Source organism: Scyliorhinus canicula, chromosome 15 (genome assembly GCF_902713615.1).
Source record: "Scyliorhinus canicula chromosome 15, sScyCan1.1, whole genome shotgun sequence".
Lineage (NCBI taxonomy): Eukaryota > Metazoa > Chordata > Chondrichthyes > Carcharhiniformes > Scyliorhinidae > Scyliorhinus > Scyliorhinus canicula.
In genome coordinates this window covers 85970153-86093977 of record NC_052160.1, presented here as the reverse complement: position 1 = coordinate 86093977, position 123825 = coordinate 85970153, and the positions used below count along the sequence as shown (strand labels likewise).

At 47.4% G+C, this 123825-nt stretch overlaps 1 protein-coding gene across 1 annotated transcript; it reads left to right on the top strand.

The window, feature by feature from the left end:
• The first annotated feature begins 24943 nt into the window (after positions 1 to 24943).
• LOC119978869 (methyltransferase-like protein 27) lies at positions 24944 to 86032 on the top strand. Its single transcript, XM_038820777.1, has 6 exons — positions 24944 to 25076; positions 28531 to 28650; positions 40894 to 41022; positions 84571 to 84709; positions 84851 to 84943; positions 85698 to 86032. Exons 2-6 carry the CDS (start codon positions 28531 to 28533, stop codon positions 85898 to 85900), a joined length of 684 nt encoding a protein of 227 aa, XP_038676705.1. The 5' UTR covers positions 24944 to 25076; the 3' UTR covers positions 85901 to 86032.
• The last annotated feature ends 37793 nt before the right edge of the window (positions 86033 to 123825 follow it).

The following is a 123825-nucleotide window of genomic DNA, read 5'->3' as shown; positions in this document are numbered from 1 at the left end:
CTAGAGGAATGTGTCCCAGAGGTGGTAGCAGAAGACCAGACAGGCTTTGTTAAGGGCAGACAGCTGACATCAAACTTCAGGCGCCTGCTGAACATGATCATGACCCTATCTGGAGAGAGAACACCTGAGGTGATCATCTCCCTGGATGCAGAGAAGGCCTCCAACAGAGCTGAATGGCTGTACCTCACAGAGGTACTGGAACGGTTCGGGCTTGGAGCAGGATTCGCTGCCTGGGTGAAACTCCTGTATAGCGCTCCCACAGGGAGCATATGGACAAATACCACCAGCTCTCAGCACTTACACCTGCACAGAGGCACCAGGCAGGGATGACCGTTGTCCCCGCTGCATTAGCCTGAGCGATCAAACCACAAGTAATTGTGCTCACGGCGGCAAAGAGTTGGAAGGGGTTCTGGAGAGGAGACAGGGTGCACAGTCTCACTCCATGACCCACCTCTCTAAGTCTCGGACCCGCAAAACTGCATTGAAGGAATCGTGGCGCTCCTGAAAGAGTTTGGAGCCTTCTTGGGCTACAAACTCAACCTGGGCAAAAGTGAGATCTTCCGGTAAACCTGCAAGGGGGGGGACAGTCATTTACACAGGCCCGGCTCAAATTCCGGTACCCGAGTGCAGAAGGGACTTTAGTTGGCGGAAAAATTGCCTTAATACCCTATCTTCATTTTTTTTGTTTTTTTAAAATAAATTTAGAGAAAATTATTTTTTCCAATTAAGGGGCAATTTAGCGTGGCCAATCCACCTAACCTGCACATCTTTGGGTTGTGGGGGTGAAACCCACTCAAATACTGGGAGATCGTGCAAACTCCACACAGACAGCGACCCAGGGCCGGGATTCAAACCCTGGTCCTCAGCGCCGTAGGCAGTAATGCTAACCATGCTGCCCTACCCTGTCTTCATTTTAACCAGCTACTTGACTATATTTCATGGAAATAAGCACTTGGCAAAGCATGATGGATATTTCGCCTTATTTCAGTCAAGAAGTTCTGTATGAAATAGTCGGAAGGTCATACAATGTAAACAAGTGTACATCTGCACATTGTTTTACTGACAGCATGAAATTATTATTTTTCTTATGCAAGGAAGTTAAGGCCTGTTATTAAAATCTAACTCCGGCCTGCTCATTTTTCTGTTGCTTGCTAATCTAAAGAATGCTTTCTGTCCTAGATAATGCTTACTATATCATATAAATTGCCTGCCTTTACCTATGTAAAACAGTGACATTTGGAATGACTGTGGTCTCTCCAACCCCGCCCCCCCCCCCCCCCCCCCCCACCCCACCCCCCCACGAACTTTGTGTTTAATAAAAGAACCTTTGGCGAAAACTAAAAATGCTGACTTATAATTTCTTCGGCCCCGGAGATACAAATCACCCATGGCTAGACATAGATCCACAAATGGAACCTGACCAGTCTGGTGGAGGATGTAAAAAAGGACCTGCAGAGGTAATAAACACTTCCACTCTCCCTGGTAAGGAGTGCAGACGATCAAAATGAACGTACTGCCCATGTTCCTCTTCTGGTTCAGATCCATCCCGATCTGCATCCCAAAGCCTTTTTCAACTCATTAGAAAAAGTGAACATGGCATTTATGTGTGTGGGGATGGGGGGAGCGGAACCCTAGAATCTCCAAAAAGATGCTGGAATGAACGAGGGCCATCCAAACCTGCAATATTACTATTATTACCACTGGGCTGCAACTGTGTAGAGTGTAATGGGATGGATAAAAGAGGTAGAAGCCGAATGGGTGCGAATGGTGGATGTCTCCTGCATGGGGACCTCCCTCCGGGCCCTAACCATGGCTGCACTCCCATCCCCACCGAACAAATATCGACAAGCCCAATGGTGATAGCAACACTCTGGGCGTGGAACCAACTGCGACAATACTTCAGGTGAAAGAAAATGTCCGTTAAGGCCCCCATCTGCAACAACCACAGGTTTGTGCCAGGCAGAATGGATGCCACCTTCAAAAGCTGGAGACAGGACAGGGGGACGCTGACAGTTAGGGATTTCTACACACAAATAGACTGACAACACTTGAGGAACTAACAGAGAAGATTTGGCTGACAGGGAGAAACAAGCTATCACGGAGGGGGTTGCAGGCAGGGGTTGGTCGGTGTTGGGGGGCGGTTGGAATGGGGGTGGGATGTGTCATAATATCCACTCATGTATATAATGAGGTGCAGACAGGCAGTGATTGACACACAGGATGACCAGTAAGCACACAACACAGTACAGCCAATCACCAGACAGGACACTACCACGATAAAGCCAGAGGGCACTAGGTTTCCCGCTCTCTCTGGACCCAGCCACTGAGGCAGTCAGAGTCCACGAGCTAGCCAGTGCAAACACCATACGGTAGCCAGTAAGTCTGGTCAGGCTGGTACTAGGTCTCCAGTCAGTTCAGTATAGTGGCACCCACAGCTGAATATGTTTATCAGTTCTTTTATTGAATAAACCAGTGTTGGATCTTCTCAGTGTTAGACGTCTGTTTCTAGCTTCCCTGCATCGATTGCATTCCACATCGAACCAACTTGCCTAACACATCAGGATGCATTGTTCGTACCCCTGGCCAGTTCCCCCATCAACCACTGCCCCACTAGTTGGTGAACCAGGAGGCAATCAGAACATCCCGTACATCTTGGCCCTGGCACGCACGTCATTCAGCGTCCCTGCCTGGGCCCCATATCCTGCCCATACTTGCTCTTCTCTGCATCCTCCTCATGGGACGATGCCTGGCATTCCTCCTCCTGCTCCAGCACATCTGAAGAACAAAGGGCCAAAGTGGGTGGACAGTTATTGCGCGGCAAGGTGGCCGTGGTAATGGCAGTCCATGCCTGGGCACCGCCCCAGTCCCGTGGGGGGGTCACCCTGGTTGTTCGGTCTGTTCCCCCTGTCATCAACTCCCCCCCCCCCTCCGCCATCGGCCCTGGCAGAGACCCCCACGCAACCAGAGTCCAGCCCGGCAACCCGCAGTCCCTTCTCTTTGTGTCCTACCTCCTCTCTCTCTCCTTCATCAGACATGGTGCCGGTTTCATGATTAAAAAATGCACAAATCAACCGCGCCATTGGGATCTCTGTCCATCGGAAGAGAGGAATCCTGGAGGACCCAGAGAATACTGGGTCAGATCCGCTAATGATATGCAAACGGTGCTTGCTGTATGTGCCTTCCAGTCAGCACGAATGTCGGAGGTGATGAAGAATCACGATTTGGCATCAAATCAGTGCCCGTTGCGATTTTGGCAGCGGAACCTGTTCTCCAACCAAACGTGTTTCGCGTTTTCGGAATCAGCAAACGGAGAATTCTGCCCATGATTTGGATAACTGTCCAACAAAATAATTTGGAATGTCAGTCCTTTGATAATAGTATGGCTGAGGGTGGGTTGCGAGGGTGGTGGGATGGAGGGTGGGGGCTGTTGTGCAAGGGTTATGGGTTGGGGGCATCCATACGGCCGGTGGTACTCTGCAGAACCGGGGGCCAAGGAGGGTGGTCAGCACAGGGCACGCAGCTAGGTGACTGCCTTGCAGGCCATGGCAATGTCTGCCCATGCCATGTGGGGGGGTCACCCCACCACCATGCCCACCCCCCCCCGGTGACCCGTCCCAACCGACCCTTGTCAGGTGCCTCCGCACCCCAGCCAGCCCGGCCAGTGTCAGGACCGGCAGCCCAAGGTCGGGCCTCTGCTTTCACATCTCTTCTGTCTCCATCATCAGCCACGGCGCCTCTTTCGCAGTTTTTAGAAACACAAGTGAAACTCGCTGCCAGGAATATGCCCCAGTGGAGGCGGAGAATTGCAGAGACCTGAAGAATACCAGGTCAGGCTTCTAATGATATGCCAACATCGTTTAGTGTATGTGTAGAATGGAACGCATTGACAATGTGATTTAGCGTGAACCCGGTGCCCGCCACGTTTTGGCATCAAAACTGTTTCTCCGCCCAATCGCCTTTCCCGATGTTGCTGCGGCCGACAGAATCCCGCCCCATTTCTAGCAGAATGGGTTTTACTCCCCATGCCCTGCTAATGGGACGGCCCATTAGAGGAATAGAACCCTTGTTGGGATCAGAATTGTCAGAGGCAGAATAGCTGTCAGCCACGAAAAGGTGGACAACAAATGATGGATAATATCCAAGCCGCCCATGGCCGATACAGTTAAAATGGGACAGAAAAAGAAGGGGAGCGAAGCAAATTTTGTTGAGAAGATCAAACCTGTAAAAATATTAGAAGGACATGCAAAAACAATTAACCAGATACTAAAAGAGAAGACTACTGATTCCGACCAGAATCAGAATCAAATTCTTTGCAGTATTCATGGAAATTCAATGTTGGAGCTGAAAATTTGGAAGAAGTGAATAAAGAATTAGTTTGGAAGGGGAATGAAAATGTGTTTAATTTGAACTGCTGTGAGTCTCTGTTTAAATGAAATTTGAGCCGAACTAGAATTCAAACCGTCTGTCTATTCTAAAACAAAGTTAAGACGAGTTTGGCAGCAATCCAATTTGAGACTTTCAAAACACTTGAGTTGGAAACAACAATTCTTACTCTGCTCACGCCAGTCCAACGCCGGTATCTCCACATCATAACAATTTGAGAGTCAGGTAACAACCCATTTCACCAAATATCTCTTAACTTTAATTAATTACCAAAAATTGGAAATTGAAATAGGTTAGAAAAAGGATAAAGTGATGAAATTTGAGCAACATTGAAGGATCAGAGTGAAATAAGTTTTTTAATTACATAAAGGACTCGATGGCACACCAAGTTTCTCCACCTACTCTCCGCCCCTTTAGGTTCTGTAGGAAAATTAGTCATTTCAGCAGACAGCTGATTTGTTCTAAATTGCACTCTATCGACTGGCTACATCTACGATTATGTGTTGTTCTATGTTAATTTATATGAGGTTTAACTGTGAATTTGTGGGAATTCAATAGGACCATTAATTATGAAATTTGTAAGCATATTTTAGAGGAATTTTGAATATGTGAGAATTACATTGGGCTGGATTCTCCGTTTCAGCGGTTAATTGCCAGCTCGGACAATTCACGGGTGTTTTACGACCAAAACATTAGCAGCGGCCCCTCATTGATTCTGGGACTGGTGAGGGGTTTGCAGTGGCGCTGGCTGAGACTCCTTGCTCCCGCGCCAAAACCAGCTGGAGTATAGCCTGGTTCCTGGGTGCACATGCGCACGGTGATGACCTTCAGCGGTCGCACCATGCAATGTGGCGCCGGCCGTGCAAGGACACGACCTGCCATCTGTGACCCCACAGGCCACCTCCTTGCCACCTCCCACCAGTCCTCCCAACACCCACGGAAGCCTCCCTGGCATGGACCCCGGCCAAGTCCCGCGTCGCTGGACATTGACACTGTTCCCAATTGAGTGGGGGGGGGGGGGGGGGGGGGTTCAGCGATGATACCTCTTAACACTAAATAGTTAGCATGCCACTAGATTAGTTTTACATAAGTTGCTTTATTAAGGATTGGGATGAATTATAGGAAGAGCACCGAGTAATCATTATTAACCATTAAACATGTATTTTTAGGACTTCGCAGTAATAAGTAATCAATGGTGAATCAATCCAGGGTGTTGGTTCTGTTGTTCTGTTTCTCACAGACAAACAGCACAGGATGTTGTGATTGTACATAGCTGTCAGGATGAGGATCCTGGCATCAATCATGCTTGCGATTCTATTGGGTGAAGGTTAAACATTTGTTGCAATTCTATTGAGCGAGTTTGAACATAGCAGCCTCAGGGATTGGATCTCACCCAACTGGGGAGGGATATTGATTTTTGAATGCTGTATATGTGCTGAGTTTGTGTCTTTGTTCTGGAGAAGGACCTTGGCAGCTTTCCAGGTTTTATCTCTCATGTATATAAATGCAAGCTTGTAGGATATTAAACCCTCTTCAGATTGTTAATGTTTCTGCTGCTCTTTGTACTGAGATGAGCCACAGGAGAAAAGCCCACACGTAAGCTGACTCAATACACAGGCCTTGGGCGGGATTCTCCCCTACCCGGCGTGACGGAGGGTCCCAGAGTAGGGGAGTGGCGCCAAGCACTCCGGTGTCGGGCCTCCCCAAAGGTGGGGAATTCTCCGCACCTTTGGGGGCTAGCCCCGCGCTGGAGTGGTTGGCACCAGAAGACTGGCGCAAACAACCGGCGCCCCCGGCAGCAGGGCTGGCCGAAAGGCTTTCGCCGGTCGGCGCATGCGCCGGCGGTGACGCCGCTGACCTCACCACTGGCACATGCGCGATGTGGGTTTCTCTTCCGCTTCCGCCATGGCGGAGGCTGTGGCGGCCACGGAAGGAGAAAGAGTGCACCCAGGGCACTGGCCCGGAGTCTGAGCAGGGGGCCCCGATCGCGGGCCTGGCCACTGTGAGGGCACCCCCCAGGGTCCGATCACCCCCCCGGCCCCCCAGGACACCGGGGGTCCGCTCGCGCCACCGATCCCGCCGCCACCAGAGGTGATTCAAACCTCGGCGGCGGGAGAGGCCTCCCAGCGGCGGGACTTCAGCCCATCGCGGGCCGGAGAATCACCGCAGGGGCCTCGCCGATCGGAGTGGCGTGATTCCCACCGCTGCGACTTCCTGGGTGGCGGAGAATCTCTGCCACGGCGAGGGCCGGATTTTCGGCGGCCCCAGGCGATTCTCCGACCCTGCTGGGGGTCGGAGAATTTCGCCCCTTGAAACTGCTCTAACATTATTTGGCGCTGCAAGCAATATTGTCCACAGGATTCTGACCATAATGATATGCCTCCCCAGATGAGTACATTTTGATTTACCAGCCAGTAGATAGAGGTTGCATATCACATGGTCGGATCCATAAGTTGTGTGATTCGGACAAGGGGTGCAAGTTGCGAGTAGGTAGGGGCAGACACAAGCAACACTGAGAACGCGCTAATATTGGGTGGACAAAGACGGACTTTTGTACCACGCCAAGGAGCAATGCAGGATAAAACGCCGCGCGTTTTTAAAAAAGAAGGCTGGAAGGGTTAGGGTCCCGCAATGGTTCGATGGAGTCCAAAACAGGGAGCCCCCAGTGGGGACCTGATGACAGTATGATCCAAACCATTGTTATTGAGCATAGGAAGTTGATCAAAAAGATGGTTGAAAAAGGATATGATTCAGAAGCGCCCAAAGCTGAGCAAAAGGCTTGTTGGCTAGGGCAGACTAAAAATAAGGCAGAGATGGCAGCTGAAATACTTGCTGCTCTGATAAAAAATTGCCTCAACACTGAGGCAGAGAGAAACAAGCAGCCTCGATCAGAAAAGCGCAGGAGGAGGGACTGAACAAACCACAGGGAAGGATGGTGGCTGAGCCATTATATCCCTCCCTACCTGAGGAGGAAGGAGAACAGGGGAGAATAGACAGGGGCAGTTTAGCTGACGAAGCAGACCAGTATAATGACTATCCACCCCAGTATAATTCAAAAATCCCGTCCGCTCCCATGGCACCAATTCGAATTACATTCAAAACCGCCACGGGTAGGCGAGGGGCCATAACAGCCACTCAAGGAATGCCACTGACTGCAACGGAGAAACAAATGTTCATGGACAAACTCAGCCCATTGCGCCTAAACCGTACTAATTCAGCCTTTTGGGAAACCATGGATGAATTCAGAGAAACCCACGATCTAACCGTGGATGGTGTGAGACTGTTAACAAAGGGGAAATTACCTGGTTCAGCCTGGCAGATGTTACCCTCCAAATGTACAAAGCAGGGGCTGGATAACGGCTGCCGGCAGAACAGACCAGCAGAAATATGATAATTTTAAACGGGACCTGGGGCGAGCCTAAGGACACAGTAGTGCTAATTGGACAAAGGTGACACTCGTTAAACAAACAGCACAGGATGTTGCGATCATACATAGCTGTCAGAATAAGGATCCTGGCATCAATCATGGTTTGCTTGCGATTGTATTTCGTGAGTTTAAACATAGCAGCTTCAGGGATTGGATCACACCCAACTGGGGAGGGCTATTGATTTTTGCATGCTGTATATGTGCTGAGTTTGTTTCTTTGTTCTGTAGAAGGATCTTGGCAGCTTTTCAAGTCTTACCTCTCATGTCCATAAAAGCAAGCTTGTAGAATATTAAACCCTCTTCGGATTGTTCATGATTCGGTTGCTCTTTGTAATGAGTTGAACCACAGGAGAAAAGCCCACGTGGAAGCCGACTCAATACAAAGGCCTTGGAACCTCTTCTACACTGAGACCACACGTGTCCCGCAACAATGGTAACTCAGCCGAACGGGGGTGGAGCATCGCAGAAGGGCCTGCTGATGACGCACCACTGATGTTGCAATAGCGCGTGGCACGATGATGCCTTTTCCAAGGGGCAGAGCATGGCTGATGGGCATCAAACCGGCGCAGGCCCTGATTTAGGCGTCGGAGCCAATTATCCGCCCCATCGCCAATTACAATATCGGCATCGGGCCACGGAGATTCCTGCCCATTATGTTTATCACATCCCCCTCGAACGGAATAAAACTTGAGTGGGAACTATGCTGGACAAATGTCAGCCATCCAGCAAAATTATAGTCTGTCCATATCCAATATACCCCTCTTATTCAGCCAAGTATAGATATAAGACAAATGAGAATATAACTTGTCCCCAAGATGTTAGAACCCTAAAGCCTGAGATCACAAGGGTAAAGGCGAATGTGAATAAAGAAGAATATTGTGTTACCACCTGACTGGAACGATATCGGTATGGGACCAGAATATCCCCATGTTGAGAAACCTACATTGGGCATAAAAACCCAGGTTTCAGCTTGAATTGGTAAAATTTAGTTTGTTGATATTCATAAATGAAGACAAGAGCAAATTGATGTCAGGGAGGAAATTAAAGCTGAACTTGAGGATTATTGGGAGAAATATGTGACAAATATACAACTGCTCCCAGAAATGTTAAGAAATATTAAAAAGTGCCTTAAGTATGACATATCACATAATGTTACAAGAAATAAGTGTAATCAAAACCCAAGTAAATTAAATTACAGAAATTAGTTGGTGGGATGATATTGGAGCTGGAGAATAAATGTACAGCATTACCCATGGGAACAAATTATAGCCATGCTTATTGTTTAATTGTATCAAACTTATATTGTGATAATGTTAATGTGCTGGAATGTTAAGATGGAAAATGCATTAGAGATGGAGTTGTTTTTGCAAAATTGGGGAAGATTGATGGGAAAATGATGTGCCAATGAATAATTATATATATATATAATGAACGCTGTTTCTTTACGTAGTTATGATTAGTTGTAACATGGTTTGGACCTGAATATCTGCCCAATGGGAAGAACTGGCTACGTTTATTGTGATTCACTTTGCCTCGTTCAGCATTCAAAAGGGAGAATGATGGGAAAGATGGCCAACATTGTGCCTTGAGGAATGATGGTAAAAGAGGCCAACAGATTTGTTTGTGTGAAAAACTGCCTTTCTGCAGAAAGAACATCATGGGAACAGAGAGACTACTTGCAAATTGAAATTTCACTGGTAACACTTTATTTCAGACCATCGAGAACAAGGCGCTCTCAAGGTTGAATGATGCCTGGAAACTAAAGAACTGTTGAACTGAAACCTTGCAAAATAGCAGGGACTACCAGTATTCAACAGCAATAACCCCAAGGATCACCCTTCACAAGAGCAGACCTGACTTTGAAACCTCACAGCCATGCATCTTCCAGAGAAAGCCTGGCCAAGCTCTCTCTATCTGGGTAGTATGTTTTTCTTCAAGTCGTGAGTATTGAAACTTATGTAACTATTTCAATGAACACATAGCCTAAGTCTGAGTTAAATAACAAAACTGTATTAATTCAACTGGCAATAAGTATTCAATTTTGTCTGTGTCCTTGGTTGGTGCCAGAAGAGGGCAGCAAAACTACACCTCGGGTTATTCCATTTGACATTTAGTATTGTGTCCTTTGTCCCAAATTCTGTCTCTTACACTCAGTCTTTTCCTCATCAATTTCCTCATATTGTTTCACACACGCAATAGTGACCATCATATCTCGTTAATGAACCTTGGAGAATCTTTACAGTCCAACAAAATGTTTTCATAATATCTATCAATCAGAAAGGGCTGGATTCTCCGATTGCCGATGATGAAATCACATTCACCAATTGGCCGGAGAACCCGTTTGGGGCCAAAGTCGGGGCTGGGAGGTTTTTCAGATGCTCTGCCCCCCCCCCCCCCCAAAACGGCATGATTGATGAACACGTCGGGCGCCGTTGAGACGGCCTCAGGGCATCACCTTAAGGCACTGCCCGATGCTCAATCCCCGATGGGCCGACTTCCCGACCACATGTGCTCTGAGGTTTTGTCAACCTCGTGTGGCGGCTGCGGACTGTGTCCAGTGCCGCACAGTCGGTGGCGGAGCCGTTCTGCTTGCTGGGGGGCTTTGGCGGGGGCTGGGAGGACAGGAGTGGTGAGGGGGCTTCCAGGGGGGCACTATCTGGCATGCCGCCGCAATTCTCTGCTGTGTGCATGCTCGGCCACGGAGCCAGTCATTCTCTGTCCATATCATTTGACAACATCCTGCCCACAGGCTTAAGTTCCACCGTCCACCTGGGTGAATCCTGCATGCAAGCTGGCCATTCCATCAAATGGCCCAATTGAATCGCTGGGGTAACGGTGGTGGGAATGGTCGGGGGGTTATGGTGGGGAGCCCAGGTGAGCCCACCCCTCTCATCTGACAGAGCAGGTGTTTAATGTGACAATGTATACACAGATTTAATATGACAATGTATAAGTATAACTAAACTGTGCACTGCACCCGTGCCAAGTTAAGTATGTCTAACTTACTGGTCTTACGGGCCCTAATGCTACGTCAAGGTGGATCCCCAGACGGTACAGCAGGAGTGGAAATGGATTGTTGTGATTCCCACCCTGCAACCTGTGACCAGGCATGGAAGGGCTGCTCGGGCATCCCAGGTCGTATGGTGCCACCCTGTTCTGCCTGCTGCTCACTAAATGCATCAGGGACAGGAGGGTGGGGGAGGGAGGAGCACCCAAGGTGCATCTCCCCTGCAGGAGTCACCGTTATGGGCACCATCACCTCCTTCTTCCCTCGGGGTTCCCAATGGAGCCCGGGCTATTCGTGGGACGGGGATGAAAGCAGAGGCTCCCCTTACACCAAGCGCTGTCAGTCCTGGAGGCCCACTCTGGTCTCAAACATGTTCTGCACGCTCGCGGCCATAGAGCACAGGGAATGTGGGGGATGATGACATCCTCCTGGGACTATGCCATATCACCCATTGACTGTGCCACCGCCTTCTGGGCCTGTGTCACTTTTGCCAGTGACTGCGCCATCTCCCTCTGGGACTGGGCCATCTCCCTCTGTGTCTGCGTCACGTCGGCCAGTGCCTGGCAATGGCGCCAATGTTCCAAGCATGGCCTGCTGCGAGTGGACCACCCTCGGCCAGTCACTACGCAGAATGCCCCAGGCCTTGGCCATGCTGATCCATATTTGAAATAATTGGCCCCAAAGCCTCCACCGTGGAGGTGTTGGCCTGGGTGGCACGCATGGTTAGAACCACCTCCTACTCCTGCACAAGGTTGGATTCCTCCAACTGCACCCGATTTGGCAGATATGTCGCACTGTCTCTCTGCTCAGCCGGAGTCTTCGATGGCATGGGTCTTGGTGGCTGTGTGGGCAGAGGGTGGGGTGCGGGTGTGGGGTGGTTGGGTGGACGCCCATATGGCCGGTGTCACTTTGCAGAACCAGGGGCCAAGGTAGGTGGTCAGTGGGGTGCATAGCAACATGGCCACGGTAATGGCGGCCCATGCCTAGGCACCGTCCTAGTCCACTGAGGGGTCAATCTGGCCACTCGGCATGTTCTCCCCATCACCCCCTTCCCCCAGCCTGGCAGGGTCCTCCAACCAAATCAGCCAGTGTCCAGCCTGGAAGCCCACAGTCACTTCTCTCTGTGTCCTACCTCCTCTTTCTCTCCCTCATCAGCCATGACGGTTTCACGATTTTTAACAGCGCAAATGAACCGCGCCACCCAGAACTCAGCCCATCAGAGGCGGAAAACCGCGGAGGCCCTGGAGAATACCGGGTCGGGCCCCTAATGATATACACACTGTGTTTACTATACATGTGTTCCGGTACACATTGACAACGCTGTCGAAGTGACAGAATTGCAATTTGGCTTCAAATCGACGCCTGTCACGATTTTGGCTGCGGAACTGATCTTCTGCCCAATCGTGTTTGGCGATTTCAGCGTTGGCCAACAGAGAATCTCACCCAAGGTCTCTTCGTACACAGACAATCTCCTGCTGTACATTTCTGATCCGGCGGCTAGTTTTGATAGGATCATGGGGTCCTGCGGGCGTTTGGCGTTTCTCAGGGTATAAATTAATTATGGGGAAAAGTGAGGTATTCCCAGTAAATTCCAGGGGGCAGGGGAGGAGACTGTGAGAGGTTCCATTCCGGGTGGTGAGAGTGAGTTTCCGCTATCACAGGATACAGGTGGTGCAGAGTCGCGGATAGCTGTACAACTTGAACCTAACGCGATAGGTGGAGGGTACGAAGGCAGATTTCAAGAGGTGGGATGTATTGCCCTTGTCTTTGGCAAGGTGTGCACAGAAGGTGAAAATGACAGTGTGTTCGCTGTGTTGCGAATACTCAGGATGGATTCTGGATGTAGTGTACACAAAGACCACAAAAAGCTAAGTCAAATAAACAAAACTATATTTATTGCACGACTCATTTTGATCACTATTCCAAAAACAAACAATATTGTAACTAAACTACACTCTCCACTATACTAACACCTGTCTAATGTACACTATCTTAAATTGTTCTCTGCTCTGCTCACTGTAAAGGCAGAGGGCACCCGGTTCCCGCTCATTCTGGGTGCTGCCTCTGAGTGTAACAAGAACTCATCCAGCCCAGCACAGACTCACAACACGTGCTGAGAGAATTAACTGGTTCAGACAAGACGTAGGTCTCAAGTTTAGCATCATTTAGACCCACAGTCATTGTGTGTTAGCTAGTTAAAAGTTAGTTAATAAAATTGAGTTGAACCTTCATGAGTGTTGGAAGTGTCTGTTCATCTCTCAAGTCCACACTAGCCAATACTTCATGTCACCAGGAGTTGAGGGATGCTATCACTTCTGAGACCTACCTTTCAGTGATCTGCCTGCCACCATTCTCGCGCCATCCATACAGAATGGACTCCGTTCACCCGCCGCCGCCTCTCCGCATTGCAGGGAATCTGGGCTCGAACTGGAAACTTTTCAAACAGCGCTGTACCTCGAGGCCAGGGACCTGGAAGCTGTCTCGGATGCATGGAAGATTGCTCTCTTCCTCTTCACAGCCGGTGACCATGCTCTGCACATTTACATAAATCGAAGTTCAAGACCGTCATTCTAAAGTTCGACAGCCACTGCGAGGTTGAGGTCTGCGAGAGCTTCGAGACATGTTTCAGCAGCGAATTCAGGGTAAGGACGAGCCATTCCAGTCCTTTATCACCCACCTCCGCGCCTTGCCCAGTCCTGCAACTATGAGTCCACCTCTGACTCCATGCTCCGTGACTAGATTGTTTTTGGTGTTCAATCTGAGCCCCTGCGCCAGCAGCTACTAAAAGTAAAGCAGCTCACTCTCTCTATGGCCATTGAGACCTGTGTACTTCATGAACATGCCTCCATGTGCTTCTCCTGCATGCAAGCCGCTGAAACGGCATGGCAAGCCCCTTACGAGGCAGAACGGGTTCAAATGATGAAATGTTTTCAGGCTCTGGATTTGAACGATGTCGGCCATTTTGTGCTCTTTTCGCGGAGTCCTGCACTTACACGCAGCGAGCGTCCTGACGTCACGGACCGCTTCGTGCAGGTGCGCACCTTGCTGGATCGCCCCGCGCATGCGCGGATGTGCGACGGACGTCCCAACGCTCCGGCGTGCGGCAACTGTGGCTCCGCCCACTTATAGTGGCAATTTCCGGTGAAGTCCTGATGCTGCCTGCAGTGTGGCTAACGAGGCCACTACGCTACAATTTGCAGATCTTCCCTGCCTGCTGTTTTTGGGAGGTCCACCCAGCCCCACAGAGACATCAAGGCTATCCAGCCTGCCATCAATGAACCTAATCCAGACCTTGCATCCGACTGTGCCTGCGATGATGAACAGCTCCCATTCAAAATTGGCGTCGTTACCACCAACAGGATGTCCCCCAAGTGTGGCACCAAACCCGCCACGTCCACAGCGTCGACCAGGATGATGAGTGGTGTGCCACCTTACAGTCAACCGGTCCCCTGTCAGGTTCCGCCTGGACACTGGCGCTTCTGCCAATCTCATTGCGTCGTCTGATTTTCGCAAGCTCTGCGTACAGCCTGCTGTCCTGCCACCAGCGTGTAAATTGCTGAACTACAATGGCAATGCCATCGCCGCCAGCGGCTCCTGCCACCTTGAGATGACACATCGTGCTCACAGAGCCATTCTCCCGTTTGAGATTGTTGCTGCCTCAAAAGCCTCCACTGGGTCCCTTTATGTAAATTAAAACTTAATTTTGCTCTAATTTCCCTGACCCGAAAGAAAGGAATCTGGTTACAGCATAAGCTATTGCAGGCGTTATCTCAAAGCACTGCCACTGCAGTCTAAAACATTTGACTGCGGTGAATCCTTTTAGGAACTTCGGCTTTGACTGCCATTTGGCATGTAATTCTGTGGATACGTTCTTGTATCCCAATTGAAAACTTTCAGGATAAACAATTAATCGTCTGCAATTTGGAATAGGGCCGTTCCATTTACTACTTAATGTATTTTTTGGGCAACTTTATACTGTCTTCCTGCATTTTGATTATTTGCCATTTTTACTGGTTTGAAAGCGCTTTCTATTTCTTGATCACACCGTTTTCTCTAATAGTTCTAATATTAGAAAATATATATGGTTCTAATATTTTTATGAGGATAAACCTTGAGCCCCACATTGGGCACCAACTGTAAGCAGTTTAGGTATTCCAGATCCAAAGGGACTATCTTACAAACCTATATCAGGTTAAGCCACCAAAGCAGAGAAAATTGTTTCTCTGTTAAGACTCCAATAGCTCTCACGAGGGGAGGTTACTTTTCTGTGTCTCAATCAGTTAAACAGGATTTCAGATACCTTTTAATAGATGAAGTTCGAATGCGTCACTCATGACAAATTTTCAGGGGAAACAATTCATGGGATCTTGTTATTGAATTGGAACAGTTAAGGGGGAATGCATTAAGAGTTATATATAGATTACTACAGCTGTATAGAATCTTTATGTTTGTAGTTGATAATAATTCTTACTGTGTGTGATTATACAAATGTTAACAAAATTCTTATAATAAAACTTTTTAAAATATTAAATGTGCTGAACAAGTCTGTTGAATAACACCTGAAAGGCAGGCTCTTGTGGTCAGCGTAACCAAAATCAATAAACAGTGATAGGTCAGGTGACCTCCACAATATACTTCGGAGTTTTCTAAACCCTGGCCCATAACAATTTGGGGGCTCATCCAGAATAAATGTCTCTCTTTGATTGGGTTGGTTTAGTGAATTCAAAGAAATTGAGGGTTGAGCATATTTGTGTTTGCTTTTCAAGTGTTGTATTCAAGTTTGAATAGGGAGTATGTTTTGGGCAATGGCTCTTTCAGAGGCTCAGACATTTTTGGGGGTGGAGAAGGTCGCTCGCAGTACCTTACAAACGGAAACTAAAATAAGGCGATTTGGATTTGACAAAAACATTGCAGTTAACATTGCCTGACAAAATACGAAAAGAGGAGGTAATTGCGGCGGTAGTTAAGTATTTAAAAATGCCTGAGGCACTGTCAGACTCATTGAAACTGTCAAGAATTTAATTACAGATCAAACAGTTTGAACATGAAAAAGAATTAAATCAGCTTCAATACGAAATGAGGGAAAAAGAAAGATAAAGGGAGATACAGATCAGGGAAAATGAAAAGGAGAGAAGAAATGGAAAAAGAATGAATAGCCCTCGCAGAACAAGACACAAGGGAAAGGAAGGTACAGATCAGGGAAAAAGAAAAAGGGAGAGAGGAAAAAGAAAAAGGGAGAGACATTGAACTTCAGAAACGGGCCATGAAACGTGAAAGCCAGTTAAAATTGGCAGAGATAAAGAAAAAAATACAGTCTGAGGACAGTAAGAAAGAGCATCATATTCAAAGACTTGGTAGGGATCTATTTAAATATGTCCAAGCATTGCCAAGGTTTTATGAGAAGGATTGGAGAAGACTTTTTCATTTCATTTGAGAAGGTAGCGAAACAAATACAATGCCACAGGACATGTGGGTATCACTGATGTGAACAAAGTTGGTAGGTGGAGCTAGTAAAGTGTTTGCATCACTATCAGAGGAGGTATCTGGGATATATGAGGAGGTTAAAAATCCATCTTAGATGTATATGAAAACGTGCCTGAAGCCTACAGGAAAAGGTTTAGAAATTTAAGGAAAGAAGCTGGTCAAACATACATAGAGTTTGAAAGGATCAGAGTAATTTTGATAGGCGGGCAAGGGCTTTGAAAATAGACCAAATGTATGAAATTCGTAGAGAAATTATAATTTTGGAGGAGTTTAAAAATTCAATTCCTGATCCAATGAGAACTCATGTGGAAGAGCAGAGGGTTGAAACTGTGAGATTAGCAGTAGAAATGGCAGATAATTATGAATTAGTTCCTAAATCAAAGCTTTCTTTTCCCAACAGCAGTTTCAGCCTGTGGGGGATAGAACCTGGGTGAAAGAGAAATACTCAGGCTGTAAAGGTAAAGAGGATCTGATGGGAGATAATAAGGATAGTGTGCCTCAGATTTAATAAAATCCAGGAGAGTGGAAGAGAAATGAAAAGTTTCAGATGGTTTTACTGTAATAAACTAGGCCATGTAAAGTCACAGTGCTGGTGGTTGAAGCAAAGCACTGGGAAGGCTGATGTGGTAAAACAGGATTAGCCAGTGGGGTTTGTTAAAGCGTTAAAGGATGCCCAATTGAAGCGAATGAGGTGCATAAGAATGTACAGCCTGATCAAGAGGTGATTGATAAGGAGGTGCCATATCTCTTTAAAGAATTTAATTGTGTGGGAAAGGGAATGGGACAGTTCAGCGCCGACGTTTCAGCGCCGACTTTTCAGCGCCAGGACGTTTCAGCGCTCATTCATTCAGAAATCATTCTTGAGTATGGTCACAGGTATGACACAGGTATACCAGCTTTTACACTTAGTTATTTGGTCGTTTCATCGTTCTAACTGTCTTTAGATTTTTTGGAGTTTTATTATGATTACTGTTTAGATAATGTTAGAGTTTTGTTAACAAGTTTTTATACTTACTTAGTTATTTGGTAAATTTCTTTTGGTAAATTTGGTAAGTTCCATATATTTAAACCCATGGCTGAATCAGTGAAAAGCAAGCGAGGCAGAGAGAAGTTCTGTAATGAAGGTTATATATATCGTTTCGACAAAGAAAGCAAGAAACAAAAGCAAGTTAAGTTTTGGCGATGCCATGAGGATGGTAGGTGCAAGGCCTGCATTCACACGTTAGAAAGAGAGGTGATCGAAAAGATCAACGAACATACTCATCCCCCATCTGCAGTTGCTATCGAAGTGGAAAAGGTCATAACTGATGCGAGAGACCGGGCTGAAAAGACTTGTGAGCCTCCAAGTACGATTATCAACAAGTGCATTGAAAAAATGCCCATGGCAGGTATGGCACAGTTACCAAACAGGCAGGCAATGCGAAAAATTATTCGTAGAAAACGAGACGAAGTTAATCAGGTCCCCGTTAATCCAAGATCGATTCAAGAGCTTCAGTCACCTCATGAATACACGATGTATAAACCCACCCCAGGAACCGAGGATAATTTCTGTTTAAAGGATAGTGGTACGAACAACGAACGGATTATTATATTTGGGAGAGAGAGTTGGTTAGAACACATGGCAACTTCCACGACTTGGTATGCTGACGGAACATTTGCGGTAGCACCACACCTATTTTATCAAGTTTATATCATCATGGTTAGGAAAAATAACGGAGTTCACCCTGTATTGTACGCGCTTTTACAAAACAAACAGTATGCAACCTATATGATGTTGTTTGCGACGGTAAAAGAGATGATTACAAACGCAGGACCTGCCATTATCAATTGTGATTTTGAACGCGCTGCTTTTACCGCCATGAAAGACTCCTTCCCCAATATAGAAGTAAGAGGATGCCTTTTTGTCTGTCTCAAAATATACTTAGGCAGATAAGTGGTTTTGGTCTCATGTGTTTATAGAAGAGCAATCCCGATTTTGCATTACATTCGAAAATGATAACTGCCCTATGTTTTGTGCCAGTTGACGACCTTGACAGTCACGTGGATTCTTTAGCAGGTAATTTACCGGAGGAGTTAATTCCGGTTTTAAACTATTTCGAAGACAATTATATCGGCCGTCCTAATCGCCGAGGAGCAGGCAGACGAAGTGGATCTTTTACAATAAAAACATTTTGTTAACACTTGAGTTTTATTTCATTTTATGAACTTACAGATTTGTAAATTGCTTAGTGCCATAACTATATGACAACATTGGAGAATTTTTTTTTCTGGCGCTGAAATGTCCTGGCGCTGAAACAGCTGTGCTGAAACGGCGGCGCTGGAAGAAGTCAGAATTTTAAGCGATATGGGAGCTAGTCAATCTTTGATGGTAAGAGATGAGGAGTTATGTAGTTAGGGAGGAATATTGACAGAAAAGGTGGTAATATGTGGAATTCAGGGTGAGAAGAGTAGTGTTCCATTATGTAAGGTGAGGTTGGAAAGTGCAGTGAAGAGTGGTGAATTGTTAGTAGGAATAAAAGAGAAACTATCTTGTCCAGGAATACAGCTTATCAATCATATAGCTGGATTGCAGGTGGGAGTGATGCCTACTGTGGTTGACAAGCCAGTGGAAAATCAAACAACTGAATTGTTAAACGATGAATATCCTTGGATTTTTCATGAGTGTGTAGTAACAAGGTCGCAAAGTCACAGGTTAAGGCAAGAGAAAATTTAAATATAAGGTTGAAGTTCAATTATCAGAAAAAATTTGTCTTCAGATGGTTGGAAAGGAACAACAACAGCTGGAGGATGAGGCAAATATTTTTAGTTCAGGAAAGCTGGTGGAGTTACAACAGAAAGATACAGAAATAAAACGGATGTATCAGAAAGCATACAAGGAAGAGCAATCTGAGTGTATACCAGAATGTTATTACCTGAAAAATGTGTCTTAATGAGAGAATGGAGACCTTTACATATGCAGGTGGATGAAAAGTGGGCAGAAATTCATCAAGTAGTATTGCCGGTCTGGTATAGAAAGGAGGGGTTGCGAGTGCCACATGAGGTACCAGTAGGACATCATTTGGGAGTAAGGAAAACTCAAGCTAAAAAACAAAAACTTTTTTATTGGCCTGGACTACGTAAAGATGAAGTTAAAGTTTGTCGATATATCACACATAGCAAGTGACAGGGAAACCTCAACAAGTGATAAAACCCATTCAGCATTTTAGGAACCTTTTACAAGGGTCCCAATTGTGTAGGACCGCTTCCTAAAACAAAAATTGGGAATCAATATCTTTAGACTATAATGGATGTGTCTACTAGTTTTCCAGTACACAATATTACAGTTGGAAAAATTGTGGTGGAGATACTTAAATTTCTTACTCAATATGGACTACCCACAGAAATACAATTGGATCAAGGATCAAATTTTACCTTGAGGTTATTTAAGGAGGATATGGACAGCTTTGAAGTGAAACAATTCGTGTTAACTGCGGACCATCCAGAATCGCAGGGAGCATTAGAGAGGTGGCATCAGATGTTAAAGACAATGTTGAAAGCTTATTGTCAAGATTATCCACAGGATTGAGATAAAGGAATTTAATTTGTACTGTGGGAAATTAGGGATGCACCTAATGAGTCAACCAAATTCAGTCCTTTTGAACTAATTTTTTGTCATGAAGTAAGAGGACCACTTAAATTGATTCAGGAGAGATTGGTGAGTGAGCAGTCTGAAATTGCATTATTGGATTACGTGTCAAAGTTTAGGGAATGATTAAATAGAGCAGGTTAATTGGCTGGACAACATTTAAAAGTTGCACAGCACGTTATGAAACAGGTGGAGGACAAGAAAGCAAATGTTCATAGTTTCGCCAGTGGAGTTAAAGTTTTAGGATTGTTACCAGTGGTAGGTGAACCTTTAAAAGCAAAGTTTTGTGGATCTTCTCAGATTGATAGGAAATTGAGTGAATTATTTGGGAAGAACACCAGATAGAAGGAAAACACTGAGTGTGTCATGTGAATAAGCTTGAAAGGCATTTTGAAAGGGAAGGAGACCAAAAGGAGATTTTAGAAATTCTAACTCAAAGTGAAGAACCAAATCCAGATGACTGTGAATTTGACATTCCTCAAATTAAATTGGATAATGAGGATGCTCTTAAAAATTGGGATAAATTATTTAGTCACCTTCCAGAGGAGAAACAATCTGACCTGAAATAGTTATTAATATCACATGGGCAAGTTTGCGGAAATTAGTTGGGAAATACTGAAATGGTTATACATGATGTAGATGTGTGAAATGCTGTTCCAATTAAACAATATCCACATAGACTTAACCCTTTAAAATTGGCACAGATTCAAAAAGAAATTGAAAGTGTGCTTAAAAATGGCATTATTGAAGTGGGTTATAGCCAATGGAGCTCACCCATAGTGATTGGGCGGTACCCAATGATTGTGTGTGGACTTTAGAAACGTTAATGCAGGTACAAGAACAGACTCTTATCATATCCCACGTTTGGAGGATTACATTGAGAAGGTGGGGCAATCAGCATTTATCTCCAAACTGGATTTACTTAACCGTTACTGGCAGGTACCTTTATCCAAAAGGGTGAAGGAGATTTCAGCTTTTGTGACTCCAGATGGTATATACCAAATCAAAGTTATGCCATTTGGCATGAAAAACATCCCAGCCACATCTCAATGGTTAACCAACAAAGTCATTTAAGGATTATCCAATTGTGCGGTATACATTGACGATCTGGTGATTTTTAGTCAGACGTGGAAAGAACTTTTGAAGCATCTGATGGAGTTAATTGATCAACTTCAGGAGGCGGATTTGGTGGTGAACCTAGCTAAAAGTGAATTTGGAAAAGTCCATGTAATTTTCCTTGGCTATACAATTGGACATGGACAAATGGTTCCACGGGATGTGAAATCAAAAGTTATTGGGGAGTTTCCAATGCCATCGATACAAAGGGTAATAATGCAATTTCTTGGCATTAGTGGTATTTACCCTAAATTTGTGGCAAATTCGAGCAGCGTTGTTGCTCCACTGACGGACTTGCTGAAGAAGCGCAGCAAATTTCAGTGGACGGCGGAGTGTCAACAGGCATTTGAAGGCCTGAAGGCTGTGTTTTTTTTTCTTTTTGTCAGAATTTTGTTCAAATTAAGGGGCAATTTAGCTTGGCCAATCCACCTCACCTATACATCTTTGGGCTGTGGGGACGAAACCCATGTAAATACGGGGAGAATGTGCAAACTCCATTTGGACAGTGACCAGGAGCCGGGATCGAACCTGGGACCTCGGCGCAATGAGGATGCAGTGCTAACCCACTGCGCCACCGTGCTGCCCCTTGAAGGCTGTGTTAACCACTGGAGAATTACAAGTGGCTTTTTGATCGGATTGAACAAAAGTACCTGACCTTAAAGAAAGATGCCGAGGCATAGAGAAATGGATGCATTGTGCAGAGACCTTCTTCTCCAGAGACTGTCAATCAAGAGGGATTCCAGTTGCAAGAAGGCAAATAACTAAAATGAACTGTATTATTATCAATATTTGCCTGTTTTGTGTTTGTTTAACAAATATATGTTTATTGTCAATTGCTATTTCTGGGCAAGTGAAAACGTGAAATCTTTGAAGTTGATGGTTTATTTTTTTTTCTTGGTGGGAGGTGTCATGAGGGTGCCCTTTAAGGAATGTTTTTGTCTTATTACATGGCTTCTGTGCTGTCATTGTGCGGGTGAAGCTGGGTTGTGGCTCTGTGAGTTTTTACTTTTGATTTGATTTATTATTGTCATATGTATTAGTATACAGTGAAAAGTATTGTTTCTTGTGTGCTGTACAAACAATGCATACCGTACATAGGGAAGGAAGGAGAGACTGCAGAATATAATGTTACAGTAATAGCAAGGTGTAGAGAAAAGATCAACTTAATACGAGGCAGGTCCATTCAAAAGTCTGATAGCAGTAGTGAATAAGCTGTTCTTGAGTCAGTTGCTACGTGACCTCAAACTTTGGTATTTTTTCCCTGACAGAAGAAAGTGGAATAGAGTATGTCCGGGGTGCATGGGGTCCTTAAATATGCTGGCTGCCTTTCTGAGGCAGTGGGAATTATAGATAGAGTCAATGGATGGGAGGCTGGTTTGCGCGATGGACTGGGCTACATTCACAACATTTTGTAGTTTCCTGCGGTCTTGGGCAGAGCAGGCTCCATACAAAGCTGTGATTTAACCAGAAAGAATGCTTTCTATGGTGCATCTATGGAAGTTGGTGAGGGTCGTAGCTGACATGCCAAATTTCCTCAGTCTTCTGAGAAAGTAGAGTCGTTGGTGGGCTTTCTTAACTATAGTGTCGGCATGGAGGGACCAGGACAGGCTGTTGGTTATCTGTACACCTAAAAACTTGAAGCTCACGATTCTTTCTACTTTGTTCCCATTGATGTAGACAGGGCATTTTCTCCACTACGCTTCCTGAACTCGATAACAATCTCCTTTGTTTTGTTGACATTGAGGGAGACATTATTGTTTTGGCACCAGTTCACCAGATTCTCTACCTCATTCCTATACTCTGTCTCATCATTCTTTAAAATCCGACACACCACGGTGGTGTCATCAGCAAATTTGAAAATCGAGTTGGTGGGGAATTTGGCCACACAGTTATAGGTGTATAAGGAGTATAGTAGGGGGCTGAGGACACAGCCTTGTGGGGCACCGATGTTGAGGATGATCATTGAGGAGGTGTTTTTGCCTATCTTTCCTGATTGTGGCCTGTTGGTTAGAAAGTTCAGGATCCAATCGCAGAGGGAGGAGCCGAGGCCAAGGCTACAGAGTTTGGAGATGAGTTTTGTAGGAATGATGTTGTTGAAGGCTGAGCTGCAATCAATAAATAGGAGTCTGACATAGGTGTCTTTGTTTTCTAGGTGTTCCAGGGTAGAGTAAAAGGCCATGGAGATGGCATCTGCTGTGGACCTGTTGCAGCGGTAGGCGAACTGTAGTGGATCAAGGCAATCCGGGAGGCTGGAGTTGATTTGTGTCATGACTAACCTTTCGAAGCACTTCATGATGATGGATATCAGAGCCACTGGACGTTAGTCATTAAGGGACGCTGCTTGAATTTTTGTTGGTACAGGGATGATGGTTGTCTTCTTGAAGCAGATAGGGACATCAGATTGTTGCAAAGAGAGGTTGAAGATGTCTGCGAATACCCCCGCCAGCTAATCCGCGCAAGAACGGAGTGCTCGTCCGGTAACCCCATCCGGGCCAGTAGCTTTCCGTGGGTTGACCTTCGGGAAGGCTGCTGTGACGTCTGCAGTGGTGATCGCAGATACAGGTTCACCCTTGGCTTCTGGGGTGGAGGGCTCGCTCTCACTGACCTCTTGCTCAAAGCGGGCATAGAAGGCTATGAGCTCATCAGGGAGCTCATTGTTTTGAGATTTGGAGCTGGTTTGTGGCATTGTGAGTTTTTACTTTTGTTTTCACATTTGGCTGCTGTCGACTCAGACAGCGAAGTATTTTGGGCCTGTCTCTCTATTTTCAATTTTAAAGAGTTATTCAAAGGAAGAAACCCAATGATTGTAGTTACCTGCTGTTTTTGGTAAAAAGGGGTGTTTGGTTTATGGGATCTTGCTATTGAATTGGAGCAGTTAAGGGGGAATTCATTAAGAGTTATACATAAATTACTCATGGTAATGACTCATGGTAACCAAAATCAATTAAAACAGTTATAGATCAAAGGAACGCCACAATATACTTGAGAGTTTTTAAAATTCTCGCCCATAACAATACTTACAAAAACCACAATGGTCTTTGTTTGATGAAGCAGGCAAAGGGACAGAATTGTGACTGCACTCCAGCAGGAGAGAGAGAGTGAGTGCTCATTCTGCCAATCTGCTCCTCTTTTATACATAACTCTTTCTATTCTGTTTATGGCCTTTTCTGTGTCTTTCCCCTACTGGGCAATTTCCTATAGCCAAATGGCCAGGATTGTGGCTTATCAACAAGATGGGATTTAATGATCTCAGTGTCTGCTTGAATGTCAGGTGTCTGAGATATATGGTCTGACAAGGGGTTGTTAGAAGCACACCTCTACTTCTGTCTATTTTCAATGTGTCAAAATTCTTAGATATGTAGATGCTCAGGTAGCCACTATTCTAAATAGCATTATCTTAAGTGTCAAAAGTTATGCAGCTGGGAAGGAAGTTTTCTTAATTGATTGGACTTGCTATCTTCAATATACCTTCCCATGTTCTCGCTTGTGGTTCTAACTGCAGGAAGATTTTTCGGGCTGTCAATTCAAGGGTCGTTCTTATCCTGCATTTGTCTGGGTTGGCTTAATGATCCTGGGGATCAGCTAAAGGTTTTGAATCTGGTCGTGACTTTTGAAAGATCTTTCTGCTGAAGTGGTTTTATTCCACTTTGAATTAAAATACTTGATGTATTAATTTCTGTTGCTTAAACCTGTCTTTATTCTAAACCAAATTCTGCGGACAGTGTGATCTCCATCACAAAGGCTTTCGTTGTAAACTTCTTAAACTAATGGAAATTGTTATAAATTGTTGCTTGACATGTTTTTAGGTTTTCATGCTAACAAGCTTTTTAAAGAGAGCAGCTTAGTAGGTTAAATAGAAGGCGTGCCTCAATTATTTTTGTGGTATGAAGGTGTGCCTTAACATATAAAGGGTTGGGAACTACTGCTCCAGGTGAATCAGCAGCGTTTTTCAAACTTTTTTTGTCTGGATCCACATTTGCCAACCGGCTGAACGTCAGGACCCGCGCCACATTCTCTTACCTTTAACGTGACAGGTAAGCCTGCTGAGACTTTCCAGCATTTTGTCTTTTGTTTCACCTGCCAACTCACCTTGAACTTTATTTGTGTCTTGTATTTATTCCGCGATGGCGATTAATTGCGATTTTTGATTGTAAACATAATGTTTTGGAACACATTTTGCAGCTTGGCCAGAGAGAGAGAAGGTGCAGTGAGCAGAAAGCATTTGGAACTTGGAAAGCAATAAAAGAAAATGATTGTTCCATCCGGCACTGCTCACGTTTCTAAGAAGGGATTGCTCTGAGATCAGAAATGTCAGGGTTTGCTCTGCAGCTTCATGTAATACTTTAATTCTTTGTTCTGTGGGATTTTATACAGGTTGTAACACGAAGTAACAACAGCAGTAGGTGTGGAAACATTGACAATCTGTTGGGATTTCCCCTTGCTGGCTGGACTGTCCACCATGTTTACATCTCTCAATTATTTGTAAGACTAAAACAGGCTTTGTTTTGTGGGGGCTAGGGGGTGTAATCACTAAATTTTTAAAAGTACATTTCAACAGTATGAAACATTTTTGTGATACATCATCGCAGCAAACATTCCTGTGTGGGATCAATCTGTCAACAGTGACCAATTCTCAAAACAAAACCCACAACAGGCGTCACACTGGTCGGCTTTTTATTTCCCCATGGCCAGGTCTCAGAAATGGCCAGTGTGTTGGGAGCAGAACCATGTGCAGGCAGGGGCTGCCTGCTATTGAATCAAGTGTCAACTTGTCGTGAATGGTTGCTCAGATACAGTGGGTAGACCTTCATGGTTTTGTTCATACATGAATTTCACAATGGAGTCTTTAGTTGCTTCCATTTTGGAGTCTGTCAACGAGCTGTCTGTGGAGGCTTGCATCGCTCTCTGTGTGGAGTCTTTCAGCGCTCTCTCTGTGGAATCATGCAGTGTTTTCTCTGTGGAGTCGATCTGTGCTCTCTCAACGGAGTCTCTCGCTGTGTGGCATTGTATTCTTCTTTGGTATTTGACAGGTTGCTGTCATCCAATGTATCGATGATCTGCCATTGCATCATGGTATTGGATTCATCTACCATGAGTAGAGTCGTGTTGAGCTTTTGAACCATGTTGCTGATGTTTTTATGATCATAGCCAAATAACTCAGCCATGTCTGAGTAGTATTGTTCGATAAACAAATCATCTTTATTTGTTTCAGATTTTACCTCTTCATGTTCATGAACAAATCATCTTCTTTGGTTTCAGATTTGTCATTGTGTTCTTCACGTTGGGTGGTGTAAATTTCTTGTTCCAGGGTGCTGCAAAAGTTACTTTCAACTGCTGGTCGAAGTTCAGGCAATGTTGTGCCTTTTGAGGTTGAATATTTTGGTTTTGTGCCTTTAAGAGTCTTGCTTGTGATTTTTGGGCATTTCCCCTTTAAGTGGGTGTGGTCTGAGTCTTCTGATGTCATGACGCTCGTGACGCAAAGCGTAGGATTTGTTTGCGCATCCGCAAATTGGTTTCCTTTACTGTGTGCTTTTTCGTAAACTGCGCATGCGCGCCTTGCGCATACGTAGATCCATCTTCAAACTGTGCGTTCTTTTTGTTGAACTGCATATGCGTGGCTTGCGTATGCGCAGATCCATCTTCAAACAGTGTTTGATCTTCTTCCGATTGCGCATGCATGGCTTGCGCAGAATGACCTGTGCCCAAAATGTCTTTTTTCAATTGCGCATGCGCGGCTGCAGTTTCCTGCGTATGCGCAGAAGCAGATTTGCGTCTTTTGTTCCCTGGGACTTTAAAATGTGCTCAGATGCCATTTTAACGTGGATTTCGGTGTTTTTTCTTGGTAACAAGTTAATGGTTTTTTTTCTTTCGATCTGCACTTTTCAATCGTGATTTTCAGCGTTGAACCTTTCTGTTCTGACCAGTTAGCTGTTCACGCTTCATTGACATTTCTTTCCATGCCCCAAAGCTCTTCTCAAGACTCATAAAACTGCAGACTGTGTTTTCTGCGTTGTTCCGTTTCCATTTTACCCGCCCCAAAAAGGCAATATTTTACAAAACACTGTGCGCTCTTCCGCCTTACCTAATGTCCAGGGATGTGGGAATTTAGTTAAGCGGAGAGGATACGGCTGGGATTGTTCCCTTTACATTTTCCCCATGTTCCTCATGGAGGAATAGTCAATTAAACCTGCAGTTACTTGTTGAAAAGTCAGTGACTTTGAACAGATTTCTTGCCCATTCCCCTAAATTTAGCCACCGCTTAACATTGAAAGTTGCTTAAAAATTAGAATGTGCTTAGTATGAGAATTATTATAAACAGCAGATTAGCTGTGAGGGCTGTAGCATCCGTTGTTGGAACAGCCTTGCATTGTAATACTCTAGAATCGTGCTTTCAGGAGAAAAGTGCAGATCCAACATTGTGTTTGGAAATGGTGTCAACACCAGAATCCCATGTTATCTGGCAGGCAGATGTTGGCAGAAGTAATGCTTGCTCTATCAGAAATGAAGTGCAGGAGGGTACGAGATCCCTATACAAAGAATACAAATTCCATCCATTGCAAAGCTAACCCAGACAGTGGCGGGAACATCGCGACCCATAGCTCCACGACCATTCTTACACCCTCCAGCGACCCACCCGCCGGGTCACGACCTACACTTTGAAAACCCTGGGTGGGATTCTGTCAACCCAGGCCAGGTCGGAGAATCACCGGGACGGGCGTGACTCGTGTGACGCCGCCCTGATGCCGGTCCGCTGATTCTCCGGAGAGCAGAGAATCGGCGCCGGCGCAGTCAGCGCCGCGCCGGTCATCACCCCCTCCCAGCGATTCTTCACCTGGGATGGGCTGGGCGGCCACGCAAAAAAGTCCGAGTCTTGCCGGCTCCATTCTCATCTGGTCTTACCCGGCGGGACCTCGGCATGCATGCATCCGGGGGTGGCCTGGTTGGGGGAGGGGGTTACGACCCTGGGAGGGACCTCCGGTATGGCCTGGCCCGCGATCGGAGCCTACCGATTACACTTTTTGTTTCAGGAAGCGTTCCTACGCAATCAATTAGCCTCAAGATCAGAGAATCACACTCCCTGTATTCATCAATATCACTGTAGATGGCATAGCAGTTTCACTGGTGTGGTCAGATCTCAATTAATGATCAGTCAGAACGCCATCGTATGCCTTGTGTCTTCCTTTTCTCACTGGGTGTTGAATGTATGGACATTGTGGGAGTTCACACTGAGGGTCTATGAGTGTAGGCAGCAGGTGGGGACTGCCACAGCAATGTGAATATTCTCTTTGGCGCAGTCAAGTTATCATTAATATCAGATCTCAAGGTAATGTTCTGATTCCAAATGCATTCTGAATCAATGCTGAAACATTTTGCACAGGCTGGATGCTCCCGACTCATTCCAATTCTTTCCATTGAGAATGACAGGAATTTTGATGGGATGTTTGATTCCAACCCTCAATTTACTGCCTCGTATTCTTTGTTCCACAGATGGAAAATTCTAGAATTGACGTGGCTGCAGCCACCAAGAACCTAATCACTTTATACGGCAAAATGGAAGTGGAAGAACAAGTTAATTTTTATGACTCTTGGGCTCAGGATTATGAACAGGTAGGACATTCCCGCTCTCATTTTACCATCAGTAGCTGACTACTGGGGAAAGAATTGCTCCTCACACCTGTTGTGGCAGTTGTTACCATAGGTTACTCTGTTTGGTTCCTCCTGTTATAGACCAGGGTTCAGAGTGGATCATGGAGTTCACCTGACCCACAAATTTTGATAGATTGTGGAGTGGGGAGCACACAGCCCACTCTACAGGGATGGTAAAGCAGAAATGGAAAAGTATTTTTTGTAACAAACAATGTTTATACTATAAACTCCAGTTAACCTTTTTAATACATACAGCGAACATCTTAGCAACCATCAATTCAAATATAACCCCCAAAAAAATACAACACCAGGTAATCCTTTACGATTTCCTTTTAACATCCATAAGACGTAAAACACCTTTTACCAGAAGCACATCAGGTTAAAGTCACTACTGTTATTAGTTTTAAATCACCAGGATCGACTTACAGTCTTTAAATTACAGAGAGAGACCCTAATACTGGCTGTGACTGCAGCTACCCAGCTCTGAAAAGAAAACTAAACCACACCATGCAGCAAACAGCCTAAAACAAAAGTAAAATAGAGATGGAGAGCCCAGCCCCTCTCTGACATCACTGCAGTAATAAACACCCATTTCATAAAGCTACTCTCACTACAGATATTTATATACACATCCATTTGCAAATAACCATTTCTTAAAGGTACTCTCACATGACACCTCCCCCCAAGAAAAAAAAACCCATCAACTTCAAGATGGTTTCATTTTTCACCTTTTCACTTTAAGAAATGCACACAGTAAATATACTTTTTCGTTTCAAAAACCAACACACGCACACAGGTATAATAATATAGTCCATTTTTCTTTGAGTTTGTCTTCGTTCAACTGAAATCCTTCTCAATTGACAGTCTCTTTGAACACGAAGGCCTCTGCATGATCCATCCATTCCTCTGCACGTCAGCATTTCTCTTTAAAGTCAGATACTTTAGTTCAACCTGATCACAGAGTCCCTTGTAATTCTCCAACACAGGAGTATTGGTTATCACAGCTTTCAGGCAGTCAAATGCCTGCTGACACTCCGCTGTCCACTGAAATTTTCGATGTTTCTTCAGCACGTCCATTTTCGATCAAATCCACTCATGCCAGGAAATCGCACTATGTCCCTTTGACTCGAGGGTATCGAAAACGCCTCAAGGAAAGTGACTTGGGCTTTTCAAATTCAATTTTGGCTAGGTCTACCACCAAACCCGCCTCCTGAAGTCGATAAAATAACTCCATTAGATGTTTCACATGTTCTTTCCAAGTCTGGGTGAAAATTACCAGATCGTCGATGTGTACCGCACAATTGGGAAATCCTGAATCAACTTTGTTAGTTACGTTGAAATGTGGCTGGGGCGATTTTCATGCCCAATGGCATAACTTTGAATTGGTATATATCATCTGGAGTTACAAAAGCTGAAATCTCCTTCGCTCTTTCGGATAAAGGTAATGTTTAAGTAAATCCAGTTTGGAAATAAGAACTAATTGTCCCACTTTCTCAATGCAATCTTCCGAATGTGGGAAAGGATAACAGTCCCGTTCTTGTGACTGCATTAACCTTTCTATAGTCCACACACAACCAATGGGTACCGTCTGGTTTAGGTACCAGCACTATGGGTGAGCTCCATTGGCTGCAACACACTTCAATTGTGCCATTTTTAAGTATACTCTCAATCTCAGCAGGGGCTGGTTTAGCACACTTGGCAAAATCGCTGGCTTTTAAAGCTGACCAAGGCAGGCCAGCAGCACGGTTCAATTCCCATACCAGCCTCCCCGAACAGGCGCTGGAATGTGGCGACTAGGGGCTTTTCACAGTAACTTCATTGAAGCCTACTTGTGACAATAAGCAATTTTCATTCATTTTCATTCAATCTCTTTGTTAACCTGTGCCAATTTTCAAGGGTTACGTCTGTACGGATGTTGTTTGCTTGGAACAGCATTTCCCACATCAACATCATGTATAGCCATTTTAGTACTTCCCAATTTATCTCCACAAACGTGCCCATCTGATATCAATCACTCTTTCAGGTCAGTTCGTTTTTCCTCTGGAAGGAAACGCAACAATTTATCCCAATTTTTAAGCACATCCTGATTTTACAATTTAATTTGAGGTATGTCAAATTCACAGTCATCTGGATTTGGTTCATCACTTTGAATGAGAATCATTAAAACCTCCTCCTTTTGCTCTCCTTCCCTTTCAAAGTACCTTTTAAGCATATACACATGACACACTCGGTGAGTCTTCCATCTATCTGGTGTTTTTAACCACATAATGCACCTCACTTAATTTCCTTTCAAACTGATAAGGTCCACAAAACCTAGCTTTTAAAGGCCTACCTACCACTGGTAACATTGTTAAAACTTTATCTCCACTGGCAAAACAACGAACTTTGGATTTCTTGTCCGCTACCCGTTTCATCACATTTTGTGCAACTTATAAATGTTGTCTAGCCAATTCACCTGCTCTATTTAATTGTTCCCTGAAATTTGACATTTAATCCAATAATGTAATTTCCGATTTCTCACTCACCAATTTTTCCTTAATCAATTTAAGTGGTCCTCGTAACTCATGATCAAAAATTAGTTCAAAAGGACTAAATTTGGTTGATTCATAGGTGCATCCCTAATTGCAAACAGTAGAAATGGAATTAATTTATTCCAAACCTCTGGATAATCTTGACAATAAGCCCTCAACATTGTCTTTAATGTCTGTTGCCACCTTTCTAATGCCCCCTGTGATTCTGGATGGTATGCAGTTGATTTAAATTGTTTGATTCCTAAGCTATCCATAACTTCTTTGAATAACATTGAGGTACAATTCGATCCTTGATCCGGTTGTATTTCTGTGGGTAATCCATTTCTAGTAAAGAATTTAAGCAACTCCTTCACAATCTTTTTAGCTGTAATATTGAATACTGGAATGGTCTCTGGAAACTTAGAAGACACATCCATTATAGTCAAAAGATATTGATTACACTTTTTGTTTCAGGAAGCGGTCCTACACAATCAATTAGGACCCTTGTAAAATGTTCCTCAAATGCTGGAATGGGTATTAAGGGCGTTGGTTTTATCACTGCTTGAGGTTTCCCTATCACTTGACATGTGTGACATGATCGACAAAATTTAACTACATCTCTATGTAGTCCAGGCCAATAAAAATATTTCTGGATTTTAGCTTGAGTTTTCCTTATTCCCAAATGACCTTCCACTGGTACCTCATGCACAACTGGCAACAGCTCCTTTCTATACCCTACCGGCAATACTACTTGATGAATATCTGCCCACTTTTCATCTGTCTGCATGTGTAAAAGTCTCCATTTTCGCATTAAAACATTACTTTTACGGTAATAACACGCGGGTATACACGCAGATTCCTCTTCCGTGTACGTTTTCTGACACATCCGTTTTGTTTCTATACCTTTCTGTTGCAACTCCGCCAATTTTCCTGAACTAAAAATATCTGCCTCGTCCTCCAGCTGTTCTTGTTCTTTTTCAATCATCTGATCAAAAATCGTTTCTGATAATTGCATATCAACTTCATCTTCACTGTTTGATTTCTCCTCTTGTCTTCACCTGTGACTTTGCAACCTTGTTACCACACAATCCAGAAATATCCCAAGACATTCGTCCTTCAACACTTCAGCTGTCTGATTTTCCACTGGCTTATTCACCACAGTAGGCATCACTCCCACCTGCGATCCAGCTATATCATTACCCAAGATAAACTATATTCCTGGACAAGATAGTTTCTCTATTACTCCTACTAACACTTCACCACTCTTCACTGGACTTTCCAACCTTACCTTATATAATGGAACACTACTCCTCTCACCCTGAATTCCACATATCACCACCTATTCTGCCAACATTCTTCCCAAACTACATAAATACTCATCTCTTACCATTAAAAATTGACTAGCTCCCATATCTCTTAAAATTGTGACTTCTTTACCTGCTTCTCCTGATACACATGAGTAAACTTTACCCACATTAGTAAATTCTTCAAAGAGAACTGGCACCTTCTTATTGATCGCCTCTTGATCAGGCTGTACAATCTTTTGCACCTTTTTCGCTTCACTTGCGATTTCCTTTACCACTTTAACAAACCATGTCTTATCCTGTTTTACCACATCAGCCTTCCCAGTGCTTTTCTTCAACCACCAACACTGTGACTTTACATGGCCCAGTTTATTACAGTGAAAACATTTGAAGTTTTTCATTTCTTTTCCATCCTCCTGGATTTCGTTTTTAATCTGAGGTACACTCTCCTTATTATCGCCCATCAGATCACCTTTACCTTTACCACCTGAGTATTTCTCATGTTCCCAATTTCTATCCCTCACAGGCTGAAACTGATGTCGGAAACCAAATTTTGATTTATGAACTAATTCATAATCATCTGCCATTTCTGCTGCTAACCTTGCAGTTTTAACCCTCTGCTCTTCCACATGAGTTCTCACGACATCAGGAATTGAATTTTTCAATTCCTCCAAAAGTATAATTTCTTTGAGAGCTTCATACGTTTGGTCTATTTTCAAAGCCCTTATCCACCTATCAAAATTACTCTGCTTGATCCTTTCAAACTCCATGTATGTTTGACCAAATTCTTTCTTTAAATTTCGAAACCTTTGTCTGGAGGCTTCAGACACTAGTTCATATGCACCTAAGATGGATTTTGTCACCTCCTCATATGCCCCAGATACCTCCTCCAGACATGATGCAAACACATCACTAGCCCTACGTACCAGCTTTGTTTGAATCAGTAATACCCACATGTTCTTGGCCATTTCATTTGTTTAGCTACCTTCTCAAATGAAACGAAAAAGGCTTCTACCTTCTTCTCATCAAACCTTAGCAATGCTTGGACATATTTAAATAGATTCCCACCAAGCCTTCGACTATGAAGCTCTTTCTCACTATCCTCATCACTTTACATTTCCCTTTATGTCTGTCAATTTTAATTGACTGTCATGTTTCATGGCCATTTTCTGAAGTTCAAACTCTCTCTCTTTATCTTTTTTCCTGATCTGTATCTCCCTTTCTCTTTCTTTTTTTTCTGCTGGGGCTATTTATTCTGTTTTCCTTTCTTCTCTCTCTCTTCCTTCTCTCTTTCTCTCTCCCTTTCTTTTTTCTCCCTCTCTTTTTCATATTCAAGCTGCTTTCTTTCTTTCTCATGTTCCATTTGTTTAATTTTTAACTTAATTTTTTGCCATTTCCAATGAGTCAAACTGTATCTCAGGTAACTTTAAATGCCTAGCCACCACCATAATTACCTCACTGTTATGGGGAGAGGCATTTTCAGAATCCCGAAATGTATCATTGAGTCCAACCAACCTCCTCCTTTAATGGATTGTTGCTTTGGAAGCACACAGTGTGGTTTTGCAATTATGGACACGTCGGTTTTTAAACACAAAACAATGTTTATTCATTGAATTCAACTTAAACTTTCAAATAAACATTGGATCACTTAACACCCCTAACTTCAAAGATAACCCTAAAAATAATACAACACTAAATAATCCCTCAGAATATTCCTTCCAACCTCCAAAAGACTTAACACCTTTAAACAGAAACACATCAGGTAAAATACATTACTATTATGAATTTAAATCACCCAAATGATTCTGAGATTTCATGGAGGAGATCACAGCAGATCCAGATACACCCAAGCTCTTTTCCTCAAAAACTGGCTTTCTCCTTTCAAACAGCTCACAGCTAACCAGCCAGACACTTTTCAGATCTTCTCTCTCAATCTGAAACTAAAAGCAGAAGTGAGCTAAGCTCTCCCCACCCTCTGACATCACTTCAGTAATATGAGCTGTGCTATTTCTTAAAGGTACATTGCTTACACATGCATTTCTTAAAGGTACTCTCACTTGGCATCACCTTTTCACATTTTTGTCAGGTCACGTTTATTGCAATGTTTTTGCCAAATCTAACAGTCTGCTTTTAGTCTCTGTCCGTAAGGTACTGCATGTGACCGTCTCCACCCCCAAAAACTTCAGAGCCTCTGAAAGAGCCATCATTCACAACACACTCCCTAATTAAACTAAAATACCACACCTGAAAAGCAACCACAATATGCTCACCCCTCACTGTCTTTAAGTTCACAAAGCCAATCCAATAGATAGACTTTTATCCCCCTCGAGCCCCCAGTTTGTTATGGCCCAGGGTTTAGAGAACCCCCAAACTGTATCATGGAGTTCACCTGACCCACAACTTTTCATAGATTGTGGTATGGGGAGCACACAATCCACTCTACAGGTATGGTACAGCAGAAATGGAAAAGTAGTTTTTAAAACAAAACAATGTTTATTCTATGAACTCAAGTTATCCTTTTTGAAACATACAGTGAACATCTTCTCAACCAATTCAAATACAACAGCCAAAAAAATAAAACACTAAGTAATCCTTTAAGCTTTCCTTTCAACATCCATAAGACTTAAAAACACCTTTTACCAGAAGCACATCAGGTTAAAGTCACGACTGTTATTTGTTTTAAATCACCAGGATCAATTTAAAGTGTTTAGATTACAGAGCGAGACTCTAATACACCTTCTGGCTATGACTGCAGCTATCCAGCTCTGAAAATTAAACAAAAACACACCCTGCAGCATCAGCCTAAAACAAAGGTAAAAAGCTGGCATACAGCCCAGCTCCACTTCCTCTTTGACATCACAGCAGTAATAAAGACCCATTTCTTCAAGGTACTCTAACTACCGATATTTATGTATGCACCCATTCATAAACACCCATTTCTTAAAGGTACTCTTACATGATACTCCACCATATCTTTCCGAACTGCATTAATCATTTTACATCAGATGGACACTAGAAAAAAAATTCTTGTTGTATTTGGGGAAGCATCACCCAGAGGAACGAGAAGAGTTTTTTCTCCATCAAATGCTGTTTACTTTCATTCATGGGACGTGGGCTTCCTCAGCTAGGCCATAGATTCTTGCCCATCCCTAATTGTCCTTGAGAAGGTGTTACTAAGCTTTCTTCTTTTACTGCCACAGTCCATGTGGTGTCGGTACAACCACAACCCTGTTAGAGAGGGAGTTCAAGGAGTTTGACCCAGTGACACCAAAGGAACTGCAATATATTATAGACTCCTCACAGTGTTGGAGGCCATTGATCCCATCAAGTCTGCACTGAACCTCTAAAAGAGCACCCTACCTAGGGCCATATCCCCACCATATCCCAGTAACACCACCTAACATTCAGACACTAGAGGGCAGTTTAGCATGGCCAATCCACCTAACCTGCACATCATTCGACTGTGGGAGGAAACCAGAGCACCCGAGGAAACCCACGCAGAAACAGGGAGAATGTACAAACGCCACACAGTCACGCGAGGCAGGAATCAAACCCGGGTCCCTACCACTGTGCCACCGTTCTGCCCTAAATGTATTTCCAAATCAGGATGGTGAGCGGCTTGGAGAGCAGTTTCCAGGTCGTGGTGTTTCCATGTTTCTGTTGTCCTTGTCCTTCTAGGTTTTAGAGGTCACAGGTTTGGTAAGTACTTTCAAAAGAACTTTCAGACATTGCTGCAGCACATCTTGTAGATTGTACAGACTGTTGTCTCTGTTTGTCAGTGGTGGAGGGAGTAAATGTTTGTGGAAGGGGTGCCAATCAGGTGGGCTGCTTTGTCCTAGATGGTGTTGAGCTTATTGTATGTGGTTCGGGCTGCACCTATCCAGGAAAGTGGAGAATATTCCATCACACTCCTGATTTGGGCCGTGCTGGTGGACAGGCTTTGGGGGAATCAGGATCTGAGATGCTCTCTGCAGAATTTCCAGCCACTGACCTGCTCTTCTAGCCACTGTAGAGTATTGAAAGGGGTAGCTATGGAAATTCTGACTGCATTGGTGATCATTCCATAGATTCTGCAATAGTTCCTGAACATTGAAAGATAGCAAGTCACCCCACAATTTAACAAGGGAGGAAGGGAGAAAACAGGGAACCACAGGCTGGGGGGGGGTTATTGTAGCCCGAGAGATCGGGGACATAGCAGGGCAGTGCCCTTGAACTGCACCATGGCGTTTCCAACCTCACACTATCAGGGTGGTACAGCTAGGGGAGGAGCCTGAAGGGGGCAGGTCCAGTAAGGGTGTGGTTCTTAGGGGGTTGGGCCTATGGGGCAAGGCCTATAGAGTGATCCATTGGGAGGTCCCTGATATTCTAATGCAGGCGATCTATGTTCAGGGGTAGTGTGGAGGGGAGATTCATGCCAGTGATTTATGTTCGAGGGTGGGAGGGGGGTGCCCTCAATCAGATTGGGGCTATCCTAATGTCCACGGCAGTTTGGACACTTTGAGTTCTTGGTGCCCTTTAAAAATGGCGTCTGATTTCGGTGAAGCCCGGCTTGCTGCTGTGTTTAGGCCCTGCCCCTCCCAATGACGGCGCAAAACAAGCCCCCATTCAATAAAATGGAAAATTGTGGCAAAGTCTTGTCGGGAAAACTGCCTCCATCGGACTTCTGAGTGAAGCTGATACTGCTATTATTCTGACAAATTCCACCCACAGACTCTCTGCTTCCACTGCCTTTTGAGGAAGAGAGTTTCAGAGCCTCGCAGCGCTCTGGCAGAAAACATTTCTCCCTTGTCTCTGGCTGAAATAGACAACCCATTATCTTTAAACAGTGACCTCTGGTTCTAAATTCTCCCACATCCACCCTGTCAATACCTCTCAGAATCATTTATGTTTTCATTGAGTCAGCTCTTACCGTTCTAAACATCAGCAGATATAAACCAAACCTGTCCAATCTTTCCTCAGAAGACAACCCACCCATTGAGGTAATATTCTCGTCAACCTTCTCTGAACAATTTCTAAAGTGTTTACACCTTTCCTTAAATGAGGAGACCGATACTGCAGACAGTACTCCAGATGTGACTCCTCAATGCCCTGTACAACTGAAGCTAAACCTCCCTACTTTTATATTCCTTGAATAAACAATTTAAAAGCGTTCTTAATTACTTGCTGCCCTTACTTTTTGTGATGCATGCACTAGGACACCCTGATCCCGTGGCACCTCAGAGCTCCTCATTCTCTCACCATTTAAATAATGAGGTTCTCTTGCATTCTTTTCCCTACGTTATATTCCATTTGTCAGATTTTTGTCCACTCACTTAACCTATCTGTGTCCCTTTGTAGCCTCCTTACGTCTCCGTCAGATCTTTCTTTCCTACCTGCCTTTGTGTCATCAGCAAATTTAGCAACCATGGGAGGGATTCTCCAAAACGGCGGCAAAGTGTTAACCCTGGCGTAAACACTGGAGCGTTTCACACTGGCGCCAACAGGCCGCCTGCCCAGCGATTCACTTACCTGTAGGGGTCCAGCATGGCGCCGGAATGTTCCGCGCAGCTCCGGCTGCCGATAGGGGACCCTGCACTTCCGACCGGGGGTCCGTGCAACATGGCAGACCTACACAGCGGACCAGCCCCCACAAGAGAGCCCACCCCCTGAGATCACATGTGCCCGTCGATCGATGGCCCCTAATTGCGCCGCCCCCCACCAGGGTGGCCGTGGACTCAGCCCGTAGCTGCCACTCTGAGTACCCGCCAGGTGGAACCATGTTCGAACCATGCCAGCGAGAACTCAGCCAGCTGCCGACAGAGAATCACCGCGGGGGCCTCTTTCAATGACCCCCGACCGGCGCCTCGTCGACCGCGCACGTGCGATTGGTGGCGATTGTCTAGTGACCGGAGAATCGCAGGAGCGACGTCGTGCTGAATTTCGGCATGAATGCTCATTCTCCACCCCTGCGCCGAGTGCGATTGTGGCACGGAGACTCGGACAATCCCGCACCATATCTTTAAACCATGTCATTTAGATAAATTGTGCGGGTTGGATGGCATCCCCGGGTCACTGTCCGTCTGGAGTTTGCACAGTCTCCCCTTGTCTGTGTGGGTCTCACCCCCACAACCCAAACAGAGGTGCAGGGTAGGTGAATTGGCCATGTTAAATTGCCCCTTAACTGGAAAAAAAAGGAATTACATTTATTTTAAAAAATTTATATAAATTGTAAAAGGTTGTCGCCCTGCACTGATACCTGCTGCACCCACTTGTTACATCTTGCCAGCAACCAGAATATGACACATTGATGCCTATTCTTTGTTTCTTATTAGCTCTACAATCTTCAATGCTTGCCAACATATTACCTCCTACACCATGAGCTTTTATTTTCCGTAATAACCTTACATGTGGCACCTTATCAAATGGCTTCTGGAAATCTAATTACAGTCCATCCACAAGTTCCCCTTTACCCAGAACACATGTTATTTCTTCAAAGAACTTCAGTAAATTGGTGAAACATTGGGTGGAATTCTCTGAAAATGGGACTATGTCCCCACGCCTGCGAGAAAATAGACGTGAATCACTCTGGACTTTCCTGGAGAAACTCCACAGTGATTCTCCATTTTGAAGGGGGTTAGAAGGGCCCTGGAGTGCTCCACAAAGCTCCGGCTGCCGATACAGGGCCCTGCAGTCTCGGCCGTGGGTCCTCGCATGCTCACGGCGGCCGCCTATTGCAGCGGCCCGAGCTACATGGCGGACCCCAACATTATAGCCCCTCAATCAAATTGCGCTCGCCTGCCAATCGGTGGCCCCCGATCAGAACCCTGGCCGTCCTGGAGGCCCCCCCCCCCCCCCCCCCCCCCCCGGCAATGGATCCCCCGCCACCATCAGGGCGGCCGTGGACTGGGTCCACAGCCGCTAATCCGAGTTCCCGCCGGTGGAACCATGTTAGAGCCACGCCAGCGGGAACGCGGGCAGCTGCCGGTGGTGAATCGCCACGGGGGCCTCTTTCAATGGCCCCAACCGGCGCCCCGTCGACCGTGCAATCGTGCGATTGGTGGCGATTCTCCAGTCCACGGAGAATCGCGGGAAGGCGTTGGACCTGATCACGGGTCTGATGCTCTATTCTCCGCCCCCACGCTGAACGCAATTTCGGTGCGGAGGCTCGGAGAATCCCGCCCATTGTTTCCCTTTCAGAAAACCATGTTGATTTTGCCTGATTACCATATCTAAGTGCCCTGATATAATGCCTTTAATAATAGCTGCTGACATTTTCCTAATGACAGGTGTTAAGCTAACTGCCCTGTAGTTTCTTGCCTTCTGTCTCTCTCCCTTTTTGAATAAAGGAACTACATTTGCTATTTTCCAATCAACAGGAACCTTTCCCGAATCTAGAGGGGGGATTCTCCATTGGCTAATGCTGAAATAGGGAATTACACTTGGGCTGAATATAGGGTCCAACACCAAAATCGCAGCGAGTGCAGAAAATGAACGCCAAATCGCAATTCTCCGTCACCTCGACAGCGGTGTCAATGCGGTCCACAACACTCGGACAATAAACACCATTGGCATATCATTAGCCGGCCCAACCTAGTATTCTCTGGAGCCTCCACGATGCTCCGCCTCTGATGGGCCAGATTCCCGATGGCGTGGTTGACTTGTGCTTTTAAAAATAGTGAAGCTGGCGTCGTGGCTGCTGAGGGAGAGGGAAGGAGTACGGAAAGTGTCCAACATCACCATGGTTTGCTTACAGTTGTGCTGCTGGCCAGGGGGCTCCTGCCAGGGCTGGGGAGAGTAGTGGGCAGTGGCTAGACATTTGGCTGTGGAATCGAGGTGGACAGACACGTAACACCATTGCCGCAGCTGGAAAGGCAGCCCTGCAGCTGCACACGACGCTAACAGCCCGCTGTGAACTTAGGACCATGGGTGGTATAGGTGCCTCCCCAGGCCATCAGCTAGGTACCCTCTGGCACCAGCCGACCCATCGGCTGTATGGGTGAGCCCCAGTATAACCAGTGCCACCTTATTGGAAGGGATGGTGTGTGTGGGGAGTGAAGTATATATATGTGGCTGCAGCTTGTCAGCCTCCCGAGTGTCAATCACGCACCCGGCTAATCCTGCAACGTTTTTCATTGGAACCAATTATGTTCCACGTAGCCCCTCCACAGTTGCTGAATCAATCCAGTGTCGCCGCCAGTGTTGCTGTCGCGAAAGTCCATGACTCCTGCGTCAACACTTATTCTCAAAAACTGAAAATCTCGCCCAGCGAACTTTGGAAAATTAAAACAACCTTCAATGATTTCACTGCTCTAGAATCAGCAACTCTCACTTTGTGCTCTAAGATGCAAACTATACAGAACAAAACTCTTCAGTGACCAGGTTGCATGAATGAAATCTCTTTCTACTCACAGCACATGAGTGTGATGGATTACCAGGCTCCCCGGTTCGGTGTGGAGACTGTGGACTCTGTATATCTGGGAGATCGAGAGAATGCGCTGGTCCTTGATGTGCCTTGTGGAACAGGACTAGTGGCTGATGGGGTAAGAGATGATTAAACTGCATTAAAATACACAAAGATATCAGTTTAAACCAGTGCAAACTGCTCTCACCATTCATTGTTCTGTTAATAAGTGAGAAGTTTCTAGAATGCCTACAGCTGGGATTTTCCAGCCTCACCATAACAGGAGTTGCCGCGGGAGGTTTGGTGATCCAGCCAGAAGTCACTTGGCATTCGGCAGGACTGGACAATCTGGCAGCTGGCGGTGCTGGAATATCCCAGCCTCTATTTCCTGTATATATGTTGTTATTGTTGGTGTGATGGAGGGAGAGAAACTATGAAGTGTGAAGTTTTGGTGTGGATCAGGTGAGCACAGTGACAGGTCTTCTTCAAATGGATCCTCAGCATCATCTTCGAGGTGACCTGAGGCTGGGGATTATGTTGGATGTGCTGGTGTATCTGGGCCTACTGCTGCCTATAAGAGAGAAGAGATAGAGTCAGTTCATGAACAGGCTGAATACAACAACTGCGAATATCAGGATGTGATCCACTCATGCAGGGCTGGTTTGCACAGGCTTCTGGGAGAGGCCTATCTCGCCTTCCCCACAGGAGCAATCTCTGCCCTTCCCTGTTAAATCGGCAGCGCACCCCTGGAATTTGGAGAGATCCTGGAAGTCCACATTCCTTCTTCCAGTCTGGGATCTCTCCTCCCTGTTGTGAGCAAGCTTGGCCTCCATGAAGACAAGGGGATGGGATGTGACGAGATGTGAGGAGGAGAGGTTAGGAAGCTTGCACACCTTCTGTGTGTACTGAGCTCTCCCCAGTCAGGAATGAGGGTGGAGTTTGTGCAGAATGTGATGCTGGTGAGTAGACTTTCAATGCTAATATTCCCACCCCCACTGCTGATAATTTGAGAGATCGCTGAGCTGAATGATGCTTTGAGTGCATGACGACATTTTGAGAGTGTGTTTGATGTGAGCTGAATGATGACTTAGCCTAGCAGTGCAGAAGTGATCACTGTACTGGATGCTGTTTCTCAGTTGGTTGCACATAGAGCTGACCTCCCTCGCAACCACCTCCCAGGTTAGTGCGGTGAAGTTGGTGGACCTCCTGGACCCATCCCTGGGATAGTGGGAATTCTGGTGTAGGTGCACACCACAAATAAGAGCCTCCAGAGAGTCATTGCTGAGTCTTGGCAATACCTTTCATTTACTTGGAGCCATCTCAGCCTTGGTTATCCATGTAGCTGGGCTGCTGAGAGATTTGTGTGCGTTCAGCTGGCATTTATAAATGGTGCCATGATCTCCGACCCCTTAGGTTACAGCAGGGTGGAAAAAACCTTCTGATTCGTAGGAAGCTGCTCACCAATGCATAATTAATGAGCTTCAAAATGTAAGATCGGGGGGAGATTTTCCGAGTTGCTGATCAGCAGGGGACCTGCATTAATCCCTAAGATCATAAACGAATAAGTTAAAGTTAAGTTTATTTTTCCTGAGACATGAAGGATTTTTATATTGTGGAAAAGGTAACTTCCAAAGATGGTTGAGAACAAAGGATATGGAGATGAAAGAGAAAATAAACGTATTTAAGGAAAGATTGAAGGCTACATGTGAGGAATGGCTTTGTGAGATCATAGAATCCTAATAGTGCAGAAGGAGACCATTTGGCCCATTGAGTCTGCACCGACCCTCTGAAAGAGCACCCTAACTAGCACCACTCCCATGTAAACCCGTACCACCACCTAACCTTTGAACACTTTGGGGCAATTTAATATGGTCAATACTCTTAATCTGCACAATTGGACTATGGGAGGAAATGGGAGCACCCGGAGGAAAACCACATAGACACAGGGGAAAAAGTGCAAACTCCAAACAGACAATTTCCCGAGGCTGGAATTGGACCCAGACCCCAGGCGTTGTGAGGCAGTAGTGCTAACCACTGTGCCGCCATGTTGCTGAGTTTTGAAGGAGGTAATTTGGCCTCGGGTTTGTGCTGGCATCTTGAAAAATATGCTATTCTGCGGCACACCTGTCAGGTAAGCAGTCTCCCCACCCCCAGCGAAGTGGCTGTTCGTTCCAGGAAGCAAGATCTTGTTACAACATCTTGGATTTCCATCATTGAGTGAGATAGAAAGAGAATACCTGTGGAAAACCTTTCTTATAGCTACAGTGTACACCGTGTGGCCACAATCATTCTTATCTTTGGCCCAAATTGGATGTTCATAAAGCTGACCCTTCCTGAAGGTTCAAATTGAACATGTTACTTTTCCATTTTCAAAGTTTAAAGAAGAATTTAATTGGGCTAGAATATCCAGACCCAGAAGAGAGGCAGGATTAGGGAGACTGAGGGCAGACTTTTCTAACTTGTTGATAGCTGGCAGCTTGACGCTGCAGTGATAATTTCTTGAATGTACCCACTAGACCAGGCTCCTCTTTGGTCCTGTATGCAGACTCTCTGTATGGTGATGGTGGATGGGGGAGAGGAGTAGTGATGGGAGAAGGGATGGGAGGAGATGGAGGCATATACATTTCACCATAGGGCTCTCTGTAATACATTTCTCTGGGGGGTGACAGTGGGCCGGACCTGTACGTTGCCCTTGTGAAGACACTGGGCGGGATCGGTTTGCTTCTCTACACTGTTCTCCGTGCATAACGTCATGTCCGACACCCCTGTGGTTCCACCTGGCATGACCTGGTCCAATGCCCTTCCTTTCCGCAATTGTGACAGTTTCCATGTACTGGTTTCGGCTTCTGTGGGGCATTTGAATTAGGTAAAGCATTATTTGTTGACTGAAATGATAAATCCTTTGGCTGGAACCTGGTCTGGAAAGCAGGAATCTTAATCCATATCTTGGTCAATTTGAATACATCGATCTATTAATATCGCTTCTGTTGTTGATACTCGGTCCCACTCAGGAAACACCAATTTTAATGCATTAGGCAAATCCGTTCTCAAACCAGCAATAAAGGCAACCTTCAACTGCCCAAGAGTACTTGTGTCCCAAACCTCCTGTCCCTTCAGCCATTCTATTCCTGAGTGCTCTGTCCATACTTTCCAGAACCTTTCTTCATATTCTGATACTTCCTCTGTCTTCTTTTGAATACAAGTGGTAACCTTTGTCCAGTCAGTTTTTGGCAGGTTATATTTGAACAGCCATTGCTTAACTACAGCCCTTCCCTCTTCTAGCTGTTGTTCGTCATCCCCTCGTGCTTCTTTAACCTCTCGAGAAAGCTGTCCGTTATCATTAGGAATCATTACTGACAAAACTTTGACTTTGTCCAATGGGTGGAGATTGAAAATATGTCGGAATCGCTCAAGCCCTTCCCTTCACCGGAGTCACGCTAGGATTCAGAGGATTCCAACTCAGTTACAACTCGGATTCTGTGGCCGCTTTTGGTGATTTCTTTTTTTGAATGCTTATTATTTATTTGTTTTTACTTCGGAATGAAGTGAAGCTTCCGCGGAAGAGCTTTCGGTTACGGCTAACTTCTTTCTCATTGGGACGGTATGTCTTACTTTCGGAGCAGTCTGCATTACCTCACAAACTGGCAGAGGTAGAGGAAAAGGCTGGGCTTCTGTGATGAAATCTACTCTTTCGGGGATGGGCCTCAGTTGCCCATTGAGGGCCCATTGAACAGACGTTCCCCCAGGTCAGAAGTTCCTCCGGTATCCGACCTTTCAGTTCCCTATTCTGAATCAGAAGTCCTGATACTTCCATTTTAAGCTTCGCATTTTACAACTCTAGCTCTCTTTTTCCTAATCATAACTCATGTTTCGATTATTCGACTCATAGACTTCACGTTTAAGTCTCGCAACTTCTTGCTCTAAATTTTCTAGCTTTTTGAGCTTGGGTTTTTCTCTCTTTCGCTCTTCACCAACTGCCTGTAATTGCTCCTTTGTGTTTTTTATTTCACAATCATAGTAGGTACCTGCTATGCTCTCATTTATCCTTCGGAACTGGCTCATTACAATCAGGGACCATTTGGTCTGGTCTTTATTTATTAAACGGGTAGCTTTTCCCCAAACTTTCCGTAGATCATCAAGGGACCATTGTCCTTTGGAAGTCTCATACTTTAAACATTTCTGTTCAATCCTGATACAAAATGTTACAAACCTGAAAGTAAATTTAAGATTTGTGTTCGCATTCAGATTCAACTTTGAAAACAAGAGGAACAGTTTTAACGCATTCCTGGATTGTAGAAACGGGTCTATTTGCTTGACCTCGGTACAAGAATTAAATCACATACAGTTGGGCAGTCATTCTTGAAGTGTTGGATAGTGTAGGCTTGCACGAGGTGAACATATACCACCAACACTGAGGAAGGTTCAACTCTATTTCATTAACTAACTATTAACTAATCGACATACGAGAACTGAGGGTTTAAACGATGCTAGTTTAAACTAGAGACGTAAACCTGTCCAAACCAGTTGATTCTCTCAGCACGTGGTGTGAGTCTGTGCTGGGCTGGAGAGTTCTTGTTACACTCAGAGGCAGCACCCAGAATGAGCTGGAACCGTGGTGCCCTCTGCCTTTATAGTGTGTGTATTCTAACTGGTGATTGGCTGCGGTGTTTGTGCATGTTGATTGGTCCCAGTGTATGTCCATCAGTATGTGTTTGCACCATGATATACTGGTGTATATTATGACCCCCCCCCCCTTTTAAAAAAATATTGATGTGAAAATGTGATAATAAATAGCGTGGGTGTGTGAAGAATGTACCTAACTAAGTGTGAGGTGCGAGGACATATGTACAAATCTAAATGTAGGAAACAAGGCTATGTACAAAGGAAGGTGCCTGGTGCAGATGATTAATATGCAGGAACTTGAACAAAAAACAATGCTATTTACAAATCACTGGAGAACGAATTTAACAAGGAAGGAAAAAAAAGCTCAGAAGGTCCACTTATTTGCAGAGTTCATAAGTTCAGTCTCTGAGGTGGGCGATGAACTCTGGTTGACCGCCTCAAGGGTGGGTCAATAGCTGCATCCAGTTGAGCATGGGGACATGATCGAGGTTGGGGGTGAGAATCAATGGCACCATCGTCCTGAGGGTGCGGTTCATCAGTAATTGTGCAGGCGACAGCCCAGTGGAGAGTGGGGCGGAGCGATAGGCTAACAGAGCAAGATGGAAGTCAGAGCCAGCATCGGCAGCCTTGTAGAACAGCCTCTTGACTATATGAAACCCCTTTTCCGCCTTGTTATTGGACTGAGGGTACAGGGGACTGGACGTGATATGTGCAAAGTTGTAGTGTCGGGCGAAGCTGGCCCATTCCTGGCTTGTGAAACAGGGGCCATTGTCCGACATTACCGTGAGCGGAATGCCATGCCGGGCGAACGTCTCCTTGCACGCCCGAATAACAGCCGAAGATGTGAGATCGTGCAATCTGATGACCTCCGGGTAGTTGGAGAAGCCATCAATGATAAGGACGTAGTCCCTGCCCAATGCGTGGAATAGGTCGATGCCCACCTTGGTCCAGGACCAGCTGGCGCATGCTGTGCGGGATCACGATGCGATCCAACTTCAGGAGCACCCCGTCAACAGCCGCTAGGTCGTCACGGACATTGTAAAATTGTGGGCATTGGCCCTTGAGCCACCTGTCTGACATTAAACGCATCACACGCTGCAGAAGGGGGTCAGCCACTGCCTCGTGGCGAATTTGTACGAGGCGTGCATCCGATGCTGGCAAGTGGGAGGCTGCGAGTTGAACTTGAGCATCGATTTGGCAGATGAACCCTTCGTGATCGCACAGAGTGGTGACAGACCTGGAGAGGGCATCGGCAACGACACGGTCTGTGCCAGGGGTATAAACGAGTTGGAAGTCATACCTCCATAGCTTGAGTAGAATGCTTTGAAGGCGAGGCCTCATGTCATTCAAGTCCTTTTTTATAATGTTGACAAGCGGACGATGGTCGGTTTCAACAGTGAACTGCGGAAGTCCATATACGTAGTCATGGAGCTTCACGACTCAGGTCAGAAGGCCGAGACACTCTTTCAATTTGCGCGTAGCGCTGTTCTGTGGGGGTCATTGCCCGTGGCGCATACGCAACCGGGTTCCATGACGAGGACTCGTCTCATTGCAAGAGCACGGCTCCAATCCCAGACTGACTGGCATTAGTGGAGATTTTAGTCTCTTTGTTCGGGTCGAGAAAGGCTAACACTGGGGCGGTGGAAAGCTTGGCCTTCAGTTCCCTCCACTCGAGCTCGTGAGCGGGGAGCCACTGGAAGTCCGTAGTTTTGCGAACCAGGTCTCTGAGGGCTGTGGTGTGTGAGGCGAGATTCGGGATGAACCTCCCGAGCAAATTCACCATGCCTAGGAACCGGTGGACCACTTTCTTGTCTTCAGGCGTTTTCATGGACGTGATTGCTGCAATCTTGTCCTCATCCGGACGCACCCCTAGGTGTGAGATGTGATCCCCCAGGAACTTAATGCTCGACTGGCTGAAGGGGCATTTGGCCCTCGTCGACATATACTTGGACACCGTCGATTCCCTCCATCATCTGCTCCATTATTCGATGGAAAACGTCGGACGTGGAGATGATGCTGAATGGCATTCGGTGGTAGCAGTATCTGCCAAAGGGCGTGTTGAATGTACACAGATTTCTGCTCGATTCATCCAGCTGGATTCGCCAGAAACCCTTTGAGGCGTCGAGTTTTGTGAAGAGTTTGGCGTGGGCCATCTCAGACGTGAGTTCCTCACGTTTCGGAATCGGGTAGTGCTCCCGCATGATGTTCTGATTAAGATCTTTAGGATTTATGCAGATCCTCAGCTCGCCGGACGGTTTCTTAACGCAGACCATGGAGCTTACCCAGTCGGTCGGTTCCGTGAATCTGGAAATAACCCCTTGGTCCTGGAGGTCTTGGAGCTGTTGCTTGAGGCGGTCTTTAAGGGGCGCTGGGATTCTGCCAGGTGCGTGTACCACAGCGTGGCATTGGGCTTGAGTAGAATCTTGTATGTATACGGGAGTGTGCCCATGCCCTTGAAGACATCGTGGTATCGCTGGATGATGGAGTCGAGTTGCGCCCTGAAGTCTGTGTCAGAAGATGCAGACACGTCGCTGGGAGAGAGAGAGTGAACCCTCTGCACTAAATGGAGCAGCTTACATGCCTGCGCACCAAGCAAGGAGGCTTTTGAGGCGGCAACAATTTCAAACAGGAGAACAGCTGTGTGAGTACGATGTGTCACCTCAAGTTGGCAGGATCCACTGGCAGCGGTGGCATTGCCATTGTAGTCAAGCAGTTGACACGCAGATGGCAGGATGGCAGGCTGGACACGGAGGCTGCGAAGATCAGGCGACGCAATGAGATTGGCGGAGCCGCCAGTGTCCAGGCGGAACCTGACTGGGGACCTGTTGACCGTAAGGTGGCACACCACTCATCATCCGGGTCGATGCTGTGAATGTGGATGGGTTTGGTGCCACGCTTGGGAGACATCCTGTTCATGGTTATGATGCCAACTTTGAATGGGGCCTGTGGGTCATCGCAGGCAAAGTCGGAACAGAGATCTGCAGCAGGTTAGTTAATGGCAGGCTGAATAGTCCTGTCGTCTCTGCGGGGCTGGGTGGAGCTCCTAAAAGCAGCAGGCAGGGAGGACCTGCACAGAGTAGCAGGCAGGGAGGACCTGCACAGATTAGCAGGCAGGGAGGACCTGCACAGAGTTGCAGGCAGGGAGGACCTGCACAGAGTAGCAGGCAGGGAGGACCTGCACAGGGTAGCAGGCAGGGAGGACCTGCACAGAGCAGCAGGCAGGGAGGACCTGCACAGAGTAGCAGGCAGGAAGGACCTTCACAGAGTAGAAGGCAGGGAGGACCTGCACAGAGTAGCAGGCAGGGAGGACCTGCACAGAGCAGCAGGCAGGGAGGACCTGCACAGAGTAGCAGGCAGGGAGGACCCGAGCAGGCAGGGAGGACCTGCACAGAGTAGCAGGCAGGGAGGACCTGCACAGAGTAGCAGGGAGGACCTGCACAGAGTAGCAGGCAGGGAGGACCTGCACAGAGTAGCAGGCAGGGAGGACCTCCCAAAAGCAGCAGGCAGGGAGGACCTGCACAGAGTAGCAGGCAGGGAGGACCTACACAGAGTAGCAGGCAGGGTGGACCTACACAGAGTAGCAGGCAGGGTGGACCTACACAGAGTAGCATAGTGGCCGAGTTTGCCACACTGCAGGCAGCGTCGGATCTTCGCGGGACATTGCCACTTTAAGTGGGCGGAGCCACAGTTGCCGCAAGCCGGTGCGTCGGCACGTTCGTTACGCCACCGCGCATGCGCGGGGCGGTCCAGTGCGTGCCTGCGCGAAACGGTCCGCGGCGTCACCACATTCGTTGCGTGTCAGCGCAGGAGTCCGCGAAAAGCACACAAAATGGTCGCCATCGTCCAGATCCAGACCCTGGAAAGATTTTATTATTTGGACCGGTTCTGCTTCGTAGGGAGCTTGCCGCGCCGTTTCAGCGGCCTGGATGTGGGAGAAGCGCGTGGAGACGTGTTCATGGAGCACACAGGTCCCAATGGCCATAGAGGGAGTGAGCTGCTTCACTTTTAGTAGCTGCTGGCGCAGGGGCTCAGATTGGACAACAAAAACTATCTGGTCACGGATCGTGGAGTCAGAGGTGGACCTGTAGTTGCTGGACTGCGCAAGGTCGCGGAGGTGGGTGGTAAAGGACTGGAAAGGCTCGTCCTTACCCTGAATTCGCTGCTGAAACATGCATCTCTCGAAGCACTCATTCACATCTACCTCGCAGTGGCTGTCGAACTTTAAGAGGACTATTTTGAACTTCGATTTGTCCTCCCCCTCAGCGAAGATGAGCGAGTTGAAGATGTAGAGAGCATGGTCCCCGGCTGTGGAAAGGAAGAGAGCAATCTTCCGTGCGTCCGAGGCAGCTTCCAGGGCCTCGAGGTACAGCTGGAAGCGCTGTTTAAACATTTTCCAATTTGAGCCCAGGTTCCCGGCAAAGCGGCGGGACGGCGGCAGGCGAACGGATTCCATTCTGCAAGTTAGCGTGAGACTGGTGGAAGGCTGATCACTGGTAGGTAGTGTCGTATTCAATATTTTCCCCGCTTCCGGACTGTGATAGAAAGATGCAAACATGATTCATTAGGTAAGCAAAACTGAACTTTATTTACGAATTATAACTGACTGCTAGCAGTCTGGCTGAGACTTGAAGTCGGAAGGCAGTCAAATACAAACTGCTGAGTTTGTCCCAAGTCTGCGATATTACAGAAGAATAAGGCGATTTTTATACATTATAGGATCAAGATAACATGAATACAACTTGGTCAGGAATTTGATCGAAAGTAAAACATAAGTAATAATCGCTACAATGGCGTCACCTTGCTGACCTTTAGGGGAATGGAGTTTCATATCATTATCCTGTCTTTGTTTTAAGAAAGGAACAAATTTGTTTACGAACAGGAAGAGACAGTTTTTCAGCTTGGTATTTATTGAGACTGCTTCTAGGTTCATGACGAACAAGCCTTATCTAGAATTTCAGAGTCACCCAGTTCTCAGGTCATGTTGACCACGGCTGTATCTGTGTATTTTGTATCTGTGCCTTAGGTTTAAATTCAATTGTACCAAGAAGACTTGACTAGTTTTCCCATCATGCCATTATTTGCTTCACACAATACCGCACTAGGTCTCAGAAGTACTAACATCCCTCAACTACTGGTACCATGAAGTGTTGGATAGTGTAGGCTTGCGCGAGGTGAACATATACCACCAACACTGAGGAAGGATCAACTCTATTTTATTAACTAACTATTAACTAATCGACAAACGAGAACTGAGGGTTTAAACAATGCTAATTTAAAATAGAGACCTAAGCCTGTCCGAACCAATTGAATCTCTCAGCACGTATTGTGAGTCTGTGCTGGACTTGATGAGTTCTTGTTCTACTGAGAGGCAGCACCCAGAATGAGGGGGAACCGTGGTGCCCTCTGCCTTCATAGTATGTGTATTCTAACTGGCGATTGGCTGCGGTGTTTGTGCATGTTGATTGGTGTCTGTGTGTGTCCATCAATGTGTGTCTGCACCATGATATACTGGTGTATATTATGACAATTCTTATAAGTACCAGAGAGAAATTAAAACCGATTATTTTTTCCATCACTTGTAACGGGCTCCCTCTTTTTAACTCCACTCGCTGGCTTATTTTGGGTTTGGTTCTCTGTTACCCAAACCCATCAATGCCCGAGTGATTCTCTCTCTTGCCGGTGGAACAACGGCCACCTTGCGCCTACTTCACTAGAGTAGCGCCCCCCAAGAGAGAGAAAAGGAAACTGCTGCCTATCCACTACCTGGCAGCCTTTCCTGAGTGGACGGGTTCGAATCGCCCAGAGTACCCTCGGTTCTCGACTCCGGAATTATGGTAAGGGATATTTAAATTGTGACCCGACCAGAGATAACTGATGAGAAAATGAAAGAGCAAGATGGACTCCAATCGAGTTCAAATCATATATCTTTTATTAAACACCAAGATTAAACCTCATCACCACCAGAAAACAACATATAGGTATCTTATACTCTATAACTATGACTATGGGAATAAAACTGCGGACACAACGTAAATTCGAACTTTAAACAGTATTAGCAATGTATTACACTATGAAAGGTTCATGCACCCACCATTCCCACAAAGCCTCAACTGCTGTGTTACCCTCGGGAACTTCACGAATTACTAGGAAATACTCACAATCCTGGATTATAAATTACTCAGTTGAGTCGACCTTGACCTTCTGGGCTGGCTGCGTGCTGTAAAAACTGCTGTCTGTAACTCGGTTCAGGATAGTCCGAAGAGAAAGAGTTGCCACGCGGGTCCGAAGAGAGAAGAGGGCAAAATGGCTGCCAAGCCACACTTTTTAAAGTCCAGATTTCAAAAGGTCCCGTGAGCTCCGCCCCCACCAGCAATTGCAAGAACAATGGTCCTGGATTGCTATCAGCCTCAGTGATAGCACAGCCTATTGAAAATCACAAATGGCTGAGACTGCCCTGTCCAGTATGAATGGGCCCCATCGATGTTCCTAATCACTTTACCGGGGCTTACAGATTGCTTTCCCATCATGGAGATGGGATTCTCCTTACTGCTGGATAGCCCCATTATCGAGTCTATTGTTGGTATTGATCTTCCAATCTCGATGCGGGTCTGGTCTGGTGATGTCATCTGCTTCCTTTGTGTTTCAGTTAATCTAATCAGCAGCCTGCCTGGGCTCTGACCGTTTGTGGATTCGACTGGGGGCTGAGCCTGCTGGGAGAAACAGCCAGTTTTCTGCAGCCAAACTTGGCCACTTCTACCATTTAAAATGACCAATGTACGTTTTACAGTCCTTATAGGTGTTGGTGTTGCCCGAAAAACTTCCACACTGAATAGGTGCCTTACATTCTCGACAAACTATTTTCTCCTCTTTCCCCCATTCTTTAATTTATTTCATCATGCGGCTCCAAATAGATTTTTCAATGCATTTTTAAAAAACAGACTCTGTCATAATATACACCAGTATATTGGTGCAGACACACACTGATGGACACACACAGGGACCAATCAACATGCACAAACACTGCAGCCAATCACCAGTTAGAATACACACACTATAAAGACAGAGGGCACCACGGTTCCCACTCATTCTGGGTGCTGCCTCTGAGTGTAACAAGAACTCATCCAGCCCAGCACAGACTCACAACACGTGCTGAGAGAATCAATTGGTTCGGACAAGGCTTCAGTCTTTCGTTTAAGTTAGCATCATTTAGACCCACAGTCATTGTGCGTTAGTTAGTTAGAAATAGTTAATAAAATTGAGTTGAACCTTCATCAGTGTTGGAAGTGTCTGTTTATCTCTCAAGCCTACACTAGCCAACACTTCAGACTCTTCAAGTAACGGCAAGTTCCAAAGATCTGCTCGGACTTGGGGAAAAGCTAGACAAAGATGCTCTGTGAAAATTCTGGGTCAAGTTTAGTTGCTCACTAGCACGGGGTTGCATCACAGGGAGTCTCTGTGAAGCTGCCTCTCATTCCCCAGTCGAGTGGAAACTTGCCTTTCACTGTGAACTGTTCTTGAATCTGACGAGTGTTTCCAGTCCAGCAGCTTTATCTTAATCTGCACCCTGAGGTGGAATATTTACCCGTGGGAGTTTTAATATGTAGGTGAAGAAATATCCTGTTGTAGCTCAGACTTTGTTTCACTGTAGGATCTCTTATTTTATCTCCTAATAAGAGATGATTGTCCGGTTGATTGGAGGTGTCAAAATGCAACTTTATTTCTGATTATTGTTGTGTCTAAACATCTTTATCTCTTTAACCCATATACGATAGACAAATGGCCACAATTTGTTTTGCACAATAAGACTTTTATTCACAAATCGTTAACAGTAGTCAATCACACACACATCAAGGTGAACTCTAAGCTAATACACACAAGAAAAATCTAAACTCAACTTCCAAGGGACTGCCAAGTACCAGGCAGATATGGCCTTATCTGGGGTCCGTTGTCTGGCAGTGTTAGAAGTCTGTTGCTGGTCGTCTTTGTCCTTCGTTCTGGTCCTTCCATCAATGGCATGAATGGTCTTTCTCTCGTCTGGTGAAGGGTTACCGTTGTTGGTGGCCGTTGAAAGCTGCAGTCGAGAGAGCGAGTGGTGGACTGCGCAGCATCTTTTATTCACAAGATTTTTCGCGCCCTCTTGGGTGATCCCAGGTGAATACCCAATCCATCGATGAGATCTCGATTACCCTAATCGATAATGTCCAATTACGATCCACTACCTTGATGGCGGGGCACATCCGTAGTGTCCGAGCCATGTAGGCCTTCCCAAATAAGGAAACAGTCGCCACCGTGTCTGCCATTTAACCCGATTTCCATTTAAGCCTATTGTCGCGGGATAGCCTTTCAATGTCCTTTTTCCTGGGATGTTAGAAACGTATGAGCTGCAGGTTTTTGTTTATTTTCAAGCTGCAGCCTGCCTGTCCCTGAACTTGTCCAGTTTTCCCAGTGTCCTTTGCTGGACGCCATTTTAGGTGGCCATATTATTCACTTCAATACACTTGCATATGAACGAAATCAAAACTGAGAAACAAAATAGCAAACAATACATGAGTTGATCAAATATATGGCAAAGGAAATAATTGATCATAAAAGCACAAAGAAATAACTTTTAAAATAAACGAATAGGATGATTCATGAATTCAGAAAGGCAGGAAGTCAGGAAGCCGACCTCGGCCAAGAGGTCTTACTTTAAGGGAATCCTTATCGGTGGTCTAATCCTTCATTTACTCTCATTAGTTTCTAATTCTCAGCTGAGACCTCCTGATTGATTCAAACAGAGGTCTGCTACTTTGGCGATGATTTATTAATCAAACATTGGCCATTACATAAGATTGACTGATATCCATCAAGATAATTCAGTGTCAGGGCAGCAAGGTGGTGCAAGTGGTTAATACGGTTGCCTCGTGATGCCGAGGTCCCAGGTTCGATCCCAGCTCTGGGTCACTGTCTGTGTGGAGTTTGCACATTCTCCCCGTATTTGCATGGGTTTTTCCCCCAGAACCCAAAAGATGTGCAGTGTAGGTGGATTGGCCAAAGTAAATTGCCCCTTAAAATTCTCTTTTTATATGTAAATTTAGAATATCCAATTTATTTTTTCCAATGTCTACATGCTCAGTCTCATGAGAATAGGATTCTCACCCACTGCTGGGCATAGACCTTGCTGTAACTAATTTAGTTGATAGATTCTTATTGCGGAGTGCACTGAAATACAATAGTCTATTCATTATATGGATCATTAGTTGAAGCAATGTCTAAATTTCTACAGACAAAACCCGAACGGTCAATAGTTAATTTGTTGTCTGAAAAAATGATTATCTTTTCACAGTCTTGGCATGTTGAATAATTCCACTCTTCAGCTGTGTACTCAATCAGTACCTAAAAACATTAATAAATAAATGAATCAATAAATCAATAATCTATCAGTCACATTCACAAGCAGACTGACCATCCTCCAAATTCTCCGTTGGCCGACGCTGAACTTGGGAAAGACAATTGGCTGGAGAATCGGTCGTGAGACCAAAATTGTCGTCGGTGCCAGGCACCAGTCAGAATGCTATGCTCCGGTGACTCAACTGTAACATTGGGTGGCACAGGAAGGAGCTGGGGGGAGAGGCTGGAGGGGAGAGGTGGGTTTGGGGAGGGTGCCGGAGAGGAGGGGGGGGGGGGGCGGTTGGGGAGGGTGCATGATGGAGAATGCGCGTGCCGGAGAGGAGGGTGGGGGGTTGTTTAGGGTGCGTGCCGGGGAGGAGGGGGCGAGGGGTTTGGGGATGGTGCATGCCGGGGGGGGGGGGATGTCCGCCTGGACATGTGCCAGCTGGCAACAGTCGCGACCATGCAGCCCATGGCACCTGGCTGCGGGCAATGGTGTATGGGCAATGGTGACATATCGTCTATCCTGCCCACCCCCACCCCTCACCACCTGCAGGCAGTCATGTTTGTTCATCACCCAGCAACGTTGGCCGCCGTGGCGGGAGCCGCTCCTCTACATGTTGCCCTGGAGGAGCTGGAACAGGAGCGTGCCAGGGAGGCGGCGGAGGCTGCCGCAGAGGAGCCTGTCACAAGAAGGCAGGTGGCAGCCGCCCAGGCTGGAGGGCCACCCGCACGACAGGATGAGGAGGAGGAGGAGGGGGTGGTGGTGGTGCCACGGCAACGGAAACGCCCGATGAGGCCCCGTGTGTACCAGCCCCACTCATTGTACCAGGACCTCACGGGCCGGGCATACAGGAGGAGACTCCGCATGAGCCGGAAAACCGTGGCACACATCTGCCACCTGATGGCACACCTGGCACCGCGTGGCACTGGGGGAGGACACCCTCTCCCCGTGGCCGTCAAGGTTACGGTGGCCCAGAACCTCTATGCTACGGGGTCATTCCAGTCGCCGAGTGGGGACCTGTCCGGCATCTTACAGGTATCCGTGCACAGGTGCATCCGTGCAGTGACCGACACCCTATATGCCATTGCGGACCCCAACATCCAGCTCCCTGTGTCCTTGGCCAGCCAGGATGCCCAGGCAGCGGGCTTCGCTGCCGTGGCCAAGATGCCCATGGTCCAGGGGGCGATCGATGGGATGCACGTCGCTCTGCGGCCACCTGCGGATAACAGTGCCGTGTTCACGAATAGGAAGGGGACCTATTCCATTAACGTGCAGATGGTCTGTGACCACCGCATGAGGATCCTGCACGTCTGCGCCCGTTACTCGGGCAGTGTACGTGACTCATTCGTATTGGCGCAATCTTTCATTCCCACCATGTTCGAGGGACACCCCCCCATCCTCACCCCCCTCTGGCTGAGTGGCTTGTTGCTGGGCGACAAGGGTTACCTGTTGCAGTCGTGGCTGATGACGCCTATACGGATGCCACAGACTGACGCGGAGAACTGCTACAATGATGCCCATGCAGCGACCAGGGGTGATATCGAAAGATGCTTTGGGCTGTTGAATATGCGCTTCAGGTGCCTGGACCACTCTAGAGGGGCCCTCCAGTACCTGCCAGATGGGGTCGGCTGCATCGTTGCGGTCTGCTGCGCCCTGCACAACATAGCCCAGCAGAGGGGCGATGTGCTGCAGGCAGAGGAGGGGGAAGGGGAGGAGCAGCGACGAGGTGCAGACCTCCCCAGATGAGGAGGATGGGGGCAATGGTCAGGACAGACGGGCTGGACATGGACGGGAGGCTGCACACCGTTACCGGCTGGTCCAGCGGGCATGGGACAGGCTGATAGCCGCCCGGTTCACGGACTGGGGGGGTTGGAATCGCTGAGTATGGGCACAGACCACACACCATGGCACCAGCCTACCACCCTCACCCCACACACCCAACACCAACCACCCTCACCCCACACACCAAACACTAACCACCCGCACCCCATCCACCCAACACCAACCACCCTCACCCAGCCCACCCAACACCAACCCCCCCTCACCCCACCCACCCAACACCAACCCCCCTCACCCCACCCACCCACCACCAGCCACCCTCACCCAGCCCACCCAACACCAACCACCCTCACCCCACCCACCCAACACCAACCACCCTCAACCCCCCACCCACCCACCACCAACCACCCTCACCCCACCCACCCACCACCAACCACCCTCACCCAGCGCACCCAACACCAACCACCCTCACCCCGCCCACCCAACACCAACCACCCTCAACCCCCCACCCACCCACCACCAACCACCCTCACCCCACCCACCCAATACCAACCACCCTCACCCCACCCACCCAACACCAACCACCCTCACTCCACCCACCCAACACCAACCACCCTCAACCCCCCACCCACCCACCACCAACCACCCTCACTTCGCCCACCCAACACCAACCACACTCACCCCACCCACCCAACACCAACCACCCTCACCCCACCCACCCAACACCAACCACCCTCACCCCACCCACCCAACACCAACCACACTCACCCCACCCACCCAACACCAACCACCCTCAACCCCCCAACCACCCAACACCAACCACCCTCACTCCGCCCACCCAACACCAACCACCCTCACCCCACCCGCATGCACACCACCCCTCCATTGCACATCCACCTGCGGCACAACCAGCCGGGTTCATACGGTCGCCGGTGGAAATGTGTCCATTGCAGGCCATGGAGGATGATGACAACCTGCCCTGCGATAAGCTCTGGGCTCTACATCGTTGGACAATATCTGTCCCATGGCCACAGTACCACCCTTCACCTGGACAGTCCCTACATGTGGCCGCCTGGGGGGAATAGTGAAGGCGACTCGGGGGGAGGAGGGGCACACTCACCTGAGGTTTCACCTGACGTTCTGTCACCCCTCACACACCCACTGGCACTCACCTCACACCACACCCCCCGCACGCATTGTACAGAGCACAAAGGCAGCTTCTGTAGGTGTGAAAGTGATTTTAATAACAAACAGTTCATACACGTGCCCTAGCCCCAGAACTAATCTGTGCCCTGCACCCGTGCCAACTTACTCGTGTCTAATTGTTTGGCCTTCCGGGCCCTGTGACTACCTCTAGGTGGTTCCCCAGATGGTGTGCAGCAGAGCTGGAGGTGGACTCCTGTGATTCCTGCCCTGTGACTAGGTACCCCTTTGGCAGCCGTTTCCTGGGTTGGCCCAGCCTAGATGGGCCAGGCTGCGGGCCCGGGTGATTGGGAAGGCGAGCTGCCAGCCCGCCCTGCCCATTGCCCACAAAATGTACCTGGGACGGGGGTGGGGTGGGGGGGGGAAGTCCGAGGTGCCGCGGTGTTCCGGGACCTCCCCTACAGGGGGACCCGGAACGGGCCCCAGCACCTCCTCCTCGCTCGGGGTGCCCAATGGCCCCCGACCTCTACATGGGTCGGGGATGCGAACGGACCGGCCATCCAACGCCCCCCCCCCGACACCTTGTGCTGCCAGTCCTGGAGCCCAACCCTGGTATCAGCAAGGGTCTGCAAGTTTGCAGCCATGGAGCTCAGGGACTTGGCCATCCCTGTCTGTGTCTGGGTGACTCCGGCCAGCACCTGGGTAATGGCACTGATGCCCTCAGCAATGGCCTGCAGAGACTGGGCCATGGCCTGCTGGGACTGCGCCATGGCCTGCTGAGACTGGGCCACTGCCTGCTGGGACTGGGCCACGGTCTGCAGAGACTGGGCCATGGCCTGCTGAGACTGCGCCATGGCCTGCTGAGACTGGGCCATGGCCTGCTGAGACTGCGCCATGGCCTGCTGAGACTGGGCCATGGCCTGCAGAGACTGGGCCATGGCCTGCTGAGACTGGGCCATGGCCTGCAGAGACTGGGCCATGGCCTGCAGAGACTGGGCCACGGTCTGCAGAGACTGGGCCACTGCCTGCTGGGACTGGGCCACGGTCTGCAGAGACTGGGCCATGGCCTGCAGGGACTGGGCCATGGCCTGCTGAGACTGGGCCATGGCCTGCTGGGACTGGGCCATGGCCTGCTGAGACTGGGCCACGGTCTGCAGAGACCGGGCCATGACCTGCTGGGACTGGGCCACGGTCTGCAGGGACTGGGCCATGGCCTGCTGAGACTGGGCCATGGCCTGCAGGGACTGGGCCATGGCCTGCTGAGACTGGGCCACGGTCTGCAGAGACCGGGCCATGACCTGCTGGGACTGTGCCACAGCGTTGAGCGCCTCTGCGATCTGCAGATGGCTCTGTCTCATGCCTTCCTGTGAGAGGGCAGCCATGACATGGGCCACAGATGCTGCCTGCACAGAAAGCCCCACACCTTGCATACTGCCACCCATGTCTGACACCGTTCCACCCATTGCCTCCACCGTGGACGCCACCCGTGCGGTGTCAGCCTAGGTGGCACGCATGACCGGCACCACTACCTGCTCCTGGACGCGGGTAGACTCCTGCACCTGCGTCTGCAGCTGCCACAAGCCGGCCGTCACCCCCTTCGGTCGTCCCTGGGTCCATGATTGCATCGGGTCTATGGGTGGGTGTGGTAGCTCCAGGAACCCGGGACCCGCCTGGGCGGCAGATGGTTGCCTGCACTGGGCTGCCCTCCGACCACCTGGCCCCTCAGCTGCTCCTACCTCCACCTGCTGTACCGGGACGGCTGTGTTGTGCGCACCAATTAGTGTCCCAGATGCCTCATCGCCAAAGTGCCCAATCGAGGTGAGAGTCTCTGTGATGGTGGAGGGTGTAGGAGACAGCAGTGGCGTAATGGCGTGCTCCTCATCCGACCCGAAGTACGGGGTCCCCTGGAGTGGTGATTCCTGTCCATCCGTCCCCTGTGTGTGGGTGTCGTGTGCGTCAGTGTCCTGGGCATCGTGTCCTGTGTGTCAGTGTCCTGTGTGTCGGCGTCCTGTGTGTCGGTGTCCTGTGTTAGGGTCCTGTGTGTCAGAGTCCTGTGTATTAGGCTCCTGTGTGTCGGTGGCCTGTGTGTCGGTGTCCTGTGTTCGGGTCCTGTGTGTTAGGGTCCTGTGTATTAGGCTTCTGTGTGTCGGTGTCCTGTGTGTCGGTGTCCTGCGTGTCAGCGTCCTGTGTGTCAGTGTCCTGTGTTAGGGTCCTGTGTGTTAGGGTCCTGTGTATTAGGGTCCTGTGTGTCGGTGTCCTGTGTTAGGGTCCTGTGTGTTAGGGTCCTGTGTATTAGGCTCCTGTGTGTCGGTGTCCTGTGTGTCGGTGTCCTGCGTGTCAGCGTCCTGTGTGCCAGTGTCCTGTGTTAGGGTCCTGTGTGTTAGGGTCCTGTGTATTAGGGTCCTGTGTGTTGGTGTCCTGTGTGTCGGTGTCCTGTGTTAGGGTCCTGTGTGTTAGGGTCCTGTGTATTAGGCTCCTGTGTGTCGGTGTCCTGTGTGTCGGTGTCCTGCGTGTCAGCGTCCTGTGTGCCAGTGTCCTGTGTTAGGGTCCTGTGTGTTAGGGTCCTGTGTATTAGGGTCCTGTGTGTTGGTGTCCTGTGTGTCGGTGTCCTGTGTTCGGGTCCTGTGTGTTAGGGTCCTGTGTATTAGGCTCCTGTGTATTGGTGTTCTGTGTCTCCGTGTCCTGTGCAACAGTGTCCTGGGTCGGCCACGACGGGGCCTGTTGTTGTGGCTGTCCCCCCTCATCACTGGGTGTGGCCCGCCGGCGTCACCGCACTTGCATTAGATGTGGGTGGCGTCCGCCTGGTACTTCGGATCTGTCCCTGGCTCGTGGCCACCCAGGAACATCCTGGGCGTGTCGTATGCCTGATGGGCTGGATCTGTCCCCAGTTTCCCCATATCCCCCCTCCCCCCAAATCCCCCGTCTCCCAATATCCCCATTCCCCAATATCCCCCTTCCTCCATGTCCCTCCACACTCCTCCTTCCCCATATCCCTCTTCCCCCATATCACCCATATCCCCTTCCCCATACCCCCTTCCCCATATGCCCCATTCTCCCATATCCTCCTTCCCCCATATTCCCCCGTTCCCCATATCCCCCTTCCCCCATATCCCCTTCCCCCATATCCCTCATCCCGCATATCTCCTTCCCCCACATCCCCATATCCCCATTCCCCCATATCCCCATCCCCCTTCCCACATATCCCCCATATCCCCTTCCCCCAGATCCCCCATAACCCCCTTCCCTGATATCCCCCTTCCCCTTCCCCATATGCCCCCTTCCCCCATATCCCCCCTTCCCCCTTATCCCCTATCCCCCATATCCTCCCTTCCCCTATATCCCGCTTCTCCATATCCCCCTTCCCCATATCCCCCTTCCCCATATCCTCCCTTCCCTATATCCCCCCATATCCCCCTTCCCTATATCCTCCCATATCCCACCTTCCCCGATATCCCCCATAGCTCCTTCCCCCAGATACCCCTGCCCCTATATCCCGCAGGTCCTGCCTTCCCCATATCCACCCATATCCCCCATCCCCATATCCCTGTTCCTCCATATCCCCCTTCCCCCATATCCCCCTTACCCCTTATCTTCCTTTCCTCCATATCCTCCCTTCCCCCATATCCCCCTTCCCTATATCCCCCATATCCCCTTCCCTATATCCCCCATATCCCACCTTCCCCGATATCCCCCATAGCTCCTTCCCTCAGATGCCCCTGCCCCCATATCCCGCAGATCCCCCCTTCCCCATTTCCTGCCATATTCCCCTTCCCCCATATCCCCCTCATCCCCATATTCCCATCCCCATATCCCTGTTCCTCCATATCCCCCCTTCCCCCATATTCCCCTTACCCCTTATCCCCTCTTCCTCAATATCCCCTTACCCCATATCCCTATTCACCCATATTCACCATCCCCCCTTCCACCATACCCCCCATATCCCCTTCCCCTTATCCCTCCTTCCCCATATCTCCCTTCCCCCATATCCCCCCTTCCCCTTATCCCTCCTTCCCCATATCCCGCCTTCCCCCATATCCCTCCTTCCCCGATATCCCCCCATATCCCCATCCCCTTAATCCCCCATATCCCCCTTCTCCATATCCCTTCTTCCCCCATATCCCCCCATAGAGGGAAGATGGGGAAGGGGGGATATGGGGAAAAGGAGGATGTGGGGGAAGGGGGTATGGGGAAAAGGGGGTATGGGGGATATGGGGGGAGGGGGGTGTGGGGGATTAAGGTGATGGGGATATGGGGGGATATGAGGGAAGGGGGGTAGGGGAAATGGGGGAAGGGGGGATAGGGAAGGGGTAAAGAGGGGCAGGCAGTGAGAGGCCTCACTTGGCGCTGCGCGGTGGGCGGACATTCTGCCGGGTCTCTTTGGGGACCGCCGCGCGAGTCTGTGATGGGTGATGCCGTCGCGAATAGCGTCACACCGCTACTAGCTCTTTCCCGGCCGGAGAATTCACGACGTTTCAGGGGGCCTGACGCAGGATTAACTCGCGCCGTTTTTGGCGCCGGGTTCGGGCCATCGTGCCGATTCACGGAGAATCCCGCCCGTGGTGTTATTCGAACAGGCGCTGCTGTATGGAGACTGGGGGATTTTCACAGTAACTTCATTACAGTGTTAATGTAAGCCGACTTCGGACAATAATAAAGATTATTATTATTATCACTGCATTCTACTCCACACACCGTACAGTAAACACTGTCCGCATATCACTAGCGGGCCTGACTCGGTATTCTGGCAGGAATTATCGACAGCGTGTTTCACTTGTGGTTTTAAAATTTGGGAAAGAGGCGCTGTGGCCGATGAGGGAGACAGGGGAGGCAGGACATAGCGAGGCCCGATTGTGGGCTGCGAGTCGAGCCACATGTAGGGTGGTGGGGTGATGGGGCCTACAACTGCCAGGCTTGGTGGTGGGGGGGTGGGGGGGCAGGGGGGAATGGAGGTTGACCAGGGAATGGGCAGTGGGGTCATGGTGACCTCTCCATGGGATCGGGGCATCCAGGCAAGGATCGCCGTTGTCACGGTTGCCATCTTGCTGCACACCCCACTGATCTCACACCATGGCCGTGATTTCACAAAGTGACACCGGCTGTATAGGTTCCCCCCAACCCACCACCCCCGCATTCCACCCACACCCCACCAACTCCCCCACCCCCACAATCGGATGCCACCCACCAGCAGGACAGAACGTGGGCCAGCAAAGGGCAATGCTGACAGAAGCACCTGCAGGAGGGCACCGGACGGAGACTGCAGAGCCAGCTAACGGCACCTCTGGCAGCAGGGACAGGCGCCATGGCCAGGTGACCCCCACGGTGTCGGACACAGACAGGGCCTGGGGTGTAATGGGAAGGCTGCCTGGGGGAAGGGCCGGGTGTGGGGATGATTTGGATTTGGATTTGTTTATTGTCACGTGTACCAAGGTACAGTGAAAAGTATTTTTCTGCGAGCAGCGCAACAGATCATTAAGTACATGGGATGAAAAGGGAAAATAAAAGAAAATACATAGGGCAACACAAGATATACAATGTAACTACATAAGCACTGGCATCGGATGAAGCATACAGGGTGTGGTGTTAATTAGGTCAGTCAATAAGAGGGTCATTTAGGAGTCTGGTGACATTGGGGAAGAAACTGTTTTTGAGTTTCACGGGGCCTCACGGTAGCATGGTGGTTAGCATCAATGCTTCACAGCTCCAGGGTCCCAGGTTCGATTCCCGGCTGGGTCACTGTCTGTGTGGAGTCTGCACGTCCTCCCCGTGTGTGCGTGGGTTTCCTCCGGGTGCTCCGGTTTCCTCCCACAGTCCAAAGATGTGCGGGTTAGGTGGATTGGCCATGCTAAATTGCCCATAGTGTAAGGTTAATGGGGGGATTGTTGGGTTACGGGTATACGGGTTACGTGGGTTTAAGTAGGGTGATCATTGCTCGGCACAACATCGAGGGCCGAAGGGCCTGTTCTGTGCTGTACTGTTCTATGTTCTATGAGTCTGTTCGTGTGTGTACTCAGAGGGAAGGAAGGAGATCTCCGGAGATCCAGAGATCTCCAATGGCTGGGCATTGGAGTACACAGCATACTGTCATGTCTGACTTTCACCCCAACAGACAATGAACATCAGAATCCAACCAGGAATGGTGGCCTTCATCCTAATGGCCACAGCACTGGGGAATGCACTGAGGCTGTACGAGCTGGAGCTGCTGGAAGTGGACCCTGCTGCAGCGGAGCCTGCCCCAGGGGAACAGGAGGCAGCCGGTAAGATGGCGAGCCAACAGCTCAGCAGGCCAAGGAGGAGGTGGGAAGGAGGCACCGCATCAGGTCTCGTGTGTACCGGCAACGCCTAGCATTCAAGACTCCGGCTGAGCAGGGGGACAGTGCAACATCTGACAAATCATGGTGCACTGATATTGCGGGAGTATGGGGGAAGGACTCCCGCTCCCAGTGGCCAGCAAGGTGGCGGTTGCGCTGAACATTTACACCCTGGGGTCCCCCCAGGTGCCGAGTGGGGACATGTCCGGGATCTCACAGACCTTGGTGCACAGGTGCATCCGTGTCGTCACGGAGGCCCAATATGACCAGTCGGCCAAATACATCAAATTTAGTGTGGACCGAGCCCACAAAGACTCTCAGACAGCATCGCTGAGATGCCCTGGGTCAAGGGGGTGATTGATGGGATATATGTCCCCGACGAGCACCGGCTCATGACAGGCCGGTCTTCACAAACTGAAAGCTATTCCACTCGATGAACGTGCAGCTGGTGTGTGACCATGAGATCCACATCATGCATGCCTGCACCTGATACCCGGGCAATGTGCACGACGACTTCAGAAGAGTAGCAAGGATAATCCAGGAAATTACAGGCCGGTCAGCCTTACATCAGTGGTAGAAAAATGATTGGGAGAGTGTTATACCGTTAATCCACTGTGAGACTGTGAGAATGAGTGAATCTAAGGCTTTATTATCCTGGAACCCGCCTGCCAGTGTCTGCTGTACAAATGAGTGCCACCCACAGGTGGCCGGTGTATATATCGCCCCGGGGAGGGCGGAGCCAGAGGTGGAGCCCAGCAGGGTTGCAGTACAGAACTTGGAAGTTGACCATCTCACCATTTCCTGATCACAGGTCACAGCACGAGACAGACAGTTCATACTGAGGTGAATACATTTACCACATTCACCCCCTATTAAAAAAAATCAAGTCCAGCGTGGGTGATGTGGGATCATCACATGTTCAGTCTGACAGGAGGCCGGATCATTCTTTTAGACCTCCTCAGCTCTGTCGATGCGACAGGCATGGTTGTTGCAGGTAGTGACTCCAGGGACGTGTTGTCTGGAGCTTGAGCTTCAGTCTGGTGTGTCGGAGATGGTTGAGGGGTGGGGGTAGGCAGGGAGGTGGTGGTTGGTGGCAGTGCAGGTGCGGGACAATACAGGAGACCCGGGGTGGAAGGGGCGCTGGGGGTAGCGGTAGGCAGCGGGGAGGGGGGTGCCTTGCCAGGGTAACCAGCTGGCGCCAGGTCCTGTAGGGAGACCGTATCTTGCCGTCCGTCCTGGTGCGCAATGTAGGCGTACTGGGGGCTGGCGTGCAGCAGCTGGACACTCTCGACCAGGGGGTCTGTCTTATGGCTCCTCGCATGCTTCCGGAGAAGGACAGGTCCCGGAGTTGTCAGCCAAGATGGAAGCGAGACCCCGGAGATGGACTTCTGAGGGAAGAGAAACAAACAGTCGTGAGGGGTCTCGTTTGTGGCTGTGCAGAGGAGCGATCTAATGGAGTGGAAGGCGTCGGGGAGGACCTCCTGCCAGCGGGGTTCGGGAGACTTCTAGACTGGAGGGCCAGAAGGGCGGCCTTCCATACCGTTCCGTTCTCCCTCTCCACCTGCCCGTTTCCCTGCGGCTAATAGCTCGTAGTCCTGCTCGAGGCGATGCCTTTGCTGAGCAGGTACTGACGTAGCTCATCGCTCATGAACGACGTGCCCCGGTCGCTGTGGACATAGGCGGGGAAACTGAACAGTGTGAAGATGCTGTGCAGTGCCTTTATTACAGTGGCCGATGTCATGTCGGGACAGGTGACAGCGAAGGGGAAGCGGGAGTACTCATCAACGATGGTTAATAAGTATATATTACGGTTGGTGGAGGGGAGGGGCCCGTTGAAGTCAATACTAAGGCGCTCAAAGGGCCGGGAGGCCTTTACCAGTTGGGCGTTGCCTGGCTGGTAGAAGTGCGGTTTGCACTCTGCGCAGACCTGGCAGTCCCTGGTCATGGCCTTGACCTCCTCGGTGGAGAAGGGCAGATTGCGGGCCTTAATAAAGTGAGTAAGCAGGGTGACCCCCGGGTGACAGAGGTCATCGTGGATAGTCCGAATTCGGCTATCTTGCGCGCTGGCGAATGTGCCGCAGACAGGGCATCTGGGGGCTCATTGAGCTTCCCAGGACAATACTTGATATCGTAATTGTCGGTGGAGAGTTCGATCCTCCACCTCAAGATTATGTCATTCTTAATTTTGCCCCGATGTGCATTGTCAAACATAAAGGCAACCAACCGCTAATGAAGGTGAATCTCCTATTGGCAAGGTAGTGCCTCCAGTGCCGCACGGCTTCCGCTATGGCTTGTGCTTCCTTCTCGACCGAGGAGTGTCGGATTTCGAAAGTGTGGAGGGTTCTAGAGAAGAAGGCTACTGGTCTGCCCGCCTGGTTGAGTGTGGCGGCCAGGGTGACGTCTGATGCATCGCTCTCTACCTGGAAGGGGACAGACTCATCCACCGCCTGCATTACGGCCTTCGTGATGTCGGCCTTGATGCGGCTGAAGGCCGAGTGGCCTCAGCCATCAGGGGAAAAGTGGTGGTTTTAATAAGTGGGTGGGCTTTGTCCGCATAGTTGGGGACCCACTGGGCGGAGTAGGAGAACAGCCTCAGGATCGTTTGAGGGCCTTGAGGCTGTGGGGAGGGGGGAGTTCCGTGAGGGGGTGCATACGGTCAGGGTCGGGCCCTTTGACTCCGTTCTCCACAACATAGCCGAGGATGGCTAGCCGGGTTGTGCGGAAAACACACTTCTCTTTGTTATATGTGAGGTTGAGGGATTGGGCGGCCTGGAGGAACCTCTGAAGGTTGGCGTCATGGTCCTGCTGATCATGGCCGCAGATGGTCACATTGTCCAAGTACGGGTATGTAGCCCACAACCCGTAATGGTCCACTTTTCAGTCCATCGTTCTCTGGAAAACCGAGACCCCGTTAGTGACGCCGAAAGGGACTCTGAGGAAGTGGAAGAGTCGGCCGGCAGCTTCAAAAGCAGTGTAGTGGCGCTCTTCCGGGCGGATCGGGAGCTGGTGGTAGGCCGACTTCAGATCGACCATTGAGAACACCGGGTACTGCACGATCTGGTTGACCAGATCGCATCCAGTTGCTTGAACCAGTTAATGGTCTGGCTGTAGTCCACAACTATCCGATTCTTTTCCCCGATCAGGATGACCACCACTTGTGCTCTCCAGGGGCTGTTGCTGGCCTTGATGATCCCTTCCCTCAACAGTCGCTGGAACTCCGACTTGTTAAAAACTATGTCTTAGGAACTGTACCGCCTGCTCCTGGTGGCGACAGTTTTACAGTCAGGAGTGAGGTTCGCAAAGAGCGAAGGGGGGGGGGGGGACCTTGAGGGTCGCGAGGCTGCATTCCATGAGGGGGGTAAGGGTCTGCCGAACTGTAGGGTCAGGCTTCAGTGGTTACGTTGAAAGTCCAATCTGAGCAGTAGGGGGGCGCAGAGCTGAGGGAGGACCTACAGCTTAAAACGAGCGTACTTGGCACCCTGCATCGCGAGGTTAGCGATACAGTACCCCCGGATCTGAACTGAATGGGATCCGTGGGCAAGGGAGATTGTTTGGGATGTGGGGGAGATGTGAAGGGAGCAGCGCCTTACCGCGCCAGGGTGAACAAAGCTCTCCGTGCTCCTGGATCAAAAAGACAGGGGGTCTCGTGCCCGTTGACCTGGACGGCCATCATGGAATTTTTCAGCTGCTTTGGCTACGACTGGATGAGAGTGACTGCGCCAAGCTGCGGGTAGCTGGCATGGTCGGCGGTATCACAAAATGGCAGCCACCATGTGGTGCACGTGTCAGGCTGGGTCGAAGACGGTGACCAAGATCGCGGCCCCCATGAGTCGCACGTGTCGGGCTGGGTTGAAGGTGGCGCCAAGATGGCGGCCCCCATGAGTCGCATGAGGCTGAAGACGCGTCTGAAAGGGGCGTTCCCGGCTGGCATGCAGCCACATTGCGGGGTCTGCGAATCTGTGAGTCCATGGGTCGGGCCTGGTGAGTTTTTAATTTCTGGGCTTCAGGTCGGCGCAGACATGCTCTGGCGAAGTGTCCCTTTTTGCCACAGTCGCTGCACGTCGCTGTGCGGGCTGGGCAACGCTGTCGGGGGTGTTGACCCTGGCCGGAGAGGTAGCACTGCGGTTCCCCGATTTGGATGGGCAGCCGCGTGACACAGGCCTGTGACTTAGTCAGCACTGATGGGGGCCGCGCCGATGGTGTCCCCGGGTCCGCGGGAATGCACTGAGGACCTGGTAGGCCACCTCTAATAAGGTGGCTAGTTTCACTGTGTCCCTCAGGTCAGTGGTCCCGTTTCCCAGCAGGCACTGCCTGATGTAGTTCGATCGGACGCCAGCCACGTAGGTGTCCCAGATCTGTAGATTCCTGTGCTTCTCCGCCGTCACATCCCGATAGTTACAGTTCCTTGCGAGTAGGGTCAGGTTTTCTAGGTACTCGTCTGGCTCGTTGATGGTGAGTAGTGGGGAGGTGTCGCGCGAACACCTCGTTTGGGGGCTTGATGAAATGCGCCTTGAGGGTTGTGACCGCGGCCTCATACGTGGCAGTTTTCTCGATCATCACGGAGATTCGATGGCTCACCCGAGCGTGGAGGAGTCGCAGTTTGAGGGTTTCAGAGCGAGGCATTGTCGACGAGTCGAGGTAGGCCTCGAAACAGCAAAGCCAATGTTCAAAGATCTTCTTGGCCTCTGTCGCTTGCGCATCGAGTTTGAGCTTATCTGGCTTTAGAGGGGCTTCCATGGAACTGTCGCAGAATACTAAATTGTTACACCGTTAATCCACTGTGAGACTGTGAGAATGAGTGAATCTAAGGCTTTATTATCCTGGAACTCGCCAGTCCGTGTCTGCTGTACAAATGAGTGCCACCCACAGGTGGCCGGTCTATCTATCGCCCCGGTGAGGACGGAGCCAGAGGCGGATCCCACCGAGGTTCCAGTACAGTTCCTGGAAGTAGACCGTATTATAATTTCCAGGTCATATTCACAGCACTGTACAGACAGTTCATACTGAGGTGAATACATTCACCACATTGAGGATTCATCGAGACATGATTTACTCCTATTTGTAAGCAAGTGGACATATCAGCGAGGAGCAGCACGATTTTGTGAACGGGAGGTCATGTCTTACTAACTTGATCGAGTTTTTCGAGGAAGTGATGAAGACGATTGATGAAGGGAGGGCAGTGGATGTTGTCCACATGGACTTCAGTAAGGTCTTCGACAAGGTCCCTCATGGCAGGCTGGTACGGAAGGTGAAGTCACATGGGATCAGCAGTGAGTTGGCAAGATAGATACAGAACTGGCTCAATCATAGAAGACAGGGTAGAGGTGGAAGGGTGCTTTTGTGAATGGAAGCCTGTGACTAGTGGTGTTCCACTGGGATCAGTGCGAGAATTTTTTGCTGTTTCTAGTATATATAAATGATTAGGAGGAAAGTGTAACTGATCTGATTTGGAAGTTTGTGGATGACACAAATGTTGGTTGATTTGCAGAAAGTGATGAGGATTGTCAGAGGATACAGCTGGATATAGATTGGTTAGAGACTTGGGCAGAGAGTTGGCAAATGGAGTTTAATCTGGACAAATGTGAGGTAAAGCATTTTGGAAGGTCTAATACAGGTGGGAAATATACAGTAAATGCCAGAATCTTTAAGAGTATTGACAGAAAGAGAGAGCTGGGTCCACAGGTCACTGAAAGTGCCAATGCAGGTGGAGAAGGTGGTCATGAAGGCATACGTAATGCTTGCCTTCATTGGCCAGGGCGTTGATGATAAAAATTGGAAGTTATGCTGCAGCTGTATAAAACCTTAGGTTCGGCTACACTTGGAATATAGTGAAATAAAAGAGAAAATGCTGGAAAATCTCAGCAGGTCTGGCAACTTTGACAAAGAGTCATCAGACTCAAAACATTACCTCTTTTCTCTCCCTACAGATGCTGCGACACCTGCAGAGATTTTCCAGCATTTCCACTTTCGTTTCAGATTCCAGCATCCACAGTAATTTGCTTTTACTTGGAATATAGTGTTCAATTCTGGTCGCCACACGACCAAGAGGATATTGAGGCTTTAGAGAGGGTACTGAAAAGGGTTACCAGGATGTTACCTGGGATTGTCCCTTTAAGAAATGTTTTGTCTCATTGCAAATGGCTTCAGAGATGTCATTGTGTTGGTGGAGCTGGGCTGTGGCTCTGTGTTTTTGGTTTGGTTTCACATTTAGTCTGTGGCTCTGCGTTTCACTTTCATTTTACAGTTGGAAGCTGGATTCAGGCTAAGAAGGTTTCTCATGTCTCTCTCTGCATGTTAAAAGGTCTCCAGATCACTTGATAATTTAAAAGTGATCATTGTTTTCTGGACAGAATTCAAACCTACTGTTTTGGTAAAAAGTTTTTTTCTGGTTTATTGGATGTTGTTATCAGTTGAATGGGAAGTTATTAAGGGTTATAGATATAGAGAACTGTAGCTGTGTGGGGTATTCATGTCTGTAGTTGATAAAAATGCTTACTGTGTGAGTTTATAGAAATGTGAACTGAATTTGTCGAATAAACTTTGTTTTTGATTCAAAGTGGTTAAGGCCTCTGTTGAATAACACCTGAAAGGTAGGACCTTATGCTCCTCATACCAAAAATCTATAAACAGTTTTCTAAACCCTGGCTCATAACAAATTGGCGGCTCATCCGGGGTCAAAGTCTATCTTTCGTGATTGGGTTGGCTTAGTGAACTTAAAGACAGTGAGGGGTGAGCACATTTGTGTTTGCTTCTCAGGTGTGGTATTCCAATTTAAGTAGGGAGTATATTGTGGCCAATGGCTCTTTCAGAGGCTCAGAGGTTTTTGAGGTGGAGATGGTCACATGCAGTACCTTACAAAGAGAGACTAAAAAAAGGCTTTTGGATTTGGCAAATACATTGCAATTCACATTACCTGACAACATACAAAAAGAAGAGGTAATTGCGGCGGTAGCTGAACATTTAAAATTGCCTGAGACAGTCAGAATCATTGGAAATGGCAAGAATTCATTTACAGATCACACAGCTTGAGCATGAAAAAGAATAAAAGCAGCTTGAATACGAACTGAGAGAAAAAGTAAGAATAGCCCTCATTATAAATAGAAAAGGAGAGAGAGGAAAGAGAAAAACGAAGAATAGGTCTAGCAGAACAAAAAGAAAGGGATGTACAGTTCAGGGAAAGAGAAAAGAAAAGAGACTTTGAGAAAATGGCCGTGAAACATGACAGTCAGTTAAAATTGGTGGATGGAAAGAGAAACGTGCAGTCTGAGGGTAGTGATGAAGATATTGAACATGTGTATCACAGTCAAAGGCTTGGTGCTGATCTTTTTAAATATGTCCAAGCATTGCTAAGGTTTGACGAGAAGGAGGTAGAAGCCTTTTTTATTTCATTTGAAAAGGTAGCTAAACAAATGAAATGGCCACAGGACATGGGTATTAGTGATTTATGCAAAGTTGGTAGGAAGAGTGAGTGAAGTGTTTGCATCACTATCAGAGGAGGTATCTGGGACGTATGAGGAAATGGAAAAATCATCTTAGCTGCATATGAATTAGTGACTGAAGCCTACAGACAAAGGTTTTGAAATTTAAGGAAAGAACCTGGTCAAACATACATGGAGTTTGAAAGAATCAAACAGAGTAATTTTGATAGGTGGAAAAAAGCTTTGAACCCATGTGGAAGAGCAGAGGGCTAAAACTGCAAGGTTAGCATCAGAAATGGCAGATGATTATGGCTTAGTTCATAAATCAAAGATTGGGTTCCGACATCAGTTTCAGCCTGTGAGGGATAGAAACTGAGGAAAAGAGAAATACTCAGGTTGAAATGGTAAAGAGGATCTGATGGGCGATAAGAAGGATAGTGCCCCTCAGATTTAATAAAATCCAGGAGGGTGGAAGAGAAATTAGAAGTTTCAGATGTTTTTACTGTAATAAAATAGGCCATGTAAAGTCACAGTGTTGGGGGTTGAAGAAAAGCACTGGGAAGGCAGATGTGCTAAAACAGGATAACCCACTGGGGTTTGTTCAAGTGATAAAGGAAAGCTCAAGTGAAACAAAGGAGGTACAAAAGATTGTGCGGCTTGGTCAAGAGGTGATTGATAAGAATTTACTTGTGTGGGCAAATTTTATTCATGTGTACTAGGAGGAGTATGTAAAGAAGTCAGAATTTTAAGAGATACGGGAGCTAGTCAGTCTTTTGATGGTAAGAGATGAGGAGTTATGTAGTTTAGGAGGAATATTGCCAGAAAAGGTGGTAATATGTGGAATTCAGGGTGAGACGAGTAGTGTTCCATTATATAAGGTATGGTTGGAGAGTCCAGTGAAGTGTGGTGATGTGTTAGTAGAAGTAATGGAGAAACTATCTTGTCCAGGAACACAGTTTAGTTTGGGTCATGATATAGCTGGCTCACAGGTGGGAGTGATGCCTACTGTGGTTGATGAGCCAGTGGAAAATCAAACAACTGAAGTGTTGAACGACGAATATCCTGGGATTTATACGGATTGTATAGGAACAACGTTTCAGTCACAGGTTAAGACAAGAGGAGAAATTAAAGAGTGAAGATAAAGCTGAAGTTCAATTATCAGAAACGATTTTTGATCAGGTGGTTGGAAAAGAACAAGAACAGGTGGAGGATGAGGCAGATATTTTTTGTTCACGAAAATTGGCGGTGTTACAACAGAAAGATATAGAAATAAAACGGATGTATCAGAAAGTATATACGAAAGAGGAATCTGAGTGTATACAAGAATGTTATTACCTCAAAAATGATGTCTCAATGAGGAAATGGAGAACTTTACATATGCAGGCAGATGAAAAGTGGGCAGAAGTTCATTCAGTGGTATTGCCGGTAGGATATAGAAAGGAGGTGTTGCGAGTTGCACATGAGGTACCAGTAGAAGGTCATTTGGGAGTAATGAAAACTCAAGCTAAAATACAAAAACATTTTTCTTGGCCTGGACTACATAAAGATGTATTTAAATTTTGTCGGTCATGTCACACATCTTAAGTGATAGGGAAACCTCAAGTGGTGTTAAAACCAGTGCCCTTAATACCCATTCCTGCATTTGAGGAACCTTTTACAAGCATCTTAATTGACTGCATAGAACCGCTTCCTAAAACAAAAAGTGTGAATCAATATCTTTTGACTAAAATGGATGTGTTTACTAGGTTTCCAGAAGCCATTCCATTATGCAGTATCACAGCTAAAAAGATTTTGGAGGAGTTACTCGAACTTTTTTACCAGATATGGTCTACCCACAGAAATACAATCAAGGATCAAATTTTACCTCAAGGTTATTCAAGAAAGTGATGGATAGTTTAGGAGTGAAACAATTTCAATCAACTGCGTACCATCCAGATTCGCAGGGAGCATTAGAAATGTGGCATCAGACATTAAATACAGTGTTGAGGGCTTATTGTCAAGATTATCCAGAGGATTGGGATAAAATAATTCCATTTGTACCGTATGCAATTCGGGATGCACCTAATACTTCAACCAAACTCAATCCTTTTGAACTCATTTTTGATCATGAGGTTAGAGGACCAATTAAATTGATTAAGGAGAAATTGGTGAGTGAGCATTCTGAAATTACATTATTGGGTCACGTTTCAAAATTTAGGGAACAACTAAATAGAGCAGGTGAATTGGCTAGAAAACATTTAAAAGTTGCCCCACATGTGATGAAACGGGTAGCGGACAAGAAAGCAAAAGTTTGTATTCTTGCCAGGGGAGTTAAAGGTTTAGTATTGTTGCCAGTGGCAGGTGAACCTTTAAAAGCAAGGTTTTGTGGACCTTATCAGATTGAACGGAAATTAGGTGAGGTGAATTATGCAGTAAGAATGGCAGATAGAAGGAAAACTCACCGAGTGTGACAAAAGGTACCATGAAAGTGAAGGAGAGAAAAAGGAGGAGGTTTTAGTGATTCTAACTCAAAGTGACGAACCAAATCCAGATGACTCTGAATTTGACATTCCTCAAATTAAATTGGATAATTGAGGCTGTCAAAAATTGGGATAAATTGTTGAATTACCTTCCAGAGGAAGGGCAAACTGACCTGAAAGAGTTATTAATATCACATGGGCAAGTTTGTGGAGATATATTGGGAAGCACTAAAATGGCTATAAATGATGTAGATGTGGGAAATGCTGTTACAAATAAATAACATCCATGTTGACTTAACCCTTTAAAATTGGCACAGATTAACAAAGAAATTTAAAGTATGCTAAAAAATGGCATAATTGAAGTGGGTTCCAGCCAATGGAGCTCACCCATAGTGATGGTACCAAAACCAGATGATACCCAATGATTGTGTGTGGACTATAGAAAGGTTAATGCAGTTACAAGAACGGACTCTCATCCGATCCCCTGCTTGGGGGATTGCATTGAGAAGTTGGGACAATCAGCTTTTATTTCCAAACTGGATTTATTTAAAGGTTACCGGCAAGTACCTTTATCCGAAAGGGCAAAGGATATTTCATCTTTTGTGACTCCAGATGGTATATATCAATTCAAAGTTATACCATTTGGCATGAAAAAGCCCCAGCCACATTTCAACGGTTAACTAACAAAGTTGTTTCAGGATCACCGAATTGTGCGATTTACATCGACGATCTGGTGATTTTCAGTTCAACATGGAAAGAACATTTGAAGCGTCTGATGGAGTTTTTCGATCGACTTCAGGTTTTGGTGATAAACCTAGCCAAGAGTGAATTTGGAAAAGCCCAAGTTACAGTCCTTGGCCATACAATTGAACAGGGTTGAATGGTCCCACGGGATGTGAAAACAGAAGTTATTGGGGAGTTTCCAATACCCTCAACGTGAAGGGAAATAATGAGATTTCTTGGCATGAGTGGATTTTACCAAAAATTTCTGCCAAATTGTAGTAGCGTAGTTGCTCCACTGACGAACTTGCTGAATAAGTATAGCAAATTTTAGTGGATGGCGGAATGTCAAAAGGCATTGCCAGCCTGAAGACTGTGTTAACCACTGTGATGTGTTATCTGTGTTCGTATAACATCAACTGCAACTGGATGCAGTAAAACGAGAAACAGGCTTCTGACACAGGAAATGGTCCAACACTGTTTTATTGAACCTGTTGGTTGCTGTACATAATCTGCTGTGGATTGACACTCTATTAACCTAACTGATAACCTCCTACTGGCTTGACCAGACTAGCTCTCTATCACATGGTGATTGTCCTGTACACTGCGACTATCTCCCTAGCTGTGTCTTGTGAGAGAGGGAGAGCCTTAATGCCCTGTGGACATTATAGTGGTGGTGTCCTGTCTGGTGATTGATTGTTCTGTGTCATGTGTGTTCATTGGTTATCCTGTGTGTCAATCACTGCCTGTCTGCATCTCATGATATACATGAGTGGATATTATGACATCTCCCCCTTTTAAAATAAATTTTGGAACGCGGCTGTATATGCATGCATAGCTATGTACAAGTGGGGAATGAATGAACATATGTACATGGAAAGGTGTCTATCATGCAGATACAGAGCAAACTGAACAAAATTTACAAGATTTAAGTCTATAGATTCAGACTTTGTGATGGACAACGAATTCTTGTTGATCGCCGCAGAGGTGGAGGGGGGGACACTGGCACCTGGACAGGCGGGATGGCTGCCATCTCGGTGGCCTTGGGGACAGGTGGGATCGCTGCCAGATCGGTGGCCTTGTGGACAGGTGGGATTGCTGCCAGATCGGTGGCCTTGTGGACAGGTGGGATCGCTGCCAGATCGGTGGCCTTGTGGACAGGTGGGATTGCTGCCAGATCGGTTGCCTCATGGTGCAAGATGTCCGGAGGAGGCATGATGACATGCGGAGAAGTGCGGTCGGGTGGTGGGCAGGGAACTTTACGCAGCGCCCTCCTGTTGAGCCATAAAATGGAGCCATCAGCCATTTGGACAACGAAAGACCTGGGAGCAGCCTGTCTGACAACAACAGCTGGGGCTGACCAACCTCCCTCAGGCAGCTGAATGCGAACAACATCGTTTGGAGCCAGCGCAGGCAGGTCCGTGGCATGAGCATCATACGTTATTTTTTGCTGATCCCTGGATCGCTGCACCTTCTGCAGCACCGTGAAGGGGTCAAGTTCTGGAACATGGATGGCTGGAACAGTCGCCCTCAGGTTGCGGTTCATGAACAACTGCGCCGGAGACAAACCAGTCAACAGATGGGTTGCCCTGTATGCCAATAGCGCCAGGTTGAAATCCGAGGCTGAGTCTGCAGCCTTGCACAGCAACCGCTTGACAACATGGACCCCTTTCTCGGCCTTCCCGTTTGATTGCGGGTAATGGGGACTGGATGTGATGTGGCTAAAGTGGCAGGATCGTGCAAAGTCGGACCACTCTTGGCTGCAGAAACATGGACCTTTATCACTCATTACCGTGAGTGGTATCCCATGCCTGGCAAACGTCTCTTTGCAGGATTTGATGACGGACTTGGACGTGAGGTCCGACAGTTTCACCACTGCGAGAGAAGTAGTTGACCAGGAGAACGTAATCACGCCCATTGGCGCGAAAGAGGTCTATCCCCACCTTGGACCACGGAGAGGTCATGATCTCGTGCTGTTGCAACGTTTCCTTGGGCTGAGCTGGTTGAAATTTCTGGCATGTTGTGCAGTTGAGGACTGTGTTGGCAATGTCCTGGCTGATTCCAGGCCAATAAACTGCCTGCTGACCTCTGTGTCAATATTTCTCGACCCCCACATGACCCTCATGGAACTGTCTGAGCACCATGTTTTGCATGCTTTGGAGAATGACGATTCTATCTAGTTTAAGAAGGATCCCCTCAACAACCGACAGCTTGTCCTTAACATTGAAGAACTGGGGGCACTGCCCCTTTTGCCAGCCATGGGCAAGGTGCTTCATCACCCACTGCAGTAGGGGATCTTTGGCAGTTTCTTTGCGTACTCGTTCATCAGTGACTGGGAGGTTGCTGGCACACAGCTGCACCTGTGCTTCAATGTGGCGAATGAAGTCGCCCTGTTCACACGGCGTGGTGACGGATCGGGATAGGGCATCCGCGACGATCTGTTCCTTACCCGACGAGCAGTGTGTAGACAAGTTTGAAGTCATATCGGTGGAGACAAAGAAGAATTTGCTGCAGCCGAGGTGTCATGTCATTTAAATTCTTTTGGATTATGTGGACTAAAGGCCTGTGGTCTGTTTCCACCGTGAACTTTGGCAGACCGTACACGTAGTCATGAAACTTGACTATTCCTGTCAAGAGACCCAAGAACTCCTTTTCGATCTGGGCATACCGTTGTTCGGTCGGAGTCATGGCCCTGGAGGCGTGTGCCACTGGAGCCCAGGACGAGGAGTTGTCTCGCTGGAGGAGCACAGCCCCAATGCCGTCCTGGCTTGCATCTGTGGATATCTTGGTATCCTTGGTTGGGTAAAACAATGCCAGTACTGGGGCTGTGGTGAGCTTCGCCTTCAGCTCAAGCCACTCCGCTTGATGTGCGGGAAACCACTGGAACACTCTCGACCCTTTTCCGAGATGCCGGAGGGCTGTGGTGTGGGATGCCATATTGGGGATGAAGATCCCGAGAAAATTCACCATCCCGAGGAAACGGAGGATCGCCTTTTTGTACCAGATGATCACATCGTCCACATAGACTCGCACCCCCTCGATGCCCCCCATCATTTGCTCCATTATGCAATGAAATACTTCGGAAGCTGATATGATACCAAAAGGCATGCGGTTGTAGCGAAAGCTGCCGAACGGAGTGTTAAACATGCACAGCTTCCGACTGGACTCGTCCAGGTGTATCTGCCAGAACCTACGGGAGGCGTCCAGCTTGGTAAAGAATTTGGCATGAGCCATCTCACAGGTTACCTCTTCACACTTTGGGATCAATGCAAATGCGGAGTTCACCAGAGGGCTTCTTGACGCAGACCTCGGAGCTGACCCAGTCTATTGGTTCCGTGACCTTTGACATGATACCCTGGTCATGGAGCTCTCGTAGCTGCGTTTTCAGACGATCCTTGAGAGGAGCCGGTACCCGGCGCGGTGCATGGATGACTGGGATGGCATTCAGTTTGAGCAATATCTTGTAATGATATGGGAGCGTGCCCATTCCATCAAACACATTGTGGTATTGCGTGAGAATGTCGTCTATCTCAGCCTGGAGATTTACATTGGGCGAGGCAGTCGCCGGTGTCGCGGACATGGCATGGACGCGCTGGACGAGATTTAGGAGTTTGCATGCGCGAGCTCCGAGCAGAGATGCCTTGTCAGGCCAGACAATCTCGAATCGTAACGTCACTTTGATTGCCTTGTGAGATACACCTAGCTGACATGATCCACTGGCAGCTATGGCATTGCCATTGTGGTCAAGGAACTGGCAGGGTGGTGGAAGAATGCTAGGTTGGTCTCGGATGCTGCCGAGGTCCGACTGTGATATGAGGTTTACAGATGCGCTAGTGTCCAATTTCAATCGGATGTGAGACTGGTTAACCGTGATGACAGCACACCACTCGTCTTCAGGATCCACAGTGAGGATTGAAAGGCACTTTGCAGGCACGGTGGAGGCCAGCTCACACGCGGTGATTACGCCAACCCGGTATGGAGACTCGAGGCAGTGAGCATCGGGGTCCATTGGGCTGTCGGGATCTGGATCCTGCATGCCTTGGTGTAGGCAGCAGACATCTGAGGTTGTGTCAGGATGCCCTTATTGCCTACTGGTAATTTTTGTCTCAGCGGCTGTCAACTACTCTCGGTTTGGGAACCGTGCGGGTTGCTGATGGTTTTTGTTTTCCTTTTGTACTGTTATTGGCTAATGTTTAACTGGTGGGGAATTCTCTGCTTGATATCATGTTATTGTTGTTAATTGTTTTTCACCTTGCGGCTGTATGCTCGCCAGTTGTAGCCCTCTTGCTTCTGTGGCCCAGGGTTTGTGAGTTTACCCATGCTGGTGAAGAGGTGGGATTCTCTCTCTCTCTCTCTCTTGTCCTGTGGATGGTTTGGGGCTGGAGGGCCCCGTCTGACTTGACACCCTGCTCCGCATGCTGACCCCAAGACATGACGTTGCCAGGGCAGGGTGGAATTGGGCGAGCTGTGGACCGCCATAGTCACCCTGTGGGGAGGCTCTGGTTCTGCCTCCAGCGCTCCTTCCACCCAATCAGTGCCCACAGAATCCTGGAGGTCACCTCGGTACGGAGGAACAGCTTGATTGAACTTGGAATGCCCCTACATCATCTGGCTCTGCCAGCCCTGGCAATGTCTGAACAATGGTGTTGATTCCCTCAGCGATGCCTCTCTGTGAGCGGGCCATGCTCTGCAGTGCCACGTCAATGTCCACCTGCATCCGGGACATGGCCCTCAGCGATTGGGTCATCTTCTGGTTTGCCTCAGCAATGCCTACCTGAGACTGGGACATGCTGCCTAGAACCTTGGGAGGTCCACCATCATGGACATGTCCCTCTGTGACTTGGACATGCTGTCTTGCGTGCTGTCATGGTCATCACTGACTGAACAACACCTTGGATACCACCAATTATGCTGCTGACATTGTGCTCCACTGCGGTCACCACCCCAGCAGTGTTGACCTCGATGCCAAGCATTGCCAGTGCCTTATCCTGCAGCCATAGCCTTTGGAACTCCTCCAACTGGCTATAGACCCGTTGGAATGTTGCTGAAATTCCCCACTGAATTCCACAGCCGGCCCCAAACGGTTCCATCGGCCAGGTCGACATCGCCGAATCGTGGAACTGGTCTACTCGGTGATATTCCTGCATGCTGTCTATGGTTTGCTCTGCAAGATTGGTTTAAATGCTGCTCCCCCTCTTTAGCAGGTAGCTCCAATGCGGGGACACGGTGAATCAGTCAGGGGGAGAGTCATTTGCAGCTTGAACCCAGGAGGGCATCATTAATTGCCCCAATTAGCTTTAAATACCGATGACAACCTTGCCAGGTCGGCTGTTGGTAAACACCAGCCGATTTCCCCTGCTTGCCTCACTTCGAATGAATTTGGTTAGATCGGGCCTTTTATTTTTCTCATCAATCTGCTTCCAATTAGTTGCAATTGGTTCAAGTGTTCAAGTCCTGACCTGCTGATCATATCGTGAAGCTGTGTAGATTCCGGCACTGCTACACGGTTGACCCTTCATGTGGAGCTTGATAAAATCCACCAGAGACAAATATAATGGACAATGGGCAGCAGAGCAGAGCTTCTGATTGGCTGTTCCGGGGAGATTTGCATACGTGCAGTGCGGTCAGCGTAAGTTGAAGGTGTATCTGCGCAAGTGACCCGAGGAGTTCGAGGGAAGGCAAGCATCCAGCAGAGGGCAGCAGAGCAGAGCTTCTGATTGGCTGTTGCGGGGAGATTTGTATACGTGCAGGGCGGTCAGTGTAAGTTGAAGGTGTACCTGCGCAAGTGACCCGAGGAGTTCGAGTGAAGGCAAGCATCCAGCAGAGGGCAGCAGAGCAGAGCTTTTGATTGGCTGTTCCGGGGAGATTTGCATACGTGCAGTACGGTCAGATTTTCAGTAGTTGGGAAATTAGTTCAGTGGGAATGGAGGCTAGGGCAGTTGAATGTTCCTCCTGCAGAATGTGGGAGGAAAGGGTCACCTCGAGTGTCCCTGCTGACTACATCTGCGGGAAGTATACCCAACTCCAGCTCCTCGAGAACCACGTTAGGGACCTGAGCTGGAGCTGGATGAACTTCGGATCATTCGGGAGGCAGAGTGGATTATTGTGAGGAGTTATAGGGAGGTAGTCACACCTCAGGTAAAAGAAGAAGGTAGATGGGTTACCGTCAGGGGAGGGAGAGGGAACCAGCAGGCAGTGCAGGGATCCCCTGTGGTCGTTCCCCTCTATAACAAGTATACCGTTTTGGATACTGTTGCGGGGGACGACTTACCAGGGGTAAGCAATGGGGCACAGGGTCTGTCTGTCCCTGTTGCTCAGAGGGGAAGGGAGAAGAGGAACAGAGCACTTGTCATTGGGGACTCCATAGTTAGAGGAACAGACAGGAGGTTCTGTGGGAACGAAAGAGACTCACGGTTGGTGTGTTGCCTCCCAGGTGCCAGGGTTCGCGATGTCTCTGATTGTGTTTTTGGAATCCTTAAGGGGGAGGTGGAACAGCCCCAAGTCGTGGTCCCCATAGGTACCAACGACATAGGTAGGAAGAGAGATGGGGATTTGAGACAGAAATTCAGGGACCTAGGGTGGAAGCTGAGAGCTAGAACAAACAGAGTTGTTATCTCTGGGTTGTTACCCGTGCCACGTGCTAGCGAAGTGAGAAATAAGGAGAGAGAGGAGTTGAACACGTGGCTACAGGGATGGTGCAGGAGGGAGGGTTTTGGTTTCCTGGATAATTGGGGCTCATTCTGGGGTAGGTGGGACCTCTACAAACAGGATGGTCTTCACCTGAACCAGAGGGGTACCAATATCCTGGGCGGGAGATTTGCTAGTGCTCTTCGGGGGGGTTTAAACTAATTCAGCAGGGGGATGGGAACCTAAATTGTAGTCCCAGTGTACAGGATGTTGAGAGTAGTGAGGTCAGGGATAGGGTTAAAAGTTCGAAAGAGGGCACCGGCAAGCAAGACGCTGGTTTGAAGTGTGTCTACTTCAACGCCAGGAACATCCGGAATAAGGTGGGTGAGCTTGCAGCATGGGTTGGTACCTGGGATCTCGATGTTGTGGCAATTTCGGAGACATGGGTAGAGCTGGGACAGGAATGGTTGTTGCAGGTTCCAGGATTTAGATGTTTCTGTAAGAAAAGAGAAGATGGTAAAAGAGGGGGTGGGGGGGGGGGGGGGGGGGGGGGGTGGCATTGTTAATCAAGGAACGTATTACGGCGGTAGAAAGGACGTTTGAGGACTCGTCTACTGAGGTAGTATGGACCGAGGTTAGGAACAGGAGAGGAGAGCTCACCCTGTTGGAAGTTGTCTGTAGACCTCCGAATAGTTCCAGAGATGTAGAGGAAAGGATTGCAAAGATGATTCTCGACAGGAGCGAGAGTAACAGGGTAGTTGTTATGGGGGACTTTAACTTTCCAAATATTAACTGGAAATACTATAGTTCGAGTACTATAGATGGGTCAGTTTTTGTGCAGTGTGTGCAGGAGGGTTTTCTGACACAGTATGTAGACAGGCCAACAACGGGCGAGGCCATATTGGATTTGGTACTGGGTATTGAACCCGGCCAGGTGTTAGATTTAGATGTAGGTGAGCACTTTGGTGATAGTGATCACAATTCGGTTATGTTTACTTTAGCAATGGGCAGGGATAGGTATATACCGCAAGGCAAGAGTTATAGCTGGGGGAAAGGCAATTATGATGCTATTCGGCAAGATTTAGGATGTATAGGATGGGGAAGGAAACTGCAGGGGATGGGTACAATCGAAATGTGGAGCTTTTTCAAGGAACAGCTACTGCGTGTCCTTGATAAGTATGTACCTGTCAGGCAGGGAGGAAGTTGTCGAGCAAGGGAACCATGGTTTACTAAGGAAGTTGAAGCATTTGTCACGAGGAAGAAGAAGGCTTTTGTTAGGATGAGACATGAAGGCCAAGTTGGCCAGGAAGGACCTTAAGGGAGAGTTAAGAAGAGCGAGGAGAGGACACGAAAAGTCGTTGGCGGATAGGATCAAGGAAAACCCTAAGGCTTTCTATAGGTATATCAGGAACAAAAGAATGACTAGAGTGAGATTAGGGCCACTCAAAGATAGTAGTGGAAAGTTGTGTGTGGAATCAGAGGAGATAGGGGCAGTGTTAAATGGATATTTTTCGTCAGTGTTTACACTGGAGAAAGACAATGTTGTCGAGGAGAATACTCAGGTTCAGTCGACCAGGCTAGATGGAATTGAGGTTCACAGGGAGGAGGTGTTAGCAATTTTGGAAAATGTAAAAATAGATAAGTCCCCTGGGCCAGATGGGATTTATCCTAGGATTCTCTGGGAAGCCAGGGGGGAGATTGCAGAGCCTTTGTCCTTGATCTTTATGTTGTCTTTGTCGACAGGAATAGTGCCGGAAGACTGGAGGACAGCAAATGGCGTCCTCTTGTTCAAGAAGGGGAGTAGAGACAACCCTGGTAATTATAGACCTGTGAACCTTACTTCGGTTGTGGGTAAAATGTTGGAAAAGGTTATAAGAGATAGGGTTTATAATCATCTTGAAAAGAACAAGTTGATTAGCGATAGTCAACACGGTTTTGTGAAGGGTAGGTCATGCCTCACAAACCTTATTGAGTTTTTTGAGAAGGTGACCAAACAGGTGGATGAGGGTAAAGCGGTTGATGTGGTGTATATGAATTTCAGTAAGGCGCTTGATAAGGTTCCCCACGGCAGGCTATTGCAGAAAATAAGGAAGTATGGGATTGAAGGTGATTTAGAGGTTTGGATCAGTAATTGGCTAGCTGAAAGAAGTCAGAGGGTGGTGGTTGATGGCAAATGTACATCCTGGAGTTCAGTTACTAGTGGTGTACCGCAAGGATCTGTTTTGGGGCCACTGCTGTTTGTCATTTTTATAAATGACCTGGAAGAGGGTGTAGAAGGATGGGTCAGTAAATTTGCAGATGACACGAAGGTCGGTGGAATTGTGGATAGTGCTGAAGGATGTTATAGGATACAGAGGGACATAGATAAGCTGCAGAGCTGGGCTGAGAGGTGGCAGATGGAGTTTAATGCGGAAAAGTGTGAGGTGGTTCACTTTGGAAGGAGTAACAGGAATGCAGAGTACTGGGCTAATGGCAAGATTCTTGGTAGTGTAGATGAACAGAGAGGTCTTGGCATCCAGGTACATAAATCCCTGAAAGTTGCCACCCAGGTTAATAGGGCTGTTAAGAAGGCATATGGTGTGCTAGCCTTTATCAGTAGGGGGATTGAGTTTCGGAGCCACAAGGTCATGCTGCAGCTGTACATAGCTCTGGTGCGGCCGCTCCTGGAGTACTGCGTGCAGTTCTGGTCACCACATTATAGGAAGGATGTGGAAGCTTTGGAAAGGGTTCAGAGGAGATTTACTAGGATGTTGCCTAGAATGGAGGGAAGGTCTTACGAGGAAACGCTCAGGGACTTGAGGTTGTTTTCATTAGAGAGGAGAAGGCTGAGAGGTGACTTAATAGAGACATATAAGATAGTCAGAGGGTTAGATAGGGTGGACAGTGAGAGTCTCTTTCCTCGGATGGTGATGACGAACACGAGGGGACACAGCTTTGAATTGAGGGGTGGTAGATTTGGACAGATGTCAGAGGCAGTTACTTTACTCAGAGAGTCGTAGGGGTGTGGAATGCCCTGCCTGCAACAGTAGTAGACTCGCCAACTTTAAGGGCATTTAAGTGGTCACTGGATAGACATATGGATGAAAATGGAATAGTGTAGGTCAGATAGGCTTCAGATGGATTCACAGGTCGGTGCAACATCGAGGGCCGAAGGGCCAGTACAGCGCTGTAATGTTCTATGTTCTAATCAGAGGCTTGATGAATAAAACCTAATGTGAAAAAGTCTGTTTCCTTTAGTTGCAGAAACTGGGATTTAAGAACTTTCATGGAATCGATGGCAGTGAGCGAATGTTGAAGATAGCGGAATCCAAAGGCCTGTATCAGAGATTGACATGTTGGATTGTAACGTCAGATAATCCACTGCCGATAGAACCAGGTAACCAACAGAATCTACCTCAACTAATTTAGACCTGCAGTCCCCAGGGAACAGGTCCGTTTATTCTCAATTTGTGATAAGAAGTAATAGTTTTCCTGCAGAGTCTAACAAACCTCTTTTTTGCTGTTTGAATTGTTGAAGGTTCCTATGATTTAGTGACTATTGTTGGTGGATTGGCTCAACAACACCTTCCCTGGGACATCCTTCCAGAAATGCTGAGAGTCACCAAACCAGGTGAGCTGAAAGGTCCATTCCTGTCAGACCACTCGGCCCATCAGTGCAGCACCCACAGGAAGTACCGACAAAACAAGATGGCTGCCACAGGGTAACAACAACAGGGGGCAGATAACATCCTGGGATGGTAACTCTTCAAACAGAAACAGAAATAGGAGGTGAAGAATGTGAGTTTCACAATCAATTTAGAACATAGAACATACAGTGCAGAAGGAGGCCATTCAACCCATCGAGTCTGCACCACCCCACTTAAGCCATCACTTCCACCCTGTCCACATAACCCAATAACTCCGCCTAACCATTTTGGACACTGAGGGCAATTGTTAATTTCCTTCAAAATGTGCGCAGATTTTCAACAGCTACCAGCTGTTGATATATCCTGAGACTGCGTTACTGCCAGGAGGCTTGCAGTCTTACTGTGTCCTTGAGGAAATGGTTGTCTTCCCAGTGTTTATTTCACATCAAACTTTTAATGTTCTTGTCGGCTGGCCCGGTTTATATTACAAGAACACTTGCAACTATAAGTATAAACGCTTTATTAACATTAAATGTGGGTCAACTATGTACAAAACAAGAGATGAATAACAGTAAGAACATGCACAAACAACTCTCTCTCTCCCAGATCGATCATCAGACTGAGGTCACCTGATTCGAACATTCATTTATATGCTAATGAGACTCCTAGTGGTCATTCAGTGAATTACAAATACAAACATGATATCACTACAGACCTGTCGATGCATTCCTCTTACAGGTGGCTTTATCTGTTTCGCGCTGAGAGCTGAGGAGTCAGATCATAGAAGTAAATTGCTTGCTTCAACCCAGGAGTTGGTGAACAAGGGCCTGTGGGAGAAGGTTGTGGAGCGATATGTGGAGAATTGGCAGAAGGATATGCTGGAGACAGGCTTGTCAGAAGAGTACGCTGATGGGGTAGTGGCTGTCTACAAGAAGAAATAATGACGCTGTCACCAATCCCTGAATAATCTGGGAGCTTCACATTTGTAAATTGTCAATTAAATGAGTTCAATATGAAAATAAATCAGTGAAATGTCACCTGGTGCAAATAAACCAGAGAATGATCTTTCCTTTCCTTGTCTCTTTGTTCTTCATTTGTATTGAATGTGTTGCTGATATTACACGGTTTGGGCAGAGAAATTGATGTATTCATAAAAATGAGGAGAGAAATTATTACAAATGTTCGAAAAATCCATAGCCTCAAAATGCCTCGTTTTCAGGTGTTGAATGGATGGATTAGTGTCCAAGGTGGTGGGCGATCTATATGTTCACATATTGCACTGATGGAATACCTGCCACCATTTTGCTCCAGGCAAGGATCCAGGATCCACTCATGAAACTGGCATAACGCTTATTGTCCATGGAAATAGGAGAATTTTCGTCAATTTAAGGCCCTGTATGTAACACTGTTGTGATCGGAAATTTAAACTCGATGAAGCCTATAAAAAACAGTGATCATTGCAGAATCCAATGGAAGGGATGTAGGAATGCACTGTAGGATAGGAATGAACAAAGGTTTCTGACGGTATATGCAAAATCACAAAGCTACAACTCCTTTCCCCAAAGAGCCACTCTCCCTAACCTCCACCCATATCAGGGTTTTTATACTGAGCGGTTCCTCCTTGTGGGGAAACACCGCCCCCAATTACCACAGGAGTTCCAATGAAGTGAAAGTGGGGAATTAGAGCACAGTCCTTGGCCTTCCTGGGGGTCGCAACACCCATCATTGAGAAGTTCAGGCTCCCTCCCACTTCTTTCTGAGTAAGCAACCATGTATTTAGTGAACGTAATATACTATCTCAAAGCTCGGGGCTAAATTAAGAGTTTAATACCAAGCCAGGTTTGGCACTGCATCACATAAAGAAACATTGGGCAGGTTGGATTTAAGGACCATTTGAAAAGAAGCCAGAGGGTTTTGCAGAGAGAGTTCCCAGAGCGTAGGTAGCTAAAGGTACAGCCACCAGTGTTGGAGCAATTAAAATTGGGGCTGTCCAAAAGGCCAGAATTGGAGAAACACAGAGATGTCAGAGGTCATGCCAACTTAAGACCCCTCTTACCTGCCACCCTTTTCTCTTAAAACTTCCATGCCAACTGACCCAGGTACCATGATACAGGACATCAGACTTGTTGGGGAGGGGTGGTGTTAATAGGAAAGGGGTGTTAACAGGCAGTCAGGGACAGTATAGTCAGGGGGATAGGCACAGTATGCTGCAGCCAAGGAATATGGTCCAGAAGGCTGTGTTACCTGCCTGGTGCCAGGGTTTGGGATATTTGCTCAGGGCTGGAGAGGAGCTTGCAATGGGACTGGTATATCATGTTCTTATGCTGCACAGAGGTATGAACGACACAGTTACAATGAGGAAATAGCTTCTGCTTGCAGAGTATAAGCAGCAGGGGCTAAATTAAGAAGTAGAACTCCATGGGTAATAACCTTTGTGTATTACCTGAGCCAGAAGCAAATTTGTGTCGACTAAGTATGATTAGAGCGTTCAATGCTTGGCTCGGAGGATGGGATAGGAGAGATAGGTTTGCAGTAGCATAGTCGGGGTGGGGAAATTGAATAGTCGGGGTGGGGAAATTGAATAGTCGGGGTGGGGAAATTGAATAGTCGGGGTGGGGAAATTGAATAGTCGGGGTGGGGAAATTGAATAGTCGGGGTGGGGAAATTGAATAGTCGGGGTGGGGGAACGTCTGAGGTAAAATGTGATTAATTGAAGAGAGTAGAGAGAGCAAAGCAGCAAATTAGCAATGAGGGAAATGATAATCAGAGTGCGGCGGGGCAGCAAAGTGGCGCAGTGGTTCGCACTGCTGCCTCACAGCGCCGAAGACCCAGGTACAATCACGGCCACGAGTCACTGTCCATGTGGAGTTTGCACATTCTCCCCGTATCCGCGTGGGTCTCACCCTCACAACCCAAAGGTGTGCAGGGTAGGTGGATTGGCCACGCTAAATTTCCCCTTAATTAGGAAAAAATGAGTTCGGTACTCTAAATTTACCAGGAACCACCAGGAACATCCTGCAGTTGTGGTCCAACAGAGTATACAAACCTAAGGGACAGAGTACACAAACCTAAGGGACAGAGTATACAAACCTAAGGGACAGAGTATACAGACCTATGGGACAGAGTATACAGATCTAAGGGACAGAGAATACAAACCTAAGGGACAGAGTATACAGACCTAAGGGACAGAGTATACAAACCTCAGGGACAGAGTATACAGACCTAAGGGACAGAGTATACAAACCTCAGGGACAGAGTATACAGACCTAAGGGACAGAGTATGCAAACCTAAGGGACAGAGTATACAAGCCTCAGGGACAGAGTATACAGACCTAAGGGACAGAGTATACAGACCAAAGGGACAGAGTATACAAACCTAAGGGACAGAGTATACAGACCTAAGGGACAGAGTATACAGACCTATGGGACAGAGTACACAAACCTAAGGGACAGAGTGTACAGACCTAAGGGACAGAGTATACAATCCTCAGGGACAGAGTATACAAACCTCAGGGACAGAGTATACAAACCTCAGGGACAGAGTATACAGACCTAAGGGACAGAGTACACAAATCTCAGGGACAGAGTATACAAACCTAAGGGACAGAGTATACAGACCTAAGGGACAGAGTATACAGACCTAAGGGACAGAGTACACAAACCTAAGGAACAGAGTGTACAGACCTAAGGGACAGAGTATACAGACCTATGGGACAGAGTATACAATCCTCAGGGACAGAGTATACAAACCTCAGGGACAGAGTATACAGACCTCAGGGACAGAGTACACAGACCTCAGGGACAGAGTACACAAACCTAAGGGACAGAGTGTACAGACCTAAGGGACAGAGTATACAATCCTCAGGGACAGAGTATACAAACCTCAGGGACAGAGTATACAGACCTCAGGGACAGAGTATACAGACCTCAGGGACAGAGTACACAGACCTCAGGGACAGAGTATACAGACCTCAGGGACAGAGTACACAGACCTCAGGGACAGAGTACACAAACCTAAGGGACAGAGTATACAGACCTCAGGGACAGAGTATACAGACCTCAGGGACAGAGTACACAGACCTCAGGGACAGAGTATACAGACCTCAGGGACAGAGTACACAGACCTCAGGGACAGAGTACACAAACCTAAGAGTACACCGACTGATAAGGCGAGAGATTTTGAAATCAATAAACAAGTAAAAGCGAAAGAGAAAATGTCAAAGAGTCATCGGCCTCGAAACGTTAGCTCTATTTAACAATTTACTTTTAAACAAGTAAAAGCACTCGATCTGAGTGCATGTAACATTTACAATGAGGAAGATGAATTGATGGCCCTTATGGAAGTCAACAAAGCTGCTCTAATTGCTGTTACGGAGACTTGGCTGCAGGGTGACAAAGGCTGGGGACTGAATATTTTAGCTTGTTCAACATTTAGAAATCATAGGCAAAACAAAAGTAGGTGGGGTAGCGCTGTTAATGAAGGATGGGATCAGTCCATTACCGAGCTTCGATCGGGTGATGAAGATGTAGAATCATTTCGGTGGAACACAAGGTGCAGCAAACACTGGCAATATAGGATATGGAAACAGCAGGAAATTAGAGGTACATGCAACACGGGTAATATAATAGTTGGGGGAGACTTCCAGTGACGGGGATGTGCTGAGTCGTCGCATATCAGATGGCTCTCCTCCTACAAACCCGAAAATTGCTCCTTTACTTGAAATTGCCCATCAAACATGAAAAAGTATCCCTGCACCTCAACCAACACCAATGAGAAACGAGATGCCGAGTAGCAGCCACTCCAGAGGCCATGTGGAGAAAAGAAGTGAAAAAACCCAGAAGAAGCAAAAGGTTGACCCAGCAGACGCACAAAGCGATGAAGCTCGGGTCTCGCCAGAGTGAGGAGGACCGATCCGCCACACAAGGAGCACCCACCCCGCTTCCTCACCAGGGTGTGATTGGAGGATGTTCCTCTCAAGGAAACTGAGAGACCATAGAGAATAGACGAAGACCGATATCCAGGCTGTGATCAGGGTGGTGGTCGCAGAAGCTCTGGCGACCATGTAGGTGGCCCTTGACAACGCAGAGAGGCGATTGGAAGCCCAGGAAAGCACCATAAAGGAGCTAGAAAAGGCCAAATGACCAAAGCAACTGAACCGCCGCCCTGGAAAAGGCAATAACAAGGCTGGTAGCGACGCTGGGGAGTTTGCCAGGAAAGACAGAGGATCAGGAAAACAGATCAAGGTGCCAAAACCTACAGATTGTGGGTCTGTTGGAGAGGATTTAAGGCAGGGACCCCACAGACAATGTGGGCCAAATGCTGGGAAGTCTGGTGGGAAGAGATAGCTTCCCCAACCCACCAGAAATTGACAGAGCTCACCGGTCACTCCATCCAAAACGGAAGGCTGGGGAACAACCGAGGGTGATAATCGCTAAAATGCACCGGTACAAGATCGGGAAAGAATCCTGTGCTGGGCAAGACAATTGAAAACTGTAACTGGAAAAGTCACCAGATCTGGGTCTACCAGGACATTGGGGCTCATCTCAACAAGCGCCGGGATGAGTTCAACAGGGAGAAACCAGCCTGTACAAGGACGGCGTAAAATTTGGGATGCTGTACCGGCCAAACTCTAGGTCACATTGCAAGGCAGGGAGCAAGTCTTCACAGCCCCTGTGAATGCAAACAAACTTGTCCTGGAGAACGAGCTGGAGAAATGGCAGCAGGGACAGTGGTGGAAAGACCATCCAAAGATTTACTGAATGAAACAGCCAACTTGATGAACATGTGGGCAGCACGGTAGCATGGTGGTTAGCATAAATGCTTCACAGCTCCAGGGTCCCAGTTTCGATTCCCGGCTGGGTCACTGTCTGTGCGGAGTCTGCACGTCCTCCCCGTGTGTGCGTGGGTTTCCTCCGGGTGCTCCGGTTTTCTCCCACAGCCCAAAGATGTGCGGGTTAGGTGGATTGGCCATGCTAAATTGCCCGTAGTGTCCTAAAAGGTAAGGTTAAGGGGGGGATGGGGGTGTTGGGTTACGGGTATAGGGTGGATAGGTGGGTTTGAGTAGGGTGATCATGGGTCGGCACAACATTGATAGCTTCTGTGCTGTACTGTTCTATGTTCTATTAAACATTTTGCGAAGGACTGCACTGCCTCGTTGTGAGGATGTAAGGTGCAACAGAGGAAGGTAAGAGCGAGGGCAGCAGAACGCAGGAAAGAGTGAGGGTAGTGGTAGGTAGGGAGAACAGATAGCGAGCAACGGGTGGATATGTAACCAACCCCGGGAGGAGGAACCACCTCACTGGCGGGGAAGCTAGCAGCAGGAAGCCTGGGAGAAAGCGGGGCCGAGGGTCCTCGCCAAGGGGGAAGGTACACATCAGTAACAGGGGCAATAGTAGAGGCCATTTTGGACGGCTCCACAACAAAGGGAAACTCCGGAGTGCAGGAGCACATCCACAGGGTAAGTACGGTTGGAGGAGGGGTGGGCAAACCTCCTCCCATCAGAATTGTCACCTGGAAGGTCAGGGGACATAACGGCCCAGTGAAAAGATCTAGAGTCTTCACCCATCTGAAAAGTATGAAAGTCGGCATGGTATTCCTCCAAGAGACGTAACTGAGGGAAGAGGACTATGCGGGTAATGAAGGGCTGGGTAGGACAGACCTAGCATTTCTGCTATGGGACGAGAGCCAGGAGGGTAACCATGCTGTTAAAAAGGAGGATGATGTTTTCTGCGGACTCAGGGATGTTATGTCAAGGTCAATAGTGTCCTGGACGGGTCACCAGTGGTCCTTGTTAATGTGTACGCTCCCAACTGGGACGACACCAAATTTATAAAGACGACCATGGCGGAAATCCCCGACGTCGACACACACCAACTCATCATGGCAGGGGGGGAGTTCTATTGGTCCCACAGACAGACAGAGTTCTCCTTCTCACCAGGTACACAATGTACATACATGGATCTACTTCTTTGTGGAGAAATAAGTGCTTCCAGGGCTTGTAAGTGGATTATTCCACGATTGTAATCTCTGAACGCGTTCCACATTAGAGGGATGTGATGTTGGAGACGGGCCATGGCCAACACCGCCCCCCCCCGGCCACATGGAGGTTAGACATGGCCCTCCTGGCCGATAAGGCTTTCTGCAAGAAAATATCACAGGCCACAGATCAGTATTTCCTAATAACCAGAATGGGGAGATCTCAGCCTCCAAGTTCTGCAAAGCGCTGAAGGCTGTAATCAGCAGTGAAAGTATTGCCCCCAGGGCATGTAGAGAAAGGGAAGCGATGGTGGCCTTTCCATTGCCTCTTCCTTGATGGACTGAACATGCACCTTTAGGGGGAAGATAGGGTACAGAGGCTGGAAGCACTTTTTGAACTGGGAGAAGTCCTGCAGAGCATTAACTCCATGCAGGCGGGGAAGGCGCCGGGACCAGACGGATTCCTTGCAGACTTCTGCTCTTGTGGGAGATGTTCACAACTCGCTGGAGACGGGCACCCTGCTGTCTATGCTTGCACAAGCCTCAATCTCGCTGATACCCAACAGAATGTGGCTCCGAAAGACATTTCACTGCTAAATGTGGACGTGAAAATAATGGCCAAGATCCTAGCCAGGAGACCAGAGGAATGTGTCCCAGAGGTGGTAGCAGAAGACCAGACAGGCTTTGTTAAGGGCAGACAGCTGACATCAAACTTCAGGCGCCTGCTGAACATGATCATGACCCTATCTGGAGAGAGAACACCTGAGGTGATCATCTCCCTGGATGCAGAGAAGGCCTCCAACAGAGCTGAATGGCTGTACCTCACAGAGGTACTGGAACGGTTCAAGCTTGGAGCAGGATTCGCTGCCTGGGTGAAACTCCTGTATAGCGCTCCCACAGGGAGCATATGGACAAATACCACCAGCTCTCAGCACTTACACCTGCACAGAGGCACCAGGCAGGGATGACCGTTGTCCCCGCTGCATTAGCCTGAGCGATCAAACCACAAGTAATTGTGCTCAGGGCGGCAAAGAGTTGGAAGGGGTTCTGGAGAGGAGACAGGGTGCACAGTCTCACTCCATGACCCACCTCTCTAAGTCTCGGACCCGCAAAACAGCATTGAAGGAATCGTGGCGCTCCTGAAAGAGTTTGGAGCCTTCTTGGGCTACAAACTCAACCTAGGCAAAAGTGAGATCTTCCGGTAAACCTGCAAGGGGGGGGGACAGTCATTTACACAGGCCCGGCTCAAATTCCGGTACCCGAGTGCAGAAGGGACTTTAGCTGGCGGATTAATTGCCTTAATACCCTATCTTCATTTTTTTTGTTTTTTTAAAATAAATTTAGAGAAAATTATTTTTTCCAATTAAGGGGCAATTTAGCGTGGCCAATCCACCTAACCTGCACATCTTTGGGTTGTGGGGGTGAAACCCACTCAAATACTGGGAGAACGTGCAAACTCCACACAGACAGCGACCCAGGGCCGGGATTCAAACCCTGGTCCTCAGCGCCGTAGGCAGTAATGCTAACCATGCTGCCCTACCCTGTCTTCATTTTAACCAGCTACTTGACTATATTTCATGGAAATAAGCACTTGGCAAAGCATGATGGATATTTCGCCTTATTTCAGTCAAGAAGTTCTGTATGAAATAGTCGGAAGGTCATACAATGTAAACAAGTGTACATCTGCACATTGTTTTACTGACAGCATGAAATTATTATTTTTCTTATGCAAGGAAGTTAAGGCCTGTTATTAAAATCTAACTCCGGCCTGCTCATTTTTCTGTTGCTTGCTAATCTAAAGAATGCTTTCTGTCCTAGATAATGCTTACTATATCATATAAATTGCCTGCCTTTACCTATGTAAAACAGTGACATTTGGAATGACTGTGGTCTCTCCAACCCCCCCCCCCCCCCCCCCCCCCCCCCCCCCACCCCACCCCCCCCACGAACTTTGTGTTTAATAAAAGAACCTTTGGCGAAAACTAAAAATGCTGACTTATAATTTCTTCGGCCCCGGAGATACAAATCACCCATGGCTGGACATAGATCCACAAATGGAACCTGACCAGTCTGGTGGAGGATGTAAAAAAGGACCTGCAGAGGTAATAAACACTTCCACTCTCCCTGGTAAGGAGTGCAGACGATCAAAATGAACGTACTGCCCATGTTCCTCTTCTGGTTCAGATCCATCCCGATCTGCACCCCAAAGCCTTTTTCAACTCATTAGAAAAAGTGAACATGGCGTTTATGTGTGTGGGGATGGGGGGAGCGGAACCCTAGAATCTCCAAAAAGATGCTGGAATGAACGAGGGCCATCCAAACCTGCAATATTACTATTATTACCACTGGGCTGCAACTGTGGAGAGTGTAATGGGATGGATAAAAGAGGTAGAAGCCGAATGGGTGCGAATGGTGGATGTCTCCTGCATGGGGACCTCCCTCCGGGCCCTAACCATGGCTGCACTCCCATCCCCACCGAACAAATATCGACAAGCCCAATGGTGATAGCAACACTCTGGGCGTGGAACCAACTGCGACAATACTTCAGGTGAAAGAAAATGTCCGTTAAGGCCCCCATCTGCAACAACCACAGGTTTGTGCCAGGCAGAATGGATGCCACCTTCAAAAGGTGGAGACAGGACAGGGGGACGCTGACAGTTAGGGATTTCTACACACAAATAGACTGACAACACTTGAGGAACTAACAGAGAAGATTTGGCTGACAGGGAGAAACAAGCTATCACGGAGGGGGTTGCAGGCAGGGGTTGGTCGGTGTTGGGGGGCGGTTGGAATGGGGGTGGGATGTGTCATAATATCCACTCATGTATATAATGAGGTGCAGACAGGCAGTGATTGACACACAGGATGACCAGTAAGCACACAACACAGTACAGCCAATCACCAGACAGGACACTACCACGATAAAGCCAGAGGGCACTAGGTTTCCCGCTCTCTCTGGACCCAGCCACTGAGGCAGTCAGAGTCCACGAGCTAGCCAGTGCAAACACCATACGGTAGCCAGTAAGTCTGGTCAGGCTGGTACTAGGTCTCCAGTCAGTTCAGTATAGTGGCACCCACAGCTGAATATGTTTATCAGTTCTTTTATTGAATAAACCAGTGTTGGATCTTCTCAGTGTTAGACGTCTGTTTCTAGCTTCCCTGCATCGATTGCATTCCACATCGAACCAACTTGCCTAACACATCAGGATGCATTGTTCGTACCCCTGGCCAGTTCCCCCATCAACCACTGCCCCACTAGTTGGTGAACCAGGAGGCAATCAGAACATCCCGTACGTCTTGGCCCTGGCACGCACGTCATTCAGCATCCCTGCCTGGGCCCCATATCCTGCCCATACTTGCTCTTCTCTGCATCCTCCTCATGGGACGATGCCTGGCATTCCTCCTCCTGCTCCAGCACATCTGAAGAACAAAGGGCCAAAGTGGGTGGACAGTTATTGCGCGGCAAGGTGGCCGTGGTAATGGCAGTCCATGCCTGGGCACCGCCCCAGTCCCGTGGGGGGGTCACCCTGGTTGTTCGGTCTGTTCCGCCTGTCATCAACTCCCCCCCCCCCTCCGCCATCGGCCCTGGCAGAGACCCCCACGCAACCAGAGTCCAGCCCGGCAACCCACAGTCCCTTCTCTTTGTGTCCTACCTCCTCTCTCTCTCCTTCATCAGACATGGTGCCGGTTTCATGATTAAAAAATGCACAAATCAACCGCGCCATTGGGATCTCTGTCCATCGGAAGAGAGGAATCCTGGAGGACCCAGAGAATACTGGGTCAGATCCGCTAATGATATGCAAACGGTGCTTGCTGTATGTGCCTTCCAGTCAGCACGAATGTCGGAGGTGATGAAGAATCACGATTTGGCATCAAATCAGTGCCCGTTGCGATTTTGGCAGCGGAACCTGTTCTCCAACCAAACGTGTTTCGCGTTTTCGGAATCAGCAAACGGAGAATTCTGCCCATGATTTGGATAACTGTCCAACAAAATAATTTGGAATGTCAGTCCTTTGATAATAGTATGGCTGAGGGTGGGTTGCGAGGGTGGTGGGATGGAGGGTGGGGGCTGTTGTGCAAGGGTTATGGGTTGGGGGCATCCATACGGCCGGTGGTACTCTGCAGAACCGGGGGCCAAGGAGGGTGGTCAGCACAGGGCACGCAGCTAGGTGACTGCCTTGCAGGCCATGGCAATGTCTGCCCATGCCATGTGGGGGGGTCACCCCACCACCATGCCCACCCCCCCCCGGTGACCCGTCCCAACCGACCCTTGTCAGGTGCCTCCGCACCCCAGCCAGCCCGGCCAGTGTCAGGACCGGCAGCCCAAGGTCGGGCCTCTGCTTTCACATCTCTTCTGTCTCCATCATCAGCCACGGCGCCTCTTTCGCAGTTTTTAGAAACACAAGTGAAACTCGCTGCCAGGAATATGCCCCAGTGGAGGCGGAGAATTGTGGAGACCTGAAGAATACCAGGTCAGGCTTCTAATGATATGCCAACATCGTTTAGTGTATGTGTAGAATGGAACGCATTGAGAATGTGATTTAGCGTGAACCCGGTGCCCGCCACGTTTTGGCATCAAAACTGTTTCTCCGCCCAATCGCCTTTCCCGATGTTGCTGCGGCCGACAGAATCCCGCCCCATTTCTAGCAGAATGGGTTTTACTCCCCATGCCCTGCTAATGGGATGGCCCATTAGAGGAATAGAACCCTTGTTGGGATCAGAATTGTCAGAGGCAGAATAGCTGTCAGCCACGAAAAGGTGGACAACAAATGATGGATAATATCCAAGCCGCCCATGGCCGATACAGTTAAAATGGGACAGAAAAAGAAGGGGAGTGAAGCAAATTTTGTTGAGAAGATCAAACCTGTAAAAATATTAGAAGGACATGCAAAAACAATTAACCAGATACTAAAAGAGAAGACTATTGATTCCGACCAGAATCAGAATCAAATTCTTTGCAGTATTCATGGTAATTCAATGTTGGAGCTGAAAATTTGGAAGAAGTGAATAAAGAATTAGTTTGGAAGGGGAATGAAAATGTGTTTAATTTGAACTGCTGTGAGTCTCTGTTTAAATGAAATTTGAGCCGAACTAGAATTCAAACCGTCTGTCTATTCTAAAACAAAGTTAAGACGAGTTTGGCAGCAATCCAATTTGTGACTTTCAAAACACTTGAGTTGGAAACAACAATTCTTACTCTGCTCACGCCAGTCCAACCCCGGTATCTCCACATCATAACAATTTGAGAGTCAGGTAACAACCCCTTTCAGCAAATATCTCTTAACTTTAATTAATTACCAAAAATTGGAAATTGAAATAGGTTATAAAAAGGATAAAGTGATGAAATTTGAGCAACATTGAAGGATCAGAGTGAAATAAGTTTTTTAATTACATAAAGGACTCGATGGCACACCAAGTTTCTCCACCCACTCTCCGCCCCTTTAGGTTCTGTAGCAAAATTAGTCATTTCAGCAGACAGCTGATTTGGTTAAATCGCACTCTATCGACTGGGTGCATCTACGTTTATGTGTTGTTCTATGTTAATTTATATGAGGTTTAACTGTGAATTTGTGGGAATTCAATAGGACTATTGATTATGAAATTTGTAAGCATATTTTAGAGGAATTTTGAATATGTGAGAATTACATTGGGCTGGATTCTCCGTTTCAGCGGATAATTGCCAGCTCGGACAATTCGCGGGAGTTTTACGACCAAAACATTAGCAGCGGCCCCTCATCGATTCTGGGACCAGTGAGGGGTTTGCAGTGGCGCCGGCTGAGACTCCTTGCTCCCGCGCCAAAAACGGCTGGAGTATAGCCTGGTCCCTGGCTGCACATGCGCACAGCGATGACCTTCAGCGGTTGCACCATGCAATGTGGCTCCGGCCGTGCAAGGACACGACCTGCCATCTGTGACCCCACAGGCCACCTCCTTGCCACCTCCCACCAGTCCTCCCAACACCCACGGAAGCCTCCCTGGCATGGACCCCGGCCAAGTCCCGCGTCGCTGGACATTGACACTGTTCCCAATTGAGTGAGGGGGGGGGGGTTCAGCGATGATACCTCTTAACACTAAATAGTTAGCATGCCACTAGATTAGTTTTACATAAGTTACTTTATTAAGGATTGGGATGAATTATAGGAAGAGTACCGAGTAATCATTATTTACCATTAAACATGTATTTTTAGGACATCGCAGTAATAAGTAATCAATGGTGAATCAATCCAGGGTGTTGGTTCTGTTGTTCTGTTTCTCACAGACAAACAGCACAGGAAGTTGTGATTGTACATAGCTGTCAGGATGAGGATCCTGGCATCAATCATGGTTTGCTTGCGATTCTATTGGGTGAAGGTTAAACATTTGTTGCAATTCTATTGGGCGAGTTTGATCACAGCAGCTTCAGGGATTGGATCACATCCAAATGGGCAGGGCTATTGATTTTTGAATGCTGTATATGTGCTGAGTTTGTGTCTTTGTTCTGTAGAAGGACCTTGGCAGCTTTCCAGGTTTTATCTCTCATGTACATAAAAGCAAGCTTGCAGAATATTAAACTGTCTTCAGATTGTTGATGTTTCTGCTGCTCTTTGTATTGAGTTGTGCCACAGGAGAAAAGCCCACATGTCAGCTGACTCAATACACAGGCCTTGAAACCATTCTAACATTATTTGGCGCTGCAAGCAATATTGTCCACAGGATTCTGACCATAATGATATGCCTCCCCAGATGAGTACATTTTGATTTACCAGCCAGTAGATAGAGGTTGCGTATCACATGGTCGGATCCATAAGTTGTGCGATTCGGACAAGGGGTGCAAGTTGCGAGTAGGTAGGGGCAGACACAAGCAACACTGAAAACGCGCTAATGTTGGCTGGATAAAGATGGACTTTTGTACCACGCCAAGGAGCAATGCAGGATAAAACGCCGCGCATTTTTAAAAAAGAAGGCTGGAAGGGTTAGGGTCCCGCAATGATTCGATGGAGTCCAAAACAGGGAGCACCCAGTGGGGACCTGATGGCAGTATGATCCAAACCATTGTTATTGAGCATAGGAAGTTGATCAAAAAGATGGTTGAAAAAGGATATGATTCAGAAGCGCCCAAAGCTGAGCAAAAGGCTTGGTGGCTAGGGCAGATCAAAAATAAGGCAGAGATATCAGCTGAAATACTTGCTGCTCTGATAAAAAATTGCCTCAACACTGAGGCAGAGAGAAACAAGCAGCCTCGATAAGAAAAGCGCAGGAGGAGGGACTGAACAAACCACAGGGAAGGATGGTGGCTGAGCCATTATATCCCTCCCTACCTGAGGAGGAAGGAGAACAGGGGAGAATAGACAGGGGCAGTTTAGCTGACGAAGCAGACCAGTATAATAACTATCCACCCCAGTATAATTCAAAAATCCTGTCCGCTCCCATGGCACCAATTCGAACTACATTCAAAACCGCCACGGGTAGGCGAGGGGCCATAACAGCCACTCAAGGAATGCCACTGACTGCAACGGAGAAACAAATGTTCATGGACAAACTCAGCCCATTGCGCCTAAACCGTACTAATTCAGCCTTTTGGGAAACCATGGATGAATTCAGAGAAACCCACGATCTAACCGTGGATGGTGTGAGACTGTTAACAAAGGGGAAATTACCTGGTTCAGCCTGGCAGATGTTACCCTCCAAATGTACAAAGCAGGGGCTGGATAACGGCTGCCGGCAGAACAGACCAGCAGAAATATGATCATTTTAAACGGGACCTGGGGCGAGCCTAAGGACACAGTAGTGCTAATTGGACAAAGGTGGCACTCGTTAAACAAACAGCACAGGATGTTGCGATCATACATAGCTGTCAGAATAAGGATCCTGGCATCAATCATGGTTTGCTTGCGATTGTATTTGGTGAGTTTAAACATAGCAGCTTCAGGGATTGGATCACACCCAACTGGGGAGTGCTATTGATTTTTGAATGCTGTATATGTGCTGAGTTTGTGTCTTTGTTCTGTAGAAGGACCTTGGCAGCTTTTCAGGTCTTACCTTTCATGTCCATAAAAGCAAGCTTGTAGAATATTAAACCCTCTTCAGATTGTTAATGATTCTGCTGCTCTTTGTACTGAGTTGAGCCACAGGAGAAAAGCCCACGTGGAAGCCGACTCAATACACAGGCCTTGGAACCTCTCCTACACTGAGACCACACGTGTCCCGCAACAATGGTAACTCAGCCGAACGGGGGTGGATCATCGCAGGAGTGCCTACTGGTGACGCACCAATGATGTTGCAATAGCGCGTGGCACGATGATGCCTTTTCCAAGGGGCAGAGCATGGTTGATGGGCATCAAACCGGCGCAGGCCCTGATTTAGGCGTCGGAGCCAATTATCCGCCCCATCGCCAATTACAATATCGGCATCGGGCCACGGAGATTCCTGCCCATTATGTTTATCACATCCCCCTCGAACGGAATAAAACTTGAGTGGGAACTATGCTGGAAAAATGTCAGCCATCCAGCAAAATTATAGTCTGTCCATATCCAATATACCCCTCTTATTCAGCCAAGTATAGATATAAGACAAATGAGAATATAACTTGTCCCCAAGATGTTAGAACCCTAAAGCCTGAGATCACAAGGGTAAAGGCGAATGTGAATAAAGAAGAATATTGTGTTACCACCTGACTGGAACGATATCGGTATGGGACCAGAATATCCCCATGTTGAGAAACCTACATTGTGCATAAAAACCCAGGTTTCAGCTTGAATTGGTAAAATTTAGTTTGTTGATATTCATAAATGAAGACAAGAGCAAATTGATGTCAGGGAGGAAATTAAAGCTGAACTTGAGGATTATTGGGAGAAATATGTGACAAATATACAACTGCTCCCAGAAATGTTAAGAAATATTAAAAAGTGCCTTAAGTATGACATATCACATAATGTTACAAGAAATAAGTGTAATCAAAGCACAAGTAAATTAAATTACAGAAATTAGTTGGTGGGATGATATTGGAGCTGGAGAATAAATGTACAGCATTACCCATGGGAACAAATTATAGCCATGCTTATTGTTTTATTGTATCAAACTTATATTGTGATAATGTTAATGTGCTGGAATGTTAAGATGGAAAATGCATTAGAGATGGAGTTGTTTTTGCAAAATTGGGAAAGATTGATGGGAAAATGATGTGCCAATGAATAATTATATATATATATAATGAACGCTGTTTCTTTACGTAGTTATGATTAGTTGTAACATGGTTTGGACCTGAATATCTGCCCAATGGGAAGAACTGGCTACGTTTTTTGTGATTCACTTTGCCTCGTTCAGCATTCAAAAGGGAGAATGATGGGAAAGATGGCCAACATTGTGCCTTGAGGAATGATGGTAAAAGAAGCCAACAGATTTGTTTGTGTGAAAAACTGCCTTTCTGCAGAAAGAACATCATGGGAACAGAGAGACTACTTGCAACTTGAAATTTCACTGATAACACTTTATTTTAGACCATCGAGAACAAGGCACTCTCAAGGTTGAATGATGCCTGGAAACTAAAGAATTGTTGAACTAAAACCTTGCAAAATAGCAGGGACTACCAATATTCAACAGCAATAACCCCAAGGATCACCCTTCACAAGAGCAGACCTGACTTTGAAACCTCACAGCCATGCATCTTCCAGAGAAAGCCTGGCCAAGCTCTCTCTATCTGGGGAGTATGTTTTTCTTCAAGTCGTGAGTATTGAAACTTATGTAACTATTTCAATGAACACATAGCCTAAGTCTGAGTTAAATAACAAAACTGTATTAATTCAACTGGCAATAAGTATTCAATTTTGTCTGTGTCCTTGGTTGGTGCCAGAAGAGGGCAGAAAAACTACACCTCAGGTTATTCCATTTTACATTTAGTATTGTGTCCTTTGTCCCGAATTCTGTCTCTTACACTCAATCTTTTCCTCATCAATTTCCTCATATTGTTTCACACACGCAATAGTGACCATCATTATCTCGTTAATGAACCTTGGAGAATCTTTACAGTCCAACAAAGTGTTTTCATAATATCTATCAATCAGAAATTAAGGGCTGGATTCTCCGATTGCCGATGATGAAATCACATTCAGAAATCGGCCGGAGAACCCGTTTGGGGCCAAAATCGGGGCTGGGAGGTTTTTCAGATGCTCTGCCTCCCCCCCCCCCCCCCCCCCCCCAAAACGGCATGATAGATGAACACGTCGGACGCCGTTGAGACGGCCTCAGGACATCACCTTAAGGCACTGCCCGATGCTCAATCCCCGATGGGCCGACTTCCCGACCACATGTGCTCTGAGGTTTTGTGTACCTTGTGCGGCGGCTACGGACTGTGTCCAGTGCCGCACAGTCGGTGGCGGAGCCGTTCTGCTTGCTGGGGGGCTTTGGCGGGGGCTGGGAGGACAGGAGTGGTGAGGGGGCTTCCGGGGGGCACTATCTGCCATGCCGTCACAATTCTCCGCTGTGCGCATGCTCGGCCACGGAGCCAGTCATTCTCTGTCCATATCATTTGACAATATCCTGCCCACAGGCGTAAGTTCCACCGTCCACCTGGGTGAATCCTGCATGCAAGCTGGCTATTCCATCACATGGCCCAATTGAATCGCTGGGGTAACGGTGGTGGGAATGGTAGGGGGGTTATGGTGGGGAGCCCAGGTGAGCCCACCCCTCTCATCTGACAGAGCAGGTGTTTAATGTGACAATGTATACACAGATTTAATATGACAATGTATAAGTATAACTAAACTGTGCACTGCACCCGTGCCAAGTTAATTATGTCTAACTTACTGGTCTTACGGGCCCTAATGCTACGTCAAGGTGGATCCCCAGACGGTACAGCAGGAGTGGAAATGGATTGTTGTGATTCCCACCCTGCAACCTGTGACCGGGCATGGAAGGGCTGCTCGGGCATCCCAGGTCGTATGGTGCCACCCTGTTCTGCCTGCTGCTCACCAAATGCATCAGGGACAGGAGGGCGGGGGAGGGAGGAGCACCCAATGTGCATCTCCCCTGCAGGAGTCACCGTCATGGGCCCCATCACCTCCTTCTTCCCTCGGGGTTCCCAATGGAGCCCGGGCTATTCGTGGGACAGGGATGAAAGCTGAGGCTCCCCTTACACAAGGCGCTGTCAGTCCTGGAGGCCCACTCTGGTCTCAAACATGTTCTGCACGCTCGCGGCCATAGAGCACAGGGAATGTGGGGGATGATGACATCCTCCTGGGACTATGCCATATCACCCATTGAGGTGTAGGCCTGGGTGGCACGCATGGTTAGAACCACCTCCTACTCCTGCACAAGGTTGGATTCCTCCAACTCCACCCAATTTGGCAGATATGTCGCACTGTCTCTCTGCTCAGCCGGAGTCTTCGATGGCATGGGTCTTGGTGGCTGTGTGGGCAGAGGGTGGGGTGCGGGTCTGGGGTGGTTGGGTGGACGCTGATATGGCCGGTGTCACTTTGCAGAACCAGGGGCCAAGGTAGGTGGTCAGTGGGGTGCATAGCAACATGGCCACGGTAATGGCGGCCCATGCCTAGGCACCGTCCTAGTCCACTGAGGGATCAATCTGGCCACTCGGCATGTTCTCCCCATCACCCCCTTCCCCCAGCCTGGCAGGGTCCTCCAACCAAATCAGCCAGTGTCCAGCCTGGAAGCCCACAGTCACTTCTCTCTGTGTCCTACCTCCTCTCTCTCTCCCTCATCAGCCATGACGGTTTCACGATTTGTAACAGCACAAATGAACCGCGCCACCCAGAACTCAGCCCATCAGAGGCGGAAAACCAGAGGCCCTGGTGAATACCGGGTCGGGCCCCTAATGATATGCATACTGTGTTTACTATACATGTGTTCCGGTACACATTGACAACGCTGTCGAAGTGACAGAATTGCAATTTGGCTTCAAATCGACGCCTGTCACGATTTTGGCTGCGGAACCGATCTTCTGCCCAATCGTGTTTGCCGATTTCAGCGTTGGCCAACAGAGAATCTCACCCAAGGTCTCTTTGTACACAGACAATCTCCTGCTGTACATTTCTGACCCGGCGGCGAGTTTTGATAGGATCATGGGGTCCTGCGGGCGTTTGGCGTTTCTCAGGGTATAAATTGATTATGGGGAAAAGCGAGGTATTCCCAGTAAATTCCAGGGGGCAGGGGAGGAGACTGGGAGAGGTTCCATTCCGAGTGCTGGGGGTGAGTTTCCGCCATCACAGGATACAGGTGGTGCAGAGTCGCGGATAGCTGCACAACTTGAACCTAACGCGATAGGTGGAGGGTACGAAGGCAGATTTCAAGAGGTGGGATGTATTGCCCTTGTCTTTGGCAAGGTGTGCACAGAAGGTGAAAATGACGGTGTGTTCGCTGTGTTGCGAATACTCAGGATGGATTCCTTATGTAGTGTACACAAAGACCACAAAAAGCTAAGTCAAATAAACAAAACAAAATTTATTGTACAACTCATTTCGATCACTATTCCAAAAACAAGGGATATTGTAACTAAACTACACTCTACACTATACTAACACCTGTCTAATGCACACTTTCTTAAATTGTTCTCTGCTCTGCTCCTGTTCTCTCTCGCCTTCTCCCACCTTCTCTACACTCTCTCCCAGAAGCCTGTGAGGCATTCCTTTTTATAGCTCTGCTCCCCAGCTCTATCTAATGGGTGGGATTCATCATTCCCCAACAACAATATCGTAATTGATAATCGTGCAGAGAATCCCTTCCGACGCCAAATTGGGAGCAGCGCCAGTTTGACACCGGTTTTCCATTCTCCACCCCCTGTGAAATGACATCATCGCATTGCGTGCCGCACACCACTGGAATGGCATTGGCATGTCACCTGAAGGCCCCCAGTGTCCTGAGTTCCTGACCGCGTAGGGGACTGTCTCCAGCACCGTCACAGTCGGCCGGGAGCCGTGCTGCTGGCTGGTAGGTTGGGGGGAGGGGTGGACTTCTTCAAGGTCTGGAGGGACTAGTGGGGGTTGGCCAGGGAGGACACAATTTGGCAGGTTGGGTCACCGCACAGCCGCGCCATATTTTACAGCATAGCCGCTGCAGGTTGTCGCCGTGCGCATGCACAGCCACAGACCCGGCCATCCTCCAGTCGTTTAAATCATGGGAGGCGGGAGTTTTACCTGGCGAGGCTGCTAGCCCCTCACAGGTCGCAGGATCGGTGAAGGTTCGGCGGTAGTTTTGGCATCGTAAAGTGCTGCAGTTCCCACGCCGACGTCGGCAATTAGCCTCAAAAACGGTGAATCCGGCCCAATGTCAAATACGGTGCGGCCCAAGTTTTGGTTTGTATTTCAGAACCTCACCATTTTTGTTCCTGATTTATTTTTTAGAAAGGTGAATGGATTGATTTTGAAGTTCGTGTGGGTTGGGAAGGCCCCACAGATGAGGAGGGGTTTTTTGGAAAGGGATCGTCACAGGGATGGGGGCGACTTTGCCAAGCCTGTTGAAGTGCTACTGGGCAGCAAACTTCGCACTGGTTAGGAAATGGGCAGTGGGGGAGGGGTCGGTCTGGGGGCGGGTGGAGGTGGCGCCGTGTAGGGAAACATGTTTGAGGGCACATTTGATGGCACCCCTGCCGTTCCCGCCAGTCTGATACTCCGAGAGTCCGGTAGTGGTATCAGCGTTGAGTGTCTGGAACCAGTGTTCTGTGTAAGGCATGTCTCTGTGGGCACCAATATGTGACAACCACAGGTTTGTGCCAGCGGTGCTGGATGCGAGGTTCTGGGCTGGCGGCAGGTGGGTAAAAAATACTTCAGCGAATTGTTTATGGTGGAGGGTGAATGCTTCCTCTTCATGTGTGAGGTTAATCATCCAATTTAAGATTGTGCACAGAGCCCACATGAAGGTCTTGATGATGAGCCGGTTTGTTTTGGGGGTGAAGGATAGGTGCCCCCACCCCCTGACTCTCCCACCCCCCAACACCCCAACCCCCACACCCTCACATAAGAACATAAGAACATAAGAACTAGGAGCAGAAGTAGACCGTCCGGCCCTTCGAGCCTGCTCCGCCATTCTATAAGATCATGGTTGATCTATTTGTGGTCTCAGAACCACTTACCCGCATTCTCGCCATATCCCGCAATTCCTTTGGGCGCGATTCTCCCAAAACGGGAGAAATCGTAAGGCTGGCGTCAAACCCGGGCGGGTTTGACGCCAGCGCGCCCCTTCCCGACCGGGAACCGATTCTGGTCCCCGGTCGGGGCTAGCAGCCCGACGCCGCAAGCTCCGGCATCACGGGATTAACGAATTGCGGAGTTAGCGCCGGCTGACGCGTCATATGACGTCAGCCGCGCATGCGCGGATTGGAAGACTCCAACCCGCGCATGCGCGGATGACGTCATCACGTATTTGCGCGAAACCCGCACATGCGCGAGGCGGGATGCCCCTCAGCCGCCCCGCGAATGGATACTGCGGGGCGGCGGAAGGACAAATAGTGCGTGGGCATCGGGCCCGCTGCCCGCGATCGGTGCCCACCGATCGCGGGCCCATGGCACCCTTGGCACGGCCGTGGTACTGCCGTGCCAATCAGTGCCATGGTTATAAAAAGCGAGTTGTTCCCGCCGTTTTTACGAACGGCCAGACCAGGTGTGTTTGCCGTTCGTAAAAACAGCGTAAAGGGCTGGGACTTCGGCCCATCGAACAGCTGTGAATCGCTGCCGGCCGTAAAAAAACGGCGGCAGCGATTCGTGTCGGGAGTTGGGCGGGGGGGGGGGGAGAATAGCGGGAGGGCGGGAAAAATGTCGGGAAGGCCCTCCCGCTATTCTCCGACCCGTCGTGGGGGGCGGAGAATCGGGCCCTTTATTTTTCAAAAAAACATCTACCCTATCTTTAAATATATTCAATGAAGCAGCGTCTACTACTCCTTTCGGTAGGGAATTCCATACTTTAACCACCCTCTGAGTGAAGAAGTTCTTCCTTGATTCAGTCCTAAATCTGCTCCCCCTAATCTTGAGGCTATGCTCTCTTGTCCTACTTTCACCTACCAGTGGAAACATCCTTTCTACTTCTATATTATCCAGTCCCTTCAAAATTTTATGTTTCTATTAGATCCCCCCTCAACCTTCTGAATTCCAGTGAATATAATCCCAATCTACTCAGCCTCTCCTCATACGATAACATCCTCAACTCCGGAATCAGCCTAGTGAACCTCCTCTGCACCCCCTCTAGTGCTAGCACATCCTTTCTCAAGTGTGGAGACCAAAACTGTACACAGTACTCCAGGTGTGGCCTCACCAGCACCTTGTACAACTGCAACATTACCTCTCTACTTTTAAACTCAATCCCCTTCGCAACGAAGGACAAAGTTCCATTTGCCTTCCTAATTACTTGTTGCACCTGCAGACCAACCTTCTGTGACTCATGCACAAGTACACCCAGGTCACTCTGCATAGCAGCATGCTGCAGCTTTTTACCATTTAAGTAATAATCCGTTCTATTGTTACTCCTATCAAAATGCACGACTTCACACTTAGTGACATTATACTCCATCTGCCAGACCTTTGACCACTCACTCAATGTGTCAATGTTCCTCTGTAAGGTTTTACAATCCTCAGTACACTTTTCTCTGCCACACACCTTCACGTCATTTGGAACCTTGGATACCTTACACGTAGTCCCAACTCCAAATTGTCTATATAAATTGTAAATAATTGTGGTCCCAACACCGATCCCTGAGGCACACCACTCGTCACTGATTGCCAGCCAGAATAGCACTCATTTATTCCCACTCTTTGTTTCCTGTTAGACAACCAATCCTCTATCCATGCTAGTACTCTACCCTTAACACCATGCATCCTTATCTTATGCAGCAGCCTCTTGTGCGGTACCTTGTCAAAGGCCTTTTGGAAATCTAGGTACACCACATCTACCACATCCACCACATCCACCCTCCACCCACCCCCACATACACAAAATGATTTAACACTAATGTAAACAAACTGAATCCAATCTTCTCTTTCAGCTCAGTGGTTGGTATCTTCACAGCTGATGAACCTTGGATCTCCCACATATGCGTCAGCGGGAAATGGGCTGCACGTCCATGGATCAGATGTTTTACATTTGTCAGACACACGGCATGGGCCTAACTAATGTTAAAAATTAGAGCCGGGAATCTCCATCCAGCCAGGCCCGTTTTCCGGCGCTCTCGCCCCCGCCAGCAGCCGGATTCTCCGTTCCCGCAGCCGGCCAATGGGGTTTCCTATTGTGGCCATCCCCATGCCATCGGGAAACCTGTGAGCGTGGGTGCATTGCCGCCAAGGCGGAGGATTCCGCCGATGGAGAATCCCGCGGCAGAACTGCAGAAGCGCGGCCCTTTCCCAGCCGGTGCATGCACGGTTCAGATTACCAACAAAAACATTCCAACAGAGCATGTGCAGACATTTCCTGACTGATGCATGCACAGGAGATCCAAAGTTCTTTGGGAATTGGAGATGCCGATCACTGAGTTGAAGACAAAGAAATTTGTGCGCCTGCGCAAAAACACGAAAAGGGCACAAAAGCATTGAGGGAGGCAGAGAGAAGTTGAAAGAGATGAGAGGTAGAAGTAAAATATAATAAAGTTCCCAGTAAGGGAAGAAGGCAGAACCCAAAAAGTTCAGAAAAGGAGAACAAAGCTCGTGGGAGGCAGTGGTATTATCATGGGACTAGTAATCCAGAGACCCAGGGTAATGTTCTGGGGACCTGGGTTCAAATCCTGCCATGGCAGATGATTAAATTTGAATTCAACAAAAATCTGGAATTAAAGACCGAATGGTAACCATAAGTTTATTGTCAATTGTCATAAAAACCCATCTAGTTCACTAATATCCTGTAGCAATGTGGTTGACTCTTAATTGCCTCAGAAATGGGCAATAAATGATGGTCCACGGACAAAAAAAATATATACTGAGGTGGATTCCCCGATTTTGAGGCTGAGTCCATAGCATGTATCTAATGTTATGGACCAGGGTTTAGAGAACATCAAAGTATATCATGGAGTTCACCTGACCCACAACGTTTAAACAATTTTGGTTATGGGAAGCACAAGGGTCCACTTTACAGGTGTGATGCAACAGAGATCTAAAGTATTTTTAAAACAAAACAATGTTTATTCTATGAATCCAGTTAACATTTTATAAACACACAGTAAACAATGATAACCCCCTAAAAAGATACAATACTCGATAGGTAACCCTCAGTAACTTTCCCAACAACATCCATAAATCAAGTGACTTGGGCTTTTCTAAATTCACTTTTGGCTAGGTTTATCACCAAACCTCCTCCTGAAGTCGATCGAATAACTCCATCAGATGCTTCAGAAGTTCTTTCCATGTCTGACTGAAAATTACCAGATCGTCGATGTATACCGCACAATTGGGTAATCTTGAAACAACTTTGTTAGTTAACCGTTGAAATGTTGCTGGGGTGTTTTTAATGCCAAATGGTATAACTTTGAATTGTCATATACCATCTGGAGTCGCAAAAGCTGAAATCTCCTTCGCCCTTTCGGATAACCGTACCTGCCAGTAACCTTTAAGTAAATCCAGTTTGGAAATAAAAGCTGATTGTCCCACCTTCTCAATGCAATCCTCCAAACATGGGATAAGATAAGAGTACGTTCTTGTCTGCATTAACCTTTCGATAGTCCACACACAACCGTTGGATTTTCCCTCTGGAAGTAACTCAACAATTTAGCCCAATGTTTAAGAACATCCTCGTTTTCCAATTTAATTTGAGGGATGTCAAAAGGATTTGGTTCTTCACTTTGAGCTAGAATCATTAAAATCTCCTCCTTTTGCTCTGCTTCCAATTCAAAGTGCTTTTTAAGCATATTCACATGACATACTCGGGGAATTTTCCTTCCATCTGGCTTTCTTACCACATCATTCACCTCACTTAATTTACTTTCAATCTGATAAGGTCCACAAAACCTAGCTTTTAAAGGCTTACCTACCACTGGTAACAATACTAAAACTTTATCTCCACTGGCAAAACTATGAACTTTGCTTTCTTGTCCGCTACTCGTTTTATCAAATTTTGTGCAACTTTCAAATGTCATCTCGCCGGTGGTCCTGCTGTATTTAATCGTTCCCCAAAATTTGACACATAATCCAATAATGTGAGTTCCGACTGTTCACTCACCAATTTTTACTGAATCAATTTAAGTGGTCCTCTTACCTCATGACCAAAAATTAGTTCATAAGGACTGAATTTGGTTGACTCATTAAGAGCATCCCTAATTGCAAACAGTACGAATGGAATTCCTTTGTCCCAATCCTCTGGATAACCTTGACAATAAGCCCTCAACATTGTCTTTAATGTCTGATGCCATCTTTTTATTGCTCCCTGCAATTCTGAATGGTACTCAGTTGATTTAAATTGTTTTTTTCCAAAGCTATCCACAACTTCTTTGAATAACCTTGAGGTAAAGTTTGATCCTTGATCCATTTGTATTTCTTTGTGTAGTCCATGTCTAGTAAAGAATTTAAGTAACTCCTCCACAATCTTTCGAGCTCGAATATTGCGTACTGGAATGGCCTCTGGAAACTTAGTAGACATATCCATTATAGTCAAAAGATATTGGGTGGGATTCTCTGGGAATTGGCGGGGTGGGCAGAAACAGCTCAGTGGAGTGGCGGGAACCACTCTGGCATTGGGCCGCTCCAAAGGTGCGGAATTCTCCGCACCTTCAGGGGCTAGGACGGCGCCAGAATGGTTTGCGTCCCGCCGGCCGGTGTGGAAGGCCTTTAGTGCCACGCCAGCCGGGCTGAAGGGACTCCGCCGGCCGGTGCGGGTCCTCGCATGTGCGGGAGCATCAGCGTCTGCTCACGTCAACCCCGAACATGCGCAGTAGGGTTCACCTTTGTGCCAGCTATTGCAGAGGCTGACACAGCCGGTGCGTAGGAATAGAGTGCCTCCACAGCACAGGCCCGCCCGTGGATTGGTGGGCCCCGACCGCGGGCTAGGCCACCATGGGGGCATCCCCGGGGCCAGATCGCCCCGCGCCCCCTCGAGGACCCTGGAGGCCATGGAGCTGGGTCCCGCCGGCAGGGACCTACCTTGATTTACGCCGGTGACACGGCAAAAACAGGCGGGAACTTGGTCCATCGCAGACCGGAGAATCCCTGGGGGGAAGCCGCCAACCGGCGTGGCGCGATTCCCACCCCTGCCAAACCTCCGGCACCGGAGAATGTGGCAGCCGGTGGGGGTGGGATACACGCCGCCACCTCGGCGATTCTCCGACCCGGCATGGGGGGAGGGCGGCGCAGAATCCTGCCCATTGATTCCCACTCTCTGTTTTAGGAAGCGGTCCTACGCAATCAATTAAGACCGTGTAAAAGGTTACTCAAATGCTGGAATATGTATTAAGGGAGTTGGTTTTATCACTGCTTCAGGTTTCCCTATCACTTGACATGTGTGACATGTTCGACAAAATGTAACTACATCTTTATGTAGTCCAGGCCAATAAAAATGTTTCTGGATTTAACTTGAGTTTTCATTATTCCCAAATGACCCCCACTGGTACCTCATGTGCTACTCCCACCACCTCCTTTCTATACCCCACCGGCTATACCACTGATGAACTGCTGCTCACTTTGTATTCGCCTGCATATGTAAAGGTCTCCATTTTTTCATCAAGACATCACCTTTACGGTAATAACATTCTGGTATACACTCTGTGTACACTTTCTGATAGATCCATTTTATTTCTATATCTTTCTGTTGTAACTCCGCCAATTTACCTAAACTAAAAATATCGGCCTCATCCTCCACCTGTTCTTGTTCTTTTTCAACCATCTGATCAAAAACCGTTGTTTTATCTTCACTCTTTGATTTTATTTCTTGTCTTAACCTGTGACTTTGCGACCTTGTTACCACACAATCCCGAAAAATCCCAGGATAATCGTCCTTCAACAGTGCAGTTGTCTGATTTTCCACTGGCTTATCAACCACAGTTGGCATCACTTACACCTCTGATCCAGCTATATCATTGGCCAAGATAAACTGTATTCCTGGACAAAATAGTTTCTCTATTACTCCGACCAACACTTCACCACTATTCACTGAACTCTCCAAGCTTACCTTTTATAATGGATCACTACTCTTCTCACCCTGACTTCCACATATTACTACATTTTCTAGCAATATTCCTCCCAAACTCCACATCTCTGACCATCAAAGATTGGGGGCAGCACGGTAGCATGGTGGTTAGCATAAATGCTTCACAGCTCCAGGGTCCCAGGTTCGATTCCCGGCTGGGTCACTGTCTGTGTGGAGTCTGCACGTCCTCCCCATGTGTGCGTGGGTTTCCTCCGGGTGCTCCGGTTTCCTCCCACAGTCCAAAGATGTGCGGGTTAGGTGGATTGGCCGTGCTAAATTGCCCGTAGTGTCCTAAAAAAAGTAAGGTTAAGGGGGGGTTGTTGGGTTACGGGTATAGGGTGGATACGTGGGTTTGAGTAGGGTGATCATTGCTCGGCACAACATCGAGGGCCGAAGGGCCTGTTCTGTGCTGTACTGTTCTATTCTATTCTATTGACTAGCTCCCATATCTCTCAAAATTGTGACTTCATTACTTGCTCCTTTTCGTACACATGAGTAAACTTTAACCACACAAGTAAATTCTTTAAAGAGATCTGGCAGCTTCTTATCAATCACCTCTTGATCAGGCTGTGTAATATTTTGCACTTCCTTCGCTTCACTTGGGCTTTCCCTTACCACTTTAACGAACCCCACTGACATTTCCTGTTTTTTCACATCAGCCTTCAGAGTACATTTCTTCAATCACCAACACTGTGACTTTACATGGCCTAGTTTATTACAATAAAAACATTTCTCTTCTCGCCTCCTGGATTTCCTTTTTAATCTGAGGTACACTCTCCTTATTATCTCCCATCAGATCTCTTTTACCTCGAGCATTTGAATTTTTGTCTTTTCCCCAGTTTCTATCCCCCACAGGCTGAAACTGATGTCAGAAACCAAACTTTGATTTATGAACTAATTCATAATCATCTGCCATTTCTGCTGCTAACCTCACAGTTTTAACCATCTGTTCTTCCACATGAGTTCTCACTACATGAGGAATTAATTTTTTCAACTCCTCTAAAAGTATAATTTCTCTGAGAGCTTCGTACGTTTGGTCTATTTTCAAAGCCCTTATCCACCTATCAAAATCACTCTGTTTGATCCTTTCAAATCCATGTATGTTTGACCAGGTTCTTTCGTTAAATTTCTAAAGCTTTGTCTGTAGGCGTGAGGCACTAGTTCATATGCACCTAAGATGGATTTTTTTCACCTCCTCATAGGTTCAAGATATCTCCTCTGATAATGATGCAAACACTTCACTAGTCCTGCCTACCAGCTTTGTTTGAATAAATAATATACACATGTCCTGTAGCCGTTTCATTTGTTTAGCTACCTTCTCAATTTAAATGAAAAGGCTTCCACCTCCTTATTATCAAACCTTGATAATGCATGGAGATATTTAAATAAATCCCCACCAAGCTTTTGACTATGACACTCTTTCTCTTTATCCTCATCAGTATCTTCAAACTGTACGTTTTCCTTTCCATCCAATTTTAACTGTCTGTCATGTTTCATGGCCATTTTTTGAAGTTCAAACTGTCTCCCTTTTTCCCTTTCCTTTCTCTTTTTCTTTTTCCCTGATCTGTACCTCCCTTTCTTTTTCTTTTTGTTCTGACAGGGCTATTCTTTCTTTTTTCCATTCTTCTCTCTCCCTTTCTCTCATTTCATATTCAAGCTGCTTTAATTCATTTTTCATGTTTTAAGGTAGCACGGTAGCATGGTGGTTAGCATAAATGCTTCACAGCTCCAGGGTCCCAGGTTCGATTCCCGGCTGGGTCACTGTCTGTGTGGAGTCTGCACGTCCTCCCCGTGTGTGCGTGGGTTTCCTCCGGGTGCTCCGGTTTCCTCCCACAGCCCAAAGATGTGCGGGTTAGGTGGATTGGCCATGCTAAATTGCCCGTAGTGTAAGGTTAATGGGGGGATTGTTGGGTTACGGGTATAGGGTGGATACGTGGGTTTGAGTAGGGTGATCATTGCTCGGCACAACATCGAGGGCCGAAGGGCCTGTTCTGTGCTGTACTGTTCTATGTTCTATGTTCAAGTTTCTTGATTTGTAACTGAATTTCCAATGAGTCCTGTCATAATATACACTGTATATCATGGTGCAGACACACACTGATGGACACACACAGGGACCAATCAACATGTACAAACACCGCAGCCAATCACCAGTTAGAATACACACACTATAAAGGCAGAGGGCACTCAGTTCCCGCTCATTCTGGGTGCTGCCTCTAAGTGTAACAAGAACTCATCCAGCCCAGCACAGACTCACACCATGTGCCGAGAGAATCAACTGGTTCAGACAAGACTTAGGTCTCAAGTTTAAGTTAGCATCATTTAGACCCACAGTCATCATGTGTTAGTTGGTTAGAAGTTAGTTAATAAAATTGAGTTGAACCTTCATGAGTGTTGGAAGTGTCTGTTCATCTCTCAAGTCCACACTAGCCAACACTTCATGTTATCAGGCGTTGAGGGATGCTAGCACTTCTGAGACCTACCTTTCAGTGATCTGCCTGCCACCAGTCTCGCGCCATCCTACAGAATGGACTCCGTTCGACCGCCACCGCATCTCCGCATTGCAGGGAATCTGGGCTCGAACTGGAAACTTTTCAAACAGCGCTGTACCTCGAGACCAGGGACCTGGAAGCTGCCTCGGACGCATGGAAGATTGCTCTCTTCCTCTTCACAACCGGTGACCATGCTCTGCACATTTACAACTCGCTCACCTTCGCCGAGGGGGAGGATAAATCGAAGTTCAAGACCGTCATTCTAAAGTTCGACAGCCACTGCGAGGTTGAGGTCTGCGAGAGCTTCGAGACATGTTTCAGCAGCAAATTCAGGGTAAGGACGAGCCCTTCCAGTCCTTTATTACCCACCTCTGCGCCTTGCCCAGTCCTGCAACTATGGGTCCACCTCTGACACCATGCTCTGTGACTAGATTGTTTTTGGTGTTCAATCTGAGCCCCTGCGCCAGCAGCTACTAAAAGTAAAGCAGCTCACTCCCTCTATGGCCATTGAGACCTGTGTACTTCATGAACATGCCTCCATGTGCTTCTCCTGCATCCAGCCCGCTGAAACGGCGCGGCAAGCCCCTTACGAGGCAGAACGGGTTCAAATGATGAAATGTTTTCAGGCTCTGGATTTGAACGATGTCGGCCATTCTGCGCTCTTTTCGCGGAGTCCTGCACTTACCCGCAGCGAGCGTCCTGACGTCACGGACCGCTTCGTGCAGGTGCGCACCTTGCTGGATCGCCCCGCGCATGCGAGGATGCGCGACGGATGTCCCAATGCTCCGGCGTGCGGCAACTGTGGCTCCGCCCACTTATAGTGGCAATTTCCGGTGAAGTCCTGATGCTGCCTGCAGTGTGGCTAACGAGGCCACTACGCTACAATTTGCAGATCTTCCCTGCCTGCTGTTTTTGGGAGGTCCACCCAGCCCCACAGAGACATCAAGGCTATCCAGCCTGCCATCAATGAACCTACTCCAGACCTTGCATCCGACTGTGCCTGCGATGATGAACAGCTCCCATTCAAAATTGGCGTTGTTACCACCAACAGGATGTCCCCCAAGTGTGGCACCAAACCCGCCACGTCCACAGCGTCGACCAGGATGATGAGTGGTGTGCCACCTTACAGTCAACCGGTCCCCTGTCAGGTTCCGCCTGGACACTGGCGCTTCTGCCAATCTCATTGCGTCGTCTGATTTTCGCAAGCTCTGCGTACAGCCTGCTGTCCTGCCACCTGCGTGTAAATTGCTGAACTACAATGGCAATGCCATCGCTGCCAGCGGCTCCTGCCGCCTTGAGATGACACATCGTGCTCACAGAGCCATTCTCCCGTTTGAGATTGTTGCTGCCTCAAAAGCCTCCACTGGGTCCCTTTATGTAAATTAAAACTTAATTTTGCTCCAATTTCCCTGACCCGAAAGAAAGGAATCTGGTTACAGCATAAGCTATTGCAGGCGTTATCTCAAAGCACTGCCACTGCAGTCTAAAACATTTGACTGCGGTGAACCCTTTTAGGAACTTCTGCTTTAACTGACATTTGGCATGTAATTCTGTGGATACGTTCTTGTATCCCAATTGAAAACTTTCAGGATAAACAATTAATTGTCTGCAATTTGGAATAGGGCCGTTCCATTTACTACTTAATGTATTTCTTGGGCAACTTTATACTGTCTTCCTGCATTTTGATTATTTGCCATTTTTACAGGTTTGAAAGCGCTTTCTATTTCTTGATCACACCGTTTTCTCTAATAGTTCTAATATTAGAAAATATATATGGTTCTAATATTTTTCTGAGGATAAACCATGAGCCCCACATTGGGCACCAACTGTAAGCAGTTTAGGTATTCCAGATCCAAAGGGACTATCTTACGAACCTATATCAGGTTAAGCCACCAAAGCAGAGAAAATTGTTTCTCTGTTAAGACTCCAATAGCTTTCACGAGAGGAGGTTACTTTTCTGTGTCTCAATCAGTTAAACAGGATTTCAGTTACCTTTTAATAGATAAAGTTCGAATGCGTCACTCATGACAAATTTTCTGGGGAAACAATTCATGGGATCTTGTTATTGAATTGGAACAGTTAAGGGGGAATGCATTAAGAGTTATATATAGATTACTACAGCTGTATAGAATCTTTATGTTTGTAGTTGATAATAATTCTTACTGTGTGTGATTATACAAAAGTTAACAAAATTCTTATAATAAAACATTTTTAAAATATTAAATGTGCCGAACAAGACTGATGAATAACACCTGAAAGGCAGGATCTTGTGCTCATCGTAACCAAAATCAATAAACAGTGATAGGTCAGGTGAAGTCCACAATATACTTCGGAGTTTTCTAAACCCTGGGATAAATGTCTCTCTTTGATTGGGTTGGTTTAGTGAATTTAAAGACATTGAAGGTTGAGCATATTTGTGTTTGCTTTTCAAGTGTTGTATCCAAGTTTGAATAGGGAGTATGTTTTGGGCAATGGCTCTTTCAGAGGCTCAGATGTTTTTGGGGGTGGAGAACGTCGCTCGCAGTACCTTACAAACGGAAACTAAAATAAGGCGATTTGGAATCGACAAAAACATTGCAGTTAACATTGCCTGACAAAATACGAAAAGAGGAGGTAATTGCGGCAGTAGTTAAGTATTTAAAAATGCCTGAGGCACTATCAGAATCATTGAAAATGTCAAGAATTTAATTACAGATCAAGGAGTTTGAACATGAAAAAGAATTAAATCAGCTTCAATACGAAATGAGGGAAAAAGAAAGATAAAGGGAGATACAGATCAGGGAAAAAGAAAAGGAGAGAACAAATGGAAAAAGAATGAATAGCCCTCGCAGAACAAAACACAAGGGAAAGGAAGGTACATATTCAAAGACTTGGTAGGGATCTATTTAAATATGTCCAAGCATTGCCAAGGTTTTATGAGAAGGATTGGAGAAGACTTTTTCATTTCATTTGAGAAGGTAGCGAAACAAATACAATGCCACAGGACATGTGGGTATCACTGATGTGAACAAAGTTGGTAGGTGGAGCTAGTAAAGTGTTTGCATCACTATCAGAGGAGGTATCTGGGATATATGAGGAGGTTAAAAAATCCATCTTAGATGCATATGAAAAAGTGCCTGAAGCCTACGGGAAAAGGTTTAGAAATTTAAGGAAAGAAGCTGGTCAAACATACATAGAGTTTGAAAGGATCAGAGTAATTTTGATAGGCGGGCAAGGGCTTTGAAAATAGACTAAATGTATGAAACTCTTAGGGAAATTATAATTTTGGAGGAGTTTTAAAATTCAATTCCTGATCCAATGAGAACTCATGTGGAAGAGCAGAGGGTTGAAACTGTGAGATTAGCAGCAGAAATGGCAGATAATTATGAATTAGTTCCTAAATCAAAGCTTTCTTTTCCCAACAGCAGTTTCAGCCTGTGAGGGATAGAACCTGGGTGAAAGAGAAATACTCAGGTTGTAAAGGTAAAGAGGATCTGATGGGAGATAACAAGGATAGTGTGCCTCAGATTTAATAAAATCCAGGAGAGTGGAAGAGAAATGTAAAGTTTCAGATGGTTTTACTGTAATAAACTAGGCCATGTAAAGTCACAGTGCTGGTGGTTGAAGAAAAGCACTGGGAAGGCTGATGTGGTAAAACAGGATAAGCCAGTGGGGTTTGTTAAAGCGTTAAAGGAAAGCCCAATTGAAGCGAATGAGGTGCATAAGAATGTACAGCCTGATCAAGAGGTGATTGATAAGGAGGTGCCATATCTCTTTAAAGAATTTACTTGTGTGGGTAAAGCTTACTCATGTGTACCAGGAGGAGTAGGTAAAGAAATCGGAATTTTAAGAGATACGGGAGCTAGTCAATCTTTGATGGTAAGAGATGAGGAGTTATGTAGTTAGGGAGGAGTATTTCCAGAAAAGGTGGTAATATGTGGAATTCAGGGTGAGAAGAGTAGTGTTCCATTATGTATGGTGAGGTTGGAAAGTGCAGTGAAGAATGGTGAAGTGTTAATAGGAATAAAAGAGAAACTATCTTGTCCAGGAATACAGCTTATCATGGGCAATGATATAGCTGGATTGCAGGTGGGAGTGATGCCTACTGTGGTTGACAAACCAGTGTAAAATCAAACAACTGATTTGTTAAACGATGAATATCCTGGGATTGTTCATGGGTGTGTAGTAACAAGGTTGCAAAGTCACAGGTTAAGGCAAGGCAAGAAAAATTAAAGAGTGAAGATAAAGTTGAAGTTCAATTATCAGAAAAAATTTGTCTTCAGATGGTTGGAAAGGAACAACAGCTGGAGGATGAGGCAAATATTTTTAGTTCAGGAAAGCTGGTGGAGTTACAACAGGAAGATACAGAAATAAAACAGATGTATCAGAAAGCATACAAGGAAGAGGAATCTGAGTGTATACCAGAATGTTATTACCTGAAAAATGATGTCTTAATGAGAAAATGGAGACCTTTACATATGCAGGCGGATGAAAAGTGGGCAGAAATTCATCAATTTGTATTGCCGGTCTGGTATAGAAAGGAGGTGTTGCGCGTACCAGTAGGACGTCATTTGTGAGTAAGGAAAACTCAAGCTAAAACAAAAACTTTATTATTGGCCTGGACTACGTAAAGATGAAGTTAAAGTTTGTCGATCATATCACACATAGCAAGTGACAGGGAAACCTCAAAAAGTGATAAAACCAGCACCCTTAATACCCATTCAGCATTTTAGGAACCTTTTACAAGGGTCCTAATTGTGTAGGACCGCTTCCTAAAACAAAAATTGGGAATCAATATCTTTAGACTATAAAGGATGTGTCTACTAGTTTTCCAGTACGCAATATTACAGTTGGAAAAATTGTGGTGGAGATACTTAAATTTCTTACACGATATGGACTACCCATAGAAATATAATTGGATCAAGGATCAAATTTTACCTTGAGGTTATTCAAGGAGGATATGGACAGCTTCGCTGTGAAACAATTTGTATTAAGTGCGGACCATCCAGAATCGCAGGGAGCGTTAGAGAGGTGGCATCAGACGTTAAAGACAATGTTGAAGGCTTATTGTCAAGATTATCCACAGGATTGAGCTAAAGGAATTTAATTTGTACTGTTGGCAATTAGGGATGCACCTAATGAGTCAACCAAATTCAGTCCTTTTGAACTAATTTTTTGTCATGAAGTAAGAGGACCACTTAAATTGATTCAGGAGAAATTGGTGAGTGAGCAGTCTGAAATTGCATTATTGGATTACGTGTCAAAGTTTAAGGAATGATTAAATAGAGCAGGTTAATTGGCTGGACAACATTTAAAAGTTGCACAGCATGTTATGAAACAGGTGGAGGACAAGAAAGCAAATGTTCATAGTTTTGCCAGTGGAGTTAATAGTTTTAGGATTGTTACCAGTGGTAGGTGAACCTTTAAAAGCAAAGTTTTGTGGATCTTCTCAGATTGATAGGAAATTGAGTGATTTATTTGGGAAGAACACCAGATAGAAGGAAAACACTTAGTGTGTCATGCGAATATGCTTGAAAGGCATTTTGAAAGGGAAGGAGACCAAAAGGAGATTTTAGAAATTCTAACTCAAAGTGAAGAACCAAATCCAGATGACTGTGAATTTTACATTCCTCAAATTAAATTGGATAATGAGGATGCTCTTAAAAATTGGGATAAATTATTTAGTCACCTTCCAGAGGAAAAACAATCTGACCTGAAATAGTTATTAATATCACATGGGCAAGTTTGCGGAAATTAGTTGGGAAATACTGAAATGGTTATACATGATGCAGATGTGTGAAATTCTGTTCCAATTAAGCAACATCCACATAGACTTAACCCTTTAAAATTGGCACAGTTTCAAAAAGAAATTGAAAGTGTGCTTAAAAATGGCATGATTGAAGTGGGTTATAGCCAATGGAGCTCACCCATAGTGATTGGGCGGTACCCAATGATTGTGGACTTTAGAAAGGTTAATGCAGTTACAAGAACAGACTCTTATAAAATCCCACGTTTGGAGGATTGCATTGAGAAGGTGGGGCAATCAGCTTTTATCTCCAAACTGGATTTACTTAACCGTTACTGGCAGGTACCTTTATCCAAAATGGTGAAGGAGATTTCAGCTTTTGTGACTCCAGATGGTATGTACCAATTCAAAGTTATGCCATTTGGCATGAAAAACATCCCAGCCACATCTCAATGGCTAACCAACAAAGTCATTTAAGGATCACCCAATTGTGCGGTATACATTGACGATCTGGTGATTTTTAGTCAGACGTGGGAAGAACATTTGAAGCATCTGATGGAGTTATTTGATCAACTTCAAGAGGCGGATTTGGTGGTAAACCTAGCTAAAAGTGAATTTGGAAAAGTCCATGTAATTTTCCTTGGCTATACAATTGGACATGGACAAATGGTTCTACGGGATGTGAAATCAAAAGTTATTGGGGAGTTTCCAATGCCATCGATACAAAGGGTAATAATGCAATTTCTTGGCATTAGTGGTATTTACCCTAAATTTGTGGCAAATTCGAGCAGCGTTGTTGCTCCACTGACGGACTTGCTGAAGAAGCGCAGCAAATTTCAGTGGACGGCGGAGTGTCAACAGGCATTTGAAGGCCTGAAGGCTGTGTTTTTTTTTTCTTTTTGTCAGAATTTTGTTCAAATTAAGGGGCAATTTAGCTTGGCCAATCCACCTCACCTATACATCTTTGGGCTGTGGGGACGAAACCCACGTAAACACGGGGAGAATGTGCAAACTCCATTTGGACAGTGACCCAGAGCCGGGATCGAACCTGGGACCTCGGCACCATGAGGCTGCAGTGCTAACCCACTGCGCCACCGTGCTGCCCCTTGAAGGCTGTGTTAACCACTGCTCCCATGTTGGAGAATTACAAGTGGCTTTGTGATCGGATTGAAAAAAAGTACCTGACCTTAAAGAAAGATGCCGAGGCATAGAGAAATGGATGCATTGTCCAGAGACCTTCTTGTCCAAAGAGACTGTCAATCAAGAGGGATTCCAGTTGCAAGAAGGCAAATAACTAAAATGAACTGTATTATTATCAATATTTGCCTGTTTTGTTTTTGGTTAACAAATATATGTTTATTGTCAATTGTTATTATTGGGCAAGTAAAAACGTGAAATCTTTGAAGTTGATGGGTTTTTTTTTCCTTGGGGGGAGGTGTCATGAGGGTGCCCTTTAAGGAATGTTTTTGTCTTATTACATGGCTTCAGTGATGTCATTGTGTGGGTGGAGCTGGGTTGTGGTTCTGTGAGTTTTTACTTTTGATTTGATTTATTATTGTCACATGTATTAGTATACAGTGAAAAGTATTGTTTCTTGCATGCTGTACAAACAATGCATACCGTACATAGGGAAGGAAGGAGAGACTGCAGAATGTAATGTTACAGTTATAGCAAGGTGTAGAGAAAAGATCAACTTAATACGAGGCAGGTCCATTCAAAAATCTGATAGCAGTAGTGAAGAAGCTGTTCTTGAGTCGGTTGGTACGTGACCTCAAACTTTGGTATTTTTTTCCTGACAGAAGAAAGTGGAAGAGAGTATGTCCGGGGTGCATGGGGTCCTTAAATATGCTGGCTGCCTTTCTGAGGCAGTGGGAATTATAGATAGAGTCAATGGATGGGAGGCTGGTTTGCGTGATGGACTGGGCTACATTCACAACCTTTTGTACTTTCCTGCGGTCTTGGGCAGAGCAGGCTCCATACCAAGCTGTGATACAATCAGATAGAATGCTTTCTATGGTGCATCTGTGGAAGTTGGTGAGGGTCGTAGCTGACATGCCAAATTTCCTCAGTCTTCTGAGAAAGTAGAGTTGTTGGTGGGCTTTCTTAACTATAGTATTGGCATGGGGGGACCAGGACAGGCTGTTGGTCATCTGTACACCTAAAAGCTCTCGATCCTTTCTACTTTGTTCCCATTGATGTAGACAGGGCATTTTCTCCACTACACTTCCTGAACTCGATGACAATCTCCTTTGTTTTGTTGACATTGAGGGAGACATTATTGTTGTGGCACCAGTTCACCAGATTCTCTACCTCATTCCTATACTCTGTCTCCTCACTGTTTAAAATCTGACACACCACGGTGGTGTCATCAGCAAATTTGAAAATCGAGTTGGAGGGGAATTAGGCCACACAGTCATAGGTGTATAAGGAGTATAGTAGGGGGCTGAGGACACAGCCTTGTGGGGCACCGGTGTTGAGGATGATCGTGGAGGAGGTGTTGTTGCCTATCTTTCCTGATTGTGGCCTGTTGGTTAGAAAGTTCAGGATCCAGTCGCAGAGGGAGGAGCCGAGGCCAAGGCTACAGAGTTTGGAGATGTGTTTTGTAGGAATGATGGTGTTGAAGGCTGAGCTGTAGTCGATAAATAGGAGTCTGACATAGGTGTCTTTGTTATCTAGGTGTTCCGGGGTAGAGTGCAAGGCCATGGAGATGGCACCTGCTGTGGACCTGTTGCAGCGGTAGGTGAACTGTAGTGGATCAAGGCAATCCGGGAGGCTGGAGTTGATTCGTGTCATGCCTAACATTTCAAAGCACTTCATGATGATGGATATCAGAGCCACTGGATGATAGTCATTAAGGGACGCTGCTTGACTTTTTGTTGGTACAGGGATGATGGTTGCCTTCTTGAAGCAGATAGGGACCTCAGATTGCTGCAAAGAGAGGTTGAAGATGCCTGCGAATACCCCCGCCAGCTGATCCACGCAAGAACTGAGTGATCGTCCGGTAACCCCATCCGGGCCAGTAGCTTTCCGAGGGTTGACCTTCGGGAAGGCTGCTCTGTCGTCTGCAATGGTGATCGCAGATACAAGTTCATCCTTGGCTTCTGGGGTGGAGGGCTCGCTCTCACTGACCTCTTGCTCAAAGCGGGCATAGAAGGCTATGAGCTCATCAGGGATTTTCTGTGGCCTTTTCTGTGTCTTTCCCCTACTGGGCAATTTCCAATAGCCAAATGGCCTGGTTTGTGGATTATCAACAAGATGGGATTTAATGATCTCAGTGTCTGCTTGAATGTCAGGTGTCTGAGATATATGGTCTGACAAGGGGTTGTTAGAAGCACACCTCTACTTCTGTCTATTTTCAATGTGTCAAAATTCTTAGATATGTAGATGCTCAGGTAGCCACTATTCTAAATAGCATTATCTTAAATGTCAAAAGTTATGCAGCTGGGAAGGAAGTTTTCTTAATTGATTGTACTTGCTGTCTTCAATATACCTTCCCATGTTCTAGCTTGTGGTTCTAAATGCAGGAAGATTTTTCGGGCTGTCAATTCAAGGATCGTTCTTATCCTGCATTTTTCTGGGTTGGCTTAATGATCC

Coding starts and splice junctions, on each gene's coding strand:
- LOC119978869 (XM_038820777.1), top strand. CDS start 28,531: ATGGAAAATTCTAGAATTGACGTGGCTGCAGCCACCAAGAACCTAATC. Junction 84,710..84,850: donor TCCACTGCCGATAGAACCAG/GTAACCAACAGA, acceptor GAATTGTTGAAG/GTTCCTATGATTTAGTGACT. Junction 84,944..85,697: donor GCTGAGAGTCACCAAACCAG/GTGAGCTGAAAG, acceptor TTCCTCTTACAG/GTGGCTTTATCTGTTTCGCG.